Source organism: Gobius niger, assembly GCF_951799975.1.
Source record: "Gobius niger genome assembly, chromosome: 2".
Classification (NCBI taxonomy): Eukaryota; Metazoa; Chordata; class Actinopteri; order Gobiiformes; family Gobiidae; genus Gobius; species Gobius niger.
Genome location: NC_136853.1, coordinates 2,985,221 through 3,129,399, shown reverse-complemented (window position 1 = coordinate 3,129,399; position 144,179 = coordinate 2,985,221). Strand labels below are relative to the sequence as shown.

General features: G+C 43.3%; 4 protein-coding genes across 4 annotated transcripts; 2 read left to right on the top strand and 2 right to left on the bottom strand.

Moving 5' to 3' along the window:
- The first annotated feature begins 24,325 nt into the window (after positions 1-24,325).
- On the top strand, positions 24,326-41,530 carry krr1 (KRR1 small subunit processome component homolog). Its single transcript, XM_079582855.1, has 10 exons — positions 24,326-24,415; positions 26,151-26,326; positions 28,299-28,433; positions 29,998-30,123; positions 31,099-31,182; positions 32,035-32,091; positions 33,605-33,775; positions 38,876-38,953; positions 39,027-39,123; positions 41,379-41,530. The coding sequence occupies exons 1-10, from the start codon at positions 24,340-24,342 to the stop codon at positions 41,525-41,527; spliced, it is 1,149 nt and encodes a 382-aa protein (XP_079438981.1). The 5' UTR covers positions 24,326-24,339; the 3' UTR covers positions 41,528-41,530.
- A 4,179-nt stretch (positions 41,531-45,709) lies between these two features.
- On the bottom strand, positions 45,710-58,127 carry glipr1a (GLI pathogenesis-related 1a; the record flags this gene model as incomplete). The annotated part of the gene is made up of 7 exons (XM_079552150.1): positions 57,967-58,127; positions 55,474-55,719; positions 54,030-54,148; positions 51,452-51,543; positions 51,254-51,307; positions 49,494-49,520; positions 45,710-45,840 (listed from the first exon to the last, which is right to left on the bottom strand). The coding sequence occupies exons 1-7, from the start codon at positions 58,117-58,119 to the stop codon at positions 45,710-45,712; spliced, it is 822 nt and encodes a 273-aa protein (XP_079408276.1). The 5' UTR covers positions 58,120-58,127.
- An 8,753-nt stretch (positions 58,128-66,880) lies between these two features.
- Positions 66,881-99,979, bottom strand: cmah (cytidine monophospho-N-acetylneuraminic acid hydroxylase; the record flags this gene model as incomplete). The annotated part of the gene is made up of 14 exons (XM_079552149.1): positions 66,881-67,022; positions 68,177-68,292; positions 70,177-70,293; positions 73,467-73,641; positions 77,280-77,423; positions 77,771-77,906; positions 79,135-79,272; positions 80,928-81,009; positions 81,093-81,159; positions 86,878-86,958; positions 87,212-87,402; positions 88,125-88,234; positions 97,160-97,251; positions 99,774-99,979. 14 exons carry the CDS (start codon positions 99,977-99,979, stop codon positions 66,881-66,883), a joined length of 1,797 nt encoding a protein of 598 aa, XP_079408275.1.
- Positions 99,980-126,777: 26,798 nt separating this feature from the next.
- On the top strand, positions 126,778-140,127 carry LOC306959842 (uncharacterized protein). The gene is made up of 5 exons (XM_079552070.1): positions 126,778-127,037; positions 132,591-132,802; positions 134,762-134,922; positions 137,721-137,830; positions 139,639-140,127. Exons 1-5 carry the CDS (start codon positions 126,893-126,895, stop codon positions 139,971-139,973), a joined length of 963 nt encoding a protein of 320 aa, XP_079408196.1. The 5' UTR covers positions 126,778-126,892; the 3' UTR covers positions 139,974-140,127.
- The last annotated feature ends 4,052 nt before the right edge of the window (positions 140,128-144,179 follow it).

Here is a 144,179-nt window from a genome sequence, read left to right as displayed (position 1 = left end):
ATCCGCCATGAATTGCCCCACGGCCGTGGTCATTCTGGTAAACGGGGAGGAGTGAGCAGAAGACGTCCATTATTTTCTACAGTCTATGGTTAGAATGGATCCAGGAAGACGAGCTGACTGTTTAATGCTTTCAGCTAATGGAATCCAATAAACAAACACTTCCTAAGCATTTCCAAAAGATCCACCCTGATAAAAGCCATCGGAGTAATGCAGTCGTTTATGTCATTTACTCGTGTTTATTCACTTTTGTATTATATTTCTATCGAAACAACTGGCATTTTCTTCCTCTTGTCATGTAAAGTAAAAATCACCCGTTGACAACACTTTTATGAAATGCCTTAAATAATCGTGAGCTGAAAAAGAATGATTTTAATCTTTTTTTTTTGCGCTTAGGCTGCCACAACCAGTAAAACGGTCACTGCATGAACACATCTCACCCCTTAACTCCCACCTGAACCGAGCACATTTTCTCCAGTTTGGCTTTACCCCAATCCAAAAGCTTCTGGAAAAAAGCTGTGAAAATAGCAACAAAACTGAGACGAAAACAATGATGAAGCTGTGACAAAAAAGTGACGAAAAAATTACAAAAGTGTGACAAAAAATGACAGAAAAAAATGACCAAAAAATGACCAAAAAGTTACAAAATGAGTTGAATACCCCCCAAAAAAAGATGGAAAACATCTGAGGACGTGTGGAAAAAGATCCATTTACATGAGTTTTGTAGATCTAATGCTGCGTCCACACCAAACTCGTTTTGGCGCCTCCAAAGCGTCAGGTTTACATTTAAAATACATGGAGGACGCGCCTCCGGGGGCGTCAAGATGTCCCGCAGCGCTTCACGCGCCTCCTCTGCGGCGCGTTTTGAGGTTTTTCGCGCTTGGTGAGCGTTTGACGCCTCCAGGGCGTCGAGCGCGGCCGACGCTCGAGTTGGGAAATGTTGAACTTTTTGGCGAAATTCGCGAGCGTCGACCAATCAGGAGCTTTCTCCCCATAGTGACGTACGTTGTAGCTGAGCCACCGGGGCAGATTCTACGCCAGCCCCACAGATGTAAACAAGTCACAAGTCACGGACGTTTAGCTTCTTTGTGAACCGGAGCTACAGCCGCTCTGGGACTTTTTTTTTTTTAGAAAGACACATCAGTGCTTCTTTATCTAAACACCAGGATTAAAAGCGGCGGAAGTACTGTTGAAAGCGACTCGTTTTTGGAATGTCGAAAAGCATGCACACAGATAAATGGCGAGCTTGCAACCTTTCTGAACAAAACGGAGAATGATGATCTGTTTCGTCGCCTTTAGTCTCTGCAGTGGGAAAGATCTGTGTGCTCATGGAATCAGATGGGGCCTGGTGTGAGGTACAGTGCACACTCACCCTACCTGCCGTCTGCTACTGTGGTGTGTTCAGTGTTTTTTCCCACATTTGTGTAGCGTGTATCATTGTAGTAAATGTTACAGCTGAGCATGTTCCGGGAGGGCTGGGAACAGTGATCCGACAAGACCCCGCGGAACTTCACTAACTTTGGAAAACAGGACTCTAACTACTTCACCAGCACTGCCGACAGGGTTGCCAGGTCCGCGGTTAAACCGCGGAATTGGGCGGTTTTTAAAGCCATTCCGCGGGTGAAAAAAACTGTCCGCGGTTTTTTGCCTTGCTGTAATCAATGTTGAATTGATCAAAATCACTATTTCGAAGGCAGATCCAAGGCTCTGTAAGCTGCTTTTTCAATAAGGGAGGGAGGTAAGGGCGGTTTCTCATCATCGCAGGAGCACATGGGCTCTGTTAACTAGTAAACAATATTGAAAATTCCAGCCGCGCTGTATGTCCGCGGTTTTCCGCGGTTTTCAGATACTTTTGGGCGGGTTTGGCTGCCCAGACCTGGCAACCCTGACTGCCGACCTCGTCTGTGCCAGGGCTGGCACCGCCACAGGGCTGTGGAGCAAAGTGTCCTGTGAGTTAAATTACCACTGCCCAGACGACTGGAGGGACAGCGGGATCTGGTTCAGCAGGGCACTCTAATGAGAACCCGGCACCTGCACAGCCACAGACCACACCACTGTGCCATTTGTGCCACGGTCCAAAGACACACTGAAGTTGAGGCTCCAGTCTGACTCTGACTTGAACGATCCAAGGACAACTGTTTTGTAGCTGCAGGAGAATTTAGACTATAAAACTATAGCGGTAGAAATATTCCCCATGTTAGGAATTTGACTCATTCTCGTGTAAATGAAACTCACGTGCAGGAAGTAACAAACGGGAACCCGGGCTGAGGGGGCGGGCGCTGCGGAGGAGCTGATCCGAGCGTAACTTTGACACAGATTTAGCCACTTATCAAACCTGGTCGTCCGTTTTGCTCAAAGAGAAATAAAGGCCTGTCTCTAATTGTGGCCTGGTTCCAATATAGGCCTGGTCCTGATGCCCTTGAGTAAATAAAGTCCTATATTAGAGCATTTACGGTGTGTTTCTGTGGGCGACATGGTGGTACAGCCGTTAGCACTCGTGCCTCACCCCTACAAGGTCCCGGGTTTGATTCCCACCTGGACGGGGCCTTTCTGTGTGGAGTTTGCATGTTCTCCCCATGTCTGCGTAGGTTTCCTCCACTAAAAATATGTACAATAGGTTCCCCTCTGGGGCCTTGACTCCCCTGTAAAAGAGATTCTGTCATGGTCTGCTTTCTGTTGCCCTGTGTTGGTTTGTTTTCTTGTGTTTATGTCCTTGGTGTTTTACTTTGACATGTCTTTTTGGTCTGTTGTGATTTTCTGTTTGACTTCCCTCTCGTCATTGCCGGCCCCGCCCTAATGTGTCTCACCAAAGACCCAGCGGACCTCTCATCAGTACTGAGGACCCTACCCCTGACCCTGCTCCTGTTCCCTGAGCCACTGCCGGACACGGATCTTGGTTCATGGTGGGCCCCTTCTGTCCTGGAGCCACCGCTGGACACTATTCTCCGTCCAGGGTGGGCTCCTTCTGTTCTGGGGTCATCATCGGATCGATACCTCCGTCTGGGGCTCCTCCTGTTCTGGGGTCATCATCGGATCGATACCTCCGCCTGGGGCTCCTCCTGTTCGTGTTCCAGGGCTACTGCGGGACATTGTTCTCCGTCCTGGGTAGGCCCTTCCTGCTCCTGTCCCTCCTCGTCACCTAGGTTTCTCAGCTTCCTCCAGTTCCTGTTTTTTATCTGAGGTCATCTCACCCACCGCCCGTCCCTGAGGCATACCTGAGCCCCGCACAGCCTCCACTAGTCCCTCAGACCCGCCTTCATTGCCTCTGGGGCCTGACTTTGTGGACCCTGTTGGCTTTCCGCCTTCTGCGTCATCATGCTCCTGACCCTCCAGTCCCTCCTGGTCGGCCTCTTGTTGCTCCCCTGGTTTTGGACTCTGTCTATGTATGTATGTATCGGGATCCCTCAAAGATTAGCATTCATTATGGCGAAATCTAACAGGATTTCCAATTGTAAATAGATAAACAAACCCTAAAATAATAACAATCTGTTTTTTTTAGACTGTGAAAGATGAGATCCACTGCATCGAGCCTTGTCTCCTGTGTTCTACGATGACAACGTGTGGCAATAATAGTGATACATAAATGACGTGACGAGAAGTACGGATACATTAAGTTAGTTTTGTGACGGACATAATGAATATTAAGTCAACTTCTGTATCATAATGCATTGTTCATGTTTGTGCACCCATGTTCATATTGTTGAGAAAAATAAAATAAAGGATTCCACGCTTCATCACACTGAAAAGCAAACTCGTGTTGAGTCACGTTTTCTGCTCTGGTGGATTATGTTTAATGACTCACAGCACTTACAGTAAATCTACCACCAGTAATGAGTTTGTAAATGTTTCCACCGAGGAAGTTATCAAATTGGCCTCATCAAACTTGCAAACAACCAAACGTTATAAAAGGGAAGCAGCAGTGGCCAGTGCATTCCGACTGAGAAGCAGCAGAGCTCCTGGTCAGAAGTCGGTGATTCACCCTCCTCTTACGGCCCACAGACACAAACATAAATGAGTGCAGATCTCAGCCCCGTATGTCAGTGCTGCTAACAGCCGGCACGGGACCATCTCTGGCAACAGCCTAAATGAGTTCTCGTGGCCCCCGGCAAAGATGGAGCTGATTATACGGGCTTCGCACCAGCACTAAGTCACAGTTTGTCTGCAGCACTGCACTCCCGCTGGCTAAAGGCTCAACAACACCTCGCACTGGGGGAAGCACTAACATGGCCGTGCTCCCAGTGTGAGACGGACGATAGTGTGTGTTTACCATTTAACGATATTTATTTATTTTATAATATAATGATGATAATTATTAACAAATACTACTTGATATGACGTAGCTGACCCTTCAGCCAATCAGAGCGCAGGCTCAGCTGCCCAAACGCCCTCTGTCTGATACACGTGTTTTCATTGGACGGAGCGCGCGTCCGTCAAATCTAGTAGAAAAACCCACACGCACGGCACATTCTCAGAACAAAACACTGAAGCGACCGCTTCACACCATAGACTGGAAAAATAATGGACGTCTTCTGCTCACTCCTCCCCGTTTACCATAATGACCACGGCCGTGGGGGAGTCATGGCGGATTTACAGACTCCTCCTCCCCAGCTCTGACAAAGCATGTTCCTAAAAAGGGCATAAAGGCGGGATCTTCACCGTAGACTCCGCCCTTGTGTGACATGTAGCTCGCGCTGCTCCAATGCTAACAGTCCGAGCCTCATAGACCAGATTTCAAAAATTCATATTACGAAAACCAGCCTGGTTGAAACCAGGCGTTAAAGTTGTTTTTAAGGTGTCTAAAGTCCAATGCTTTTCAATGGGGGCCTGGTGGCGATTTGGAGGTACTACAGCAATGGCGGCCCCCAGTGTCGTGGTCATAAAGCAGAGCAGCCAGTGGCCATTGCTTCACACACGCTACTGCGCAGAACGAGCTCGAACAAGCCCAGGCAAAGTGGGATGTACCATTATAGCGGCAACTAGCGGGGACTTGGAACAGTCCAACTATTCTAATCACAGGTTTTTTTTTACACATTTACCCTGAAAAAAAACAAAAAAAACTAATTGGGGGAATGCGTTCCCTTTTTATCCGCTTAGAAAATCCACTTTCATTTTGTGTAACTAGGCTTGGATTGTGTAACCGTGTTTAAATTGGGGAAACGTGGAAGAGCTGGGCCGCTACTAACTTCACCCCCGTTTGGCCCAATAGAGGACAGGAGCAGAGGTTAAATGCTGACAACATCTTTGGTCTATTTGAATGACTGAGCGCACGCGTAAAGACCAGACAGATACCCATCAACTCATCTAAGCTCAGGTAAGAACATATCTCCGTATGGAAAAACGGTGGCCTGTTCCTTTGGGTAAAGCCAAACTGGAGAGAATGTGCTCGGTTCAGGTGGGGGTTAAGAGGTTTAAAAAAAGTTGCCAAAATCAAATGAATGGCCAAAAAATCTAATCTTTATCTAATAATGGGCGCACGGATGGTGAGAGACAGGCAGTCGCTGTGGCACGTTACATCTGCAGCACTTGCGCACTGGCTGCACATGCGCCGGTGCTTCGCCCAGAATCTTCCCCAGCCTCTACCCTCTCTGTCTACACTTTGTTGGGCGGTGCTGCAGTCCTCCAGCCGGCGGCGCGATGGCTGTTCCCCGCTGCGGGTAAACGGGAGACTGTCCATGGGCCACGCACGATGTGAAGCCCCGCGACATCACAGCAGGCTCCGCATGGGAAAACGCTGTCTGTCCGTGCAGGTTAGTTTTCATTATTGATTTAATTATTTTTGTGTAGATATCAAGGTGCAATATGTCAATAATGATCCTCACGAGGATAAACATCTTTAACATGATCTACAGGTGAAAATAGTATGTCTAAAATAATGACATGAAAACAAACAAGACTTGGGCAGCTCAAAGGTGTCCAGATGCCGCCCTCTTATGGACAGAAAGAGGTACTGCAAGAGCAGGGCTGCATTTAGCTGTGGGCAGGTCTGCACCATAGACTGTAAAAATAATGGACGTCTTCTGCTCACTCCTCCCCGTTTACCATAATGACCACGGCCGTGGGGGAATTCATGGCGGATTTACAGACTCCGCCTCCCCAGCTCTGACGAAGCATGTTCCGAAAAAGGACATACGGGCTTTTTGTAATTTTTTCTCACATTTTTGTCATTTTTTGTCACATTTTTTTGTCACATTTCTGTCATTTTTTTGTCACATTTCTGTGATTTTTTTTTTCACATTTTGTCATTTTTTCGTCAATTTTTTGTCAATTCCTTGTGACATTTTTTCCACTTTTCCATCATTCTTTTCATCTCAGTTTTGTTGCTATTTCCACAGCTTTTTTCCAGAAGCTTTTGGATTGGGGTAAAGCCGAACTAGAGAAAAAGTGCTCGGTTCAGGTGGGAGTTAAGGGGTTAACTGTGAACAGTAGTCAAGTTGAATGTCGATTCAGTGAGGGGGGGTTTTCCTTCTTCATGAAGACGGCCTCTTTCACCCCTCTCTCAAACCAGCTTTTCTCCTTGGGTACATTTTTAGAATACAGGTGGGTGGTAGCACTAACAAGGTAAACCCCTCACTACTTGTACGTACGTCTCCAGCCTGCTTCTAAAAGAGCATCAGCTGCTGACAAAGCCAAGGCGATTTGTCTGCTAACACTGAAACAACCTAGTACAGCCCAGAACTTTACAAACACACATCATCAACAAACACACCCAAGCTTTCTGACTGCCATGTTATGATCATGAGAAAGCAAAGCAATAGAATTACACAGTCGATCTCATTTATGCATGGATTTAAGCCTGAAGTAAAAAGGGAAGAATCTCTATAAATGGATCTCATCATATTGATCCTTCCCAGTTTCCATTGACACTTGAACTCAACATCGTCAAATATGGAGTCCATCTAATACGCTCACTACTGTGTGCCTTGTGCGAATGACCAACACAAGACAAAAACACCATTTTACAGTTTCATTGCCTAAGGAACGACCCACACCACAAGATGGAAACATGCTTTTTTTTCCAGTCATCTATTTTAATATTCAGCAAAGTGAAATTGTTCAATCACTTGTTGACATTTCTTACTAATAATTCAACTTTTAAAAAAATTTAAAAGGAGAATAGTATTGTACAGTTTTCAATGATGTGCAGACCAACAAAAATGTGGTGTAAAACTATGCAATTATGTTGTTTAGCTAACCTTACCTTAGCCCTAACCTTAAGGATGGTGGAGTTTATGAACTAAAGCTAACCTTACCTTAGCCCTAACCTTAAGGATGGTGGAGTTTATGAGCTAAAGCTAACCTTACCTTAGCCCTAACCTTAAGGATAGTGGAGTTTATGAGCTAAAGCTAACCTTACCTTAGCCCTAACCTTAAGGATGGTGGAGTTTATGAACTAAAGCTAACCTTACTTTAGCCCCAACCTTCAGGATAGTGGAGTTTATGAACTAAAGCTAACCTTACCTTAGCCCTAACCTTAAGGATAGTGGAGTTTACGAACTAAAGCTAACCTTACCTTAGCCCTAACCTTAAGGATAGTGGAGTTTACGAACTAAAGCTAACCTTACCTTAGCCCTAACCTTAAGGATAGTGGAGTTTATGAACTAAAGCTAACCTTACCTTAGCCCAAACCTTAAGGATAGTGGAGTTTACGAACTAAAGCTAACCTTACCTTAGCCCTAACCTTGAGGATAGTGGAGTTTTTGAGCTAAAGCTAATCTTACCTTAGCCCTAACCTTAAGGATAGTGGAGTTTACGAACTAAAGCTAACCTTACCTTAGCCCTAACCTTAAAGGGACTATAAGGAGTTTAAAAATGTTAAAATTAAATATTTTCCTCCACCTACATGTTCCAGCCATGTCCTAATGTGTAGAATGAGCTCAGACCTGTTCACCACAACTGCCTCTAAAATCCTGCACTGTCACTCAAAAATGTGTCACTTCGGCCCGAATTGCCGTCATGCACGAGCTTAATATAGAAGGTGCAGTTACATATATGGCCAGAGGTGGCAGTAGTGAGTATAAAATGGCGAACTTGCTTCCAGCCCCTTTAAGGATAGTGGAGTTTACGAACTAAAGCTAACCTTACCTTAGCCCTAACCTTAAGGATAGTGGAGTTTATGAACTAAAGCTAACCTTACCTTAGCCCTAACCTTAAGGATAGTGGAGTTTACGAACTAAAGCTAACCTTACCTTAGCCCCAACCTTAAGGACAGTGGAGTTTACGAGCTAAAGCTAACCTTACCACATTTTATCACATTTTTGTCACATTTTTTGTCACATTTTTGTCATTTTTTGTCATATTTTTGTCACATTTTTTGTCAATTTCTTGTGACATTTTTGTGACATTTTTGCCACTTTTTCATCAATTTTTCATCACTTTTATGCCAATGTTTTCTCACTTTTTTGTCACATTTCCATCATTGTTTTCGTCTCAGTTTTGTTGCTATTTTCACCGCTTTTTTCCAGAAGCTTTTGGATTGGGGTAAAGCCAAACTGGAGAAAATGTGCTCGGTTCAGGAGGGAGGTAAGGGGTTACTCAAGGTTCATTTTCCATTTCATTAATTCAGTGCTTTTTCTTGCTTTAAGGTGTAACTAAAGCCATCTGCTGCTTCTGAAAGATCTCTCTCAGAGCATGTTGGAGGAAGACCAGCGCTGAGTAGAAGTACTGAACCACAATATTACATCACTGAAAGAGCAAATGGTCCCTGGAATCACATCACAGTTGGAGTTTTTATTGCTGTAGCGCCCAGTCCTGCACTGAGGTGTGATGCGTAGTCTTTTGAATGGACTATGATGAAGAAAAGAAAGGCACTACATCCAACATGCTGAGGCTCGTGTCTTGACCAGGACCAGGAAATACGACCACAATATTAGTCCAGTGCTCCGGTCTCTGCACTGGCTTCCTGTCGCTCAGAGAATGGACTTTAAAATAGCTCTGCTTGTGTACAAGTCTCTTAATGGTCGGGAACAGAAGTTTATAGCTGACATGTTACAGCCGTATGAGCCACCTCTGGCCTTCAGAGCCTCAGTGAGGGGTCTTCTGGTGGTTCCAAGAGTCACTACATGCAGCTAAACTCTGGGACAGCCTCTGTGAGGACGTGAGAATGGACAGCGGTTTGAATCAGTTGGTATTGTTTGTAGTTGGTTTCTTTGCATTGATAGCGTTGTATATATTGCTTGTTGTAATTAGTGCTATATATTTATTGTATTTGTGTGTTAAGTATTACTGTAGGGCCCAACCAAATCACATGGCGACATCCCCCGCTGAACTCTGACCTCTCTTTGTCTCAGATGGACCACAAGAATCTTTAAGTTTGAGCTCGTCATTTGACGTGATTTGTAACTATCAGTTACTTCTTTTAAGAACATTTGAATTTTTCCTACAAGACAACAACATTTTTGATCGCTGAGCTTTCAGCGCAACCATTTTGAGTCTAGCTTGTCAAGCTAAACGCCCAAGGCCCAGAGGAGCTGGAGAGAGACCACCCTCCCTACAGCTCTGGTCAAGGAGTTTCACTGGTGGCCCCTTGGTGCCAAATGAGTCAACATCAAACATTACACTTGGAATAATTCAGTAGCTTTCTATTTTGTCCTATTTTTCACACATAAACCTCATCTTGCTGTTGTTCCATTGCATTGTTCTGCAGTGGCGGCTGGTGATGTGAAAACCAGGGGGCGCTGTTGCCTCTACCTACCTTCCTTCAAAAGGGATCATTTGCTCTACTGCTCCTTCATGTGGACAAACACATGTATTACATGCAGTGCATACGCGTGTATCACAAAGCAAATATAAAGCATTTGCTTTGGTAATAAACTGAACACATCTTATACAATATAAAGTATAAAAGAGTGAGTGACAGGAGTGTCAGAAACATGAAAATGAACATTACAGTTGGAAGCTGTAAACTGCCCCCACACCTGAGCTCTACTCAAAGTGTTTGGTGACATCATGTCTACTTAGATCAGTATCAAATGTAGACATTATAAATGTAAATAGGACAGGGGTAGGCAACGTCAGGCCCGGGGCCAAAACCGGCTCTCCATCATCAAACTCTGGCCCTCAAGATGATTTTGAGAAATATTATGACCCAAATAAGAGATGAAATGCCTGTTAAAGTACTCTAGAAATGTTAAAAATACTGTCAATTCCTTAAAATGTCTTAGCAGAGCACCCTTTAGGCCATAATCCTAAAAGAGTACTCTAAGAATACCAAGAAATGACTTAAATCTACTTGAATTAAGAGATTAAATCGAAAGATTGAGTGGATTTGGTCTGGCCTTAAAGCAGATAAAACCTATTCTTGCCAATGGAACAAGCACAAGTTTTTACTAATTCAGATTATTTTGTATAATTGTTTATATATATATATAATTTGTATAAAGTGAAAAATAAATATTTTTTACAGAAAAGTTAATTTAAAGTTAAAGCTTGATTTCCAGTGGGATTTCTATTTGTTCCATTGGCATTGGTGTTTTTATCTGATCTTAGATTAGTTCAAACCGACTCAAATTTAACATAAAAAACCCTTTATTCAAGCGATTTTAAAGAGGGGGTATTATGCTTTTTTCAGCCACATAGCACCAGTCTATATCTCACTACAATGATGACGAAACCTTCTGTTGGTCTGTCAATGCAGTAAATTAGAAGAACTGCCTTGTATAAAATTGCTCTTTCAAAATGGCGGTAGCAAATGACTTGAAATTGGCCTCTGTCTCTTTAAGAACCTCTGACCCTTTCCGACACGCCCCCTCCACACGCTGTCTGTGGCATCACAACAACACTGCGCTCGTCTCAACAGTATTGAAACTACGATCGGTGCATTTTAATTTTTATTGTTGGAAAGGAGCTACTGTTTATCACTTTGTGAACAATGGCCACACAGGATATTATTTGGAGACGAACCTTCCACACCGGACGCTTGGAAGGGGCTCTTGCCTGAAAAATAACTGCTGTTTGGAGGCTCTCTCTTTGCATCTGCCCTATGGATCTCTAACTATACCCCCATGGACGACACCAGGATCTGCAGGAGCCCATACGGTTCAAAAGACGGACATTATCTGTGCAGGTGGACAATGGTTTTTCGAGGTTACCCCGTTAGCTTGTTATAATCGACTGCAGCTCATTGTTGATGAAAAGTCTGTAATAAACCACAAATGTGTAAAGCCAGGCTCATTGTGTGATCATCGTAAAGGCTGCTTCGAGTAGTTGCTGCTTTATTGATGTTATTTGTGCATAATATGCTGCCTGTTTTCAATGAATGTTGTGAAGGTGAAGGTTGTTAGCTTGTCGCGGCTAATAGAGCCTTAGCTCCGGGAGAAAACCACTCGGCTACGACTCACTGTAGATGAAATGTGAGCAATAAACTACGAAATCAACAAGCCCGGCTCCGTGTGTGATCATCATAAAGGCTGCTTCAAGCAGTTGCCTGTTTTAGTGACGTTTTCAATGCATAATATGCTGCTTGTATTCAGTGAATTTTCCCGTTAGCTTGTCGCGGCTATCTTGTTAGCTCCGGGAGAAAACCACTCGTCTGTGACCCATTGTAGATGAAATGTGAGCAATAAACTTCCAAATCAACAAGCCTGGCTCCGTGTGTGATCATTGTCAAACGGTTCTTTATGTGTGTGGTGGTTTTATTGACTTTATTTGTGCATATTTCTCGTTTTCACGTGATGACTCGAGGTTTAGCTTAGCATTAGCTTTCTCCGGAGGCTCTGTGCATCATCAAGGCCCAGCGCAGAACCAGACACTGAAATAAGTGTTCTTGTCACCGGTTTTAATCCTGGGTGTTTCGGTAACAGAAACACTGATGTGTGTCTTTGTAAAAGTCTCAGAGCTGCTGTAGCTCCGGTTCACAACACATGAAGCTAATCCTCCATGATGACTCTGTTTAGATCTTAGGGCTGGACACTGTGGGGAGGGGGTTCTGCTGAGGGGCAGTGGTTGGTTACTCGGCTGGTGACGAAAGGTCGGAGGCGTATCCTGGAGGTCGAGGGCGTTTCCTGAAGGAATCAGGCGTTTTATCCCTAAAATGGCTGCCATCAGAGTTTCTACAGATTACTCGAAAATACGTGAATGTGCCAAGGCAACACTTCAGGCATGTTTTTAATGAGGGAATGACTTAATAACATGATGTAAAGCTTGAAAAAGTCGATTTTGCATAATACCCCCTCTTTAAGTAATTTATCTCATTTACGATGGACATGTTTCCAGTATATGATGTACAACACTGGCACATGTAGAAAGAGATGATTTACTTCAATTGGAGGGTCCGGCCCTTGGTCTTTTGACGATGAAGAAAACTGGCTCCACCGAGCAAACTTACCGACCCCTGAAATAGTATTTCCTTTTATAACTTTATATTTTAGTAACTGTTACTGCACATTAAGCAAGGATTAAACAACGAGGAGCCGTGCATTAGGTAAGGGATAATGTATAGAACGCTGGTCATTATAATGATAATGACCAGCTTTCTATACATTATCCCGCTTATTATTCGGCCATTTGCCAACTGAACACACACAACATAAACTTCGTACACTTTTATGAAGGTCGAAAGGTTTATTTAATGACTTCCGCGACAAATGGGGACAGTAAAGCTTGTGATGTGCCTTTAAGACCGACGTGTATACATTGTTGCTGGAATTGAATAGCGGGTTTTTGAGGATGTTGAAATGGCTGTAATAGCGGCAACGCAGAGCAGTGTAGCTCGCCACAGAGTAGACATCTCCGGCGCTGTTTCGCACGGATGGGTAGAATGATCGTAATAATTCGTTCAACCCGTCTGCATCTTCGGCAACAGACGTGTTTTGGGTCTCTTTTACCCAATCACGGAAGACTTTCATAGCCCAAACTGTACTGTTTTTGGTACTTTTCTCGTGTCGGTTTTCCTCAATTTCATTAATCTCGTTAGCTGTTAGAGGTTTATGTCGCTTACTGGTCTTCTCCTCCTGTTCTTCTTGGTTTCTTCTTTTATGTTTTGGAGACGGCGAATTGTTGCATTCGGCCTCCCACCAGTGCTCAAAATCCCCGTACTCGCCATAAATATTAAAATTCACTTCAAAGTCACTCATTTTTTCGACCGCAGGGTGTCGCTGAAAGCTCGTCGCTGATTTTTTTCAGTTAGGACAATTGACCGGACCACTTGCGGAGTGATATGAAAGACTTCGAACTCCGTTGCCAATGGCAGCGGTCATTATTTTTTTCAGAGGTCCTTTATCAGAAAATAATGACCGGTAGAACGTTGGGAAATCCCATTCAAATCAACGGAGCTTCTACTTACGTTGTGAAGAGCCGTATAATAAACGGTTATAATGCACGACGCGGAGTCAAGAACACCACGACGCGCAGCGGAGTCATTACACCGTCTAACGCGGCTCCTCGTTGTTTAATCCGCTTATACCAGGGTCCCACAAACGTAACATTTATAATAAATGTTTGTTTCATTGACTAAAGTCACTAAATCTGCCAGACTACGGGACTATTTTGTGTGGGTTATTAGCCGGTCACTGAAGGCTGGTCTCAGAGCGAGTCATTCTCCGCAGCTATTACGAGGATCTCAGTCAGGCTCAACGACACAACATCAGCACAGAATCACAACACAACAGGACTAACCCGGAAACACTTTTCCCTGGAAGGAAACACCGATATGCGGCACTCGTGGGCAGGAGTTATTTCACTTTTACGCTGTTTATGTGACACACTAATGTGTATACACATTATTATTTGTTTAGTTTTAGGACGCTGATTTTGTGTAATAACTTTGTTTTAGTTGTAGTTACACACCCACGCCAGAAGGTGGCGCATTACTTCGTGAGACGGTATTGAGAGGTCATAGGCCCTCCTTTGTCAAAATGGCAGAAGCGAGGCATTGAGAAACTTCACTCGTCTCCTGTCTCATTAATTTTCCTGTTTTCCAGGTTAGTAACAGTATAAACCACATCGAATGGGTCGGAAACTAATTATAAGAAAAATAGCTAAATGTAAATTTATAAATCAGTCGGTAAACACTGCATTTTTGTTAAGTTTTGCGTATGTGAAAAGACGTGAAAAAGCTAAGTCAAGGCGATGCCGCCGGCGCCATTTTGTGTGCGTACATTTTATTTTATTTTATTTTAAAGCTCTCTATTTGGATCAAATAAGCTCCTGTTGGTATCCTGACAATGTGTAATGTGTTGTAATGCCGTTGGCAGATAGATGTTAGTTGAAAAAGCATATTGAAAGTTCGAAGTTAAAGCTAAGCCTGCCGGCATACATGCCTACCATGTAATTCATGAGCCGTGCTAGACGGAGTTCAGCTAGAAGATAGCAAAGCTAACAATATGTTAAAAAGCAGTCCAGCTGCGAATATTAAAACTATTTTGGTTAAAAAAAAGGAATAGATAAGACAGATAAATAGCTAAAAGGTAAAAACAGTAATTCATATATTGTGAACAGTAAAAAGGTAAAGATGTCATTGTGTTGAAAGTAATTTAAAAGTACTGTACATGAAAGACAGTTTTATTGCATATTTTTGCATACAGTTGTTGTGAAACAGTTTATTATACATGTGAATGTATTAATAAAAAATGGCAGAAGCGAGGCATTGAGAAACTTCACTCGTCTCCTGTCTCATTAATTTTCCTGTTTTCCAGGAACAAATATAATCTGCTCAACAGGCCCAAAACCTGGGTCTGTTACAGATTCTTGGTGGCCCGTACGGGGATTGGTTCCACATCGCCAATGGAGCTGATCCTCACTCATCTTTAAAACCTGCTGCGGAGCTGATTGTCCAAGGAGAGATGATGTAAAACGGAGCAGTTGCCACCCACCGCCGGAAGAGATCTAGCTGAGAATCACCCATCGCAGAACAACCAAGAGAGCATCATGGCCGACAGCGAGAGGAAGAGCCTGGTGTGGGACATCAGGAAGAGCCTGCTTGCCTTGACGCATGATCAACTCTTCGAGGTTGCTTCAAATGTGGGTCCAGTACCAAGCAAGGATCCTTCAATGCTGTCAAGTGGGGACGCAGAAGGAAGCTTCGAGTACATCAACTCCTTCATGTACAGTGAAGCGATGTTGGAAGCCGAGGACAGTGGAATGGGAGAGTTGTTGGCACTAAAGGACATAGTAGATGAGTTGCTACCCTCCGTCAACAAGCCGACAGATGTTGGGGAAATGAATGTGGAAATGTCGACACTAGCCTATGCCCAACCTCCTTCCTCAGAGACAAGCCTGTCCAATGCAGTTCAAACGCCTATGGACATTAGTAACACTAGCCCGAACATTTCGCAAGAAGAAGTTCGCAAAATGATTTCAGACTACGAGAGGGTTAGTAAGACATTGCAAGATTTTTTGAAAACTTCCACAATGCAACAAGCTCAAGTACTCCAAATACCACACAATGATCACAGAACTCCTCCTATTCCTGTTGTTTCCCTCAAAGACCTGCCTTACCTCCCAAGACGTGAGTTTAAGGTTCAGGGAGGCCAAGTGGGGGATCACTCATCTGATATCAGTTACAACAGTGTGTGCAGACAGATAGAGGAAGGCATAAAGGACAATTTCACAGAGACTGAGATTGTTCGGGGTGTGCTGAAGATTATCAAACCGGGAGATTTCAAGGATATGTTAGTTAACAAAGATGACATGACAGTTTCAGAATTAAAGGGACTCTTACAGTCACATCTGGGAGAGAGAAATAGCACCGAGTTGTTCCAGGAATTGATCTGCGCAAAACAGAAAGACAATGAGACAACACAAAAGTTCCTCTACCGTGTGATTGGCTTGAAACAAAGAATCCTTTTCGAGTCCAAAAGGTCTGAATCTGAGATTAAGTATACACCAGAAACAGTTCAAGGTGTCTTCCTGCATACAGTTTATCAGGGGATAGGACACAAGGACAATGACATTAGAAGAGAACTTAAGCCTTTGCTTGCAGATCAGTCAGTTACAGATGAAATAATCTTGAAACATGTAATGAAAGTGACCAGTGAAGAATCTGAGCGACATCGTAGACTAGGCTCAACACAACGAGGAAAACAAGCCAGTGCCCATGTCGCCCAAGCAGACGAGGGAAAAGCAAAACAGACAAAGAAAGAGACTGTAGACCAAAAACCAAAAGTTGACACAGTAAAACAGCTAGAAGGGAAGATTGATGCGCTCACTAAAGTAGTAGATTCGCTGGCAGAGAAAGTGCAAAAAGACCGTTTTCACAGTGCAACTAGACCATCTGCATCTAAAACGGAGAGACTTTATGCATGTTCTAAGTGTGTACAGGAGGGCTCCAAAAGCTGCAACCACTGCTTCTCATGCGGCGAGGAAGGTCATAGAGCGATTGGCTGCCTGAAGCGTCCAAAGCAGCAGGGAAACGAGAGCCGGTTGCTGCGGAGGGACAAGCAGTAACCGGGACAGCCTCCGAGTCCTACTTACATACAGAGACTGCATCAGTACACAAGACAAAAGTGAACCAAGCCAAAGTCAAGAAACAGAGACTCAAAAATAACAGAAATGAGACAACCAACGCCACAGTAGGTAACAAAGAGCCCATAGTGAGACTAATAGGGAAGAAAGCGACGACCAAATGTCTCCTTAACGGTTTAACTGTTACTGCTCTTGTAGATACTGGGGCTCAGGTTAGCTTGATAGACAGGGCTTGGAGAAATAGGTACATTCCAGATGTGAATGTCCGCCCGATATTAGAGCTTATGGAGTTAATGGACTGTGGGAAAGTGCCAAAGATCTATGCAGTTAATGGTGAATGTCTACCTTTTGATGGGTGGGTAATATTAACTGTAAATTTACCAGGCAACGAAGATCCAGAGCTTTCTATGAACGTGCCATTTCTAGTTAGCTCAGTGCCCTTAGACACACCGCTCATAGGCTTTAATGTAGTGGAAGTGCTTATTCAAGGAAGTCCAGAGCAGGCTGCTTCTAACTTAGCTAAGCTACTTGGGGGTGCACTGTCTATTCCAGTCGACGACGCACAGGGTATAGTACACTTCATCCAGACACGCCAAGAGAACACAGCTCAGGGACGCTTAAGAGTGGGTTACAAAGACACTATACTCCCTGCAGGCAGTACTACTTGGCTAAAGTGTAAAGTCCCACCTCAGCTCGACCCAAGTGAACCTTTAGTTTTGTTTGAGCCTGAAGAGAGTTGTGCCCAGTTATCACAGCTAGGACTTGGGGAAGGACTCCTCGAAATCCAGCCCGGTAAAGTGCCTTACGTAACTGTGCCACTAGAAAACCACACTAAACATGACATTGTTTTGACCAGAAAGACTGCTATTGGTAGCATACAGGCAATTAAGAAAGTGATAGAGACGGATTCATCCTTTGAAATAGACACTAAAACAGAGGCTGTTACTGTTGCTCAGGCTGAGGCAGACCCTACACAAAACTTGTGGCTGCCACCCGTAGACCTAAGCCATCTGGAGAAACAGCAACAAGAGACTGTGGAGAAAATGCTGTATGAGGAGTCAGCAGCTTTTGCAAAGGACGCTAATGATATTGGCTGCATTCCTAGCTTGCAAATGTCACTTAACCTCAAAGATGACATCCCTGTACAGAAAGCTTACTCCTCTGTCCCAAAGCCGTTGTTTTCTGAAGTGAAAGAGTACATACAAGACCTCTTCGCAAAAGGGTGGATTGTTAAATCAAAATCACCGTATGCTGCTCCTGTTGTCTGCGTCCGCAAAAAGGACGGCTCGTTACGCCTTTGTATAGACTACCGTCTGCTGAATCAGAAGACTGTCCCAGATAAGCACCCTCTCCCTCGGATCCAAGATCTGACCGACACTCTGGGGGGGCACTCATGGTTCAGTATTCTCGATCAGGGCAAGGCGTACCACCAGGGATTCATGGCTGAAGGCTCACGTCACCTCACAGCCTTCGTCACTCCCTGGGGGCTCTACGAGTGGGTACGGATACCCTTTGGCCTTTCAAACGCGCCTGCTGCCTTTCAAAGAAGTATGGAGGAGATGTTAAGTTCACTCAGAGACAATTGCTGTATCCCATATTTAGACGACATTTTGTGCTACGCTCCAACATTCGAAGAGCACGTTGAAGGTGTTAGACAAGTTTTGAGAGCACTAAAAAGACATGGTGTTAAACTGAGGCCTGAAAAATGTGAACTGTTTCGCAGCGAAGTAAGGTATGTAGGCCGCCTTGTATCTGCTGAGGGTGTGAGAATCGACCCAAAAGACTTGGACGCGGTGCAATCTCTAAAGGCAAAGACACCCCAGACAGTCGGCGATGTAAGGCGTCTACTTGGCTTCTTGAGTTATTATAGGAGCTACATACAGGACTTTTCGCGTATTGCAAAGCCTGTTTATGAACTGTTGAAAGTCAAACCAGGCATGTCAATCCAGCCGTCCCGGCAGCAAAAGAACAAAGGTCCCCAGTTGTCATCCAGGGCCCCTGTCGAGTGGACTAATGAACACCAGCAAGTACTAGAACAGCTCATTGACAAGCTCACAAGCCCTCCTATTTTGGCCTACCCGGATTTCAACTCACCATTCTGCCTCCATACAGACGCCTCAGAGCAAGGCCTTGGTGCTGTTCTTTATCAGCGCCAGGACGGGAAGCTAAGGGTGCTGGGGTATGGCTCAAGGACACTGTCACCAGCCGAAAGGAATTATCGTCTCCACAGTGGCAAGTTGGAATTTCTTGCACTCAAATGGGCAGTGTGCGAGCGTTTTAGAGACTACCTGTATTACGCACCATACTTCACCATCTATACTGACAACAACCCATTAACTTATGTAATGAGTACCGCCAAGCTCAATGCTGTGGGGCATCGCTGGGTCGGGGAACTGTCAGACTTTCGCTTTGAGATCAAGTACCGGCCCGGCAAGACAAATGTTGACGCCGATACACTTTCACGGCTGCCCCTCAATATCGACAAGTATGTCAACGAGTGCACTGAGGAACTATCACCTGAAGTGATTCAAGCGACATGGAATGGTGCTAGAGCAGCCCAAGAAGGTGATGTTGCATGGGTTGCTGCCCTAGCCCTTGCCGCAAATGCAACTCAAGAACCACCGTCCCTTGTTCCTGCGATAAACCAAGATGAGCTCGCGAAAGCACAAAAAGAGGACAAAACTGTGGGTGAAATAATAAGACTAAAAGAGAAAACGACTGTCTTAACAAATGACATCAGAAACACAGTGAGTAAGACGACAAGAAAGATGTTGCAGGAATGGAACAAACTGCATTTTGAAAATGGACTCATGTACAGGCAAACAAATGACAGAAAACAGCTTGTCCTTCCGGCCAAATACAAAGAGACTGTGTTAAAACATCTACATGACAACATGGGACATGTTGGCACAGAGAGAGTACTTGCGCTGGTGAGGGAGAGGTTTTACTGGCCGTACATGAAAAAGGACGTAGAGGACTATGTTACCAGAAAATGCCCATGCATAATCAACAAGAAACCGACAACCCATGTACGTGCTCCTATGGGCGCCATCACATCCAGTTCGCCGTTGGACCTGGTCTGCATCGACTACCTTCATCTGGAGCCCAGCAGAGGGGGATATGAGTACATCCTCGTCGTCGTAGACCACTTCACCAGGTTTGCCCAGGCGTATCCGACCAAAAACAAATCTGGAAAGACTGCAGCTGACCGGATCTACGGAGAGTTCATCCCACGCTTCGGATACCCAGCACGACTTCATCACGATCAAGGTCGCGAATTTGAAAATTAGCTTTTCAAGACCTTGAGAGAGAAGTCAGGTACGGGACATTCGAGAACGTCGCCGTATCATCCTCAAGGTAATCCCGCTGAGAGGTTCAATAGGACACTTTTGCAGATGCTAAGAACGCTAGGGGAGAAAGAAAAAGAACACTGGAAAGATTACTTGCCACACATAATTCACGCTTACAATTGTACGCGTCATGAGTCCACAGGGTATTCCCCTTACTTTTTACTGTTTGGACACCACCCGCGACTTCCTGTAGACATCTTATTTGGTTTAGTTGGGGAGAAACAGACAGTGTCACACAAAAGCTATGCAGACAAGTGGGCAAAAAGGATGACAGAAGCGTACAAGATAGCAAGTGAGAAAAGTAGGTTGTCCAGTGCAAGAGGCAAGTCCTACTATGACAGAAAGCTTAAGGGTGTAGTTTTGCAGCCCGGAGATAGGGTCCTCGTAAGAAACTTGAGTGAACGTGGGGGACCAGGGAAGCTACGTTCTTACTGGGAAAAAAACATCTATCTGGTTAAAGAGCAAGTAGGCGGTAATCCAGTTTATGCAGTTTACCCAGAGAACAGTGACGGGAGTAAGACTAGGGTTTTACACCGTAATCTCTTACTACTGGTTAATGATCTCCCAGTTGAAGCTCCACCTCCCAGACCAGGGCAAGCACCCAAGAGACTGAGAAGGGCTCGGTTAAGTGATCAAAACAGACAGAAAAGTGACTCAAGTGACTCAGACTCTGATGAAAATACAGGAGGGTACTGGTTTAGGTTCCCCAGAGAGACTGGACAAGTGGGGAGGGACACTGACTATAGTCAACCTGACATACCCCAGACAAGCCAGGTCCCTGGGGATACAAGTGACCACTTCCTGTTGCCTGCTAGAGACAATGCAAGGGTTAATGTGCAGAGTCGACATAACCAGACTGACAGAGACAATCATCCTGTGCCACAGATGCCTCCTACTCCTGTGGTACAGGCATCGCCTACCCATTCTGAAGAAGAAAGTGAAAGGGGTGAAGTGCTCACTCCTCAAGGACTTGACCCGCCTCCTCAGATACCAGTAGTTGACCCAGAGACTGAGTTGAGAAGGTCAAACCGAGAAAGGAGACCTAGACAAATGTTAACCTATGAGTCACTAGGTGAACCTTCGCTACAGCCACTGGCTATGGTATCCACACTAGCCACACCATATATGCAATATCCGCCATGGGTACACACACCTTTCATCCCATATGGTCCAGGGTTTGCGCCTTATATGCCTTACCCTGTTATGCCATACAGTTACCCTACACATATGCCTTGTTGAATATTTCATTTTTTTGGTAAAGTTTGTGAACTTTGGTATTTTTGAATGTCAGGAGCCACTTTTAATTGTCAGGGAGCGTGTGACACACTAATGTGTATACACATTATTATTTGTTTAGTTTTAGGACGCTGATTTTGTGTAATAACTTTGTTTTAGTTGTAGTTACACACCCACGCCAGAAGGTGGCGCATTACTTCGTGAGACGGTATTGAGAGGTCATAGGCCCTCCTTTGTCAAAATGGCAGAAGCGAGGCATTGAGAAACTTCACTCGTCTCCTGTCTCATTAATTTTCCTGTTTTCCAGGTTAGTAACAGTATAAACCACATCGAATGGGTCGGAAACTAATTATAAGAAAAATAGCTAAATGTAACTTTATAAATCAGTCGGTAAACACTGCATTTTTGTTAAGTTTTGCGTATGTGAAAAGACGTGAAAAAGCTAAGTCAAGGCGATGCCGCCGGCGCCATTTTGTGTGCGTACATTTTATTTTATTTTATTTTAAAGCTCTCTATTTGGATCAAATAAGCTCCTGTTGGTATCCTGACAATGTGTAATGTGTTGTAATGCCGTTGGCAGATAGATGTTAGTTGAAAAAGCATATTGAAAGTTCGAAGTTAAAGCTAAGCCTGCCGGCATACATGCCTACCATGTAATTCATGAGCCGTGCTAGACGGAGTTCAGCTAGAAGATAGCAAAGCTAACAATATGTTAAAAAGCAGTCCAGCTGCGAATATTAAAACTATTTTGGTTAAAAAAAAGGAATAGATAAGACAGATAAATAGCTAAAAGGTAAAAACAGTAATTCATATATTGTGAACAGTAAAAAGGTAAAGATGTCATTGTGTTGAAAGTAATTTAAAAGTACTGTACATGAAAGACAGTTTTATTGCATATTTTTGCATACAGTTGTTGTGAAACAGTTTATTATACATGTGAATGTATTAATAAAAAATGGCAGAAGCGAGGCATTGAGAAACTTCACTCGTCTCCTGTCTCATTAATTTTCCTGTTTTCCAGGAACAAATATAATCTGCTCAACAGGCCCAAAACCTGGGTCTGTTACATTTAACCTGAAGCTAGCTAGCTAGCTCAACCAGCTCAACTGTTTATGGAAACAGCTGCGGTGGAGTCGCTCACACCTGGGCCCCCCCAACTGAAACTTTTATGTTTGACTTTACTAATCCAGACAAATATGCTTCAATGCAGGATCATTTTATGTACGCCTGAAAATCATGAATAGCCTTAAATTATCTGGGTTTGGAGACTATTTTTGTGAAATAATCAGAATGTTTTATAAAGATATATATAGTGCAGTATCTCTTAACCCAGGTCTTACTCCCAGATTTCAAGTGTGGCGTGGTGTTCGTCAAGGATGTCCAATCTCCCCAAAATTGTTTGTTTTAGCCACTCGTTTTTTGGCTCTTTCCGTTATGAATAACCCCATGATTCATGGAATTAAATTTTTATGACAGACAATTTAAAATTAGTCAATTTGCTGATGACACAGCGATATTTTAAAAAAACAGTCAAATGGTTGTAAATTCTCTTGACTCAATTTCTTTGTTTTCAAAGGCTTCAGGTCTAAAGTTAAATATTAAGAAATGTGAAATTCTCCCTGGACATACATACATACATACATACATACATACATACATACATACATACATACATACATACATACATCATTTTTGGAAAATGATATTTAGTCATAATTTTTCAACTCATAATTCAACTCTGTGGAAAAATAGAACGATTTTGATTAATAGAAAATCTATATTCATACAAAACTGGTTCGAGAAAAATATTATTTTTATAAGAGACTTAGTGGATAAAAATGGTATTTTTCTCTGATTTTGTGGACAAATATAACCTGATCTGCGAAAGGACATTTTTTGAAAACATTTGTAAATCAATTCCACAGTCGTTGATTCAGTTAATTGAAAACACACTTTTGTATTCTCGGGCAACAATTGCACTGCCAAAATTGAAGATAAATGACCCTAATTTTATTGATTTCAAATGTAATAATAAGTTCATCAACAAGTGTCTGAGGCAAATAATTTATCACGACTATAATGGAACTTCCTTCAGGAAATTGGACTGTTCAGTCAATCATGAAGCAAAACTCAAGGCACACTCTGCCTTTATTAAATGGCCAGTTTCTCCTAAAGTGAAGGAGACTCATTTTAAATTGATAAATAATGTAAACCCTGTGGACCAATTTCTTGAAAGATTTAAATTTGATGTTGACCCATGTACTTTCTGCAACCAAGATGATGAAACTACTTGTCATTTATTTTTTGAATGTCACTTTTCAAATGTTTTCTGGAATGACGTCCGGAGTTGGATTCATTTAAAGCTCAGTATTCCCCCTTTTAACATGTCACACGTTTTGCTTTATATGGACAATTTGGACCCTTCACTATCAAATGTCATTAATATTATTGTGCTTTTAGCTAAATATCATATTCATTGCTACAAATGGAGGGGAAATAAGCCATCTTTTCCCTGCTTTATCAATGAATTTAAAATGTTTTACAGCTCCCTAAAAACACTAAAAGATTAGAAAACTGCATGGACAATCAGCCACCAATTTTCAAAATTGCTTTTATTTTAAAGAGGGGGTGTTCTGCTTTTTTCAGTCCCATAGCACCAGTCTATATCACACTACAATGATGACAAACCTTCTGTTGGTCTGTAAATGCAGTAAATTAGGATAACTGCCTTGTATAAAATGTCTCTCTCAAAATGGCTGCAGTGAATGTCTTGAAATAGGCCTCTGTCTCTTTAAGAACCTCTGAGCCTTTAGACACGCCCCCTCCACACGCTGTCTGTGGCATCAGTGGGGAGGGGGCTCTGCTGAGGAGCAGTGGTTGGTTACTCGGCTGGTGACGAAAGCTCGGAGGCGTCTCCAGGAGGTGGGGGCGTTCCTAGGAGGACTCAGGCAAACCTATCCCTAAAATGGCCGCCATCAGAGTTTTTACAGATTACTCAGAAATACATGAATGTGCCAAGGCAACACTTCAGACATGTTTTTAATGAGGGAGTGACAGAATAACATGATGTAAAGCTTGAAAAAGTCGATTTAGCATAAGACCCCCATTTAAAAGAATTTGCTCCATTATTGTAAAATTGTTACTTTGCTGAATGCTCTCTTTGAGTTTTGAGAGCCTTGTTCGCCCCCTAGCCTTTGTTCAAGTATCAGCGAGAGTTTGTATTCTTCAGTTAATTAAAATAAAAAAACATTAAAAAACATAAATAAAAAAGAGGTGTGCAGCGTTAGTGTGTCCTCCTGTCCACCAGGGGGAGCCCATTCGCACTCAGCCGTGATCCTCACACGCCTTCCGCACAGCAATGGCGTCCTCCGCAGGGGAAGACAGCGTGAGCGGCTCTCAAAGGCAGAAACACAACAAAAAGACCAAGGATCAGGGTAAGAGTCGCGTTTTATCGCACGGTTCAGCGTCTCGTGCACCTTCTGAGCGTGTCCGCGCGAGGACAGGTCAAAACACCGGCGGCCATTTTACTGTTGAGTGTTGACATCCCGCAAAGATGAGACGCCACCACAGCACCACGGCACGCAGCTTTAACTTTCCTCTGCGGCTGCTTCCGTGTCTGTAGAGGATTATTTGCAGGTTAAATATCTTCTTTTTAATGTTAATGTGTTGGTGGATGTTGTAGGTGTAAATAAAGTAAACTCTGTTGTTGCTCTGTTACACACGTGGTTGAAGTCAGCGTATTGTTAACCTCTTAACCCCCGCCTTAACCGAGTGCATTTGAAAACTAAAACCTACAAAACTCATCCAAATCTTTTTCCTCACGTCATCATTTTTTCTTCTCTTTTTGTTGTTGCCTTTTTTGTCACTCTTTCATCGCTTTTCGTCACAATGTCGTCACACACTTGTTGCTATTTTTGAAGCTATTTTCAAGAAGCTTTTAGATTTGGGTAAAGCCCAGAGGTTTAATGGGTTAATTAACTCCAATAATGCAATGAAACGTTTAAACGTACGGTGTTAAAAAGTTACATGTACAAGCTTGTTCAAATGTTAAAATAAAATTGATTTACCTTTGAGAAAACGTCTATAGAGTTCGGGAATGTGACGTCATATCGCTAAGCATTATGGGATTAGCAGCAATTGTAAACTAATGGGGATTTTAAAAGTTAAAATACTGGAGTTATTGTTCACATTAAAACACTTGGACACCACAGTGAGTTAGCTGTATTTACCAGCAGTGACTCAGCAGCTAACGGAGCAGTTCCACGGCTATTTTCTCCACTTTTTATACTGTTTTTATCCAGTGTTAGTCTATGGAAAATGTATGCTAACAGCTGCAAAGATGGCGGATCTCCACGGTAACTGTGGATTTTCCCGAACTCTATAGGCTTATGCACAGTTTCCCCACGTGACGTCTTCCTGGACAGTCAGCCAGACCTGGACTTCCTGTCGCTGATCGTTTACGTTCACAATTAGCAGGTTCCACACACATAAAGAGAAGCTCAGGATCTGGTGAAGGACGAGTCACAGCAGTGAGTTACAAACATCATGTTCACTGTGAATCTGCCCCAAAGGAAACGCCAGCGCTCGTGAGGGCGGAGCTTTATCTTATCTTATCTTTATCTTTTTTTTTGGTCATTTTTTCATCCATTTTATCACATTTTTGTGACTTTTTTGTCAATTGTCATTTTTTTGTAAATTTCTTGTGTCATTTTTGTGACATTTCTTGCCACTTTTTCATCAATTTTTCCTCACATTTTTATGTCAATGTTTTCTCACTTTTTTGTCACATTTCCATCATTGTTTTCGTCTCAGTTTTGTTGCTATTTTCACAGCTTTTTTCCAGAAGCTTTTGGACTGGGGTAAAGCCAAACTGGAGAAAATGTGCTTGGTTCAGGTGGGAGTTAAGGGGTTAACAGAGTGGCTGGGTAATGTGTAGTATAGGCAAAGAACTAATAATGGTAAAATCAATACGTAGTCTATCTAAAGACAAACCCCTGCTTCAGAGGAATGCTCGGGCAAAGCTGTTCAGTTCAGATGTTTCTTCTTCTTCTGTTTCTTCTTCTTCGATGACAGACACCGGGACACTGCAGGAAGACTGGCCCCTGCTTTGCATCTCCAGTTTTTCTCCTGAGTGAGTTTTGTCGTCTCTGTGTCTTCCCTTTCCATCAGTGGATGAGTCCGAGCTCCTGACGGTCCCGGACGGATGGAAGGAGCCGGTCTTCACGAAAGACGACAACCCGCGAGGTCTTCTGGAGGAGAGCAGCTTCGCCACGCTGTTCCCCAAGTACAGGGAGGCGTATCTGAAGGAGTGCTGGCCCCTGGTGGAGAACGCTCTGGCCGACGGCGTGAGTACCAGCTCTGACCACAGGGTGAACACGACTAATGCTGCGTCCACACCAAGCGCGTTTTGGCCGTCGAAAACGCGCCTAAAGCCCGTAGTTGGACGCTTGTTCTTACTAAAGTCAGACGCTTGTCACGTCAGCTCAGAGTTTTTCGTAGCATCTTGGAAGCAGCTCTTGCCTGAAATACACCTGCTACAGTTCATGGTTGATTAAAGGTCTGTAATAAACCACAAATGCGCGCAGCCCGGCTCAGTGTGTGATCGCCATAAAGCTGCTCTATGTCGTTACGGCTTCATTAACGTTATTAGTGCTTAATGCTTGTTGTCATGGGAGAAAACCGGAGCTCAATGCGAGCTAACTGAGCTAACTGAGCTAACCGAGCTAACAAGCTGTGGTTTTCTCCCGGACCTAATTGTAGATGATGTGAGTAATAAACTACAACATCAGCCCAGCTCAGTGTGTGATCATTGTTCTTTACTGACTTTATTTGTGCATATTTCTCGTTTTCACGTGAGGACCGGAGGTTTAGCTTAGCATTAGCTTTCTCAGTGGTAATGCTACAACAGGCATCCTCGACAAGCTAAATAGCAGCTCTGCAAAATTTGAAGCCAATCAGAGTTCATCAAAGGGTCCCACACTGACACCAAGATGTGTTTATCAGCATTTTTATGGGGTTAGGGGTGAGAAAAAAATTCAGAACATAAAAAGTATGAATTTGTTATATTTTAAAGTTATATAGTTTGTTACTGTATGCTTTCAAGACATTGTATGCAAAATGATATTTCATTTGCTCAAAAAATGTAAAGGTTATTGACAGTTTAGTGCTAAAATAAGCTTAAAACTCGAGAATCTTTCGCTTTATGAGAGATAATCGCATATTTTTTTTGTTTTTGGCATATTTATACAAATACTTTTATAAGTAAATAAGTAAGTGCTTTATTCTGAAATGGTGCAGCACCTCCTGGGTTTGTCCCCGTTTCAGAGCATGGTGTCCTGCACTGGTCAGCTCACCTCCTCCCTCTTCCTCCTGCGCAGCTACCTCGGTTCCACAACAGTCTTTCACCATCTCCTCGTTTGTCCCTTTTTTGTTTTCTTTAGCTCCTCTTGTGACGCCTCCAAGAGTGTCGGGGCTATTGGTGCCTCTTCAATGTCTCAGAAGAAGACATTTGTAGGTCTCAAATGGGTTTAGCTGGTAAGCTAGCATTAGGGTTTCTTGTCGCCACCATGTTGGTGAAGTACTGCAGATGCATGTTTGGAATGCCCTCAGGATTGAGGTGTCACACCGTCCAGAGATTTAATTATTTCTCAGGTTTAGGGAGAAGTTTCCTGCGGTCACATACAGTGACAAGGCAGACCTGGACATTCCAGAGTGTCCACCAGGATTACAGAGTAGCAAGGATGAAATCATTGCAACCTGTAAGGATTTCACCAACCTAGGGCTTGACCTGTTGTACCTCAATTCAGATGATCAAGTCCATCACAGCTTCCATCAACCTTGTGCTCTACATCAAGCTCGTTGAATGGCCAAACTACTGTATTCAATGAAGATTGACTTGCTTGGCAATATAGAAAAGGACTCTGTCTTTACGGGGGGAGAGCCAGGTGAGGGGAGGGGGGGAGGCAGAGCAGAGTTCACGACTCCACTTACTGATGAAAACATGTCTTTACAGCAGCTTTAAAGGGGAAACACGCGGTATTAGGAACTGTGGTGTGTTTCAGGGTCATTTTGGTGTTTTATCTGGTTATGGTGATTTGAAATGAGTTCACATGTTTTTTTTTTTTCATCTTAAATGGCTTCACAACATCACTGACCATGAGGGAAAAAATAGTGTTCATTCATATTCTTTAAGAAATGGGCAAACAAATCCACCAGTGTGAGTAAACTTGGCACAGCTGTGCACGAGGGGAAGGTGTTCTTGGTTTTATAATCCTCTGTCTGTCTGAAACTCCTAACACTCAGTCACTGTGTCCTCAGCACATCAAGGCGTCTCTGGACCTGATCGAGGGCAGCATGTCGGTTTGCACCACAAAGAAAACGTACGACCCTTACGCCATCATGCGAGCCCGAGACCTGATCAAACTGCTGGCCCGGAGCGTTCCCTTTGAACAGGTCACCTCCTAAACACGCTCTGACCACCATCACCTACTCATGTTCTACAGGGTTTGGTACAGAAGATACTTTAATGTTCTGTTTGGGAACCGTTAAATGTCTGGTAGTATCGAAAGCAAGTACCGAAAGTAAATATACAATCTTTATTAGGGATGTACCGATCCGATGTTCCGTGTCGGTATCGGCAGCCGATCAGGTATTTTCAGAGTATCGGATTCAGTGTTAATTTCGTCGACTAAAATATTTAGTCTTAATTTTAGTGAAAGTGATATTTTTGTGACTAAAATTGGACTAAAACTAAATTAAAAGTTTCTCATGAGACTAAAACTATGACTAAAATGTCCAGATATTTTAGTCGACTAAAATAAGACTAAATAAAAATGAAAAGGAGAGACTAAAATCATCCAAACTTCTATTGAGCGTCTGAAAGAGCCTCAGATCATGTAAATCCTCTGTTAAAGGATCAGCTCTGAGCTTTGTTCATGTGGAGCAGCTCCATGAAGCAGAGGAACAACATTAAATATGATTTTAATGATGATTATGTTGTCAAAATTAACACTGATCGGATCGTATTTCATGACTGGACTGGTCCGATACAAGACGGCCGTGAATCTGTGGTCCTGGATCTGCAGCGGCTCCAGTGGTAAACCTGCAGACTGGAGCCGCTGCAGATCCAGGACCACAGATTTCCGACCTTCATGCTATTGCTAAGCTCGGCTAGCGATTTGATTTATTTGATTTGATTCATTCTTATTATTGTGTCTTGCATGTCAGTAAGAGCCCCGCCCTCGTGGGTTCAAGACACATTTCAAAACAGAATTCACTTGGAGCCAAAATAAAATCCCAGAAACTGTACAATCAATCTTAACAGAACAACGTCCACATCACAGGAGGAAATACATCAATTTGTCGACTATCGTTAAGCTGCCGCTCACACCTGCTTCTAAAAAAAAAAATCAAAGCTTAAGCCAAAACCTTGTGTGTTTATAAAAAAAAATGGTAAAACTACTGTAATATCCAAAGGCTATAATATATAATAAAATATATATTATACAAAAAGACTGTATCGCATCGGTATCGGATCGGTATCGGCCAGATGAAGTGTCAAAGAAGCGGATCCCTTAATCTTTATATACAAATTTTCAAACTGGGAAAATTTGGGGAAAAACATTTGAAGCAAAAGAAAAAAACATTTCGGAAAAAATAAATGGAAGACAACATTTTGGGGGAAAAAGTTTTTAAAAATGTGAAAGACAAGTGGAGAAATTGGCAAAAAAAAAATGGGGAAAAATATAAAATTGGAGGAAAAGCAACCAAAAAAAATTAGGAACATTTCGAGGAAAAAAAAAGAAATACGTCGTTAAAGGAAGTTTCTTGGTTGTTTCACCTTAAACAAATGACACCAATGCAAAAGAAGCAAAATGAAAAGAAAATGAATAAATTAATCTGTTTTCTGGTTCTATATGACAAATGATTTAGTATCATTAAAGTACAGTTTTGTTGCTGTTTTGAGTAACGCTCCCCTGCCCTGTGGTCTGTGGTCTGTGGTCTGTGGTCTGTCCAGGCCGTGAGGATCCTGCAGGACGACGTGGCCTGTGACATCATCAAAGTGGGAACTTTAGTGCGAAACAGAGAGAGGTTCGTCAAACGGAGACAGCGCCTCATCGGACCCAAAGGCTCCACCCTCAAGGTCAGACTTTAGCCTGGATTATGTTAATGTTTTAAGGCTGCAGGGGGAACCACGGGGGGCTCGCACGGGTTCACACGGGTTCTCACGGGTTCACACGGGTTCACACGGGCTCACACGGGTTCACTCTCTATTGTTATATTAACCTCTTAACTCCCGCCTGAACCGAGCGGATCTTTTTCCTTTGTCATTAGATTTTTTTTCCATATTTTTTTTGTTGGGTATTTAACTCATTTTTGTAACTTTTTGGTCATTTTTTGTCACATTTTTGTCACATTTTTTTTTTTTTTTTTTTTGTCAATTTTTTTTTTTTGTGATGTTTTTATTACATTTTGGTCATTTTTTGTCACTTTTTTGTCATTTTTTCATCCATTTTTTGTCACTTTTTAATCATTTTTTCATCCATTTTTTGTCACATTTTTTTTCATTTTTTCATCCATTTTTTGTCACATTTTTTATCAAATTTTTCGTCAATTTTTTGTCAATTTCTTGTGATATTTTGGTGACATTTTTGCCACTTTTTCATAAATTTTTCGTCACTTTTTTGTCAATGTTTTCTCCCTTTTTTGTCACATTTCCATCATTGTTTTCGTCTCAGTTTTGTTGCTATTTTCACAGCTTGTTTCCAGAAGCTTTTGGATTGGGGTAAAGCCAAACTGGAGAAAATATGCTCGGTTCAGGCGGGAGTTAAGCGGTTAAATACTCTCATTGTTTTTAATTAATTACATTTTGCAAGTTTATTTCCTGTGTTTTCTCTTTAGTGCCCTCCTCCTCCACCCCGTCCTCCTGGTTGAACTGAACCAGAATGTCATCTAGTTTAGTTTCCCCCCTGATATTTGACCTGCGTGTGATCGTTTCCCTGTCTGTCCATCAGGAAGTGCTCTGTGTAATAGTGATGAAGCTCCACCAGAGGGCGCCCCACGTCAGCGGCTCCACTCTTAAATGCTAAATGCTAAAGGATGTGTTTGTGTGTTGCAGGCGCTGGAGCTGCTGACCAGCTGTTACGTGATGGTGCAGGGGAACACGGTGTCGGCCCTGGGCCCCCACAGCGGCCTCAAAGAGGTCAGGAACACGGGCCACACTTTTACATCGTTTTACTCAAATAATGTTTCTGCATCTTCTGAATCGTTATCACTTCTGGGATGTTTCAAAGTGCGACCCTGCCTGTGTGGGTGTGAGCGTTTCAGAACATATAATAATAAACAGGCTTTTTTCCCTTTCTCTTTAAGGCGAGACACTGCAGGTGAAGAGGGAAACTTTTTAAATGTAGAAATATCATTTAAAATGGTTTGCTGTAGAAGATTACTGGCACTTCTGCAAATGCCAATGTTTTACATCAGTGGTTCTCTGGTGTCAGGGCTTCGGGACCCACCATTACCCTCGGATTACGAGGCCAGGACCCAAATACACTGTCATTTGTCATATATCGTATAAAGTATTGTATTTTCCCCTAGTTTTTGTTGAACAAGTTGTAGATTTCCCTTTAAGACTGAAATTATGATCAAAACAACCCAATAACATTCATTATAACAGCCACAGTCAGTGTTTCTGTGCAGTTTCAGATGGGAAATAGTGAATAAAAGTTCCCTCGCGACTCACTGAAAATGGTTCCATGACTCTCACTTTTGGGCCCCGACCCCCCAGTAGAGAATCAGTGTTTAACATTATACATGACCGGGATGTTCTGACAGGACATCATAATACTGGCACTACTTCTTAGACTTTTCTTAGACACGTATGTGATTTCTTATTTGCCCAATAATATTTCTCTAAATCATCTTGGGGGCAGAGGTTGTGTGCTGGAGGGCCGGATTTGGCCCCCGGGCCTGACGTTGCCTACCCCTGGTTTGTGGTGTAATTGCTCCCCTACTCCCTGGTGGAAGTGTCTTCACAAACGTCTTCTCTTCGATGCAGGTTCGTAAGGTGGTGATGGACACCATGAAGAACATCCACCCCATCTACAACATTAAGGTACAGTCATTGTTCTGAACCTCATTTGAACCTCATTTGAACCACACACACGTCACTCACTGCTGTGGGCCCGATGACGACCACTCCATCCTTGTTCTGGAGGTCATGACAGAAACACGTTACAGCTGAGGGCACACGGCAGTGCGACAGAACACGCGTTACTTCCTGTATCAGAGTTTATATCGCCTTTCTGTAGAGCTGCTGGAAATAACATTTATAACGTTATCACAATGACTAATCTAACCTTAATTACACATTGAATGAATGAAGGAAGAGCTTTATTGTCATTGTCCCGATAATGGAAAGCTGCAGAGCCGGAGCTGAGACAGAAATACCGTGATTGTGCGCCCTCTGCTGGTAAAGACAGATATACAACGGCTCAGGTTTTACAGTTGTGTTGTTGGGATTATTTTGGTACACACATTTGCAGAAATGTCAGCAGGTAATGCATTCTGCAGCCACAGCTGCCCCATGTGAAGTGTGTACAGACAAAATGACTTCTTGCTCTAAATACAAAGTAGGATGTGCTAGGGAGAAAATGTTTATCGCTAGCTCATAATCATGTGTTTCAAAGAGGAAAGTGTGAAGAGTGTTGCGATGCACTGCTGGAGCACTTCGTTTCCTGACCTTGGCTTGATTAGAGCACCTTTCGATTACAACCGAAACAACGCCACTGTGTTTTCTGGAAGCGGCCTCTTACGTTACAATATCCCAGCGCTTCATTTTCATATATATTTATATATATATATATATATATATATTTATATATATATATATATATATATATATATATTTAAAGCACGTGAAAGTGACCCCTACAACATGTAACTTAGATTACATGTACTATTATTTCATTTTTTAATGAAATTAAAACTGTATGTTTTACTCCAATATTTCATTGTATTTTGTAGGACAGAGCCTTCATTTGTTCAATAAGGGACAGAGACAATATTTTGGAACAAAATAAAAAGTTTATTGTGGTAACGGCCTTTGCTGTAATCAGTAAAGAAAGGAGAGAATTCATAAGGTTAATAATGTCATCTTGCAGATGCAATAACAAATGTGTACCTTCAGGGTCTTCCCTGTTTCCTAAATTCAGCAGCATCTTTCTGTTGAATTCATCAACTTCACTAAAATAAAAGATCAACACTGATGTCAATAATGTGTAAAAATCAATGTTGTAATTCTGGGATAATAATAATAATACGGTCAAAACTAGTCTGGAATGACATATACATGCAACAATGTATGCACCATTAATAATGAATAAAAATGAAATTACTCGGTTAAAGTCTATTCACGTTTGTTGAGTTGATCAAATCAATCTTCCCAAGACCTAATACCGTCGTGTGTCCGTCTTTACCAGGAGAGGGCGCACTATCACGGTGGATTTGCTTCACTGTATTTCTGTCTCTTTCCCCTGCTCCATTGTCCTCATATTTAGTCCTTAACCTAAGACACCAGTTTCTGTTCATTCTCGTCTCCGGTTACACTTTTCTCCTCTGTCTTCCAGACGCTGATGATCAAGCGGGAGCTGGCCAAAGACCCCGACCTGAGGAGCCAGAGCTGGGAGCGCTTTCTGCCCAAATTCAAACACAAGAATCTGGCCAAACGCAAAGAGCCGAAGAAGAAGAGTGTGAAGAAAGAGTACACGCCCTTCCCTCCGTCGCTGCCGGAGAGCAAGGTACCGGAAACACGCTCACAATAATATATTTATATATTTTACACATTTTATCATTTCTTCCGAAATTGTCTTGACATTAGAGATGAACCTGATATTGTACATTTGCAGATCTTCCACACATTATTGTTTTGTTTTCTGGCTCTAGACGACAGATATTTAGAATTGGTATTAGAAAAAGTATCGATAAAGTACTGGGATCGAAAACCATTGTCACAGTGCGAGCTCTCGTCAAGTCTCATACGGCCTCTGATTATCCTGCAGATGAGGTGTAATATCCCAAATGTGTATCTATATTTATATATATTAATCAGGGCTGCAGGGTCTTAAATCATTAAAAAAAAGTCCTTGACTAGAGTTTGAAAATCAAGACTGAATTGGTAATTGTAACTGTAATGAGTAGCGGGATGCTAACGCTAATGAGAGATGGAGGAATGCAGCGTGACACCTCAGCTCTCGCCTCAGCTCTCACCTCTCACCTCAGCTCTCACCTCAGCTCTCACCTCAGCTCTCACCTCACCTCTCACCTCTGCTCTCACCTCTGCTCTCACCTCAGCTCTCACCTCAGCTCTCACCTCAGCTCTCACCTCTGCTCTCACCTCAGCTCTCACCTCAGCTCTCACCTCAGCTCTCACCTCACCTCTCACCTCTGCTCTCACCTCTGCTCTCACCTCAGCTCTCACCTCAGCTCTCACCTCAGCTCTCACCTCAGCTCTCACCTCAGCTCTCACCTCAGCTCTCACCTCAGCTCTCACCTCAGCTCTCACCTCAGCTCTCACCTCAGCTCTCACCTCTGCTCTCACCTCAGCTCTCACCTCTGCTCTCACCTCTGCTCTCACCTCTCACCTCAGCTCTCACCTCAGCTCTCACCTCAGCTCTCACCTCTGCTCTCACCTCAGCTCTAACCTCTGCTCTCACCTCAGCTCTCACCTCAGCTCTCACCTCAGCTCTCACCTCAGCTCTCACCTCAGCTCTCACCTCAGCTCTAACCTCTGCTCTCACCTCAGCTCTCACCTCAGCTCTCAGCTCAGCTCTCAGCTCTCACCTCAGCTCTCACCTCAGCTCTCACCTCAGCTCTCACCTCAGCTCTCACCTCAGCTCTCACCTCAGCTCTAACCTCAGCTCTCACCTCTGCTCTCACCTCAGCTCTCACCTCAGCTCTCACCTCAGCTCTCACCTCAGCTCTCACCTCAGCTCTCACCTCTGCTCTCACCTCAGCTCTCACCTCTGCTCTCACCTCAGCTCTCACCTCAGCTCTCACCTCTGCTCTCACCTCAGCTCTCACCTCAGCTCTCACCTCAGCTCTCACCTCAGCTCTAACCTCAGCTCTCACCTCAGCTCTCACCTCAGCTCTCACCTCAGCTCTCAGCTCAGCTCTCACCTCAGCTCTCACCTCAGCTCTCACCTCTGCTCTCACCTCAGCTCTCACCTCAGCTCTCACCTCAGCTCTCACCTCAGCTCTCAGCTCAGCTCTCACCTCAGCTCTCACCTCAGCTCTCACCTCAGCTCTCAGCTCAGCTCTCACCTCAGCTCTCACCTCAGCTCTCAGCTCTCACCTCAGCTCTCACCTCTGCTCTCACCTCAGCTCTAACCTCTGCTCTCACCTCTGCTCTCACCTCAGCTCTAACCTCAGCTCTAACCTCAGCTCTCAGCTCTCACCTCAGCTCTCACCTCTGCTCTCACCTCAGCTCTCACCTCAGCTCTCACCTCAGCTCTCACCTCTGCTCTCACCTCAGCTCTCACCTCAGCTCTCACCTCAGCTCTCAGCTCTCACCTCAGCTCTCACCTCTGCTCTCACCTCAGCTCTCACCTCAGCTCTCACCTCAGCTCTCACCTCAGCTCTAACCTCAGCTCTAACCTCAGCTCTAACCTCAGCTCTCACCTCAGCTCTCACCTCTGCTCTCACCTCACCTCTCACCTCAGCTCTCACCTCTGCTCTAACCTCAGCTCTCACCTCAGCTCTAACCTCAGCTCTCGCCTCAGCTCTCACCTCTCACCTCTGCTCTCACCTCAGCTCTCACCTCAGCTCTCACCTCAGCTCTCACCTCAGCTCTCACCTCAGCTCTCACCTCAGCTCTCACCTCAGCTCTCACCTCAGCTCTCACCTCTGCTCTCACCTCAGCTCTCACCTCTGCTCTCACCTCAGCTCTAACCTCAGCTCTCACCTCAGCTCTCACCTCAGCTCTCACCTCAGCTCTCACCTCAGCTCTCACCTCAGCTCTCACCTCAGCTCTCACCTCTGCTCTCACCTCAGCTCTCACCTCAGCTCTCACCTCACCTCAGCTCTCACCTCAGCTCTAACCTCAGCTCTCACCTCAGCTCTCACCTCTCACCTCTGCTCTCACCTCAGCTCTCACCTCTCACCTCTGCTCTCACCTCAGCTCTCACCTCAGCTCTCACCTCACCTCAGCTCTCACCTCAGCTCTAACCTCTCACCTCAGCTCTCACCTCTGCTCTAACCTCACCTCTCACCTCAGCTCTAACCTCAGCTCTGCTCTAACCTCTGCTCTAACCTCACCTCTCACCTCAGCTCTCACCTCAGCTCTCACCTCAGCTCTCACCTCTGCTCTAACCTCTGCTCTCACCTCAGCTCTCACCTCAGCTCTCACCTCACCTCTCACCTCTGCTCTCACCTCAGCTCTAACCTCTGCTCTAACCTCTGCTCTAACCTCACCTCTCACCTCAGCTCTCACCTCAGCTCTCACCTCAGCTCTCACCTCAGCTCTCACCTCAGCTCTCACCTCAGCTCTCACCTCTGCTCTAACCTCAGCTCTAACCTCAGCTCTCACCTCAGCTCTCACCTCACCTCAGCTCTCACCTCAGCTCTCACCTCTGCTCTAACCTCAGCTCTAACCTCAGCTCTCACCTCACCTCAGCTCTCACCTCAGCTCTCACCTCTGCTCTAACCTCTGCTCTCACCTCAGCTCCTCACCTCAGCTCTCACCTCAGCTCTCACCTCAGCTCTCACCTCAGCTCTCACCTCAGCTCTCACCTCAGCTCTAACCTCAGCTCTCACCTCAGCTCTCACCTCTGCTCTAACCTCAGCTCTAACCTCAGCTCTAACCTCAGCTCTCACCTCTGCTCTAACCTCAGCTCTCACCTCACCTCTGCTCTAACCTCTGCTCTCACCTCACCTCTCACCTCTGCTCTCACTTCAGCTCTAACCTCTGCTCTAACCTCAGCTCTCACCTCAGCTCTCACCTCAGCTCTCACCTCAGCTCTCACCTCAGCTCTCACCTCTGCTCTAACCTCTGCTCTCACCTCAGCTCTCACCTCAGCTCTCACCTCTGCTCTAACCTCTGCTCTAACCTCTGCTCTCACCTCAGCTCTCACCTCAGCTCTCACCTCAGCTCTCACCTCAGCTCTCACCTCAGCTCTAACCTCAGCTCTCACCTCAGCTCTCACCTCTGCTCTAACCTCAGCTCTAACCTCAGCTCTCACCTCACCTCAGCTCTCACCTCAGCTCTCACCTCAGCTCTCACCTCAGCTCTCACCTCAGCTCTCACCTCAGCTCTCACCTCACCTCTCACCTCAGCTCTCACCTCTGCTCTCACCTCTGCTCTCACCTCAGCTCTCACCTCAGCTCTCACCTCTGCTCTCACCTCTGCTCTCACCTCAGCTCTCACCTCAGCTCTCACCTCACCTCAGCTCTCACATCAGCTCTCACCTCAGCTCTCACCTCAGCTCTCACCTCAGCTCTCACCTCACCTCAGCTCTCACCTCTGCTCTCACCTCTGCTCTCACCTCTGCTCTCACCTCTGCTCTCACCTCTGCTCTCACCTCAGCTCTCACCTCTGCTCTCACCTCAGCTCTCACCTCAGCTCTCAGCTCTCACCTCAGCTCTCACCTCAGCTCTCACCTCTGCTCTCACCTCAGCTCTAACCTCTGCTCTCACCTCAGCTCTCACCTCAGCTCTCACCTCAGCTCTCACCTCAGCTCTCACCTCTGCTCTAACCTCTGCTCTCAGCTCTCACCTCAGCTCTCACCTCAGCTCTCACCTCTGCTCTAACCTCTGCTCTCACCTCAGCTCTCGCCTCAGCTCTCACCTCTGCTCTCACCTCTGCTCTCACCTCAGCTCTCACCTCAGCTCTCACCTCAGCTCTCACCTCAGCTCTCACCTCTGCTCTAACCTCTGCTCTCAGCTCTCACCTCAGCTCTCGCCTCAGCTCTCACCTCTGCTCTCACCTCAGCGCCGTGTTTATCCCACTCTGAAGCCGCTGCGATCAAAGGGCTGCGTTGCATGCTGTAATGCTGTAAAGCAGGGGTCGGCAACGTCAGGCCCGAGGGCCAAATCCGGCCCTTCAGCACAGAACCTCTGGCCCTCAAGATGATTTTGAGAAACATTATTACACAAATCAGAGAGTAATTTTAATATTATTAGAGTTAAATGAGTAGAAATATGTCAATACACCCGATTAGGTCATATATTATGTACAGCTATGACATTTGAAGGAAGTGCGCAGGAAAAAGAATCGTTTTCAGGAAGAAATGACATAAATCTAAGAGATTTAGAGATTAAATCTAAGGTTTGAGTAGATTTGGTCTGGTCTTAGATGAGATAAAACCTCTTGTAGTAGATATTCTCTTAATTCACATAATTTTGTCATTTCAAGTGAAAAACAACTATTTGTCTGATTTCAAGTGGGTTTTATTCTTGTTCCATTGGCGCTAGAATTTGTATCTGTAATTTGTATGTAGGAGAGAGTTCCACACGTGTCCAGCAGAGGGCACTGACACTGACTTCATCCAACCCCTTGGTCTGAAAATGCATAAAATAAACTATCCTTCTGCTTATATTATTATTTTGACTGGCAGCTCATTTCATCATTAAGATTTGTTTTATTTGAACATGTCATTTATTGAAGCAAACGAGAACAAATTGTATTTTTTGAAACACTCTAATTAATTATCATGTAATCCTAGCCCTTTACCTGATTATTTTACTGTAGAATTGTAGCATTTTAATGATAAGCCACTAAACCCATGATAAAGTCAAGAATAAACATGATTCTCTTTTCTACCCCTTAGCCCCTTCCCTTCACCATGAGGGCTCAGGGGGGGTCGGATGGAGACTGAAGTGTGAACATGTGTGTTGTTTCGCAGGTGGATATGGAGCTGGCTTCTGGAGAGTTCTTCCTCAGAGAAAGTGTCAAACGGAGGAAGAAAATGGAGGAGATTAAGGTCAGAATGAAAAAGTCTAAAGCTTTTCATCTGCAGGTTTTCTGAGTTTTTGTGTCGCCTTTTTCCACCTCAGGTGAAACAGACCGAAGCTCTGACCAAGAAGCAGGAGCAGAGGAACAAGGCCTTCATCCCGCCAAAGGAGAAGCCGCTCCTGAAGAACACCCATAAAGGTACAAACGGGAGCGGGAAACTACACTTGTCCTGATGAAGTCGGCGTGAGTGAAGCCGCTCGCCCCCGTCTCCACAGCGGCACGTTCCTCCTAAACACGTCGCTGTCTCTGCTCCACAAAAGTCCATCATCTCTTCCTTCTTTAAATGATCAGGTTATTGATGTTCTCGCTCCGTTAGCTTCCAAAACTTTTTTCCGTTCACTTCCTCAAGCAGCGCCGTGCCGACACATTCGAGCTGCGTCCCGTGAACAAACATGCTAAATTATTATTATTTCTCAAAATAATCGTAGTTGAGCATTAAGCCCTGCCGTCTGCAAAGTCTTCAGGTTTACTCGGCCTACAGAAGATCAGGCTCGTTAGACAGAGGCCACTATTCTGTAGCTTCTATCTAACCTTTTTTTCCTTTCAAAGTACCGTTAAAGCACCGGATCGATGAGGGTGGTAGTGGGGCTGGGCGATAAATCCAATTCAATTAATTAATGCTTTTAAAAACAGACGATTTGGAAAATGGCTAAATGGCAAAACCGAGTCGGCCCAACGTGCGATTGATTGATCATCGTTTCAGACGCTCTGCAGTGAAACGACTCCAGAGGAGAAGCAGAGACTTCCTGATGATCTGCTGCTTCACAAAGGCCAAAGGCTGCGTCTGAAACATCACAGCCTCTAAGCTCTAACACGAGCAACTAACTCCTTAACCTTTCATGGGTCGACTGTTAGATCTGTGCAGTTAGTGAACTAGAGCTTCTATGATAGTTAGCACCAGAGGTCCCTATGCTAAAGTGGCTATGATAGTTAGCACCAGAGGTCCCTATGCTAAAGTGGCTATGATAGTTAGCACCAGAGGTCCCTATGCTAAAGTGGCTATGATAGTTAGCACCAGAGGTCCCTATGCTAAAGTGGCTATGATAGTTAGCACCAGAGGTCCCTATGCTAAAGTGGCTATGATAGTTAGCACCAGAGGTTCCTATGCTAAAGTGGCTATGATAGTTAGCATCAGAGGTCCCTATGCTAAAGTGGCTATGATAGTTAGCATCAGAGGTCCCTATGCTAAAGTGGCTATGATAGTTAGCACCAGAGGTCCCTATGCTAAAGTGGCTATGATAGTTAGCATCAGAGGTCCCTATGCTAAAGTGGCTATGATAGTTAGCATCAGAGGTCCCTATGCTAAAGTGGCTATGATAGTTAGCATCAGAGGTCCCTATGCTAGAGTGGCTATGATAGTTAGCATCAGAGGTCCCTATGCTAGAGTGGCTATGATAGTTAGCATCAGAGGTCCCTATGCTAAAGTGGCTATGATAGTTAGCATCAGAGGTCCCTATGCTAAAGTGGCTATGATAGTTAGCATCGAGGCTCCTTTTCCTAACTCCTCCCTAACTGACAGACCAATTCGGAAGCATCTTGTCATGGAAACGGTCGTCAATCACTCCAGAGGCATGAAGACGATAAAACTAAAACACTTGAGAACTCCACGGCTTGTTAAGAGGTTTTACTTTTGAGCAGACGAGGAAAATCTGAAACAGAAATAACTTTTTAAATAAAGGTTTTGTTTCTTACTGGGCCAAACCTTAGCCACATTATGAATATTAATGAGCAGTTTTCTTCATATGAAAGATCAGGAGACTTTTTAAAGTTTATTATTATTATAATTATTATTATTTTTTGGCCATATGACCCAGGCCTAAGTATTATTATCGATAAATCCTTAACGATACCCACCACTAATTAAGGCAAATCTCAACATGGATCTACGCCGCCTTTTATAAATGAGTCCCCTGGTCTTTGCCGTGTTCCTGAGCGACGCCTGCTTTTCTCTCCAAACACCAAATTGGCAATCGATGAGTTAATGAGTAAAAAACGCAACATGCTACGACACCTGCAGTGGCGCTTCTGGCATCTAGGGGCAAGAGTTGCCTAGTACTGCTTTAACCCCCGCCTTAACCAAGTGCATTTTCTCCAGTTCAGCTTTACCCAAATCTAAAAGCTTAAAGCCTATTGGCCAGTGTAGCGCCTCACTTGGATATCAAACGGATATTTTTCCTTACGATGTTGCGTTTTTGTCACATTTTGACTTTTTTTGTTGCATTTTCATCCTAATTTTCGTCGCTACTTTGTCACTTTATTTTCAAGCAGCTTTTAGATTTGGGTAAAGCCAAACCGGATAGAATGTGCTCGGTTCAGGCGGGAGGTTTAAGAGGTTAAAGTGTCTCATAAACCAAAAATAGACGACTAAGTGTGTGGATTTTTCTCGCCTGCAGCTCCGTCTGAAGGGAAGCTGGACATCGAGGCCCTCAAGGACAAAGTGAAAAAGGCGAAAAGTAAGAAACTGGGCGCTCCCCCTGTGATCGCGGCCCCCGACGCCACAGCCGCCCCGGGCAAGAAAATCAAGAAGAAGCACAAAGGCTAATCCGTGAAGCCAAACACGCGCAGGATAAAGCTCTGCAGACTCTGAGTGAGACGTGGACTTTACAGGGACTGACCAGGGCCGTTTGTGAAGCTGCTCCACAGACATTGTAAACGCCGTTATGTTTAAGTCTGTGTCCACTTTTCCCTTGTTTGTTTCTCTGATGTTTTTGGACACAGGAAGTGACGGATGCATCATCAAGAATGACTTCAGATTACAGCCCGTATGTTCCATGTGTAGGTACAGGGAAAAAGAACGTAATTACACATGTGAGCAGGGCTGTGCAGTTAATCGAAATTCTACTACGATTTCCATTAATATAGAAAAAAAAAACTTTTTTTTTCTATTTTTTTTTCTTTCAATTTCTTTTTTTCCCAATTTTATTTTATTTTATTTTATTTTTTTCCTTGCATTATTTCACGGCGCTGGGATTATTTTCCCGTCGCTTTTCACCTTCCATGGCTCATGCTTTTGCCTGACATAAAAACAAACACCGCTATGTGATGATGTCATCAGGCCGCGCTGCTCAGTTTGCTTGTGCAGGTGTGAGGGCTGGCCAGCAGGGGGCAGGTGTGAAACAGAGACCTCTCCTTAATCGAGGCAAACTTGAAATCATTTGTACTTCATTTGGACTGTTCAGAAAACTGACAATATTCAGCATAGTTTTTTATTAATAAGTAAATACATAAAGGCAATGAATAATCGTGATTTCAATTATGACAAAAATAATCGTGATTATTATTTTTTCCTACATGTAAGTACAGGTTAAAGGTTCAGTAGTTGTAACAAAGGTGTACAAAGTGTATAGTTGCAGGTGTTTTGGACAGGTTGTGCCAGGAAAATAAATAAATAATTAAAGGCCCTATACCTGATTTTTGGATTGCAAACAATGAAAGGAGAAGCCACTAAATTAAATAATTACTCATGATCCAAACTCATTTGTAACTTTTTCAAGAAGTTTATAGGCAAATGTCACAACTTAGAGTCACTTTTCAGGGTCAGGTTCACAAAAATGTTCATGAAATTGATAGAAATGTTTTATAATTTGATGCACGCCGTTTTCCCTACAAGCATTTGAGTTTACGATATACTAAAGGAGGATACAATAATGTTCATTCCATTTCTAGAAGTAAAATCAGGTTTAGCTCCTTTAATGTGCAAAGACGCCTTAACCTCTTAACCCCCGACTTAACCAAGCACATTTTCTCCATTTTTACCCAAATCTAGGGCTGAAAGATCACTCAAAATATGAAATCAGAATCATTCATTAACCTCTTAACTCCCATCTGAACGGATCCTATTTTCTCCAGTTTGGCTTTACCCTAATCAAAAAGCTTCTTGGGGAAAAAGCACCAAAACAGCCACAAAAAAATGAGAAGGATGTAAACGCAACCAAAATGTGACCAAAATTCAACAAAAATATGACCAAAAAAAAAAAAAAACACAAAAAAGGTGACACAACACAGCAACAACGCGAGGAAAAAGATCAGTTTTGTGGGTCTTAGCTTTCAAATGAGGTGTTACACAGGCCTATATAATGGCCAAAGAGGACAGAATGCATTTGGTTCAGGCGGGTGGTAAGAGGTTAATGGACACACAACAGAGTTCATAGAATTACAGACGAGATATGAAATAAACGTATAAACAGCATAGCCCTCTTTTGTTTTTATTTTCTGAAAAATGCTTGAATAGTTCTGAATATATAGAGATATGAAGTTCAGCCCCCATACTTGGTGTTTGATACCGATGCCTGAAGGTTATAGAACCATAAAACAGATGAATAATGTTCATTTACTCCTTTTCCTTCCATTTCACTTCTTTTGCATATCATTTGTTTGAGGTGAAACAACCATGAAACTTCATTTAACGTTTAAAAAGAATTTTTCACCAATTTTTCCACTTGTTTTTTTTTTACTTGTGTTTTCCTTTTTTTCCTTTTAAATGTTACTGACCAACAGCATCAAAACTTGAATATAAATATTGTATATTTCTTTTCAGTACCTGCTTTAATTATTTCGATACCAGGAGAACCTAAACCAGACTGGCATCGTGTAACAATATCCAGCCCGAGTGGAACTTTTCCCTTAGGCTGTAAAAAAAACAACTCAATTTTTATCTTCTACGTCACATGTGTCGAACACAGAGGATTTAATGTGGCGCTTTGTGGAGCATGAAAAAGTAAGTCTCTCCCATTCCTGTGTGGAGTTATGGACTGTTCAAGAACTGACCAGAATGCTCATTCCAGCCACTAGGGGGCAGCAGAGGGCACTGACATAAGAGATCAGGAATAAACGGCATAGCCAAATGGTGAGTCTGCCCCAGGGCGGCTGTGGCCAGGGGCGTCGGACTGTGGGGGTAAAGGGTACTGTGTACCCAGGGCCCAGAGCAGGGTGGGGGCCCTAAAAAGTGCTGCAAAAAGCGTTCTGTATTGTACTTTCTAAGTTTCCTCATAATTGATACTATAAGAACTGAACAACCGGGCTGAAATACAACGGTGGTTACACAGAATTTTGCACAAACAATAATAATGGATGAATTTAAAAATGTGCCAAATGGTTCAGCCAGCTTCAAATATGGAGCGAGACTAAATGAGGATGAAGCCCTTGAGCTTTTTTGTTCATGAGACACATATAGTTTAATATTTCTTTTTTGCTTTAAAGTCACACATGTGTTATTCCCAGCACAAACATCCATGTCTCTGGTGCTGTCGTCCTGTTTAATGTGGTGCTAATAATCATTATGCTGCAGAATATTCCACCACCAATTTAAACATCTATATCACTACCGGGATTGAAGGTTTTTCAATTTCTGTAACTGAAACATCGAGTAAACAACAAACAAAAACAAAACAATGAACTAAGTATCCAGGACTAATCTAGATTTGTAAGAGGCTGTATATAATGAAGTTATAATAGAAAATAAATCAGCTGCACTGTCAAACCACTGTTGTGTGGTTAAAGAACAAGACATATGAGGGGGGTCCAAAAAGATAGTTTGTACCAAGGGCCCAGAATGTGGTGCTACGCCCCTGGCTGTGGCTATAATAATAATAACTGATTAAGTGCAGTAAGTGTAAGCCAGTGTTATTTATTAGTCCTTTACAATATGCATCCGGCGCCGCCCCTGCTCTACAGCTGCTCGTCATGCAGTTAGAATATCATGAAAAAGTTATTCAACTTAAACTGTGAAACTAATATAGACTCATTACATGCGGAGTGAGATGTTTAGCTTTTATTTGTTAACATTATGGATTATTATGGCTCAGCTTGTAAAAACCCCAAATTAAAAATCTCATAAAATTTGAATATTTTAAATGTAGGGCTCTGCTGGGCTGGGGAGGGGTCAGAGTCTCAGATAAATACCCAGGTGCGAGGAACTGAAAACGAAAAGCCAAAGTTTGTGCTGGATTCCGAAAGGGCGCGGGAGCCAGTGCCGGGGTGAAGGACACGCCTGATATGGTCATGTTTGTGAGAGTTGGTGAGGAGCCGGGCACAAAGCGTGAATAGTTTTTTCCAGTTCGGGGCGGCCGAGGAAAGGCTTCACTTTTGCAAGAAGGCGAAGCTGGAAAAAATCTTGCCTCAACCACAGGGTCAATTTGCCTGCCAAAGTCCAGGTTTGCATCCAGATTTACACCTAGGTTTTTTTTGTTTTGTTTTTTCCATTTAATTATTTTTATTAGCATTTTTTACATTCCACACAGGCAGGATTTGAGGACAATATATTGGTCTGAAAAAAATAAGAAATACAAAAAATTATAATAAAAAAATGTCCCCACCACTCAGGTCTCCCATCCGGTCTCTAAACCCTTTCCCCCCTCCCTTCCCACCCATGATGATGATGAAAGGCCAGCACCGGCTCTGAAAAGACCTGTCACTTTGCTGGTCATGAGTCTATATCATACATTTCACATTTTAAGTTGAATTACAGAAATAAATGAACTTTTTCACGATATTGTAATTATATGACGAGCGCCTGTAAATCAAATGACCCTCTGCAGTGGAACACCAGGATCCGTCCTGTGCTGCTCCCTCTGACCCATCAGGGAACCGGAGGTGGTTTGGGGCAAATGGACGCTGATGAGCAACAACGGGAAAACAAAATGAAAAAGTAAAACTAAATATTGAATGACTTGGCTTGATCCAGTCCGCAGCAGACGCCTCTCCCCGAACGGTTCAGTGGAAGTGTTCACTCGTAGCAGAAAATGTCGGGATAGAAGTGTTTGACAGCGATGGCGGCGATGACGGAGCCGAGCACGGCCACCGGGCGAATGACCAGAACTGGAACAAAGTCCGAGGCCGAGGACTTGGAGCCGGAGCCTGTGGAAACGTTAAGAAAAAAACGCTTTAATGAAAGTAGAAGGAGAAGTAAACAGTCCCCTCCCTCCCTCCTGATTGGACCTGAAGGACCTTCTCGTTCCCTGAGCTCAGGTGAAGAAGGTCAACAGAACGTTCACTTTAACAACAGAATGATCACTTTAACAACAGAACGTTCACTTTAACAACAGAACGATCACTTTAACAACAGAACATTCACTTTAACAACAGAACGTTCACTTTAACGACAGAACGTTCACTTTAACAACAGAACGATCACTTTAACAACAGAACGATCACTTTAACAACAGAACGATCACTTTAACAACAGAACGTTCACTTTAACAACAGAACGATCACTTTAACAACAGAACGTTCACTTTAACAACAGAATGATCACTTTAACAACAGAACGATCACTTTAACAACAGAACGATCACTTTAACAACAGAACATTCACTTTAACAACAGAACGTTCACTTTAACAACAGAACGATCACTTTAACAACAGAACGATCACTTTAGCAACAGAACGTTCACTTTAACAACAGAACGTTCACTTTAACGACAGAACGATCACTTTAACAACAGAATGATCACTTTAACAACAGAACGTTCACTTTAACAACAGAATGATCACTTTAACAACAGAACGTTCACTTTAACAACAGAACGATCACTTTAACAACAGAACGTTCACTTTAACAACAGAACGTTCACTTTACCAACAGAACGTTCACTTTAACAACAGAACGTTCACTTTACCAACAGAACGTTCACTTTAACAACAGAACGTTCACTTTAACAACAGAACGATCACTTTAACAACAGAACGTTCACTTTAACAACAGAATGATCACTTTAACAACAGAACGTTCACTTTAACAACAGAATGATCACTTTAACAACAGAACGTTCACTTTAACAACAGAACGATCACTTTAACAACAGAACATTCACTTTAACAACAGAACGTTCACTTTAACGACAGAACGTTCACTTTACCAACAGAACGTTCACTTTAACAACAGAACGTTCACTTTAACAACAGAACGTTCACTTTAACAACAGAACGATCACTTTAACAACAGAACGATCACTTTAACAACAGAACGATCACTTTAACAACAGAACGTTCACTTTAACAACAGAACGATCACTTTAACAACAGAACGATCACTTTAACAACAGAACGTTCACTTTAACAACAGAACGATCACTTTAACAACAGAACGATCACTTTAACAACAGAACGTTCACTTTAACAACAGAACGATCACTTTAACAACAGAACGATCACTTTAACAACAGAACGATCACTTTAACAACAGAACGTTCACTTTAACAACAGAACATTCACTTTAACAACAGAACGTTCACTTTAACAACAGAACGTTCACTTTAACAACAGAACGATCACTTTAACAACAGAACGTTCACTTTAACAACAGAACGATCACTTTAACAACAGAACGTTCACTTTAACAACAGAACGTTCACTTTAACAACAGAACGATCACTTTAACAACAGAACGTTCACTTTAACAACAGAACGTTCACTTTAACAACAGAACGTTCACTTTAACAACAGAACGATCACTTTAGCAACAGAACGTTCACTTTAACAACAGAACTTTCACTTTAACAACAGAACGTTCACTTTAACAACAGAACTTTCACTTTAACAACAGAACGATCACTTTAGCAACAGAACGTTCACTTTAACAACAGAACTTTCACTTTAACAACAGAACTTTCACTTTAACAACAGAACGTTCACTTTAACAACAGAACGATCACTTTAACAACAGAACGATCACTTTAGCAACAGAACGTTCACTTTAACAACAGAACGTTCACTTTAACAACAGAACGATCACTTTAACAACAGAACGATCACTTTAGCAACAGAACGTTCACTTTAACAACAGAACTTTCACTTTAACAACAGAACTTTCACTTTAACAACAGAACGTTCACTTTAACAACAGAACGTTCACTTTAACGACAGAACGTTCACTTTAACAACAGAACGATCACTTTAACAACAGAACGTTCACTTTAACAACAGAACGATCACTTTAACAACAGAACGTTCACTTTAACAACAGAATGATCACTTTAACAACAGAACGATCACTTTAACAACAGAACGTTCACTTTAACAACAGAACGTTCACTTTAACAACAGAACGTTCACTTTAACAACAGAATGATCACTTTAACAACAGAACGTTCACTTTAACAACAGAACGATCACTTTAACAACAGAACATTCACTTTAACAACAGAACGTTCACTTTAACGACAGAACGTTCACTTTAACAACAGAACGATCACTTTAACAACAGAAAGATCACTTTAACAACAGAACGATCACTTTAACAACAGAACGTTCACTTTAACAACAGAACGATCACTTTAACAACAGAACGTTCACTTTAACAACAGAACGATCACTTTAACAACAGAACGTTCACTTTAACAACAGAACGATCACTTTAACAACAGAACGTTCACTTTAACAACAGAACGTTCACTTTAACAACAGAACGATCACTTTAACAACAGAACGTTCACTTTAAGGCCCTTTAAACAAACTAAAAGTAAAACATATTTTTTTAGTTAGTTTCTGGCAGTTTTTCTGTCAGTGGTTCCCCTGTAACGCCTCAGCCCCTGTTTACTCAGATTCGCCCCTGCTCTGAGTAGATCTTCTGGGCTCTGTGTGTAAAATCACCTCTAGATTCTGCAACTTTCAAGAGAACGACTTAAAGCATCGAAAAGCCCCAAGGTTTGTGTCATTAATCAGCTCTTACATGGTGGTTCTGGAGCTTCAGTCATTGTTTCAAATGTTTTCCTTAATAAATGTCTATGAATCTTCAGCTCTTCATCACTGTAGAAACTTTTAATGCACTAAAGAAACACGTATTTCCTCCTGCCTTTAACCTCTTAACTCCCGCCTGAACCGAGAGGATCTTTTTCCTCACGTCATCAGATTTTTTTTCCATAATTTTTTTTTTGGTATTCATTCAACTCATTTTTGTAACTATATTACTCATTTTTTTGTCATTTTTTTTAATCACATTTTGGTCAATTTTTTTTTGTCATTTTTTGTCACATTTTTGTAAATTTTTCGTCAATTTTCCATCCATTTTTTGCTACATTTTTGTCATTTTTTTGGTCATTTTTTGTCAATTTCTTGTGACATTTTTGTGACATTTTTGCCACTTTTTCATCCATTTTTTTCGTCTCAGTTTTGTTGCTATTTTCACAGCTTTTTTCCAGAAGCTTTTGGACTGGGGTAAAGCCAAACTGGAGAAAATGTGCTCGGTTCAGGTGGGAGTTAAGGGGTTGAACGCTGCATTGATCAGATGCTCGCATATGTAAACATAGATGCGCCGCTTTTACACAATGAATCCTGATCTTTTCACTGTTTCACTCAAATAAATAATAATATAAAGTCACAGCGAGTCATTGAGAGTCATTGGCATCGAGTCCAAGTCAAGTCTTTTTAGAGCTTTGGTCAAATAAGTCCCCAAAATTGCGACTCGAGTCTGCAAACTTGTAGCGAGACAAAATACAGACTCCAAATATAACAGGCACTGCTGAGTCATTCTGCAGGTCAGTTTTTATTATTAAAGAGCTAAGCATCTTACTTTTCTCCGCATCTCTGCTGTTGTTTCCTGTGAAAAAATGGACAGACAAGACTTTAATATAGAAACAAGAATGATATATATTTGTAAGTTCATCAACGTCTGACCACCTGTCTCTTTCTTCAATAAAGATACATTTACATTTAGAACGACAAGTTATCCACCGCATGACAAACAAACACAACTGAACAACTACAGCGTTCATGCTAAAGACTGGCCCGTCATTTCACCTGGATTTTGCCCACTTTCACAATAAAAGCTTGAAACTATGCAAGATTTCACAATAAAAGCTTGAATCCATGCCCGCTTCCACAATAAGCGCTTGAATCCACGCCAGCTTTAACAATAAAAGCTTGAATTCATGCTAGATTTCACAATAAAAGCTTGATTTCATGCTAGCTTTCACAATAAAAGCTTGCATTCATGCTAGCTTTCGCAATAAATGCTTGAATTGATGCTAGCTTCCACAATAAAAGCTTAAATTCTTGCTAGCTTTCACAATAAAAGCTTGAATTCATGCTAGCTTTCACAATAAAAGCTTGAATTCATGCTAGCTTTCGCAATAAAAGCTTGAATTGATGCTAGCTTTCACAATAAAAGCTTGAATTCATGCTAACTTTCACAATAAAAGCTTGAATTGATGCTAGCTTTCACAATAAAAGCTTAAATTCTTGCTAGCTTTCACAATAAAAGCTTGCATTCATGCTAGCTTTCGCAATAAAAGCTTGCATTCATGCTAGCTTTCGCAATAAAAACTTGAATTCATGCTAGATTTCACAATAAAAGCTTGATTTCATGCTAGCTTCCACAATAAAAGCTTGAATTCATGCTAGCTTCCACAATAAAAGCTTGAATTCATGCTAGCTTCCACAATAAAAGCTTGATTTCATGCTAGCTTTCGCAATAAAAGCTTGAATTGATGCTAGCTTTCACAATAAAAGCTTGAATTCATGCTAGCTTTCGCAATAAAAGCTTGAATTGATGCTAACTTTCACAATAAAAGCTTGAATTCATGCTAGCTTTCACAATAAAAGCTTGAATTCATGCTAGCTTTCACAATAAAAGCTTGAATTCATGCTAGCTTTCGCAATAAAAGCTTGAATTGATGCTAGCTTTCACAATAAAAGCTTGCATTCATGCTAGCTTTCACAATAAAAGCTTGAATCCACGCTAGCTTTAACAATAAAAGCTTGAATTGATGCTAGCTTTCACAATAAAAGCTTGAATTGATGCTAGCTTTCACAATAAAAGCTTGAATTCATGCTAGCTTTCACAATAAAAGCTTGAATTCATGCTAGCTTTCGCAATAAAAGCTTGAATTGATGCTAGCTTTCACAATAAAAGCTTGCATTCATGCTAGCTTTCACAATAAAAGCTTGAATCCACGCTAGCTTTAACAATAAAAGCTTGAATTGATGCTAGCTTCCACAATAAAAGCTTAAATTCATGCTAGCTTTCGCAATAAAAGCTTGAATTGATGCTAGCTTCCACAATAAAAGCTTAAATTCTTGCTTGCTTCCACAATAAATGCATGAATCTCTGCAAGATTTCACAATAAAAGCTTAAATCTATGCTAGCTTCCACAATAAGCGCTTGAATCCACACTAGCTTTAACAATAAAAGCTTGAATTCTTGCTAGCTTTCACAATAAAAACTTGAATTCATGCTAGCTTTCACAATAAAAGATTGAAACTATGCAAGATTTCACAATAAAAGCTTGAATCCATGATAGCTTCCACAATAAGAGCTTGAATTCATGTTACCTTCCACAATAGCGCTAAGCATCTTACTTTTCTCCGCATCTCTGCTGTTGTTTCCTTAAATATAAAAACAAGAATGATATATATTTGTAAAGTTCATCAACGTCTGACCACCTGTCTCTTTCTTCAATAAAGATACATTTACATATAGAACGACAAGTTATCCACCGCTGACAACTAGCATGACACAAAAACACTCACGGCACAGTCTGTCCTCGCAGGTGTCCTCTGGGTCGCACTTGGAGCAGGCGTCTCCGGCGGTTTGATAGGGCCTTTGACCGATCACGTTACCCCTGAAACCACAACAGGCAGATGCTCGGCTAATGTGGTGTAAGAGCTTTTCACAAACGACTCGATGATGCACTCAGCCATGAAGGAAAATGAGCATTTCCCATTAACCGGCCACATAATGCAAATCTGCTCGTACTTGGCATCATGGGCTGTGACCAGTTTGCTGTGGTTTCAGACACTTCCTGTTTCAACACAAACGGTGGCTCAACAACAAGTCCTCTCACGATGAAAGGCTGTTTGTGGACATCGCACACAGGATTTCACAATAAAGGTAAGTGGACGAACGCTGTAATATTTAACAAAGTAAAGCCTCACTCGTATAGTGTTTCACAATAAAAGCTTGAGCTCATGTTGGATTTCACAATAAAAGCTTGAAATCATCCTGGGTTTAATAATAAAAGCTTGAATCCACACTAGCGTTCACAATAAAAGCTTGAAGCTATGCAAGATTTCACAATAAAAGCTTGAATCCATGCTAGCTTTCACAGTAAAAGTTTGATTTCATGCTAGCTTTTACAATAAAAGCTTGATTTCATGCTAGCTTTCACAATAAAAGCTTGAATTCATGCTAGCTTTCACAGTAAATGCTTGATTTCATTCTAGCTTTCACAATAAAAGCTTCATTTCATGCTAGCCTTCACAATAAAAGCTTGAATTCATGCTAGCTTTCACAATAAAAGCTTGATTCCATGCTAGCTTTCACAGTATAAGCTTGAATTCATGCTAGCTTTCACAATAAAAGTGTGAATTCAAGCTAGCGTTCACAATAAAAGCTTGAAGCTATGCAAGATTTCACAATAAAAGCTTGAATCCATGCTAGCTTTCACAGTAAAAGTTTGATTTCATGTTAGCTTTCACGGTAAACGCTTGATTTCATGCTAGCTTTCACAATAAAAGCTTCATTTCATGCTAGCCTTCACAATAAAAGCTTGAATTCATGCTAGCTCCCACAATAAAAGCTTGAATTCATGCTAGCTTTCACAATAAAAGCTTGATTCCATGCTAGCTTTCACAGTAAAAGCTTGAATTCATGCTAGCTTTTACAATAAAAGCTTGAATTCATGTTTGCTTCCACAATAAAAGTGTGAATTCATGCTAGCTTCCACAATAAGAGCTTGAATTCATGCTAGCTTTCACAATAAAAGCTTGAATTCATGTTTGCTTCCACAATAAAAGTGTGAATTCATGCTAGCTTCCACAATAAGAGCTTGAATTCATGCTAGCTTTCACAATTAGAGCTTGAATTCATGTTAGCTTTCACAATAAAAGCTTGAATTCATGCTAGCTTTCACAATAAAAGCTTGATTCCATGCTAGCTTTCACAGTAAAAGCTTGAATTCATGCTAGCTTTTACAATAAAAGCTTGAATTCATGTTTGCTTCCACAATAAAAGTGTGAATTCATGCTAGCTTCCACAATAAGAGCTTGAATTCATGCTAGCTTTCACAATAAAAGCTTGAATTCATGTTTGCTTCCACAATAAAAGTGTGAATTCATGCTAGCTTCCACAATAAGAGCTTGAATTCATGCTAGCTTTCACAATTAGAGCTTGAATTCATGTTAGCTTTCACAATAAAAGCTTGAATTCATGTTTGCTTCCACAATAAAAGTGTGAATTCATGCTAGCTTCCACAATAAGAGCTTGAATTCATGCTAGCTTTCACAATTAGAGCTTGAATTCATGCTAGCTTTCACAATTAGAGCTTGAATTCATGTTAGCTTTCACAATAAAAGCTTGAATTCATGCTAGCTTTCACAATAAAAGCTTGAATTCATGTTAGCTTTCACAGTAAAAGCTTGATTTCATGCTAGCTTTCACAATAAAAGCTTGAATTCATGCTAGCTTTCACAATAAAAGCTTGAATTCATGTTTGCTTCCACAATAAAAGTGTGAATTCATGCTAGCTTCCACAATAAGAGCTTGAATTCATGCTAGCTTTCACAATAAAAGCTTGAATACATGTTAGCTTTCACAATAAAAGTGTGAATTCATGTTTGCTTCCACAATAAAAGCTTGAATTCATGCTAGCTTCCACAATAAAAGTGTAAATTCATGCTAGCTTTCACAATAAAAGTGTAAATTCATGCTAGCTTTCACAATAAAAGCTTGAATTCATGTTTGCTTCCACAATAAAAGTGTGAATTCATGCTAGCTTCCACAATAAAAGCTTGAATTCATGCTAGCTTTCACAATAAACGCTTGAGTTCATGCTAGCTTTCACAATTAAAGCTTGAATTCATGTTAGCTTTCACAATAAAAGCTTGAATTCATGCTAGCTTTCACAGTAAAAGCTTGATTTCATGCTAGCTTTCACAATAAAAGCTTGATTTCATGCTAGCTTCCACAATAAAAGCTTGAATTCATGCTAGCTTTAACAATAAAAGCTTAAATTCATATTAGATTTCACAATAAAAGTTTAAACTCTCTTTCAATTCCACAACAGACGCCTGACTTCACACTGGAATCATAATAAAAGCCTGGACTCACGCTGGGCCGTAGTTGCAGACGAAGTTGGCTCCAGGCTGTGATTGGAAGCTCGTTCCTCTAATGCCGCTGGAGCACAGGTGAACCGCACAGCCCACTTTGTACGAACGCGCCCACACCACCTGCACACAACGCATCGCAAAAGTTCATTTGCAGAAATCACAGTTTTGAAATCTTTAGCAAAAACTGTATCTCCAGTAACACTTTATTTATCCGACCCTTGATACCCAAACTTGCCAGCTGACATTGCTTTGTATGCAAGTAAGTAAACTTTATTTGTATAGCGCTTTTCATAGACACAAAGTAACAAATTGCTAGTTTGAAAGAAGAGGCAAATGAGAATGGGCGCTTTTATTTATAATTTTAAGTAACACATTGGCCCCACTCTTTGACATTCTTAAAAGTAGGGTTGGCATGGAAGATTTTTGTCAATATTTGGATCTAATGCTATAGGTTTATACAGCGGATCCACATTCATGACAGAGGAACGAATGTGGATGGATTTTGATGATTCGGGCAGAGTTTTCACAAACTGGTACTACAATTAATGACACGAATTGTTACGCCATGTATTCCGTCCACCCACCCTCCCATCCATCCATCCATCCATCCATCCACCCACCCTCCCATCCATCCATCCATCTATCCATCCATCCATCCACCAGAAAGAGATGCACAAGTTGGTAATGACAAGAGAAGGAAATGGAGATGATGAGAGGAGTCTTCTGAACCACAACACACTTCTCTGTCCATTAACTGTGGAAAGAGAGAGATTATAGAAAAGCACTATCTCAGACAACTGAGCAGTTCCCGAATCATAACTCTAACCCCTGACCCTAAACCTGACCCCTGATGACCAGTAACAGGTTAACCTCTTAACCTCGGCCTTAACTAAGCACATTTTCTCCAGTTTGGCTTTACCCGAATAAAAAAGCTTCTCCACTAGAGCTAACAGCCTATTCACCTTTTTTAGGAAAATTGATCTCTTATGTCAGTGCCCTCTGCTGGACACGTGTGGTATTCTTTCCCTTTTTTTATTTAAGCTGCCCCCTAGTGGCAGGAGTGAGCATTTTGGTTATTTCCTTTCAAAATTCCTAACTCCGCACAGAAATGGGCCAGAGACTTACTTATTTTTTTGACATGCTCTAAAGGTCAGGGGGGCGGATTAAACCATCTCGGGCGGCCAGCTTGACATGTCTGGTTTAAATGAACGGGCTTCTTTCTCGACCAGAAGAGTCAGTACAACGGAAGTGCCGAGACAAACAGGCAAAAGTGGGTGAGGCGGAAAAAGGTGAATAGGCCAGAGTAACGGCTCATTTGAAAGCTAAGACCTAAAAAACAGATCTCAGATTTGTCCTCATGTTGTCGTCAGTCTGGAGAAAGCGTGCTCAGCTAAGGCGGGGGGTGAGAGGTTGAACCCCCCGCTGTAGCAGACACAAGCCGTTACCTGGGTGTAGTGTCCGCACATCTGCCTCTCTCTGCAGTGGTTCCTGTTGTAGGAGTAATCCACCGTCTCGTTGACCCATCTTCCAATGGCATGTGGCACGCTGAAGCGGGAGGGATGAGTGCCCACCCACAGGTTCTCCCCCAGCGAGGGGAACCGGGGGTGCTGTGAGGGCTGTGAAGGGCTGTGTTCGAAGACGCAGCGTCTGGCCCAGGACCGAGCGATCGTAGCCAAATCGGCGTCCCAGGACTGGAAGGAGACGGAGACTTTCAGTGTTTCACAGCGAGTGATGAGGAGACATCGCAGACTTGCCACTCAGTTTAAAGGAACAGATCCTGAGATATGTTCTTACCTGAGCTTGGACGAGTTGATCCGTACCTGTCTGGTCTTCGTGCCAGAGGACGAGCTCGGTCGTTTCTAACTTCACCTCGTTCGGAGCTACAGGAATACACTGGGAGAGGCCAATGCTCACAACATCTTTGGTCGTTTTGCATGACTGAGGGCACGCACAAAGACCAGACAGGTACGTATCAACTCGTCTAAGCTCAGGTAAGACCATATCTCAGTGTGGAAAAACGGTGGCCTGTTCCTTTAAGCCAGGGGTAGGCAACGTCAGGCCCAGGGGCCAAATCCGGCCCTCCAGCACAGAACCTCTGGCCCTCAATATGATTTTGCGAAATATTATGCAAACTAGGGATCAAATACCTGTTAAAGTACTCTAAACATGTGAGGAATAGTGTATTTTTATAGTGTATTTTTTTAAATGTCTTTGCAGAACATCCCACTTGGGCATATATAATGTAAAACAGTGATTCTCAACTGGTGGGTCGGGACTCAAAAGTGGGTCATGAGCCATCTGAAACTACACGGAAACACACTGGAGTCTGTTCAAATAAATTCATGTTGTTTTGATCATAAATACAATCTTAAAGCAGCACTAAGTAACTCTTAGCCCTAGAGGCCATAACCGCAACTGCAGGTGTTGTGGCATGTTGCAATTTTTTTACTTATTAATTGTCTTAGAGAGTAAATACTGCGCTGACAGGAAAGACAAAGGGACAGAGGGATATTGTTCATCCAATTACACAATGGAGATTTTTTTCACTCAAACTTGGCTGTAAATACTGTTCAAGTGGTGCTAGTCTGCAGTTAGTTTTGCCCGTTAGCCTGTTAGCTTCTTCTTCGTGATTCCATTAGTGTGTATTGGTGACTCTGACCCGGTGGCAGTCAAGTTGCAATTGTGGTTTTCTGTCCAGAAACACCAGGACGAGATGAAAGACCCCCCAATAATCCCATGAACACTGTGGTGTTAGAGGGAAAGTCCCCCAGAGGGACTGCAGAAAGGATTCATTAACAAAGTTACTTAGTACTGCTTTAAAAGCAAATCTACGGCTTGTTCAATAAAAACATGCGTGGTAAATAAAAAATGTTGTGCGATACATGACAAATTACATTTTTATTTGGGTCACAGGTTGTCGTTAAGGTAATGGCGGGTCTCGGAGCCGGACCACTTTAGAACCACTGATGGAAAACGTTGGCATTTGTAGATAATGGTTCTTTCTTTAGGCTACAAAGGTGAGGTTTGGCCCTTGGTGTTTTGGCTATGATGAAAATCGTCCCTCTGTGACGTTAACTTGCCTCCCCCTGACTTAAGCTGTTGTTATGCTACATCCCATTGAACATTGTGACACAGTGGGAGTTGTGTCTTTTTCTTCTTCACGATTTAGTTGTGTTTGACGGTTAATGACTATTTATTGCAATATGATAGAAAAAAGAGAGCGAGGTCTCCTTCAAGTCAAGGGTTAAAGCGTGTATTTAACCCCTTAACTCCCACCTGAACTGAGCACATTTTCTCCAGTTTGGCTTTACCCCAATCCAAAAGCTTCTGGAAAAAAGATGGGAAAATAGCAACAAAACTGAGACGAAAACAGTTATGGAAATGAGACAAAAAAGTGACAAAAAATGGATGAAAAAGTGACGAAAAATTGATGAAAAAGAGGCAAAAATGTCACAGGAAATTGACAAAAAATGGACGAAAAAATGACAAAAATGTGATAAAACTTTGACAAAAAACTGAGGAAAAACTGAGGAAAAAATGACAAAAATGTGACAAAAAATGCTACAAAAAATTACAAAAATGTGATAAAAATTTGACCAAAAAAATAAGAAAAATGTGACAAAAAATGACAAAAAAGTTACAAAAAAGTTGAAAATGAGTTGAATACCCAACAAAAAAATGGAAAATGGAAAAAAATCTGATGACGTGAGGAAAAAGATGCTCTCGGTTCAGGCGGGAGTTAAGAGGTTAATACATGTCTGACTCTTGTAGGATTTTCTGTCGATGAGCGGTGAACTCTTGAAGAAACAGTGTCACACAATGTCACACGACTCCCCGGAGATTTGAAGGACCAGGAGTTCCAAAGCTCTGACCGGTGTCACCTATGCCTACAGCTGGCCCTGAAGAACATTCCCTTTGAGAACCACGGCTGTACCCACCATGAAGCGCATGTCCGTGGCCGGGGGGCGGACCTCTGCCCGCGCTCTGTTGTGCTCTCGCAAACACAAGTGGATGAAGCTTCTGTCCGTGATGTCCGGCAGGTCTGCACCACACGCCGAGGAGAAACCCAGGGCCAAGAGCCACAGAAACATGATCAAATATGACCAATGTAACCACCAGCCGGTCCAGGAAGGGCACTGCAGGAAGGGGAAGTGAACAAAGTGTTGCAAACGGTTGGTGCAAAATAGGCGTACAGGAAGTTTACGTGTTAAAGAAGGCAGTGCACAACTTTACCAACGTCAAGTCAAACCAGCAGCACTATGGGCTTGTAATAGAGAGACTTTTACCATTAGGTCACTTAATATCCAGGAACAACTGAGATACTTAGATCTATGTATCTCCAGTTAAATACAGGTAAAACCGACATGATTGTCTTTGGTCGTCTTGAGGCTCTATTTTCACATATTCCATAAAGGCCATGAATTCTATATATGTGTTTGCTTTACTGCAGACCGTACTGAGTTAAATATGTTTGGCTGCTCTTCACTCAAGTCCTCGAGCACTAGAGCTGCTTGTTCCATGGAGAGAAGATCCAGGTGTTCTCCCAGAAATTTATCAAGCTGAAAACTATTTTGTTTCCGCTTTCCACCTTCCAATTCATAAGGAGAGTGCGCTTTGCTGAGAGAAACGCTGAAGAAATTATAATTATAATAGGTGGCGTTCACAATTTAGAATGTGATGATGTCATAATGTCAGATGGAGGGCGGGGCCAATACAAATCTATGGAAGAAAGGCAGTTTTTGGAGGAAAACTCCAAAACGAAAATTGACAAATGTTTTTCCTCTTCAGTGTTTGATCGTGATTGGATTCACAAACCTGTGATATTATTTTTATGTTTGAAAGTCTTTTCTATTGGACAACATCATGGTCATGTTTTCCCATATTCTCACCACTTTTTGACATTTTTTAGAGATAATAATTGGACATTAGCTCATATGAGCCGACAGAGGAGACAATGAACTTTGTGACAGTTTTTGTTTCATGTGGATTCCTCCAGTAATGACTGAGATGTGAGCCAAAAAACAGAGACATAAAAATATGCATTTTGTCAGTTACCACCGTTACCATAGTTACCGTCAGTTGACCTCCACCTCAATGTTAAATTATGGCTCTTTAGAATGTTGTGATGTCACGTGAACGCCGCCTATTAAATGGCTACTACTGGGCATGACTGGAAATTTACTTTGAGTGTTTGACATAAAACATCTTTAATCTTTTCCCAAAAGTTTTTCACTTCAGGGCATTCCCAAAGTAGATGGATCAGGGTCCCAGTCATGCCACCGCCGTGCCAACATAAATCTATGCATTCTCTGTGGGGTGATGTATGATCTGAATAGAATCTTGAGCTGTATCCGCTTGTATCTCACGCATTTTGAGCTGTAACTTGACTGTCTTAGTATGTTCTCCCACTCTTCTTTGGTTATATTTGTCTCTAGATCCTTCTCTCGTTGTTCCATAATAGCCCCGCAACATTCAAAAAAAGTCATGACTTAATAACTTATACAGTCTTGAAACTGTGTTACGGCCATTTACTGCAGTTTGGAGTTGGTGGTCCAGGTCCAGGTATTTGTATGAGTAAATTGGAAACTAGAGAGAATAGCTTTAAGCTGCATATATTGAAAGACTCGTCATATTAAGTCCATTACATCAGCGGCCCAGAACCATCTAAAACACATTGCTGAGGAAAAAAGACATAGACGTGGAGAGACTAATTCATGCGTTTGTCTCCAGCCGGTCAGACTATTGTAACGGCTGCAGAACATCCAGAACGCTGCTGCTCGAGTCCTGACCAGAACCAGGATATACGGCCACATTAGTCCAGCGCTCCGGTCTCCGCACTGGCTCCAAAGAGGCTCCGCTTGAGTCTCTTCATGGTCGGGCACCAAAGTCCATCTCTGACATGCAGGGCTGGACCAGAGTCGGGCCCAGGGCTATTGGCATCCCTGTCATTATATAGATGCAATTACACAACTCCTCCAGTAGAGGGAAGTGCCGCCCTTTATACCCTTCTGGCGGTGCTTTCATGAGTTATGGTTCCCAGATAATCTCGGCCTCTGGGACATAACACTCATGCCCCTCACATCATATTTGCCAATATAAGAGGTACTAGTTTAGTGTAACTTCCTCCAGGACCCACAGAACCTCAGACCTCTATATTACATTTTAGACAAATGTTTGTCTTCTAGTTTCCATTGAACAGATTTCCTCTTTTTTTTATTTTTTTTTATTTTATATTTTCACTCCACACTTCTCTCAACTCACCAACTCTGTGGTGAGTTTTACCATTTCATTTCATAAATCTACAGTGGGATCATTTGGTTTGGAGAAGTTTATTTGTGTTGGAGTCGTGAGAGGAACCTCATTAACGGAACGCACATTTTAAGATTGTTAAGTCATTTTACAAAAGTTCCATAAAGATCAAAGTGTTGAGTCTCTGAGGCGTGAGCTTGAATTCAGCAGAAACAACAGCAGCTTTTGTCCTCGATTCGTAGCTTATACTGATTTAGTTCAAGCCAAGCGCTCATTGTTTTGCTCATCACCTCCACTATTGCATTGAATATGACAGATTTTTTTTGGGGCTGGTCTTGACTCTGCCAGTCCAGCCCTGCTGACACGTTACAGCCGTATGAACCACCTCGGGCCGTGAGATCCTCCGGGAGGCGCCTCCTGGTGGTTCCCAGAGGATGTGGTGCACCTGTTCTTTGAGGCGGCCAAAGCAGAACGATATCGATTACGATATCAGGCTCAATGCTCCGACTAACCCCCAAACACTCCCCACATGACGACCTCCAGATGTTTCCCTCTGAATGATGTTCTGCCATGTGTAAGATAGAACTGCACTTCTGTGTACACACGTCCAAGTGGAGAACTTCAGAGGCTGGACCTCCAGACCCACAGACATAAAAGTGCATTTGTGAAATTGTTAAAAGTGGTAACCCTAGATTTGTATGAATAGACAGACAGATATTACAGATAGATATAGATATTACTCCCCCCCCGGCCCTGGCTTCTGTAGCCCATATAACTTTGATATTGCTTTGAATAGTGTTCATTTATTGTCTTTCTGCTCCCAGAACAGGCTCTACAGCAGGGGTACTGGGGTCGGCAGCGTCAGGCCCGTTTAAATGGGATAAATCCAGTCAATACACCCAATTAGGTCATATCATGTACTCTGGCATTTGTAGAAATTGCACTGGACAAATAAAGAAATAAAAAATGATAGAAGAAATGACAGAAACCAACTTTATTTAAGAGACTCAATCTAAAGTTTGAGTAGATTCGGTCTGGTCTTCAGATAAAACATCTTATCGCCAATGGAACAAGTCACTATTCTCTTAACAGATTATATTGCATCATTTCTTGATTAAATTATAATAATTAAAGTGAAAAACAAACAAAGGTTCATTTGTCTGATTTCAAAGTGGGTTTTATGGCATCTGCATTTGTATCTTTATCTTAGATGAGTCCAAACAGACTCAACATAAAGAACCTTTATTCAAGCAATTTTAAGTCATTTATCTCATTTAAGATGGTATTTTTCCAGGGTAGAGCTTTACTTTGGCCTAAAACTGGCGGCTTCAGCTTCTTTTTACAATGAAAAAAATTGTCCCTCCGTTAAGAGAACTTGCTCTACAGGACCTCCATTTTTTTCCCCAATTTAAATGTCTTTTTTTCCACTTTTTTTCCACTTGTGTTTCAGTTTTATTTCTTTATGTTGATTTATTTTGGTGATTGAACTTGAATATGCTGATAAAGTTTTTTTTTTTTTCTTCTCTCGGTTCTTGCTTTGTGATAGAGTCCACATATGTGATGAGGTTTTCCCTGCTCAGTGTCTCATAACCTTTCGGAATTGGGATGTAACAATACGCTCAAGCCTCGAGTCCATTTACGGTTTTCATTTTTTTTTCTTACATTTTTTTTAACCTTTTTTTTTTAAAGAAAATAAACATGACTCATTCATACCAATCGGCGGCGTTCACGATTTAGAATGTGATGATGTCATAATGTCAGGTGGAGGGCGGGGCCAATGCAACTCTATAGATACAGACGGCATCTCGTCATAGAAGGGGGCGTGGCCTCACCGAGGGGGAAAATAGAATCTTTTGGGAAAAACAGTTTTTCCCTCTTTTTACACATTTTCTGTTTGAATATGAACTTATTTTTCACATACAAATAAAGTCAAGTGTAAATCAGGTCCATATGGATATTTTCTCACAGCAGATTGTTCTGTAGAAGTGAAAAAACGGCAGTTGTAGCTAGTGCCGTTAGCATTAGCCCGATGCTAACCTGTAGCATCATGTTAGCATTCTCCGTTTTTTATGTATTTATGGGCTGTTGAACTACTTTGCTCCTCCCCATGTCTTTGTATCTTTATTTAGTAGAAACTATATTCATAATTCAGCGTCTGTTAAAGTAGTTTTTGAATAATTAGAGAAAGTTTTGATTTTTTCAAAATTGTTTTCCCCCTTAACTGTTTTCAAACATGACCATATATGGGCGATTCCAGAGACGCCGCCTGTATCTATGGGAGAAATGCAGTTTTTGTAAGAAATCTCCAAAATGAAAACTGACAAATGTTTTTCCTCGTCAGTGTTTGATCGTGACCGGATTCTCAAACCTGTGAGATTATTTCATTACAAGATGTTTCTTTGTCTTAACGTCGGCCTGACCTTGAGATGAAGTTATTTAGCTGTTTCTAGCAATGCAATGTGAGAATGCAACTATTCCGGTCGGACAAAATGGAGTAGCTGAGGCTTTAACACTATTATTATTTATTTTTTTACATCGATTCACATTTTAACTTTGAATTGATTTTTCGGTGAATCGTTGCATCCCGTATGATCCGTCTTTGTGTTTCTATCAGAGATGCTTGTGTGTCGTCTCAACAGGCTTCAGAGTGGTCTTACCTCGGGCCGGGTACCTCTACTTTACCTGCTTTTCGGTACCGGTGCCTTAATGGTACTTTTTTGTCAATGCCTATGTTTTCGATACCTTTAATTGAACTGAAATAATGTGTGTGAAAAGTATCGTTCAGGAGAAAATCCAAAAACGGCACAACAGAAAGAACTCAGGAGCATCGGCGTCTCCTGGAACTTCATGTCTGAGCAGAATTCCCACTAAAGCAGCGACAAAAAGAGAGTTCGGACGTTGTTCCTCCTGAGCTCAGAGACAGATCCACATCAGGACAGTTTTACTAAAGATAAACTCTTCTTCTTTAACTTCAGGCTCTGCGGGGCTAAAGCTAAAGCTAAAGCTAAAGCTAAAGTGTTTGTTGTTGTCACTGCTTTCCTCTTTGTCTGAGAGCTCGAGTTTCTTATTCAGCCCTGGTTCAGTCCTGGTTTAGTCCTGGTTTAGTCCTGGTTTAGTCCTGGTTTAGTCCTGGTTTAGTCCTGGTTTAGTCCTGGCTCAGACGCGGCTCTGCCATCTCTGATAACGACTAAAGTGTTAGTCGCTTTAAGAAAACGTCTGCATTTGTCATTTATTGACGTCTGGAGTTTTCCGATACCGCCCCCGCAGAGCTTTTCGGTCGGGACAAAGTGGGTTTTTCCCGTTATGTATTTTGGTTACTTTGCTTTGTTTGTCTCATTTCCAATAAACACCAGCCAACAATAACCCTCAGATTCATGAATAACTTAATAATTATATCACATTGTCCATTAAAAACTTTGTTTATTCATTTACTCAGACATTTACCTGCACCACCTGGTGAGAAAGGAAGGGGCGTGGTCTTTGTCGGCCATTTTAAAATCTTAGGCTGGATCATGTGGCCGGGGGAAACCGGTTTAACTTTGCTTTGTGTTTCCTTTTGTGTATGATTTTTGATTTGTATTTTGTCTTTGTTTTGATTTGAACACATATCATTTCATTTTATGTAACATGTGAACTTACCTGCTGAACTTGCATGTGGAACTTACCCATTGAGCTAATGGTACTTTCCGGTGGGAGGTCCTTTCCCATTAGGGGAAGTATAAAACCTGACTGCTTCTAGTCACTGGGGGCCATTTTGCATGTGACATGTGCGTCACTGAGAAGTTCTGTTGGTCTTGCAAAAATAAATGTCTGGTAAGAGCTATGTTTGTTGTCAGTCTGCCTGAGCATTTCCACCCCTCATGGCCAGCTTCCTCACGGTACCAAGTAGGAACCGTTTAACAGTACCCAGCCCTAATCTTACCTGCATATTTTCCATACCAGTAGAACCTAAACCTTTTAAATATCAGACTGTTTTCCTGAGGAGTGGATCCTCAGCCCTACTCCTGAGGATCCACTCCGAGTCACACGTGTGAGGGTGTGTTTGGAGAGTAACTTGTGTTATTTGTGTGTGTTGTTATGCATGTACTGCTCACTGCCACACACGGAACACAGCAAGACTTCTTTACATCACTTCACTTTTATTGCACTGATTCTGAACAATTAACAAATAAAGCTGGTGATATAAATATACAAAATAAACTGTCTTTATATATTTACTGTAAACATATCAGCAGCAATTCTCACCATCACCTTCATCCAAACAAAAAACTCAATTAGACCAACAATATATATTATTTTATAAATCTTAACAAGGATTAAAATGTAAATTTCACAAAGAAATCAGTCCCAGGAAGCCTTCATTGGATTTTCTCACACTTGTTTTTTTCAATAGTTAGATGTGTTTAAAGAGCTGGCCTTGTAAACATAACCACATGCTGTATCTTATCTTAAAACAGTGATAACAAACAAATGAGTTTCATCCTGAGCAGAGATCGTGTTACATGTTGCAGTCCAGCGTAACGGCTCATGTCTGTGCGTTACTGTCACTGCATTTGTGCTTCTACCCATTTGTCCGGCACGCGTTACTTAAAGTCACCACCAGAGGGCCCCGGAAGATTTACCCAAACCCCAATACCCTTTTATTAACCCCTTAACTCCCACCTGAACCGAGCACATTTTCTCCAGTTTGGCTTTACCCCAATCCAAAAGCTTCTGGAAAAAAGGTGTGAAAATAGCAACAAAACTGAGACGGAAACAATGATGGAAATGTGACAAAAAAGTGAGAAAACATTGACAAAAAAAAAGTAGCAAAAATGTCACAAAAATGTCACAAGAAAATTGACAAAAAATGGACAAAAAAATGACAAACATTGGATAAAAAATTGACGAAAAAAAAAAAAAAAGAAAAAGAAAAAGTGACCTTGTGTTGTCCTGATTCTCCGCTAGACACAACAAGAGAGTTTAAATGAGTGTGTGGCCGATGCCCCGAGTAGAGAGAAGACCTGAGAGCTGGGCCCGGGACACGGGGACGTGATGCAGCCGTGGAGGAGCCGCGCATGAGACGAAGAGGAGAGAGACAGACGGCCGAGCGGGACACGAGCAGAGAAGCACTCGCGTGTTGGAAGTGACCGGGGGACGGCGCTCGGTCTCTCCTGCTCATCCACTTCAGCACTGCTCTGTTTTGGTGTTATATGTGGCGCAGTAGGCGGAGAGTGAGTGAGCGCCTGTCCCCGTAACAACGCGTTGATTAATCAGTGAAACAACACGGTAGTTTGACTGAGATGCGGGGCCCTTGCAGCCGCGGGGGCCCTACACACCTTGCGTAGTCTGCGTATAGGAAGAACCGGCTCTGCGGCCCACTATCCTTCAGGTCAGGCTCGGGCAGGGTCAGGGTGAAGCTGATTGGTCGATACATTTCACTCTCATTACTTGTGATTGGTTGATGTACTAATAACTCTTCTAGGAAAAATATTTTCACTCCCGGCTTTGATGTTTCCGTTAGCATGCTGCCGTTAGCATTAGCATGCTGCCGTTAGCATTAGCATGCTGCTGTTAGCATTAGCATGCTGCCGTTAGCATTAGCATGCTGCCGCTAGCATTAGCATGCTGTTGCCCGCTGCGGCGTTTTGCATTGTTTGTGGAGGTTAAATCTAACTCAACGATTGAATTCTCCAGATTCTGCTTCAAAATGACAAACTTGTCAAACTTGTGTCCGTGTTTCTCTGTCCCCCTGACGCCCAGTGACTCGTTTTAAAGCCCTGACTTTGCCCTTTCCAACACGAAAAAAAAAGCTGAATCCCCAAATACTGGCCTCTAGTCAACACGACAACAGTGAAAGTTTAAAATAATGTAACTGGACATTTTGTTTCACATATTTACCCGACGTTTGGAGAGTCAACACTGTTTCTCTGCTTTGTGTTCGTGTAGTAACTGATTTTATCTCCAGTCCTCTTACCTCCCGCCTAAAGCAAATGCATGCTGTCCTCTTTGGCCATTATGTAGGCCTGTGTAACACCTCATTTGAAAGCTAAGAACCACAAAACTGATCTTTTTCCTCGCGTTGTTGCTGTGTTGTGTCACCTTTGTTATGTTTTTTTAAAAGTTTATTTTGGTCACATTTTTGTTGAGTTTTCGTCACATTTTTGTTGAATTTTTGTCACTTTTTGTTTAATTTTTGTCACTTTTTGTTTAATTTTTGTCACTTTTTGTTTGAGTTTTTGTCGCTTTTTTGTTTAATTTTTGTCACTTTTGGGTTGAGGTTTTTTGTCATTTTTTTTTAAAAATTTCTGTCACATTTTTGTTGAATTTTGTCATTTTTTTGTTGCATTTTTGTTGAATTTTTGTCACTTTTTGGTTTAATTTTTGTCACTTGGTTGAGGAGGTTCATTTTGTAGGCCTTAGCTTTCAAATGAGCCGTTAAACTGGGTTAAAGGCTGTAAACTCTCAGGTCAAGAATCTTTTAGATTTGGGTAAAGCCGGTTGTGCTCGGTTACGGTGGGGTTTTAATTAAAGCAGTCCCATCACTTTGGTAACCGTGGAAACACTGAGAAATGACATGTTTTCCTCGGAGCCGTGCGCCGGGTATGGCACGTGTGATGTGTTTTATTGCAGAGCGCAGAGTCCGTCTGAGTCCGAGCTCTGGTTTGGGGTCAGATCTTTGGACTCTCTCGACCGGACGTCCTCCAGGAACTGGTCCCAGTCCGGTCTCTGCAGAGGGAGCTCGATCTGGAAGTGGTTCCAGAATCTGAGGGTTCAGAGCAGAAAAGAAGAGAATCAAAATGGTGCAGACATGTTTGTTCACCAGTGCGACCACACGGGCAGCTGCGACTCGATACGACGGAGCAGAGTTTACTTTTAACATGTCCAGAAAATAAGGACGTCTGTTTACTTAAGTTTTTTTGGGTTTTATTTTGTGTATTACCTGAAAAATACCTGCCATATACCTGCTACTGCCATGTCCTGTGGACCTTTAACTATATCCCCGTGGTCAGCGTGAAATCTCCCCAGTGTTTAAGCCGATATCCACCCAAACCATTGAATATGGGACATCATTTGTGCCGGTAGCAAGTGGCTACAGGCCCGGTTAGCCCCGTTAGCCCCGTTAGCTTGTTACAATCGCCAACAGCTCATTGTTGATTCAAAGTCTGCAATAAACCACAAATACATAAAGCCTGGCTCAGTGTGTGATCGTTATAAAGGCGGCTCTATGTAGTTACGGCTTTATTGATGTTATTAGTGCATAATGATCGGAGCTCAATGCGAGCTAACTGCGCTAACTGAGCTAACTGAGCTAACAAGCTATGGTTTTCTCCCGGAGCTAATTGTAGATGATGTGAGTAATAAACTATAACCTCAGCCCAGCTCAGTGTGTGATCATTATTCTTTATGTAGATGTTGGTTTTATTGACTTTATTTGTACATACTTCTCATTTTCACGTGAGGGCCGGAGGTTTAGCTTAGCATTAGCTTTCTCCGTCGGTAATGCTACAACAGGCATTGAGGCCCAAACACATTGTCGCCGCTTTTAATCCTGGTGTTTAGCTAAAGAAACACTGATGTTTTTGTAAAAGTCCCAGAGCTGCTGTAGGTTCACGATGAAGCTAAACCTCCGTGACTTGTTTACACCTGAGTCCGGCAGAACATCTGCCCCGGGGGCTCAGCTACAGCGTCACTGTGGGGAAAGCTTCTGATTGGTCGACGCTCGCCAATTTCCCAACTCTGGGCGCTGGACGCCCTGCAGGTGCGTCAGAAGCTCAACACACGAAAAGCTTGAAAACGCGGCGCACAGGAGGCGTGTGCAGAAAAGTACTACATACAAACTGTGTTACGTCATGGGTTCCTCCAAACCTTCAGAAACTCCGTGTCTGAAACGTGAACATGTGACGAGTGGGAGTTTACTTGTGGTGGTAGACGTCCGGGTCCCGGCTGATCCGGTTTTGAAAGCCGATGTACAGGTCGTCCCACAGGCGCCCGTTCAGCACCACCCACCTCATCACGCCCACTCGGTTCTTCAGCTGCAGCAACACAAACAGCAGGTCTTTAAGTGGTTTATGTTGGAATGGGGGGGGGGCGGGAGGGGGGGGGGACAGGGACAATCAGACACAGTTACACAGAAATGTTTGCAGCAGAAACGAAGAGTTTGTAGCTCGTGCTAATTCTCAGCGCGGCCCCTGGTTTAGTTCAGTGTACGCTACATATACACAGGATATATTTGTACACAGGATATATTTAGGGACAGAAAATAAATATAAAATCTTTATAATCAAGTTCATGATTATCAAAATAAAGTGATTAGCGCTGGTGCTTCACAGCGAGAAGGTCCCAGGTTGGATTCCCACCTGGACGGGGCTTTTCTGTGGAGTTTGCATGTCCGTGTACACTAGGCCAGAATACATGTAGTGTGTCAGTCTACCCCAGGGCAGCTGTGGCTACAATAGTAGCTTACCACCATGAGTGAATGAATAATGACTCCAGTGTAGCGCTTTGAGAAACTTGGTTGGTAAAGTGCAATACAAGTGTAAACCATTAATATATGAAACAAAATCATCTTTCTTAAAACAGTTTTTAAAGCTGTTCAAATGAAGTTCTGCTGAGACTGGCTGAGCTCCAGAGTGTCACATCCAAAGCCGTCCTGACTCCTGAAATGCCTTTAAAACTTATGTTCCCTGTTCATTCAAACTAGAGCAGGGCCTGTAGATACACTCTGTCACTGCATCCAACAGATCAGTTTGTGGATGCAAAACAGCTTTCTCCAACTAAACTCAGACAAAACTGAGATCATTGTTTTTGGCCCAAGGGCAAAGACAAAGTGTTGTCAGTCACCTTGAGTCTCTCTCTCTAAAACCAAAAAATCAGGTTAGAAATCTAGGAGTGATCATGGACTCAGACCTGAACTTAAACAGCCACATCAAAGCCATAACATCATCAGCTTTTTACCATCTGAAAAACATGGCTCAGATCAGAGGAATCGTGTCAAAACCAGACTTAGAGAGACTTATCCATGCATTTGTCTCCAGCAGGTTAGACTACTGTAACGGCCTACTCACTGGCCTCTCTAAACGAGCTGGCAGACAGCTACAGAACATCCAGAACGCTGCTGCTCGAGTCCTGACAAGAACCAGGAAATACGACCATATTAGTCCAGTGCTCCGGTCTCTGCACTGGCTTCCTGTCACTCAGAGAATAGACTTTAAAACAGCTCTGCTCGTGTACAAGTCTTTTCATGGTTTAGCTCCAAAGTCCATCTCTGACATGTTAGAGCCGTATGAACCATCTCGGGCCCTGAGAACTTCAGGGAGGGGCCTCCTGGTGGTTCCCAGAGTCAATAATAAACACGGTGAGGCTGCGTTTCAGTTTCATGCAGCTAAAATCTGGAACAGTCTTCACGAGGACGTGAAACCCGAGCATATGACTGAAAGTATTTTATCTGCACTCTCGCCTTTTACTGTAATTGATTAATTTTATGTTTTTTTATGTTTATGTTATGTTTTTATTGATTCTATTTCCTTTCTTGTATTTATGCAGCTGTGAAGCATTTGAATTGCCTTGTGTATGAATTGTGCTCTACAAATAAACTTGCCTTGCCTGAAAAAAGTCGCAAAGGATGAGAAAAGTTTGTATTTGTGTTATATTTTTAACCTGTCTGGGGACAAAATCTGTCATTTGTTTACTGGAGCACTTCACAGAGTCATGACATTGGTTTATTTTATAACGAGCAGATAATTAACTGCCTAGATTTCACTGTAAACATGTACAAATATAATCACAGACGTGTCTCAGATCAAGGTGTCTTTGTAGAACTGTTTGTTTCTTTGACAGCATGTGCTTCACAGAGTGAAAAGTGTCAGTTTCCTGAGACTCAAACCGGACTCGGACTTGGACCCCAGACTCAGACTCACCTCTAAGTAGGAGTGCTCCCTGTCGGGGCGTTCGGCTGGAAACGTGAGGTCACTGAAGTCCACCAGATAATCAAAGCCATTGGGGAAGGGCTGGAAGTCATCGTCTGTCTCCATCACCTTCAACACAAACATGGAGGATTCTCATAAGAAACTATTACAGAGTGTGGAGGAGAACGGGGAAGAGAGGAAACTCCCAAAGCAAAACCACCAAAGAAGCAAAACCACAGCAGCAGAAACAGAGCAGGAAGCACTTTGTGACCCCTTTATTCTCCAGCAGTGACCTCACAGTGACCTCACAGGGACCTCACAGTGACCTCACAGTGACCTCACAGTGACCTCACAGTGACCTCACAGGGACCTCACAGTGACCTCGCAGTGACCTCGCAGTGACCTCACAGTGACCTCACAGGGATAATTTGTAGCCTAACGCTTCTTTTTTAAGTAGGTCCCCAACACCATGACTGTCTCGCCTCTCGCCTCTCGCCTTCTGCTTTGTCGCCTGAGTGTTTCCTTCCCTGTGGTCGACCCACTGGGGCACTTCCTCAAAACTAAATGAAGGATTGTGCCCACGTTTGTCACAACCAACGTGATGTGAACTGAACGTATGTTTTTATGGTACTTGGATTGATGAAACAAGATCATTTATTGAGCTTAATACAGTAAATAAGTAAATAAATGAAATACTATATTTTTTATAATGGACCTGTCTATGCCTCTCATTCAATTACGAACCTGTGTGTCCTTTAGTGCTTGTTTATTCAAGCTGGCGTTGTTGGTATTATAGTTACTTTTAAGTATATTATGTTTAATTTCTAACACCTTAACCACACGTATTGCCACAAATACACTGACTCCACACTGTGCATTATACAGATGTTAACTCCACACTGTAGCTTATACAGATGTTAACTCCACACTGTGCATTATACAGATGTTAACTCCACACTGTAGCTTATACAGATGTTAACTCCACACTGTAGCTTATACAGATGTTAACTCCACACTGTGCATTATACAGATGTTAACTCCACACTGTAGCTTATACAGATGTTAACTCCACACTGTGCATTATACAGATGTTAACTCCACACTGTGCATTATACAGATGTTAACTCCACACTGTGCATGAGCCTGTACAGATGTCACCAGTCCCTCCTTTGTGACCGTCTTTATCCCACGTGTTGTTTTGAAATACAAATCTTTTCGGGGTGAATCATTTGTTTGGGGTCCAGGCTGCCTTTGCTGGCCCGGTAACCTGCCGTTTTTAAGGTTATATTTGCCCTATTTTGGGGGTGACAGTAGCTCAGGCGGTAGAGCAGGCTGTGCTTTAACCTAGAGGTCAATTAATCAATCAAAGTTTATTTATACAGCACTTTACAGCAACACCAGGAGGACCAAAGTGCTTCACAGAAAGAGAAAACGCATTTAAAAACACCAAATAATTACAACCTAGACACAATTCAGTGCTCTAAGTATTAAAAGCAAGTTTGAAAAGATGAGTCTTTGATCTGGACTTAAAAAGCGACATGTCCGTGAGAACACGCAGACTGAGGGGCGGCTGTTCCACAGTTTAGGCGCGGCAACAACAAAGGAACCATCGCCCCACTGTTTGTACCGGGACCTGGGCACGTCCAGAACCATCTGATCAGAGACCGGAGACTCTGCTGGGGCGATGTACGGTCAACAGCTCAGTCAGATATAACGGAGCGAGACCATGGAGGGCTTTAAAAACAAGCATCAACATTTTGAAATGAATCCGAAAACGGAGCGGGAGCCAGTGCAGGAGGAGACTCGGTGGTGTGAGTCCCAGCTCCTGCAGGTGGATGCTGTTGTGTCCTGGGGAAAGACACTTCCTCCTCGCCTGCAGAGTCTGCGTACACTGGTGAGACCATTCGTTATTATTCATTAACGCTGTTGGATATTGCGATACAGAAAGTAGTTATGATAAGTAATATGTGTGTTACTGTGTGTAACTGTTACTGGAAAACAAGTGCAGGATAGAAATGCCTCCAAAGTATTGAAAGTATTGCGATCCCATCCAATGTTTTGGTATCCGGTTTATAATTTCTTTATCACAGATTTTCATATCTCTGTTTCATGCTGCACAACTGCACCGAAAAAATCAAACATGATCCTAGTTTGTGATCATACTGCACCTTCAGTGACAATGGCAAAAAAAAATACTTCGGACACTTAGGTCTCTATTATAAAAATATCATTTTCTTCATGGAAATTTGAAGGAAACATTAAACTAAAACAGTATTATTTTTCTCCAGCATTACTATCAACATTTCAAGATGGTGTCCCACAAGGTTCCATCTCGCCCCCAGTACTGTTAAAGGGGGGGATTTATCCATCATGTTATTCTGTCATTCCCTCATTAAAAACATGCCTGAAGTGTTGCCTCGGCACATTCACGTATTTTTGAGTAATCTGTAAAATCTCTGATGGCGGTCATTTTAGGGATAGGTTTGCCTGAGTCCTCCTAGGAACGCCCCCACCTCCTGGAGACGCCTCCGAGCTTTCGTCACCAGCCGAGTAACCGACCACTGCTCCTCAGCAGAACCCCCTCCCCACTGATGCCACAGACAGCGTGTGGAGGGGGCGTGTCTAAAGGCTCAGAGGTTCTTAAAGAGACAGAGGCCTATTTCAAGACATTCACTACAGCCATTTTGAGAGAGACATTTTATACAAGGCAGTTATTCTAATTTACTGCATTTACAGACCAACAGAAGGTTTGTCATCATTGTAGTGTGATATAGACTGGTGCTATGGGACTGAAAAAAGCAGAACACCCCCTCTTTAATATTCAGAGTTTGTGGATACATCAAAATAGTGGTAGTTCTACCTGCCATAGAGATAAGTTATTATACTTCTTTCTTTCTGACCTTTTTAAAGCAACACTGCGACAGATGTTTTCCTCGATTTATTACAGAACCTTTGTTATATCTGTGGATTAAAGTGTTCCAACACACCCTTTGTCTTGTCATGGCATCTGTTTGAGATCTGATGCTTTTTTTTTTGTAGATTTTATGATATGAGCATTTGCGAGAAGATGTCGTTAAACAAATGAACTAAAGGGGAACTGTTACAACTTCTGACTTCTGTGTCTAAACAGGCTCTAACTCTGTCATTCCTTTAGTACAATAATGATGCATTTAAAGTTAAAATGGATGAAACGTTTTGAAACCCTGCGAGGCAACACAAAGTGCTCTTGTGGTCCGTGTCAGGAGGAAGCAGCAGCAGCAGGAGTCTGAGAGAAGATGTCGTCAGATTGCCAGTTCATTTACCCTGACCACCAGATTGTAGTTGTGGAATCCAGCCCACGTGTAGTAGAACTGGATCCACTCGGGGTACGAGAAAATGTGGGCGCTGATGGCACGGTTCTGTTCGCTCACGTACAGCCCGAAGTCCCAGGTGTCCTTGAGCACTTTGGTGTCAGCCGGGGGGGCTCTCACTGCTCGGCTGCGTGCGGTCGCCGGGCGGAAGGAAAGAGTTCAAAGGTTAGTGATTGTTGTCAGAGGAGAGACAGTATTTCTGCACCTGAATCTTACAAATGTAGTAGTTACAAAACAACAAAGCGACACACGGTTAGCAAATACAGATCATAAACTTTTGGGGAAACTCAATTCCTCATTTACGAAATACATACCAGGTCAGTGTTGAGCCGCAAAAAGCAGAAGCTGGGACATAAATGTGCCCGATCTATGGAAATATCTGCGGGACTGACACACGAATCGCGCTGCCGCTTCTATCTGGGCGACATTCTGAAAAACCTCTGCGCTGTTGCTGCTGAGCCTGAAGATGTGGATGAAAATAGTTTCCTCGCTCTTTGTCTGTGCTTTGGAAACAGTGGAATAGTTTTACTACATTTCTCCCCCAAAGTGGCATGTCCAGACTTTTTTTTCTAGTGGTTAACCTCTTAACTCCCGCCTGAACCGAGAGATCTTTTTCCACACCTTATCAGATTCTTTTTCCATCATTTTTTTGGTTGGGTTTTCAACTCATTTTTGTAACTTTTTTGTCATGTTTTGGGTCTTTTTTTTGGTCTATTTTTTGTCATTTTTTTTGTCATTTTTTCGTACATTTTTTGTAATTTTCTTGTCAAATTTTTATCAAATTTTTGTCACATTTTTGTCATTTTTTTGTCACATTTTTGTCAATTTCTTGTGACATTTTTGTGACATTTTCATCATTGTTTTCGTCTCAGTTTTGTCGCTATTTTCACGCCTTTTTTCCAGAAGCTTTTGGATTGGAGTAAAGCCAAACTGGAGAAAATGTGCTCTGTTCAGGCGGGAGTTAAGGGGTTAAACTTTGGGAGTTGCTGGAACTCTAGTCTTGAAGACTCATGACGACATGTAAAAGGCTGTGTGTAGATTACATTTCAACACGAAAAGGCTCACAGAGACAGAAAGGCATCAAGAAATCAGAACTGGGGCTCAGTCGACGAGTTGAGGAGAGGCCGGGCGGAGAAGGGGTGGAGGAGGGGCGCAGCACGGCTGGGAAACGCTGAGTGATTGACTGCGAGGCGTAAGTATAGGGATCATGAGCGATGAGTGGCTGGAGTAAAGGGACGAGCGCTGCGCTGCTTGAGCTGGGTCTGTGATTGGATGATTGGAAGGGCGACCGGTGATGAGGCGATGAATGAATGCAGCCGGTTTGTCTTCCAGGTTGATTTTGTGCAGAATCTTCATGTGGCAGAAGGTGTTTTATATGAACTTTAATGGCTTTATCTTTAATATTAGCTTTAAAGGGACTAGGACATGGGGAGGCAAGTTTTCTTAAGGGAGGGACGATTTTCTTTATTGTAAATAGACCGAGGGCCGAAGGCGCTGATTATTATGATTATTAGCCCAAAGTAAAGCACAACACTGGAAAAATGACCATCTTAAATGAGAGAAATGACTTAAAATGGCTTGAATTAATCAAATTCTATGTTGAATATGAGTCTGTTTGAACTAATCCAAGATACAAATGCTATAGCGCCGATGGAACAAGAATAAAACCCACTTGAAATCAAACAAATAATAGTTTTTCCCTTGAAATGACACAAAATTATCTGAATTGAGAGAATAACTACTACTAGAGGTTTTATTTCATCTAAGTTCAGACCAAATCTACTCAAACCTTAGATTTAATCTCTTAATTCAAGTAGATTTATGTCATTTCTTCCTTCAAACAAGTGCACTTCCTTCAAATGCCAGTGTTGTACATAATATATGACCTCGTTGGGTGAATTTACAGTATTTTTTTTAACCTTTTTTTCCTCCCATTTAACTCTAATAATGTCAAAAGTACTCTCTGATTTGTGTGATAATGTTTCTCAAAATCATCTTGAGGGCCAGAGGTTCTGAGCTAAAGGGCCGGATTTGGCCCTCGGGCCTGACGTTGCCTACCCCTGCATTAGGACATGGCTGGGACATGTAGGGGGAGGAAAATACTTAGTTTTAACATTTTTAAACTCTGTATACTCCCTTTAAACCAGTTACAGAATAACACTTCTTTATGTGTGCTTTTTGGTCCGGGGCAAAGCTCTCGATTTACCGATCGCTCTACGTTCCCACCCTCACCTATGGTCATGAGATCTGGGTAGTGACCGAAAGGACAAGATCGCGGATACAAGCGGCCGAAATACGTTTCCTTCGCAGGGCGGCTGATAAAACACACATCGCTGGTTCGTTGTGGTGAAATGCAAAAATCCGGTGTCACAGAAACAGATTCATCTTAATCCTGATATTCAAATGTGAGGCCTGTTTGTGTGTGCTCGTGTCGCTGGTTTAGTCTTTTCCTGATTTCCATTCAGAACGCAAATTGGATGCAAACTCTGGGTGTGCAGTTCCAGCAAGAGCTTCAAACAAAAGCCCATTTATGAATAACGCCAAGCCCTGTTAATAGGGTTCGTATACGGACTGTGTGCACATTTAGGTCAAAGCCGAGCTGTAAATCATCACTGAACGCACAGACCTTTTGACTTTTTCACTAACTGAGCACCCATCCATGATAAAGAAACCACAGAAATGCCATGAAAAGGACAAAACACACCTCCTCACACTTAAGCACCGCGCCCGTCCTCCTCCTTCACCTGCATGAGGGATGGAAGTGGGAACGTTCAATTTCAATCAGGTCCGGGATTCGACATGCAAACATTCATCGTACATTTAACTGGGAAATTTACATCCACTCCTTCTTCAGTGGCCACTCTACAGGACCCAGCTCCAATTTGCCTACACAAGCCGAAGACGCACAGCCGATGCTCTCCTGCATTTGCTTAAAAAAACAGGCCACCCTTTTTGCATCGTGAGATATGTTCTTACCTGAGGTGCACAGGACAAAACCCTAACTGAACAGGGTGGTGTCCATGGTGGGGAGGCCTCAGAGACCTTTGAGTGAGCTGTACAAAGAGAGGACACTGACTAAACCTCGAGCTGTTGCAGTTTGAGCTTCTGAACTCTAGGAGGCGATACAGAGTTCCACTGGCCAAAAAGGCTGTGTTGAAGAAGTCTTTGGTCCCCTGTGCTGTGCTGTATGATCTGAGTAGGATCATATTGTGTGTATCACCTTGTATCTCACACATTTTGAGATGTAATATGTCTCATGGTCCCTCACTCTTCTTTTGTTATGGTTGTCTCTAGGTCCTTCTCCCATTGTTCCATAATAGCCCCACACCATTCAAAGAAATCATGGCTCAGCAACAGTATTGAAACTGTAGTGCAGCCATTTATTGCAGCTTGGAGTTGGTGGTCCAGGTGCTCATCTATATTAGTCGTAGAAAAAGGTTAAATCATCAACTGCACTGAGTCTGGTGAAGTTGAGGACGTTTTACTTCTAGTCACAGAAGCTTCTTCTTAGCTCTTCAGGTCATAAGACACGACTGCCCAAACTGAAGGGGACTAAAACGGACCCGGCTCCTCCCCGGAGGAGGGAACCAGACTGCCAAAAATCCCTGTTCAAGTTGTTTACAGTAACTCTCCACTAGCAGGCGTTTGTTCTGCTCTGCTGCTGAGTCAATGGGCGTAGACGACCCATTAGCCAAAACAGAGGAGGGTCGTTCGCCTTCCTTTACTCCCTAAAGGAATAAAGTAAGGAGTAAGGGAGCATCGTACCTGTCACTGGGGTCTCGAAGGGCCAGTCCCAGGTCCAGCACTGCTCCTGGTTGTGGGGTCCACGTCTTGATCTCTGGAGCCTGTTTGTTGATCAGTGCGTTCAAGTCGGCCGCACTGTTCTTTGTGTTGGTCTCCTTGATGTATCTGTGCAGACAAGACTTGCCTAACTATGTATCGACATCCAGCATGAAGCAGTTCTTACAATCACGACTGCATCGAGGGTCGAGGTACAAGTGCACACGAATTGCACGACAGAGAAGTGAATCTCAATCATTGCTTCATGAAACTTTGAGGATATTTCTATACAACACCTGTTTTTGGCAATCAAAAAAGGATAAAGGGATTGAACTGCAATTTTCTTTTATAATACTTAAACTTGTATGTTTTTCTTTTGGTCATGGCTCGTCAGTAATGAGTGGAAAGTGGGGCCTGAAGCTACAGAGAACAACCAACAATCACCCTGCTTGTTTTACACACAGTCCGGGAAATACCTGTCCGAGGGATGGGCCTCCACGAAGTATCCCGCGAAGGGGCAGTAGACTTTGGGCTGGAGGGACTTCACCAGCGACGCCTTGTAGTTGAGCAGCTTCTTCCGTTCATTCTTCACAAACTGCGCTTTCCACGAGTCTGCGGCGGACATCAGACAGACGGTCATTTACCGCTCAGTTTGGGCACATGGCAGGATAACCGCCGATTTTAGCCTCAATTCTCCTCTTCGGACAATCTTAAGGACGCTCTGATCATCATAATGGCTCTGAAGATGATCTGATCAAATACTTTAACGAGCAGAACTAAGACTGTGACCTTGCCTGCGTCTGTATTTAGTCTGATGTCATTTGTCACTTTCATCAAGGCTGTCTCAGTACTGTGACAGGGTCTAAAGCCCGATTGGAACACGTCAAAAACATTATTTACAAGAAGAAAGTCCGTAAGCTGGCTGTAAACCACTTTCTCCAAGACTATTCCTATAAAGGGCAGATTTGATATAGGCTGATAATACACCAGGCACAGGCAGCGTCCCATCATAGTCTTGTTCCAAATACTAATACAAGACAGCACGACATTTCAGCTCGTTGGGAGTATGATCAAACCCACCTTCTGTACTGCTGAGGGGCTGTTTCTGCACGGTGCGGCAGCTGGAGAATGATGCACATAAAAGTTTGGGCGTAAAAGTTAAATCTCACATTAGGCATATTGGCTCGGGCCGGCCCTGATAGCCAGAGTCGTCCCATTCTCTCTCAGGCCAACACAGAGACACTAATGCATGATTCTATCACCGGTCGTATCGAGTCCTGTAATGTCCTCTCTGGTCCTCCTATAAAGAGGATCTCAGGTTTACAACTTTTACAAACTTCATCAGCTCGTGTCCTGACGAAGACCAGGAGTCGGGACCACATTACACCGGTTTAAAATCGCTGCATTGGCTCCTGTGTGTTTCAGGAGCGACTTTAAAGTTCTTTCAATGGTTTTAAAATATCTTAATGGTCTGGGCCATCCTTATCTTTCAGAACGACTTTTATCTTATGAACCTTGGAGCTGTGCTGGACGTCTGCCACCCCAACATTTCTTTTCGGCACCTGCTTTCGATACCAGTTGAACCTAAATCTCTTTTTTTAAAAACCAGACTTCAATGAAGTTTCTTGAGTCTGTACTCTGTTGAAGTGTGGAACGTTTCGCCTCTCATCCACAAGGCTTCGTCGGTGACCTTAAGACAGACAAGCTCTACCTGATTTCTATAATGGACGGCTCTATAAGTAACGATGATTAGATAATCATATATGCACTATAAAGAGAGCAAACGTTATTCCAAACACGCTCAGGTTTACCGTAGTGAAACACAATCTGACGGACTGACCGGTGTATTTGCCTCCGTAGAAGGTCATGGGGAACCCGGACGCTCCCCCGGCAAAGTCGCTCATCATCAGGGCAACGTTCCGAGGAAGCCTGCCCCCGTTGGGCCTGGTGCAGTCCACCGTGTTCAAGATCATGTGGCCTAGAACGAGCAGTTCATTTAAAGCCGCTGTGCAGAACATGCAGGGTGTTATACTGTAGGCCTACGTCTGTTATACCACACAAGAGCGACTGTCAGGAGTGAGGAGACGTTTATATTAGTGCGTAGTTGACCTTTCACTGACCCGGCGGTGATTTAAGGTGGTGTGTGTGGATCAGGAAGTGCTGCCTCCACGACCAGGCCCCGGATAAAGAGGAAGAAAAAGGATGGATGTTTACACTGTGTCAGGTGTCCAGAACGGCTTCTCTGCGTCTCGGTGGGACAATAAACAGTGTAACACCACTCCAGAACAAGAAACTTTCCTGGAAGTTTCCCTTGCGTCTCTTCTGGACATAATCAGCCAAAAAATCCTGTTTGCCAGAAGTCACCATGTGGCTCCTGGCAAACAGTAAACAGGACGTCTTATGGTTTTCTTTGAAAAATGCCACTGTGTCATAAAGGCCAGATTTGTGCAGTTACGACTAATAGTTGTTCTGTGGACAGTTTCCCCCACCTGAGCTGTGTCTCTCTGCAGTTCATCAGGGTCATCATAGGCGTCTCTGTAACAGCTGTGGTCAGTGCTGTCCTTGTTCGGTCAGTAAGTTTAGGTCTTTAGTTCTTTCCATTCCTGGATGGTGGATTTAACTGTACTCTGAGAGACGTTCAAAGCTTTGGAAATCTTCTTATAACCTAACCCAGCTTTATACTTCTCAGTAACTTGATCCCGGACCTGTCTGGTGTGTTCTTGAACTTCATGAAGCTTCTGCTCCACAATAGTCTCTAAACAGACCTGAGACCATCACAGAGCAGCTGTGTTTGCACTGACATTAGAAACACACAGGTCGACTCTGTTTAGTCACTGGGTCAACATGGGATCATTCAGAAATCACCAGGAAACTTCTGAAGGCGACTGGCTGCACTAGAAGGAAAGGGGGGCTGGTACTTTTGTACATCCCACAAAAAAATCTGACTTCATGAGTGTGTGTCCTTCACATAAAAATTCAATTAAATATATTTATGTTTATGGTCCATAGTGTGGTAAAATGTGGAGAAGTTAAAGGGGTCCATACTTAAACCACTGGTGTATTTTAAACTCTGAAAATAAACTGTCATCACTGACATGTGATTAAAAGTCTACATTATTACATGACGGATTAAAGACGTACGGACACTGTGGAAACTAGAATGTGTGATTTCACGTACGTAAAACGGGCCGTGGACGTAACGTGCTCTGTGTTAATGACGCGTCAGAAAACCTACCAGAAACCCCCAAAAACCCTTAAATAGAATCGATCCTCAAGCATCACTGGAGCCACCAGGATGGAAAGTAAAGGTACTAAACTAACCCCCCAAGCAGCCGCCGGGTCACTGGAAGAACAAATACGCACGAATATGAACTTTATTTGAACATAAAGATGTCGCATAGTCAGAGCCGTGGGAAGATGATTTAGTTAGGGGGGGCTGAGGGACAAAATGTACCCCAAAAACACTTTTTCCTTTTTATTAATATGGTCTGCAGTTCCCAAACTATCCAACAGGGGGAGCTGCAGCCCCCTCAGCACCCTGGGTTCCCACGGCCTTGTGCATAGTGCAGCTTTAGCTTAGAATGAAATAACATTAGCTGCATTGGAACCCTCAGTCACTTGCTTTGGATTTACCTTTGTACTGGACAATGATGCAAGTGTCCATTTCAGGGTGAACTCCGTCCATCAGAATCATGAACCGCAAATGTTCATCCACCTGCGCCACACGGAGACGGGTCAGAGTCTCACTTCTGTGCTACTTCCTGTACTTACTGGGACACCAACACTTCCGCTGCTTACGTTTTGCCAGACGCCAAACGGAACCACGTTGATGTTGTTGAGTTTCACTCCGCTTCGCTCCAGATACCTGCAGCACAGGAACACCAGGGTGAAGCAGTGGAGATGCAGGCCAGTGTCAGAGGAGAACTCATGTATCTTAGTGAAGCAGTGGAGGTGCAGGCCAGTGTCAGAGGAGAACTCATGTATCTTAGTGAAGCAGTGGAGGTGCAGGCCAGTGTCAGAGGAGAACTCATGTATCTTAGTGAAGCAGTGGAGGTGCAGGCCAGTGTCAGAGGAGAACTCATGTATCTTAGTGAAGCAGTGGAGGTGCAGGCCAGTGTCAGAGGAGAACTCATGTATCTTAGTGAAGCAGTGGAGGTGCAGGCCAGTGTCAGAGGAGAACTCATGTATCTTAGTGAAGCAGTGGAGGTGCAGGCCAGTGTCAGAGGAGAACTCATGTATCTTAGTGAAGTGAAGCAGTGGAGGTGCAGGCCAGTGTCAGAGGAGAACTCATGTATCTTAGTGAAGCAGTGGAGGTGCAGGCCAGTGTCAGAGGAGAACTCATGTATCTTAGTGAAGCAGTGGAGGTGCAGGCCAGTGTCAGAGGAGAACTCATGTATCTTAGTGAAGCAGTGGAGGTGCAGGCCAGTGTCAGAGGAGAACTCATGTATCTTAGTGAAGCAGTGGAGGTGCAGGCCAGTGTCAGAGGAGAACTCATGTATCTTAGTGAAGTGAAGCAGTGGAGGTGCAGGCCAGTGTCAGAGGAGAACTCATGTATCTTAGTGAAGCAGTGGAGGTGCAGGCCAGTGTCAGAGGAGAACTCATGTATCTTAGTGAAGCAGTGGAGGTGCAGGCCGGTGTCAGAGGAGAACTCATGTATCTTAGTGAAGCAGTGGAGGTGCAGGCCAGTGTCAGAGGAGAACTCATGTATCTTAGTGAAGCAGTGGAGGTGCAGGCCAGTGTCAGAGGAGAACTCATGTATCTTAGTGAAGCAGTGGAGGTGCAGGCCAGTGTCAGAGGAGAACTCATGTATCTTAGTGAAGCAGTGGAGGTGCAGGCCAGTGTCAGAGGAGAACTCATGTATCTTAGTGAAGCAGTGGAGGTGCAGGCCAGTGTCAGAGGAGAACTCATGTATCTTAGTGAAGCAGTGGAGGTGCAGGCCAGTGTCAGAGGAGAACTCATGTATCTTAGTGAAGCAGTGGAGGTGCAGGCCAGTGTCAGAGGAGAACTCATGTATCGGCTCTGTTTCCAAAAACATCTACAATATGTGACTAAGAACGTCACCATCGCTACTACGACTACACTGTCCACTTCAATTGTTCAATGAATAACTTCCCGAGATGTGCGAGAAACTACAAAAAAATCTTTAAAACCACAATCAATATTTGTGAAACTCCACGGAGAGTTACTGAACAGACTTTGTATCTTTATTTAGAGAACCGTATTCATGATTCAGCATTTGTTAACCTCTGACCACCCGCCTAAACCAAATGCATTCTGTCCTCGTTTGGCTGTGTAGCACCTCATTTGAAAGCTAAGACCCACAAAACTGATCTTTTTCCTCACGTTGTTGCTGTGTTGTGTCACCTTTTTATGTTTTTTTTTCTTTCTTTTTTGTTGAGTTTTTGTCACATTTTTGTCGTATTTTTGTCACATTTTTGTCACATTTTTGTTACATTTTTGTTGAATTTTTGTCACATTTTTGTTGAATTTTTGTCACATTTTTGATAAACATTTGTCACATTTTTGATAAACTTTTGTCACATTTTTGATAAACTTTTGTCACATTTTTATTGAATTTTTGTCACATTTTTGATGCATTTTTGTCACATTTTTGTTGAGTTTTTGTCACATTTTTGATAAACTTTTGTCACATTTTTGTTGAATTTTTGTTGAATTTTTGTCACATTTTTGATGCGTTTCCATCCTTGTTTTCTTCTTATTTCTTGTGGCTGTTTTGGTGCTTTTTTCCCAAGAAGCTTTTTGATTCGGGTAAAGCCAAACTGGAGAAAATGGGATCCGTTCAGGTGGGAGTTAAGGGGTTAAAGTAGTTTTTGAATAATTAGAGAAAGATTTTGTTTAAGTGGGTTTTGGTCATGGCGTCGTGGAAAATGAGAAATGTTCTGATTTGTGTAAAATATGCTTTGCAGAAGATTTGCATACATCATGTTGGCCTTATTTACAGTTGAGCTGTTATGGTAATGTGCACTGTCCTTGCAAAAAATAAATACAGACAAATATTGCTTGTTTTAGTTGGTGAGTGCATTATAGGCCTATTGGGGAAACCAGAGTAAACCATGTACTCGTAGCTTTTATTATCTCATTTATTTTCATATGCTGGTGTTTTACATGCTACAAGAAACACTATTTGGATGCAAAGTACATTATAGACCAGGGGTAGGCAACGTCAGGGCCGGGGGCCAAATCCGGCCCTTCAGCACAGAACCTCTGGCCTGAAGATGATTTTGAGAAACATGATTACCCAAATCAGAGAGTACTTTTAACATTATTAGAGTTAAATGGGAGAGAAACAAAGGTATAAATACTGTCAATACACTCAATGAGGTCATATATTATGTACAACACTGGCATTTGAAAGAAGTGCACTGGAAAAAGAATAATCGTTTTAAGGATGAAGTGGCATAAATCTACTTGAAGTAACAGATTAAATCTAAGGTTTCAGTAGGTCTGGTCTGGATAAACCTTTAGTATTAGTTATTCTCTTAATCCAGATAATTTTGTGTAATTTAAAGTGAAAAACAATTATTTGTTACACATGTGTGTTAGCATATTAGCGTTTGTGTTAGCATATTAGCATGTGTGTTAGCATATTAGCATGTGTGTTAGCATATTAGCGTGTGTGTTAGCATATTAGCATGTGTGTTAGCATATTAGCGTGTGTGTTAGCATATTAGCATGTGTGTTAGCATATTAGCGTGTGTATTAGCATATTAGCGTGTGTGTTAGCATTTTAGCGTGTGTGTTAGCATTTTAGCGTGTGTGTTGACATCTGTGTTGCATTCACTTATTGCTGTTTATTTATATTACGGTAAAGTATGTGCTGAGAGAGGGGGCGGAGTTAACTGAGAGAGGGGGCGGAGTTAACTGAATCGAAGCGTTGTGTCTTCCGGGTTTGAAAAATACCTCCAGAAAACACTTATATTTATCACAAAAACGAGTGCTCCATAGTGGTAGAGGTACAATATATCATATACATGCCTAAACTTAACTTTGGAATGGCTAAAATAGCAGGATATAGGACCTTTAAGTCATTTAGCTCATTTAAGATGGTCATTTTTGCAGTGTTGAGTTTACTTTGGGCGAATAATCAGCAGTTTTGGCCCTCGGTGTATTTACAATAAAGAAAATCGGCCTCCGCCAAGAAAACTTGCCTCCCCCTGTTATAGACCTAAGAGAAATCATAGAAGTCATTTTAACCGTGTTAACTGTTGTATGTGATAAATAATGATGTGTTTAAAACTTATATTATGCAAAGTCAATGTAATAATTATAATTTTGTAATCTGAATAAAGTTCATGACCTTAAGCTGTTGAGCTTATGGAAGTGAAGTGTTGCGTTGTAAGCCTGTTTACAGAGGAAGTGGGTTTGTGGCCCGACGCTGATGGGAAAGATACGACCTCAAGCCTTCGCGCCGGTGTAACGTCGAGATGCACTTCTTTATCGAGCTGCACTGACAGCATCAACACGCACGTGCACATGTCTTTGTCTCTCATTAAAAAACAGTTATTAACAGCTGCTAAACTTTGTCTTGCATAATATTACGTAACTCAAGAGCAGTCGACTCTTTCCTCAGCAACTTTTATTACATTTAAACGCTCATGCTTTCTGATTATTGACAAAACTTGTACTTTTTTTGTTTTTAAAGCCTATATTTTCAACAGACAGATATTTAAAGGCAAATTGTTTTAGCAGCTTCATCATTTACTAATTACATGTAGAATAAACTGCCTAATTCGACAGTAAAATGTATGAATTCATGTTATTTGCTGAAAAAGCGGAACTCGATGGCTCAATAGTTCTGCACGTGAGAAGTAGTGCAACTGGACAAGCCGTCTGTTTCGATTGTACACCGGACGTGCTGTCTGTGCTGTTTGAGACGACTGATTGTCACAAGTTAACTTTTGTGCCTCTTTAACATCGTAACTAATAAGGCTGGTTGTAAAACTCTGTGGAAACAGCTGAGCTCTGAAAACACAACTTCTGCTGTAGAGAGACTACCTTTTAAATTCAAAGTTATTTCAGAATATCTGCCTGACCTTCTTTGCTGTTGATGAATTCCTCTTTCTTGCACTTTTCAAAGAAGGGAAGTCTGTCAGCCTTGTTTAAGGGTTTAAGGGTCTTAACAGATTAGATTAGATTTTAATAGTCTGTTGGTTTTATCCCAGCAGTTTCGTCAGGGAAAAATAATTTGGAGAAAAATCTAAACTTTCTCTAATTATTCAAAAACTTCTTTAACAAATGCTGAATTATGAATGAAGTTTCTACTGAATAAAGATACAAAGACATGGAGAGGAGCAAAGTGGTTCAACAGCCCATAAATACATGAATAAAGGAGTTGGGCTAATGCTAACGGTTAGCTAGCGCTAGCTACGACTGCCGTTTTTTCACTTCGACTGAACAATCTGCTGTGAGTAAACATCCATATGGACACGATTTACACTTGACTTGTACGTCATAAATACGTTCACATTTTGCCAGAAATTGGCTAAAAAGAGTGAAAAAATTGTGTTTGTTTTTCCCCGTCAGCAAAGCCACGCCCCCTTCTATGACTCGATGCCGTCTGTATCTATTGCTGGGTTGCAGGTTCTAGAATGTGATGATGTCACAGGACCCAGTGGGGGAGGAGCCAGTATTTTCTTTTAACTGCGTTACACTTTCACCAGTCATATCTAAAAGGAACATTTATGAATTACAAAAAGGATCATTAATATCAGTCACTGGGTCCAGGATCTCTCTGTACAAGACACAGCTAAATAATTTGACCTCTATTTCCGGGTTGCAGGTGACATCACAGCGTTCTAAAGGCCAATACTACTGTATGGAGGAAACATTATTTTGTTTTGGAGGAAATGTTTGGTCTCATACAGAGAGATCATGGACCCGGTGACTGATATTTATGATCATTTTTGTAATTCATACATTTTCTTTTGAGCTACGACTTGTGAAAGTGTAATGCTGTTAATAGGAAAAACTGGCTCCGCCCCCTCTGGGCCCGATGACATCATCACATTCTAGAACCTGAAACCCAGTAATCGTATTTTCTCTTTGAAGAACGTGTGTTTTAACTGGAGTAACTCGGGTTACATTTACAGATTTTAACCGATGACCGTTTGACCGGTGGTTGAACCGATCAAAGCTGTCGGTGATAAAAACGTGATCTCTTAATTACAATAAAACAGACAGTGGCGTAAACGATCTTTTAGTGTGAACAGATGATCCCTCATAACTCGCCTGTTTGTTCTTAATAAACCAATAAAAACATTTGGCGCGAGGGTTTGGGTTCTCACGAGGTTTGCGAGCAGTAAAGAGGCCACAGGCGAAACTCTTGGGTTGCATTATATTTCATGTTTATTGCAGCTCGTACAGTATTTCAGGATCGTTCACTTTTAGAGCAAAGGTTTATCGTTATTTTCAGGCTTTAGAGTCGACACATCGAGTAGAGTCCATGATATCGTTTATCGCGATATTTTCCTGCCCCAATACATCGAACATGAGCGGGTTCTACAGATGCTAAGGTGGACGAGGTGCTTCGTTTGAAATATTTGACAGTGGATTTCAGACTGACCAGAAGACGGGTCTGGAGGTGTCTCCCACGTAGATGGGCGTGTCTGGCCTCCTCTCGGACAGGACTCTCAGAGTGGGGTAGCTGCAAAAACAAACAAGTTCATCCTTTCCACCGTGAATCCCGGACTATCGAGCGCACCTGAATAAAAGCCGCTCAAACTCAATTCAAAAAGAACAAACACACACTGGATACAGGCCCTGACCCCAACCTTTTTGTTTGAGTGAGGGATTGTTTTGGTCAGCAAGATGGCGGCTGTGAGATCCCTGGAAACCGATGATGTGTGTATATTGTGAAGCTCCACCCTCCTGACTGAGAGGCAGGAGGCTGTGGTTACCTGAGGTGGTCGGAGTGCATGTGGCTGATGTAGACCAGGTCCGCTCCGCACAGCCGGTCTCTCCAGTCGGCGGGAGGCTCGTGGAGGAGCCACCAGCCTCGGGCGAAGGCCGGGCCCTGAAGCCACGGGTCCAACAGGAACCGGCACGAGCCCAGCTGCAGCTCCACACAGGCGTGGGTCAGGTAAGTCACCTGTTCACACACAAATCAGGTGTTAAAGTCACCTGAGGAACTGTGAGGAGGCACAGAGTGTTTACAGCTGTTCAGAGGGATCCAGCTTTACTGCACCGATAATAACGTGCCCAGGATTAGAACGACCTCGAACCTCTGCTCAAAAGTAAATATTACTGACGTCCTTGGAGACTCTATTCCCGTGCAAAGAGGAGACAAAATGTTTCAAAATGCCGACAAAAAACAAGACGAAGAGGAAAAATGAGAGAGAAAGTTACAAAAACACAACAAAAAAGTGACAAAATGCGAGGAAAAAGATCCTTCTCGATCAGTTTTGTAGGTCTAAGCTTTCAAATGAGGCATTACACTGGCCTGGCTGTGAGCTTTGAGATTCAGGTAAAGCTGAACTTTAATGCACTTGGTTAAGGCGGGGGGTTGAGAGGTTAAGAGACCGATTTAGCTCCAAGCCTTTTGCTGCAGTGTCTCCCTTTAAAATAAGCCGTCATTGTGAAAGGAATAAACATATTTATCTGAGCGCATTGAAAAGAAAATCCAGAGAAACTGTAACATTTCTGGGCGAGCAGGTGTTTGAAAGGAGCTTTGTAAACAGCTCTGAAGCTAATGGTTTAATCCCACTATAGTGAATAGGACTTAAGGCCCATTGATCTGGCAGCAGAGGTTGAAAGGCCCGAGACAAAACCACTCCTCTTGTGTAGTGTGGACTGTAGTAGGAGCTCACAGACCTGCACCTCTCCCGGCTGCAGCTCCAGAGTCTCCCGGGGGTCCTTTAACCAGGGGTCCTCAGGGTCCAACTCCAGCAGCTGCAGACCTCCGCCCTCCAGAACCTCCACCTCTGAACCGACAGTTATTACAGCACAGAAGGAAACCCATCAGTATGAAAAACACTTTCCATTGTCACATTTACGTAGTTGTATTTCCAAAGCCACGTGTCACAGGTCCTGGCACTTCCAGAGAAAATCAACAACAAACCAAAAACAGAATGGGAGAAAATAAAGTAAAAATCACTGTATGTTTGTAAGTCACCTACGCCGTTTAAAAACCGTCACTTGAAACCTTCATTTTCCCAGATTTTCCCAGCAAATGAACAGCAGGTCTATTCAAAGTGGCCCAAAGGCGAACGTTCTCCAATATCATATACAGTATGTTGAGGTATAGGGCGGATTTTAGTTTCAACAAAACTCCAGTGGACAATAGCTGTGCCTGGAAGGCAGTGTCAAAGGTCACAGGTCGACGTTTCACTCACATTCTGGAAATTTTCCTGCCAAACAACATAGTACGTTCACAATACTGTGAGTTACAATGAGACGGCTTCAGGGTAATGACATCATCATCATAGATGTGTTTGCTAGATCCTCCAACAGTTCTTAATAGGGCTGAGGTCAGGGGAGGAGGGGGTCCACATCATGAGTTTCGCTCCTTTTCTGCCCACAGCAGCCAGTGATGCAGAGGTTTTCTTTACAGCAGGACATGGGGCGTTGTCATGATGAAGATGATTTTGTTCGGGAAAACACGGCTCTTCTTTTTGTAGCATAGAAGAAAGTGGTCAGTCAGAAAGAGGTCATTTTCACACTTTCAGGGATCCTAAAAGGGCCTAAAGGGACTGACCAGCTCTCTCCTCATGACTCTGGCCCAAAACATGACTCCGCCCCCTCCTTACTGACGTCACAGCCTTGTTGGGACATTGTGGTCATTCACCAACCATCCACTACTCCATTGATCTGACCATCCAGGGTCACACGGCTTCATCAGTGAACAAGACTGTTTATGCAGACGGTTTAGAAGGTTTATGCACAACTGCAGCCTCTGGAGGGTCCGACACCTTCATGTTTGGGAGACTCCAGAGGCACCAGCAGCTTCAAATACCTGTCTGCTGCTTTGTGGCATCTGTTCTCTTAATCTGATGTGTTTGTCTGGCAGAAACCGTCCATATTGTGCCTGTATCTGCACAAACCCGAGTGTGTCTGAATCATCCACAAATCTCTTATCAGTACGATGATTACACTTAATCTTTCATGAAATATCGAAGGTTTTCATACCTAGACCAAGGCATTCTATATATATACTATATCACGCTTTTCATCAGCAGAGAGATCCTTTTTCTTTCCTTTATTGCTTGAAAATGATGATCTGCTTAATAAAGTGGAACATCCTTTTTCAGTAGTTTCTCCCTGAACTGGGCTTAACCTGAAAACTGATCATCCCAGGTCTCTGAGATTCATGTCAGTGATTCAAAGAGCCCGAGACACAAAACCATCCATGAGTTTCATTGAATTATTTATTTATTTATTCTTTACCTTTTTGACTCAGAAATACAGTTTGCATAATCATTTGGACACAGTGTACATATTTCTGATCCCTGTTACTTGTGTATCGGTGCACGTTTGCTACGTGGATTCTTGCGTTTCCGGGCTCCAGAAGTGATTTTAATTGGCCTAATAGTTTTATATATTTTATTTGTATAGAGCTTTTCTAGACACTCAAAGACGCTTCACAGAAATACAATAGAGTGCATACATCCCTCGCTCTTTCGCCGACTTATTTTTAACACAAAGTATTAACGGCATACGCACATTGTGTTCTGCGTCCTGATTGGCTCGTCGCAGAGTGAGCCCTCGTCTCGCTGCAGGGAGGATCTCTGTAGGGTCAGCGGACACACTGAACACCACAGATTCACAGCAACACAGGCCGGGCACGAGCGGGTCCGACTCCGCGATCACTTTCTCTGAACGTCTCCGCGATTATAAACTCCGCGAGCATGTGGCGCTCGCTTCAGCGAAACGCTCGCCCTCTGAACCCGAAACTGCTACGATAAAGCTTTGGTCATAGTGACGATTGTCTCACCGGAGACGAGAGCAGCTCACGATGTTTCTCCACGTCTGTGATGTGAATCTACAGCTCTTATGTGGTGTATTCATCATCATTGTTTATTCAGACTCTCGCTCCATCGTCCATGTTCACCCCATTGTTGGAAACTTGGTACAGTTTTGTGTGCTTTTCAGACATGTTAAAGAGGGGTATTGTGCTTTTTTCAATCACATAGCACCAGTCTATAGCTCACTACAATGATGACCAAACCTTCTGTTGGTCTGGCCCTGCTAACGCCAGACTAAAATCACAAGTGATATTTAGTCTGGGGACCACCAATTCGTTTTCTCGTAGGAGAGGTGTGGTTTACGATCGTCCAGAGCCGTTTATTGGGCGATACGAATGTGTCATGCGTCTGCACGAGGCCACAGCCAATCGTATCATCGTATGAGATGACGTATAACGTACCCGCTGTAAACTTTCAAGCTAAACTATTTAGAACAAGGTCTAAAGCTTAATCAAAAAATACCATCGTGTCTGCTGCTGTCATGTTTGATCCGTAAATAAACTTTTTTTTTTTTTATCCGTAAATAAACTACAAGCTTCCGTATATCGAAGAGCGCGTCATCAACTTGCCGTCGCTTCTCGTTCAGTGATTGGTTCCCAAATCCATGCGAAAATTTCGGCCATGGTTCCCAGGCTCGAGCTCACACAGCAGCATGGTGTTAGCCAGGTTACTGTTGGTCTGTAAATGCAGTAAATTAGAATAACTGCCTTGTATAAAATGTCTCTCTCAAAATGGCTGTAGTGAATGTCTTGAAATAGGCCTCTGTCTCTTTAAGAACCTCTGAGCCTTTAGACACGCCCCCTCCACACGCTGTCTGTGGCATCAGTGGGGAGGGGGTTCTGCTGAGGAGCAGTGGTTGGTTACTCGGCTGGTGACGAAAGCTCGGAGGCGTCTCCAGGAGGTGGGGGCGTTCCTAGGAGGACTCAGGCAAACCTATCCCTAAAATGGCCGCCATCAGAGTTTTTACAGATTACTCAGAAATACGTGAATGTGCCAAGGCAACACTTCAGGCATGTTTTTAATGAGGGAATGACAGAATAACATGATGTAAAGCTTGAAAAAGTCCATTTTGCAGAATACCCCCCCTTTAAGTAAAGTTCACCACAAAATGTGATCGAGTCTTATTCAGTACAATCTTATAAGACAAATAAAATCACACAGTGACACCAGGCATGAGGGAGAACCTGTGTGAACCAGTGAGGAAAGTGTGGTCAGGGGTTTTACAGCCTTAAAACATATATAATAGTTGTAAAACATAAAGCTGACTACTTTGTGGATTTCATATATTGCGGGATATTTTTAGATAGTAACCCCCGCGATGAACGAGGGGCCACTACAATCCAACATAAAACAGCACATAAAAAACTGGGGGGCACTTACTGGACATTTAAAGTAATGTCCAGGTGGGTTTTGGTCAATTCTGGACGTGATGAAAGCCTGAATCGGACAAAGTTCCAGCGGCGGAGACGGTGAGAGCTGGACGGAGTCGTGATATGTTTTGAGATGAATGCAGGGTTAAGAGTGGGGTCGAGGAGAATTCCAAGGAAGCAGTTGAGTGAGGACGGAGTGAATTAAAACAGATCAGTGGGAGACGCACACGATGGATTCTTTGAAATGATGTCTAGGATGCGATCATTTGTTGTTGTTGTAAAGTGCTTTATTAATAAACTGTTTAATTCTCTAACACCGTCAGAGTTCCGCTTGTTTCACACAGACGAACCCTTTGAGGTGAGAGCAGAGCTATCATGGTTTCTGCCACATGCAGTGTTGGCATCATAATAGGTTTGCACCTGTTCAGCCATAGCTCAGGAGTTAGATCACGTCTTGCTATTGTTTGCACCTGCTTCATTATATTAACAGGTGTCAGGTTACAGGGACACAATCCTGCGTCTGAGCTTCACTGGCCAGAAATAAAACGGCATTTTCCATCAGTTCCCTTTTCAAATGTACTGTGAAGTAACATGTGCAATAACCCCTGTATTTACTATGATGTAAACCTGCACTGCGATAACATTCTTGTTTATAGTCTGTTTACTTCATTATTTACTGTCTATACTGTCCCTGGTAGTCATTGTGCACAAGATACCACTATTTTACTATTTAAGAGTGTTTCTAAGAGCTGAATGTAACAAGTACATTTCTCCATCTTAAAGGAATAGGCCACCGTTTTTACATACTGAGATATGCTCTTACCTAACCTTAGACGTGTTAATATATCCCCGTCTGGTCTTTGTCCGTGCGCTCACACATACGCAGCCTCTCCCACATGTCACATAGCTCCAAAAAAGCTCACGATAGAAGCTACCAAGCTCTTCCACGTGTTCCCTATTTAAATAAAGTTACGTGAAGTGTTTTCATGCGAAGTATATTTACACAGAAATGTAGCATGTCGATTTTATAAGCAGATAAAAAGGGGGACTATATTGTGAGGCGTAATGATACAGGAGCACAGCGTCCGCGCAGTAACTCCTAAAGACTTCCCCCGCTCACTTCCGTCAATAGAAGCTGCGTGACTTGTAGAGAGCTCGCAGAGAACAGTTGAAGGAGCGTGGATAACTTGTGAACGATGCCTTTTACGTGCATCGTGCCGGGCTGTGATAACAAGCAGAAAGTATATAGTGTAGTAATGTTTCATTTCCCTGTCTTCATCCTTTGTACCGTATTTTTGGAACACTTTTGCATTTGTCCAGTGTTCTCACCACTAGAGGTATCATGAGGAGCATCTACAACCCACAAATGTGCATGTTGGTCCTCAAACGGTCAGAAACCGACTCCATGAGGGGGGTATGAGGGGGGTATGAGGGGGGTATGAGGGTGGTATGAGGGGGGTATGAGGGAGGTATGAGGGGGGTATGAGGGGGGTATGAGGGTGGTATGAGGGAGGTATGAGGGGGGTATGAGGGTGGTATGAGGGGGGTATGAGGGTGGTATGAGGGTGGTATGAGGGGGGTATGAGGGTGGTATGAGGGGGTATGAGGGGGGTATGAGGGTGGTATGAGGGGGGTGTGAGGGTGGTATGAGGGTGGTATGAGGGGGGTATGAGGGGGGTATGAGGGGGGTATGAGGGGGGTATGAGGGGGTTATGAGGGGGGTATGAGGGGGGTATGAGGGTGGTATGAGGGGGGTATGAGGGTGGTATGAGGGGGGTATGAGGGTGGTATGAGGGGGGTATGAGGGGGGTATGAGGGTGGTATGAGGGTGGTATGAGGGGGGTATGAAGGGGGTATGAGGGAGGTATGAGGGGGTATGAGGGGGGTATGAGGGTGGTATGAGGGAGGTATGAGGGGGGTATGAGGGGGGTATGAGGGGGGTATGAGGGTGGTATGAGGGGGTATGAGGGGGTATGAGGGGGGTATGAGGGTGGTATGAGGGGGTATGAGGGGGGTATGAGGGTGGTATGAGGGGGGTGTGAGGGTGGTATGAGGGTGGTATGAGGGGGGTATGAGGGGGGTATGAGGGTGGTATGAGGGGGGTATGAGGGGGGTATGAGGGGGTTATGAGGGGGTATGAGGGGGGTATGAGGGTGGTATGAGGGGGGTATGAGGGTGGTATGAGGGGGGTATGAGGGTGGTATGAGGGGGGTATGAGGGTGGTATGAGGGGGGTATGAGGGTGGTATGAGGGGGGTGTGAGGGTGGTATGAGGGTGGTATGAGGGTGGTATGAGGGGGGTATGAGGGTGGTATGAGGGGGGTATGAGGGGGGTATGAGGGTGGTATGAGGGGGGTATGAGGGTGGTATGAGGGGGGTATGAGGGGGGTATGAGGGGGGTATGAGGGTGGTATGAGGGCGGTATGAGGGGGGTATGAGGGTGGTATGAGGGGGGTATGAGGGTGGTATGAGGGGGGTATGAGGGTGGTATGAGGGGGGTATGAGGGTGGTATGAGGGGGGTGTGAGGGTGGTATGAGGGTGGTATGAGGGTGGTATGAGGGGGGTATGAGGGGGGTATGAGGGTGGTATGAGGGGGGTGTGAGGGGGGTATGAGGGGGGTATGAGGGGGGTATGAGGGGGGTATGAGGGTGGTATGAGGGTGGTATGAGGGGGGTATGAGGGGGGTATGAGGGTGGTATGAGGGGGGTGTGAGGGGGGTATGAGGGGGGTATGAGGGTGGTATGAGGGGGGTATGAGGGGGGTATGAGGGTGGTATGAGGGGGGTGTGAGGGGGGTGTGAGGGGGGTATGAGGGGGGTATGAGGGGGGTATGAGGGGGTGTGAGGGTGGTATGAGGGTGGTATGAGGGTGGTATGAGGGGGGTATGAGGGGGGTATGAGGGTGGTATGAGGGGGGTGTGAGGGGGGTGTGAGGGGGGTATGAGGGGGGTATGAGGGGGGTATGAGGGGGGTATGAGGGTGGTATGAGGGGGGTGTGAGGGGGGTATGAGGGGGGTGTGAGGGGGGTGTGAGGGGGGTGTGAGGGTGGTATGAGGGGGGTGTGAGGGGGGTATGAGGGGGGTATGAGGGGGGTATGAGGGGGGTATGAGGGTGGTATGAGGGTGGTATGAGGGGGGTGTGAGGGGGGTATGAGGGTGGTATGAGGGGGGTATGAGGGTGGTATGAGGGGGGTATGAGGGGGGTATGAGGGTGGTATGAGGGGGGTATGAGGGTGGTATGAGGGGGGTATGAGGGGGGTATGAGGGGGGTATGAGGGTGGTATGAGGGGGGTATGAGGGTGGTATGAGGGGGGTGTGAGGGTGGTATGAGGGTGGTATGAGGGTGGTATGAGGGGGGTGTGAGGGTGGTATGAGGGGGGTATGAGGGGGGTATGAGGGTGGTATGAGGGCGGTATGAGGGGGGTATGAGGGGGGTATGAGGGTGGTATGAGGGGGGTGTGAGGGGGGTGTGAGGGTGGTATGAGGGTGGTATGAGGGGGGTATGAGGGGGGTATGAGGGTGGTATGAGGGGGGTATGAGGGTGGTATGAGGGTGGTATGAGGGGGGTATGAGGGTGGCATGAGGGTGGTATGAGGGGGGTATGAGGGTGGTATGAGGGTGGTATGAGGGTGGTATGAGGGGGGGAATGAGGGGGGTGTGAGGGTGGTATGAGGGGGGTATGAGGGGGGTATGAGGGGGGTATGAGGGGGGTGTGAGGGTGGTATGAGGGGGGTATGAGGGGGGTATGAGGGTGGTATGAGGGGGGTATGAGGGGGGTATGAGGGGGGTATGAGGGTGGTATGAGGGGGGTATGAGGGGGGTATGAGGGGGGTGTGAGGGTGGTATGAGGGGGGTATGAGGGGGGTATGAGGGGGGTATGAGGGCGGTATGAGGGGGGTATGAGGGTGGTATGAGGGCGGTATGAGGGGGGTATGAGGGTGGTATGAGGGGGGTATGAGGGGGGTATGAGGGGGGTGTGAGGGTGGTGTGAGGGGGGTGTGAGGGTGGTATGAGGGTGGTATGAGGGGGGTATGAGGGTGGTGTGAGGGGGGTGTGAGGGGGGTGTGAGGGGGGTATGAGGGTGGTATGAGGGGGGTGTGAGGGTGGTGTGAGGGGGGTGTGAGGGGGGTGTGAGGGGGGTATGAGGGGGGTGTGAGGGTGGTATGAGGGGGGTATGAGGGGGGTATGAGGGTGGTATGAGGGCGGTATGAGGGGGGTATGAGGGGGGTGTGAGGGTGGTATGAGGGTGGTATGAGGGGGGTATGAGGGGGGTATGAGGGTGGTATGAGGGTGGTATGAGGGGGGTATGAGGGGGGTGTGAGGGGGGTGTGAGGGGGGTATGAGGGGGGTATGAGGGGGGTATGAGGGCGTTATGAGGGGGGTATGAGGGGGGTATGAGGGGGGTATGAGGGCGTTGGGCCGGTGCTTCCTGCCCAACACCGTGCAGCCCGATTGGCATTTGCCCGAGAACACAGCGATTGGCAGATTGGTCAATGGTGCCCTGTGCTCTTCACTGATGAGAGCAGGTTCACCCTGAGCACATGTGACAGACGTGACAGAGTCTGGAGACGCCCTGGAGAACGTTCTGCTGCTGCAACATCATCCAGCATGACCGGTTTGGTGGTGGGTCAGTGATGGTCTGGGGAGGCATTTCATTGGAGCCGCACAGCCCTCCATGTGCGAGCCAGAGGTTCCCTGACTGGCATTGGGGACCGGGATGAGATCCTCAGACCTATTGTTAGACCATATGCTGGTGCTGTGGGCCCTGGGTTCCTTCTGATGCCTGATAATGCCAGGCCACATGTGGCAAGAGAGTGTCAGCAGGTCCTGCATGATGAAGGTATTGATGTTCTGGACTGGCCTGCCCGTTCCTCAGACTTAAATCCAATAGTCACATCTGGGACATCATGTCTCGGTCCATCCATCAACGCCACGTCGCACCACAGACTGTCCAGGAGCTGACTGATGCTCTAATCCAGGTCTGGGAGGAGATCCCTCAGGAGGACATCCGTGGTCTCATCAGGAGCATGCCCAGGCGTTGTAGGGAGTGCATTCAGGCACGTGGAGGCCACACACACGACTGAGGAAGATACAGACTCGTTTGGAGGAATTTCTACAGAATTTGGATCAACCAGTGACCTGATTTGTCACTTTGATTTTGACTATAATTTTGGATCCAGACCTCCAGGGGCTGAGAATTTGATTTCCATTTATCATTCTTATGTTATTTTGTTCTCAACACATCGCCCTACACTATGAATAAAGATTTTCATCCGAAAAATCGAATTGATTGACATCTAGGATGTGTTTTTTGAGTGTGCCCTAAGTTTTTGTGAGCAGTGTATTAACTGGTCTAAGGTTAGGTAAGAACATATCTCAGTATGTAAAAACGGTGGCCTATTCCTTTAAGTCTATTTGTTGCAAGTATTTTGGGAGCACTTTGAGCCTATTTGCTTTATTTCCTTTGGCTTAACTGTAACAAGTTTATCTAAAGTGGCCAAGGACAAAGTGCACTCACCCAGCTCGTCCTGCATGAAGCTGTCTGGAGGATTCACGTACTTCATGGTGGACACGTTGAGCTTCCAGTTGTGCTTGGTGCATTTCACCGTCCTGGGGACAAAAGCACGACATTACGAGCAGCGTCTCAATGTATAACATGTTCTGATCAGGGGACGCTGGAACTTTCTGAAAACCAATAAGACAATCATGAAATGAACTCATCAACATGCAACATGTTTGTTCTAAATGTCATAAATGTAATAATGTATGATCTTATGTGGAGCTTTTCCAGGTGCTCAAAGTCTCTTCACGATTCTGACATTCACTTTTTGGTCACCGGTCACTGTGGCTCGTGGTTTTCTAAAGTTACTGACCACCGACTGATTTCACTATAGCCAAAACTAAAACGTATAGAAAGAAAGCTGGAGCTGCAGCAGATTCAGGGCAGCAGGTACACGCACCTTTCCTCACAAACTCAGGTCTCTGCTGTGGCTTTGCTCACTGTGCTGAACTCTGCTCCTGTCGAACTGTGTGGAACTGTGTGGAACTGTGTGGAACTGTGTAGAACTGTGTGGAACTGTGTAGAACTGTGTGGAACTGTGTAGAACTGTGTAGAACTGTGTAGAACTGTGTGGAACTGTGTGGAACTGTGTGGAACTGTGTAGAACTGTGTGGAACTGTGTGGAACTGTGTGGAACTGTGTGGAACTGTGTGGAACTGTGCGGAACTGTGTGGAACTGTGTAGAACTGTGTGGAACTGTGTGGAACTGTGTGGAACTGTGTGTGGAACTGTGTGGAACTGTGTAGAACTGTGTGGAACTGTGTGGAACTGTGTGGAACTGTGTGGAACTGTGTGGAACTGTGTGGAACTGTGTAGAACTGTGTGGAACTGTGTGGAACTGTGTGGAACTGTGTAGAACTGTGTGGAACTGTGTAGAACTGTGTAGAACTGTGTGGAACTGTGTGGAACTGTGTAGAACTGTGTAGAACTGTGTACAACTGTGTGGAACTGTGTAGAACTGTGCTGAACTCTGCTCCTGTAGAACTGTGTGGAACTGTGTAGAACTGTGCTGAACTCTGCTCCTGTAGAACTGTGTGGAACTGTGTAGAACTGTGTAGAACTGTGTAGAACTGTGTGGAACTGTGCAGAACTGTGTGGAACTGTGTAGAACTGTGCTGAACTCTGCTCCTGTAGAACTGTGTGGAACTGTGTAGAACTGTGTAGAACTGTGTAGAACTGTGTGGAACTGTGCAGAACTGTGTGGAACTGTGTGGAACTGTGCAGAACTGTGTGGAACTGTGTAGAACTGTGTAGAACTGTGTGGAACTGTGTAGAACTGTGTGGAACTGTGTGGAACTGTGTGGAACTGTGCAGAACTGTGTGGAACTGTGTAGAACTGTGTAGAACTGTGTGGAACTGTGCTGAACTCTGCTCCTGTAGAACTGTGTGGAACTGTGTGTGGAACTGTGTGGAACTGTGTGGAACTGTGTGGAACTGTGTGGAACTGTGTGGAACTGTGTGGAACTGTGCTGAACTCTGCTCCTGTAGAACTGTGTGGAACTGTGTGGAACTGTGTGTGGAACTGTGTGGAACTGTGTGGAACTGTGTGGAACTGTGTGGAACTCAGAGGCTCAAAAACTAAAAAAAGATGATGATGATTCAGAGACGTCTGTGTCGTCTGCTCTCCTGATATCAACATCTAAATGCAGACTCTAGCGTCCACTTTGGTGCACACTGTGAGATGGTCCAGCTCCAGACCTGGAGGGCTCAGTGGGCTGGACGTGGGCTGGACGTGGGCTGGACGTGGGCTGGACGTGGGCTGGACGTGGGCTGGACGTGGGCTGGACAGACACCCATGGCCAATGGTGATGCTGTGTAGAACAACCTCTTTCCTCAAACCAGAGTCTTTCCACGGCCTGGAGGGGACGAGGGAAAGGAGTGGGACTGGGGGAGGACTTGTGCTTGGCTCATGTTTGGCTCATGTTTGGGACAAGTGCAGAAACAGGACACCAGACCTGGACAGTGTTTAACTCACGGTGGGATAAAACGCTTTTTGGTTTGACCCGTGAGAGTTTATAAAAGCTTTGAATGCGAAAGGAAGAACAGGAGGCAGCGCGAGGAACAAGGAAAACATGTGAGGCTGCCACAGGAGTGTAATAAACCACGCCTCAATCAATGGAGCACAGTCACATGACCACAGTCACATGACCACAGTCACATGACCACAGTCACGTGACCACACATGTGCTAATGCAAGATGACCGTCTCGTTTGGAGCAACGCTGTCCTTGCGCCAGGCGGAAGATCTGGCCTCTTAAGCTATAAATTAAGCCAAATGTCAAAGTACAGTTTCCAAAGTAACATAATTAAACCAAATTATAAATGTTTTGCCACTTAAATGATTAACAAAGCTAATTACAGAAGGGCGATTTTGGGGTCGTGTCCTGAAAAGTTTGCTATAAAAAACTGGATTCATAAGAAAAATCTCCTCAGTCTCCTTCCCTGTGAAGCGATTTAACTCAGAACTGGGATTTAAAAGTCATTGTATTTCATTGTATGAAGCGCTCACAGATCTTTGACCTGCAGGACCTGCAGGACCTGCTGCAGACGGGATGAAAGGATGAAACACTCACTTCCCATCCAGGTCTTCTATGTCCTTGATGAACAGTCCGCCCTGGTGCTTGCACTGGTTCTTGCACGCTCGGAGCCCGTCCTCGCTCTTGTAGATGATGTAGCATTTGGAATCTTCGGGGTTTTTGGTGAAGTTGACTCCATCTTTGAGCGAGTCCACTGCGTGAGCGTCCAGCGAGAGCACCACCTTTACCGTTTGGGACGCCATCTTGGATCCTCACCTAGGACACAGACAGGTTTATAGCAGGACTCGAGCTCAGTGTGCGGCTCATCAATAAGTCATGTGGAAAAAGAGTTCATGGGAGCTCCTTGATAAGTCGGGCTCTTTGTTGGGGCTTCAGAATCTTCTTAGAGCTCTTTCTTTCTGTGACGGGCGGTTCCGAATATCGAAATATGCATATTTAGACGGCTACTATTGAAGCTCTGAAAGTGAGTTATGTTGATGTGATTGATTCATTTATCTACATTTTTTCCCCTGTCGCGTTGGCACATTTTGCGGATCAGAGCATCATTTCAAATCCCTGAAGTTAAAAAGAGCTGACAGGTTTTAATGCTTTTGTAATTATGACTTAGTGAGACTTGTGAGTATTAATTATTATTCTATTTCAGTGAAACAAAAACTGCCACAAAGTTCAAAGTCCTTCCCTCCAGCACTTCTGAACCTTGAGGATTCAAACTAGCGCCCTGACACATTATTTTTCACCATGTGGTCATTTTTGCCTTGTTTGGGAAGAGGATGAAATGCCTGTGATTTCCCATCTTAGTACAGTCGTAAAAAACAAACATTTGTATGTGATGCTTTTATATTTCAACAGAAAACGACTAAAAAGAGTGAAAAATTGTGTTTCCCAAAAGATTCTGTTTTGCCCCTCGGCGAGGCCAAGCCCCCCTGTATGACGCCATGCCATCTTTATCTTTGTTTCAATAAAAAAATCACAATATAAATATACTATATACTATATATATATATAAAGTAAAATATATATAAAGTCATATATATATATATATATATATATATATATATATATATATATATATATATATATATATATATATATATATATATATATATATATATATATATGACTCATGACTCTATGATCGACTCTATCATAGAGTTATGATAGAGTCTATCATGACTCTATCATAACATAACTCTATCATAACTCTGGAAACTGGGACCATTTTTTGATTTTTTCAACACATCAGAGAGTAGCAATGATACGCGTGGTTCAGTGGTTTATAGAGAACTTCCTCACGTGAATGTATTTGTTTATAGCGCATTGGTGTGTGTGTTTTTTTAAAGTTTCACTTTGCTACGAGACAAAAGCACTTGAACACAATGCCCATCCACTTCACAACTGGAAAGGATCATCTTTACCAGAGCACATGAACTCAGCATAAACCCTTTCGGGTCTCCACCTGGCCATAAGTGCCAAGGCAGGTGCACGAGGAGCAGAGACCGGTGAGGGGAGGGCAGACGCACTGCAACAACAAAACAGCACTGTTTACAGTGAGCAACATGTGGGGACTGCCAAAAAGGTAAAAGCAAACTATGGGCCTTTCCGAAACCATTCCCTCCTCCCTTCCCCTACACCCCTCCACGCAGGCCTCAGTGAGGGACCTCCAGAGGTTCACTCCACAGAGAAACTCGAGCTGTGACTTTCAGACGCTCTCTCCCTCACGGACTGCACAGCCCATAATGTGGAAAAAATCACAAGTTCAACTGATCATACTTTTAAATAAATAAAAGGGTCTCTTATGAGTAATTCAGATTCAAATATGTCGTATTTACATGATATAATTTAGCTTCTTCAAACTCACAAGTGAGAACTTCTCCTCTCCCAATAAAATCATATTAAGTCTCACTGTCGCTTTATTATTAATAAATGTCTATATGACGATAAAGTTGTTGAAATGAACACTTAGATGCTCCTAAGTAAACGTGGAACTGAAGTTGTTTGGTGTGTTGCTCGTGGGACGGCTCTCAGTGTAACACACACCTGTTAAGTGTGGTGTCGATGCAGACTCGCTGAGAAGGAGCTTTTCTCCCCCTCACTGAGGGTCCATTTCGGACAGAACTCCCCTCCGCGGTGTTAGGGGGAGGGAGGAGGGAGCGGTTTCGGAAAGGCCCCTTATGTGTGATTTTGGGAGCTCTGTGATGAACAGAAGTGAAATAAATGCAGATCAAAAACTCATTCATAAAACTGTCCGTGAGACGAGAAGAGTCGTACGAGCAAAACCCAAACTTCGCGTACGGAGAAATAAAAAGTGATTTATGAAACCCTCCGTTTACAGCAGCACGTGACCTGACCTTCACTGATTCCACCTGGAGCAGAAATGTGCACATGACCCTCCTCACGTCATGACTGTGATGTTTGCCAGTGCCATTCACGGAGCTCCAACATCCTGAAACTCCCGAATAAGCTTTTCATCACTCAGATGTTTTGCCCCAGTGGCATCGAAGGATGGGTTAAAGCAGGGGAAGGCAAGTTTGCTCGGTGGACGGACGGTTTTCTTCATCGTCAAAAGACCAAGGGCCAGACCTTCCAATTGAAGCAACGTTCTACATATGCCAGTGTTGTACATCATATACACTGAGAACATGTCCTATTTAAATGAGATAAATGATGATAAATTTGCTTGAATAAAGTTTTTTTTATGTTAAATTTGAGTAAATTTAAGATCAGATAAAAACACTAATGACAATCGAACAAATAGAAATCCCTGGAATCAGACAAATAACTTTTACTGTAAAAAACATTTATTTTTCACTTGAAATTATACAAAATAATCTGAATTAAGAAAAACGTGCTTGTTCCATTGGCAAGAATAGGTTGTATCTGCTCTAAGGCCAGACCAAATCTACCCAAACTTTAGATTTAATAATCTCTTAATAAGGGCTAGGGTTAGGGTTAGGGTTAGATTTAAGCCATTTCTTCCTTTAGATGATTATTCTTTCAGGATTATGGCCTAAAAGTGTGCTCTGCATTTTAAGGAATTGACAGTATATTTCACATTTCTAGAGTGCTTTAACGGGCATTTGATCTCTGATTTGGGTCATAATATTTCTCAAAATCATCTCGAGGGCCAGAGTTTGATGATGGAGGGCCAGTTTTGACCCCCCGGCCTGACGTTGCCTACCCCTGGGTTAAAGGAACAGTTTTTCCATTCTGAGATCTGTTTTTACCTGAGCTTAGACGAGTTGATGTGTACCTGTCTGGTCTTTGTTGCGTGCCCTCATAGATGTTGCCAAGATGGCTGCTGAGGTGCAGACACACAGGTTGGCAGGTCCTGTGTGTTTGCCCCAAAAGTCTTGTAAAACAAACAAAAGCCTCAGCTATTGCCATCTATTTGTCTGTATGTTGTTTTTTTGTCGCTTTATCTTCTTCTGAGCCTCACATGCCCAAGGAAAAAGGATAACACAGTCTTCTACCCAGCCAGGAGAAGTCAACATTGTTCACAAGACTATTGGATTGTGGTCATGCTAGGCCACCTCCAGGTAAGCACACATAATCTGATACAGATAAACCTCTACGGGGAGTTTTGAACCTTGTGATCATACTACTCCTGGCTGGTGATGTTGAAGTTAATCCTGGGCGTTATGGTTTAAACACATTTTATCTGGATCTGCTACTAACACAGCTAACATGGCCAACGCCACACCTGACTGGCATACAATCTCAGCTAACAGGGCCTCCACCACAGCTAACAGGGCTAACAGGGCTAATGGAGTCACAGCTACAAACAATTAGGCCTCCACCCGGGATAATATGGCCACAACCAACTGGACTACAAACTCAGATAACTGGACTTCATATAATCATGCCACAGCCTCTATCTGGACCACCACCTCAGCCGACTGGGTTATGGACCGGACCTCCACCTCAGCTGACTGGGTTATGGACCAGACCTCCACCTCAGCTGACCGGGCTATGGACCAGACCTCCACCTCAGCTGACCGGGCTATGGACCGGACCTACACCTCAGCTGACTGGGTTATGGACCAGACCTCCACCTCAGCTGACTGGGTTATGGACCAGACCTCCACCTCAGCTGACCGGGCTATGGACCAGACCTCCACCTCAGCTGACCGGGCTATGGACCGGACCTACACCTCAGCTGACTGGGTTATGGACCAGACCTCCACCTCAGCTGACCGGGCTATGGACCGGACCACCACCTCAGCTGACCGGGCTATGGACCGGACCTCCACCTCATCTGACTGGGTCACGGACTGGACCTCCACCTCAGCTGACTGGGCTATGGACCTACAACTCAGCCGATGGGGCCACGGACCGGACCTACAACTCAGCCGATGGGGCCACGGACCGGGCCTACACCTCAGCCGATGGGGCCACGGACCGGACCTACAACTCAGCCAATGGGCCACGGACTGGGCCTACACCTCAGCCGATGGGGCCACGGACCGGGCCTACACCTCAGCCGATGGGGCCACGGACCGGACCTACAACTCAGCCAAAGGGGCCACGGACTGGGCCTACACCTCAGCTGACCGGGCTATGAACCGGACCTTCGCCTCAGCCGATGGTGCCACGGACTGGACCTTCGCCTCGGCTGATGGTGCCACGGACCGGACCTTCGCCTCAGCTGACCGGGCCCTCATCTCGGCCGTCATCTCAGCGGAATCAAATATTAACAGCAATAAACGTACCGTGCGTCAACACCCAGAAGCTGAAATGTGAAAGAAAAACAACCACTGGATCCATAGGAAAGCAAAAACACCCTATAAACCCCGCTATCAAAAAGCAGCGCGGTTTTAAGCTTTTCAGAACTGTGAACCATGCACGCATTCTCTGGGACACACGGAATAAAACGCGCGGATTGCTGTGCTATTTTATGTCAAGGATAAGATCAATTGTACAGAAATTAAATTGCCATGTACTGAATTGGAATGCATTGCTCTTAAAATAATCCTTGCTGATCAAATGTCATTTATTGTGATAGAAATCTACAGGCCACCTAATACTAGTAGAAAATACTAGAGTATTTTTTATGATCAGCTAAATAATACTATCAAGTATTTTAACAATGGTGATGAAATTATCTTATTTGGTGATTTGAACATTAATTGTTATGATAAAACAAAAAGAAAGGAGCTTAAATCTATTGCAAGTAACTATGATCTCAAGCAAATCATTGAAGGGCCAACCAGAATAACAAAAAATACAGAGACACAAATTGATCTGGCTTTTACAAATTGCCCTGATCATATATTAAAAAGTCATAACCTCGTGACTGGGTTATCAGACCATAATATGATTTTGTTCCTCAGAAAACTGACCAAAAGTAGGTATCACGCATGCAATAAAAATCCTGATTATCTCAGAATTCCCAAACGCGAGTTGACTAATCTTGAGGATGCCATTAAAAATAAAGATTGGAATCAATATTTAAATAACTAATTAATATAAATGGAAATGTAACTGATGATCCAAGTGTAGTGGCAAATGAATTTAACAAATACTTCATTGACTCAGTGAATAATTTAACTCATAAGGACTGCAGAGGATCGGACATCACAGATACACTAGTCAATCATGATCAAATGTTATCTTTTCAGGAAGTGACTCATTCAAAAATACAAGTAGTAATTTCCTCTTTGAAAAGCTCACGTGCCAAAGAGATCGATGGAATTGACACAGTGTTCTTAAAGACACATAAAGATGCTTTGATTCCAGTGATTTGTAAAATAATCAATTGGTCACAAAGTACAGGAGAATTCCCCTGTGTTATAATAACACCTATTTTTAAAGCAGCTGACCGACTGGATGTAGCCAATTATAGGTCAATTAGCATCATTCCATCTGTGTCACAAATAATTGAAAAATGCATTTCGGAACAAATAACAAGACATATAAACTCCATTAAAGACACACTGCATCCTTTGCAATCACTCAACAGAGACCGCAAACTATCTGCTCCTGGAGAACATCAGATCCAAACTGGACCCAGGGGGTGTGGTTGGGACAGTATATCTGGATTTCAAGAAAGCCTTCGATACAGTGAAGCATGACATACTCATAAATAAACTTCATAAATACAAATTCTCACCAATAGTTATACAGTGGATAAAGTCATATTTGGAAAACCGAAAACAATGTGTACGGGTTAGTAATGCAATCTCCAGTACAGTTGACAACTGCATGGGTGTGCCACAGGGTTCTACCCTGGGACCCCTGCTATTCACTATATATATTAATGATGTGCCAGATGCCTGCCTATCTGCAACATGTCAAATGTATGTCATCTATCTGCATGCTGAGACAAAAAGCCAAGCTGCAAAGGAGCTTTCAGCTGCAGTGGTGTCTGTTCAAAGATGGCTAAACAAATCAGGTCTTTCTCTAAACATGGATAGAACGGTTTGCATGTATTTTACTACGCCACGCAACAAAGAACCTGACACACCTGTTGATGTTGCAGGACACGCATTAGCAGTGGTTCAAGAATATAAATATTTAGGGGTCATTATTGATTCTAAACTCACATTCAAATCCCAAGCCAAAAAAGTAACAAATAAAATAACATTTACATTGGGAACTTTTCGACAAATACGGAATAATTTAACTGCAGATGCAGCACAAACGTTCTATAGCACTGTGATGATGTCACACATTCACTACTGTCTGACGAGCTGGAGTCAAACAAGTAAAACAACACGACAGTCAGTGGAAAAGTTTATAAGCATCACTCAAGGTTTTGGATCAAAAGCATAACTCTTACCATCATTGCCATGTTCCCTCAAAATATATATTTTTTAGTTGGGAGAATATGATACGGTTTCACGACATTGTACTGGTTTATAGAATACTGCATGGACTGGCCCCGCCCCCTCTGCAGGAGCTCATCCACCTGACAGACAGTGTGGCACGAGCCCAAAGCAGAGGAGACTGGGCTGTTCCTTTCAGGAAAACATCTTTTGGTCAGTTGAGCTTTTCAGTGAGGGCGGCTCACACCTGGAACATCAGGAACATCCCAACACTGAGAACCTTCACTAGATCAACACTTTGGCTCCTGGACAATCAAACCTGCAGTCACAGTGTGAACATGTAGGCTGTTTACCAATAGTGTTTAAAATCTCTTATTTGTCTGTGTCGTTTTGTTTATAATGTCTTTTTACTAACCATTTTATCTTGTCTTTTGTTCATGTCTGTTGTGCCTGTTGTCCCGAAGACCTGCCCTGGGACCACAGATGAAAATAAGCCATTGTGGCAACTCTGGCATATTTACATGTGGACTTTGAGGACTCATGTTAATTAATATGCACTGTCCCATCTTAAATAAAAAAAGTAAAAAAAATGTTGCTAGCATTTGGCCTCTCCCAGCAGTCCTATGGTTCTTCCTCAGGCACAAGACCAGACAGGTACGTATGAGCTCAGGTAAGAACATAACTCAGTATGGAAAAACTGTGGCCTGGTCCTTTAAATGCAGAGGACAAATTTCCTACGGGGACAATAGGAACAGTTTGTTTGTTTGTTTGGAGACTTGACGAGTCTCCAAACAAACAAACAAACAAAGCTTTGAGTGGCATTATCATCATCACCTCAGGATAAACAGTTCCAGGCCTTGCATTAGGTGAGTCTGACATAGAAACGAGGATCCTCCAAACTGAAAGTTCAAACTGTTCATTCGAGTTCCAGAATGGACGTCGCTAAATTGTACGGCCTCGGAGAACTAATCAAATTGACTTGGTCCTTAAAGTGAAAAAGGTTCCCTGTGGAGATGGCGCGTGGGCGTGACCCTACCAAGGTTCAGGATGGCCAAGTTCCCCACCAACTTCATGTGGAGATCTTCACATAGACCCATGTCATGTGACGGAAAACTGTCTTGTGCTCGCACCGCCACACAATACGTTCAGTGGTGACGTCACAGCTCGACTTCCAGGTTCGCAGATGTGCGAGAAACTACAATAAAACTCTATAAAACCACAATCAACATTTGTGAAACTCCACAGAGAGTTACTGAACAGACTTATTTATCAGGCTCATGAGACAGACTGAACCTGCTGCAATAAATGTCATATTTATCACTACATCGGGGTTAGCGGAGATAAATGCTAATGGCTAACAGCTAGGCTATTTACTAAAGTAGTGACTTTGGTAAATATTACTTCTTTAGCAGTAGGTGCGGCATGTTTGGCTCATGAGTTTTCTCGCATATTTCCCGGTCTGCCAGAACACAGAAGACACACTTTTGTGTTCATAACAACAAAATGCCTTTGTGTTGCGTTGTTGGAGCAACAACAATCCAGGGCTGTTTGTGACATACTGACAGGTGCGCACCCTTTTCAGAACAATAGTCGAGACCCGTGTGTCAAACGAGAGACAAATGGTCTCAAGTGAAGATCAAGAAGCAAAACCGTGGGAATCTGCTGAACCCAGACTCCAGAGGAGCACACATGCTCTGTAGAAGAAGAAGATCTTTGTTTATATAACTCCTTTCACAAAGTGCTTTACATGACACAACTGTACGTTCACGTACGTTTGTAGCTTCAGCTCCCCCTGGGGGAGACTGACAGAAGCGCTGTCGCGACTGCACACGTCTGCGACCCCACCACACACATCACTCATCCTGGCCTATTGTACATGTTTTTAGTGGTATGGGAAACCTACGCAGACACGGGGAGAACATGCAAAGGCCCTGTCCAGGTGGGAATCGAACCCTGGACCTTCTAGCTGTGAAGCGAGAGCACTAACCACTGTGTCACCGTGCCTCTTCAGCACTTGTGCAGACTCAGCCTCTGACGCACAGAGAGACCGCAGTAAACTTTGTTTAAGCAGCTGATGAAGAGAAACTAACCCGAGCAGGAAACTCTGTCTGTCGCCAACTCATTATCTAGAAATTATCAAGAAACTAATGAGCCACATTTCCCGTCTCTGCAACAATGACCTCCATGTAACAAGCAATGGATCAATCACATGTTTACAGAGCATTGAAAACAGCAGGCACTGCCCCAAAGTGCTGCGCAGCTAAAACTATCAACATCTATACAAATAGATAAATAGAACTTAAACTCTGCAAACTGCAAACTGTTCAGGTTAGACCAGAGAGAATCAGCGAGAGCTTAAACTCTCCAGACTGTTCAGGTTAGACCAGAGAGAATCAGCGGCACTACTATGTATAAGCTATATACTGTATATATATACAGTGGGGCAAAAAAGTATGTAGTCAGCCACCAATTGTGCAAGTTCTCCCACTTAAAATAATGACAGAGGTCTGTCATTTTCATCATAGGTACACTTCAACTGTGAGAGACAGAATGTGGAAAAAATATCCAGGAATTTACATTGTAGGATTTTTAAAGAATTTATTTGTAAACTGTGGTGGAAAATAAGTATTTGGTCACTTCTCTGGCTCTCACAGACCTGTAACTTCGTCTTTAAGAAGCTCTTCTGTCCTCCACTCGTTACCTGTATTGATGGATTAATGGCACCTGTTTGAACTGGTTATCTGTATAAAAGACACCTGTCCACAGCCTCAAACAGTCAGACTCCAAACTCCACTATGGCCAAGACCAAAGAGCTGTGGAAGGACACCAGGAAAAGAACTGTAGACCTGCACCAGACTGGGAAGAGTGAGTCTACAAAAGGCAAGCAGCTCGGTGTGAAAAAATCAACTGTGGGAGCGATTATCAGAAAATGGAAGACATACAAGACCACTGATAATCTCCCTCGATCTGGGGCTCCACGCAAGATCTCATCCCGTGGGGTCACAATGATCATGAGAACGGTGAGCAACAATCCCAGAACCACACGGGGGGACCTGGTGAATGACCTGGTGAATGAAAAAAGATGAAGAACTTGTTCCCTTTCAGAACAGCTTATTAACAAACCAAACTCAGACCACTGTTTGAACTGTTCACATCATTAACAGAACCAAACACTATTACAAGAACGGTCTTATTTCCTGTAAGATCATTAACAGCATTGTGAAACCCAAAGGAAAGCAGTCCCACCTGAGTGAAGAGTTTGTAAATGATAGTAAGCGCATCGCCCAGGAACTTAATCACTATTTTACATCATCGGTTCAGGAGCTGTCGGATTGCTTTGATTTGAATACCAGGGTAGAGTATCAGCAACCAAATAATCTAACTGATTTTTTCTTGAACAAACAACTGAGCGAAAGGTGCTAGCTGTCATAGAAAAAGTAAACAATAGTCACGCTAAAGACCTTTGTAACATTGACACTTCCTTTCTTAAAAGAAATAAAGAAATACTGGCAAAACCCTTAACTCATCTGGTAAATCTTTCCTTTAAAAAGGGACAATTTCCAAATGACTGGAAACAAGCTAGGGTGATACCTATATATAAATCTGGAAAGGCAGATCTAGCATACAATTACAGACCAATTAGCATTTTGCAGATTTTTTCTAAGGTGCTGTAAAAGATTGTAGCCAATCAGCTAATGTCTTTCTTACAGATCAATGACATACTGCATCCTCTGCAAGTCGGATTCCGGCCCCAATATTCGACAGAAACGGCCAATAGCTATTTTATTGAACAACTTAAACTAGCAATTGACAAAGGCCAAATAGTTGGAGCGTTTTTTTTTTAGATTTAAAAAAAGCTTTTGACGTACTCAATCATGATGTACTTTTACAGAAACTATCCCAGTTGAACTTTGACAACACAACACTACAGTGGTTCAAGACTTATTTGGAACATAGACAACAATGTGTAATAATTAATAATGAAAAGTCACCCTTCACAACACTGAAAACAGGAGTCCCCCAGGGATCAATTCTTGGGCCTCTCCTTTTTGCGCTGTACATAAATGATTTACCAAACATCTGTTTCCAAATGTGTGCAGACGATACAGTTGTTTTTGTGAGTGGCAAAAGTGTTGGAGCCGTTACTGCGCAGCTGCAGAAACACCTTAACTCTGTCAGTGTGGTTTCAAAACTCAGGACTTTGTGTACGTGTGGTTTCAAAACTCAGGACTTTGTGTACGTGTGGTTTCAAAACTCAGGACTAACACTAAACCTCAGTAAGACAGTGTCAGTTTGTTTTTCTTCCAGATCACACCCCGTGGAAGAACTGCATCTGACAATAAACGGTCAAGACATTCCCCAGGTTAAAGAGGTTAAATATCTGGGCCTAATCTTGGACTCCCATCTAACATTTGAAAGTCATGTGAAAAAGATCACAAGAACAGCCAAATCAAACCTGTACAGTTTCAGAATCATGCGGGACTGTTCACCATTTCATGCAGCAAGTGTGTTTATGCATGTGATGATTTTCTCTCATCTCAGTGACTGCATAACCTCCTGGTCACAGGCAACAGCCACAACAATCAGGCCTTTGAGACTGATTTACAACAGAGCATTAAACATCTTAGATAAAACATCTGTCAGGACGCACCATTGTGGAGGATTGCAGAGGCTAAACTTTCTTAACTTTGAAAATGTTATTAAATTCTGTAACTTAAAATGAATGTACAAATGTCTGCACAGTCGAGCCCCTGATGTTCTCAGACGGCTCATAGTTCCACTTGAATCAGTGGTTCCGTCACACGAGGAGCTGCTGATGGAAATGTGAAAGTACCCGTTAGGAAAAAGACCTTTGGAAAGTCGGCTTTTACCGTCCAGGAGCTAAACTCTGGAACTCTTTGCCTCCTGAGCTGAAACAGGACTTAGATCTGGGGGCTTTTAAAAATGAACTAAAACATATTTTAAAAAGGGATCAAGTCTGCAATCATTTTTAGTCTGCACTCAATGCACTTCCTCTGTGTAATGTCAGAATTCATTAATTAATGTTACTGTAAATGTATTTTTTGTACTTTCGGTGTGAATTTGAAAAGCCCTTCTAGGGACGGACATTGCAAATTAGCCTTGGCTATAAATGTTGTAGTGCGGTACATGTTTATTGTTCACACATGTCCCTATCAATTAAATAAATAAATAAATCATTTCAAAGCAAGTAACAAAGCGACCATTCATATAATTCTTTCAGATGTTTACCAAATATCAGCCATACTCACTTGGGCACATTAACACACATATATATTTTACTCTGTGTTCTTGTTGCCCCAGTTGTCATTACCATGTTCAACACAATATTCATCTGTGTGCATTTTCATTGTATTATTATTATTATTAATTATATTTTACTATGTACAGTGTATGATGTGACCAGAGCGGGCCAGTTGAAGAGGGCAGTGGCTCCACATGAACAAAAACAGCTGATTTTGTAGATGATGTTCCTCTGCTGTAAAGTGCATGAACCAAATGCATTCTCTCCTCTTTGCCATTGTCGTCACTTTTTATTTCTCTTATGTGTTTTTGTCACTTTTTTATTACTTTTTTTGCTGTTCTTTTGTCACTTTTTTTGCTGGGTTTGTGCCATTTTTTTGCTGGATTTTTGTCTTTTTTTTGCTGGATTTTTTGTCTTTTTTGCTGGATTTTTGTCTTTTTTGCTGGATTTTTTGTCTTTTTTGCTAGATTTGTGTCATTTTTTTGCCTTTTTTGTCTTTTTTTGTCTTTTTTACTGGATTATTGTCATTTTTTGCTGGATTATTGTCTTTTTTTTGCTGTTTTTTTGTCTTTTTTGCTGGATTTGTGTCATTTTTTTGCTGGATTATTGTCATTTTTTTTGCTGGATTATTGTCATTTTATTGCTGGATTTTTGTCTTTTTTTGCTAGATTTTTGTCATTTTTTTTGCCTTTTTTGTCTTTTTTTGTCTTTTTTACTGGATTATTGTCATTTTTTGCTGGATTATTGTCATGTTTTTGCTGTTTTTTTGTCTTTTTTGCTGGATTTTAGTCTTTTTTTTTTGCTGGATTTTTGTCTTTTTTTTTGCTGGATTTTTGTCTTTTTTGCTAGATTTGTGTCATTTTTTTGCCTTTTTTGTCTTTTTTTGTCTTTTTTACTGGATTATTGTCATTTTTTGCTGGATTATTGTCATTTTTTTGCTGTTTTTTTGTCTTTTTTGCTGGATTTTTGTCTTTATTTTTTGCTGGATTATTGTCATTTTTTTGCTGTTTTTTTGTCTTTTTTGCTAGATTTGTGTCTTTTTTTTTTGCTGGATTATTGTCATTTTATTGCTGGATTTTTGTCATTTTTTTGCCTTTTTTTTGGTCTTTTTTGCTGGATTTTTCCCACCTTTTTGTCGAGTTTTTGTCATTTTTGTCACTTTTTTGGGTCACCTTTTAGCGCTTTTTTGCTGTGTTTCCATCCTCATTTTCTTTTTTTTCTTTTTTATCGCTGTTTTGAAGAAGCTTTTAGATTTGGAGAACTTGGAGAACAGGAGAAAACGTGTTCAGGTGGGAGTTAAGAGGTTAAAAGGTGAGGTTTATGAGACCGTTAGGAGGGGCTCAATCTTTATTTTGTTTTGAGCAAATTTGACTCTCTCATTTCCCCTTGACTTAACATGTCACTTCCTGTCAGTGTCCAATAAGGACGTGAAACTATAAACATCACAAAAAGGACCAAACTAAAGAAAACCTGGATACAATCTTTAGAAAATCTTAAATATAATCAACTATGTTTTAGCAGAAATTGTGTCTAAAGTGTCAGATGCACTTTAAGGTGACTTCTGCGGGGCATTACATCGGGCATCACATCGGCTTCTGAGTCTTAGTCACTCATAGACATAATGTATTACCCATACATAATATAATTCTAACCTTAATCCTAAACCTAACCCTGATTAGAGAGCCATTTCCAACCATTGGCCGTAACATTAAAGCGACTATACGGAGTTTAAAAATGTTAAAATGATGTATTTCCCTCCCCCACATGTTCCTCCGTGTCCTCATGTGTAGAATGAGCTCAGACCTGTTCACCACAACGGCCTCTACAATCCTGTCACTCAGGAAGGTGTTACTGCAGGTCCAAAGTGCCGTCATGCACGAGCTTAAAGGGATATTTCAGGATGTTTGACATAGGGTCTCATTTCCTCGTTATCCAGAGTGTTGCTGATTTCTGGAGATATTTTTTTTCTGTAATTCATGCAGTTCTTATATTTGAAGAGTTTCGTGGTGCTAGGCTAGTGCATGTCTATGGTATCAGCTAGCCTGCATTAAAAACAGTGTGACCCGCTCCACAGAGCACCTGAGGCAAATCACTTATAACACCAGACTAACCATATAAATGTCTGTGTCCATAGAGTCATGTTTGGAATATAACTGACCTGCATCACATGAATGATCGCATTTTGAGGGACTATTTTCTCGCAGATCACTCCGCCGCCGCGTAGCTTATACAACCACGAAGCTGATGCTACTCAAATATAAGGTATTTTAAATGATTCTATGGACACAGACATTTATATGATTAGTCTGGTGTTATAAGTGATTTGCCTCAGGTGCTCTGTGGAGCGGGTCACACTGTTTTTAATGCAGGCTAGCTGATACCATAGACATGCACTAGCCTAGCGCTAGCCTAGCGCCAAGAAACTCTTCAAATTTAAGAACTGCATGAATTACAAAAAGAAATCTCCAGGTATCAGCAACACTCTGGATAACGAGGAAATGAGGCCCTATGTCAAACATCCTGAAACATCCCTTTAATATAGAGCCTGCAGTTACATGTATGACCTGAGGTGGCAGTAGCGAGCATAAAAATGGCCAACTTGCATCTAGCCCCTTTAAGGTCAGTGGATTCATGCCTAAACCTAATTTTTGGGAAGGACAATTTCAGCTTTACAAATATGAATGAAGTGTGTGGAACTCATTGGAGACGAGCTCAGGTGTGGCCCGTGCATTACGGAGCTGGGTCTGACTCAAACACCTGACCCTAAAACTGTCCTTCAAATAAGTGAGGAGCACCCAAAATGTCCTCACTGTACAAAAATGTCCTCACAATGTCGCAAGTACAAGAACACACACGCGCGCAGGTCTGGGCATTGAAATGGCGAGAACAAGGCACTGAATTTGATTGAAATAAAACTCCTTGGTTTTGGCGCAGTGTTGATTTTGTCAGCGAGAGTATGAAGTCATCATTTTAGTCAAAGTAATATTTTTGCCGACTAAAGCTGGACTAAAACGAAATTAAAAGTTTTGAAGGACTTTTATGACTCAGATATCCAGATAGTTTTGTTGATTAAAGGAATAGGCCACCGTTTTTACATACTGAGATATGCTCTTACCTCACTTTAGTCGAGTTAATATATCCCCGTCTGGTCTTTGTCCGTGCGCTCACACATACGCAGCCTCTCCCACATGTCACATAGCTCCAAAAAAGCTCACGATAGAAGCTACCAAGCTCTTCCACGTGTTCCCTATTTAAATAAAGTTACGTGAAGTGTTTTCATGCAAAGTATATTTACACAGAAATGTAGCATGTCGATTTTATAAGCAAATAAAAAGGGGGACTATATTGTGAGGCGTAATGATACAGGAGCACAGCGTCCGCGCAGTAACTCCTAAAGGTTATTGACGGAAGTGAGCGGGGGAAGTCTTTAGGAGTTACTGCGCGGACGTTTTGCTCCTCGTAAAGTGAGGTAAGAGCATATCTCAGTATGTAAAAACGGTGGCCTATTCCTTTAAAGTAAGGCAAAACTTCCACTGAAAGTCTGAAAGAGCCTCAGATTATTTGAATTCTTGAAGGAGCCGCTCTGAGCTTGTTGTGACAAGTTTAGCCAGTTAAGCTGGTAAACCACCCATGGCGTCCTGTCGCTGGGTCACCTGCTGGGCCTCTGACTGAACCAGGTAGAAAGACCGGTTTCTTCCTGTGCTCCAGACGAGACCCTCACACCTCTAGACCAGTGTTTTTCAACCTTTGTTGAGCCAAGGCACATTTTTTTCATTGAGAAAATCACGAGGCACCACCAGCAGAACATTTTCTCATCAAAGTGTCTTCACTAGGAACACCGCATAATCTCACTAATATAATATGGTTACTCTGCCGATCACTAGACAGCATAGACACTCAAAAACAGTACATTGTTTGTGGATAATAATGCATTTGTTTAAAAAAAAAAACTGGGTGAGATTGGATAATTTCCCAAGGCACACCAGACAATATCTCACGGCACACTCGTGTGCCACGGCACGGTGGTTGAAAAACACTGATCTAGACAATAGGGCCCAAATGGCCCATCTCCTCAACATGACAAAGATCTCCTTCTGTCTCCAAACGCCGCCCTGATGCATTACCAGGCAAAGCGTCTTTTGGTGGCCTGCATTGACATCTCCAGCTGTATTACCAGGTCTGTGTTTCTGTGCTTCCCTTGTGGTGCCTTTGGTGCCTTTGGTGTCTTTGGTGCCTTTGGTGTCTTTGGTGAACTCACCTATAAAAGGTGATGCCAAAGCTGACTCGGGCAGAGCTCACCATGAACTCACGTCATGTGTAACTTCTCCGCAAAGCATTGTGTAATAAACTTCACATCTTGACTAGACAAACATCTCCTAAGCTTTATAAAGCAAGAAAATCCACAGCAAGCTTTAGAACCAACATGAAGCTGAGGAGCTTTATTAAATATGACTAGAATCAAAATGATACATGTAAAGTCGACTAAATTTACATACAATTATAATCGACTAAATCTCGACTAAAATGAAAGGACATTTTCATCAAAACTAAACACAAACATGTGAAGCGCTGGTTTGGCGTTGCTGAGCCGCCTCAGAGTCAGAACCATTTGAAAAAGTCTCTCACCTTGATGGTTTTTCTGTGGCGTTTCCAACGAGCGAAGGCAGAAAACGACAGGTTAGAGAGAAATAACCACAAGTGCTATCTGCTCTTTCAAAGCTACACTTGTCCTCTCCCCCCTCCCTCCCTCCCCCTCCCTCATCTCCCTCCTCCCCATCCCTCCCTCATCTCCCTCCTCCCCATCCCTCCTCTCTCTCCTCCCTCCCCCTCCCTCATCTCCCTCCTCCCCCTCCCTCCTCTCTCTCCTCCCTCCCCCCTCCCTCCTCTCTCTCCTCCCTCCCCCCTCCCTCCTCTCTCTCCCTCCCCCCTCCCTCCCCCCTCCCTCCTCTCTCTCCCTCAGTTGAGTCAGAGAAATGCCAGTGGAAATGTTAGTTATAGCTTGAACATTTCAAAGGGGATTGAGAATATTTGTGTTCTAACGTCATAGAGCTGTACACGCGTTTCCAACGACATCACACACAGTTCTGGCGGCCATTTTGAATACCGAAGTAGAATTATGCAGTACTACAACACCGAACAATATCTCTACTCAGGATCTAAAAGAAAGACAACAGATCGACTGTGGCATTTTTATGAACTCCTAAAAAGATATCAGTTAAAACACGGCCCCAGAGACGCACGTTTATGTGAAGAAACCAGTAAATGTAGCTCAGTCTGTGGAGCTACTGCAGGATTTACTAAAGATCTGCTTCACTCTGAAGACTAAAGTAACACATCAAAGAGGGAACAGAAAACCTTTCTCTGTGATTTTTACAGTTTGTCACGTCATCAGAGTCTCAGTCTGAGTCAGTGTTTAAGCTGCTCAAGACGTTAGCATGCTACCGGTTAGCAACTGTATCCAACTGTCAGTGACTTCAACAGGATAAACACGTGTGGCTCACATGAACACTTAGGGCGCTCACACTTGTCCACGGTTCGTTTGTGTAGCGTGAGTACCGGACTTTGACCCGCTTGGAGGAGGGGGGGGGCCAGAGCGCTGTGAGGTGAGGTGGCTCGTGATTGCGCACACGCACGGATACAAGCGGCTGTTGTATGGGCGGCTGCCTCGCTCTCGTCAGTAAATCATCAAACAGTGATAAAAAAAAACGGTTTTGATCCTTTTTTTTTAAACTTTTTTATCACTGTTTGATGACAGTGACAAAAAGTGTTCACCTTATTCCGCCCCGCCCACTTTTGCCACTTTTTGCGTCGTCTCGGCACTTCCGTTTTCCAGACACTTCCGGTCGAGCGCGAAGCCCGTTCATTTTAACGGAGAACGAGGGAAAATATTCTCCGCTCAAATCTGATGTTTAGTCGATTGATTTGTGTAAAATGGCTGATGTTCATTTGCACCGACATGTCGACACTGCAGCGTTTCTCAGCGCTTTGTTTTCGTGCAGTGACTGATTTTATGTGGACTTCTCCAGCCCCAGGTTAACACATAGGAGAAAAGGGGCGGGCACTATTCATGGCGCTGCCCACGCGAGCCTCCGGAATAAGGTGAATAAAGAATTGTCAAAAATGTCGAAAAAAAATAAAATCAAACAAATCAAAAACAGTGAATGTGACCAAAAGTGACAAAAAAGTGTAAAAAAAAAAAAAAAGGGACAAAAAAAAATATATCAAAAAATTTACTAAAAAAGTTTGAAAAAGTTTTAAGTAAAAAATGAGGAAAAGTGAGTGTAAACAAAATAAATACAGTAAATCATCAAAAAAGTGACAAAAAAGTTTTTAAAAAGTTGAGAAGTTACAAAAAAAAACATAAACATGTGACAAAAAGTAAAAAACGTTAAAAAAAAGTGTTTCTGTGTTTTGTCACATTTTTTACCTTGTTTTTGTCATTATTATTATTATTATCCCCTCCTGGAACCGCCACCTTAACGTGGTGGAGGGTTTGAGCACCCGAATGATCCTGGGAGCTCTGTTGTCGGGGGCTTCGTGCCCCTGGTAGGGTCTCCCATGGCAAACAGGTCCTAAGTGACGAGTCAGACAAAGAGCGGTTCAGAAGCTCCTTATGAGAGACCAACAGGCCCAGTTAAAATCGTGAGGTCGTCCTCCTGTGGACCCACCACCTGCAGGAGGAGCCATTAGGGGCGGGTGCAATGTGATTTTGGCAGCTCCAACAGCTGCCCCCACGACCCGGAAACGGAAAAGTGGAAGAAGATGGATGGATGGATGGATTATTATTATCAGTATTTATTGAAACAGGGACAACTACAGAACCATTAGTCTTTATGTTTTCGTCTCTTTTTTAAAATCTTTTTTTGCCGTGTTTTGTAGCTTTTTCATCACTCCCAGATGTGAACGTGTCTGAAATGTGAAGATCAAGCCAACGCATGAAAAGCTGCATGATGCCCCTTTAAGGCTGATGGGACACGGGGGGCTCCAATATTAAACAATGATTAAAAAAAAGTAAATGATTATAGAGCAAAAAAGTGATGAAAAAGTGACGAAAAAGTGAGAGATGAGAGAGCATAGATCATCTATTCACTCGGTCACTGCTGCCCCCTGGTGGTGGTGTCTGTCTTTGCACATTTGTTCCAATACATTATGATACATTAATTTTAACCCCCACCTGAACCAAAAGTGACAAAAATGTGTCAATATATGACGAAAAACGTGACAAAAAGTCAAAAAAAGACAAAAAAGTGAGAAAGAAGACAAAAAAGTGACAAAAAGTTACAAATAAGTGAAAAAAAGACAAAAAAGTGACGAAAAAGTGACGAAAAAAGACAAAAATGTCTCAAAATATGACGAAAAACGTGACAAAAAAGACAAAAAAAGACAAAAAGTGACGAAAAAGTGACAAAAAATGTGACAAAAAAGACGAAAAAGTGACGAAAAAAGACAAAAATATCTCAAAATATGACGAAAAATGTGACAAAAAAAGACAAAAAAGTGACAAAAAGTGTCAAAAAAGGGACAAAAAAGTGAGAAAGAAGACAAAAAAGTGACAAAAAAGTGACAAATAAGTGAAAAAAAGACAAAAAAGTGACAAAAAAGTGACGAAAAAGTGAGAGATGAAAGAGCATAGATCATCTATTCACTCGGTCACTGCTGCCCCCTGGTGGTGGTGTCTGTCTTTGCACATTTGTTCCAATACATTATGATACATTAATTTTAACCCCCACCTGAACCAAAAGTGACAAAAATGTGTCAAAATATGACGAAAAACGTGACAAAAAGTCAAAAAAAGACAAAAAAGTGAGAAAGAAGACGAAAAAGTGACAAATAAGTTACAAATAAGTGAAAAAAAGACAAAAAAGTGACGAAAAAGTGACGAAAAAAGACAAAAATGTCTCAAAATATGACGAAAAACGTGACAAAAAAGACAAAAAAAGACAAAAAGTGACGAAAAAGTGACAAAAAATGTGACAAAAAAGACGAAAAAGTGACGAAAAAAGACAAAAATATCTCAAAATATGACGAAAAATGTGACAAAAAAAGACAAAAAAGTGACAAAAAGTGTCAAAAAAGGGACAAAAAAGTGAGAAAGAAGACGAAAAAGTGACGAAAAAGTGACAAAAAAGTGAGAGATGAGAGAGCATAGATCATCTATTCACTCGGTCACTGCTGCCCCCTGGTGGTGGTGTCTGTCTTTGCACATTTGTTCCAATACATTATGATACATTAATTTTAACCCCCACCTGAACCAAAAGTGACAAAAATGTGTCAATATATGACGAAAAACGTGACAAAAAGTCAAAAAAAGACAAAAAAGTGAGAAAGAAGACGAAAAAGTGACAAATAAGTTACAAATAAGTGAAAAAAAGACAAAAAAGTGACGAAAAAGTGACGAAAAAAGACAAAAATGTCTCAAAATATGACGAAAAACGTGACAAAAAAGACAAAAAAAGACAAAAAGTGACGAAAAAGTGACAAAAAATGTGACAAAAAAGACGAAAAAGTGACGAAAAAAGACAAAAATATCTCAAAATATGACGAAAAATGTGACAAAAAAAGACAAAAAAGTGACAAAAAGTGTCAAAAAAGGGACAAAAAAGTGAGAAAGAAGACAAAAAAGTGACAAAAAAGTGACAAATAAGTGAAAAAAAGACAAAAAAGTGACAAAAAAGTGACGAAAAAGTGAGAGATGAAAGAGCATAGATCATCTATTCACTCGGTCACTGCTGCCCCCTGGTGGTGGTGTCTGTCTTTGCACATTTGTTCCAATACATTATGATACATTAATTTTAACCCCCACCTGAACCAAAAGTGACAAAAATGTGTCAAAATATGACGAAAAACGTGACAAAAAGTCAAAAAAAGACAAAAAAGTGAGAAAGAAGACGAAAAAGTGACAAATAAGTTACAAATAAGTGAAAAAAAGACAAAAAAGTGACGAAAAAGTGACGATAAAAGACAAAAATGTCTCAAAATATGACGAAAAACGTGACAAAAAAGACAAAAAAAGACAAAAAGTGACGAAAAAGTGACAAAAAATGTGACAAAAAAGACGAAAAAGTGACGAAAAAAGACAAAAATATCTCAAAATATGACGAAAAATGTGACAAAAAAAGACAAAAAAGTGACAAAAAGTGTCAAAAAAGGGACAAAAAAGTGAGAAAGAAGACAAAAAAGTGACAAAAAAGTGACAAATAAGTGAAAAAAAGACAAAAAAGTGACAAAAAAGTGACGAAAAAGTGAGAGATGAAAGAGCATAGATCATCTATTCACTCGGTCACTGCTGCCCCCTGGTGGTGGTGTCTGTCTTTGCACATTTGTTCCAATACATTATGATACATTAATTTTAACCCCCACCTGAACCAAAAGTGACAAAAATGTGTCAAAATATGACGAAAAACGTGACAAAAAGTCAAAAAAAGACAAAAAAGTGAGAAAGAAGACGAAAAAGTGACAAATAAGTTACAAATAAGTGAAAAAAAGACAAAAAAGTGACGAAAAAGTGACGATAAAAGACAAAAATGTCTCAAAATATGACGAAAAACGTGACAAAAAAGACAAAAAAAGACAAAAAGTGACGAAAAAGTGACAAAAAATGTGACAAAAAAGACGAAAAAGTGACGAAAAAAGACAAAAATATCTCAAAATATGACGAAAAATGTGACAAAAAAAGACAAAAAAGTGACAAAAAGTGTCAAAAAAGGGACAAAAAAGTGAGAAAGAAGACGAAAAAGTGACGAAAAAGTGACAAAAAAGTGAGAGATGAAAGAGCATCGATCATCTATTCACTCGGTCACTGCTGCCCCCTGGTGGTGGTGTCTGTCTTTGCACATTTGTTCCAATACATTATGATACATTAATTTTAACCCCCACCTGAACCAAAAGTGACAAAAAAGTGACAAAAAACGTGACAAAAAAAGACAAAAATGTGACAAAAAATGTGACAAAAAAAAGGCAAAAATGTGACAAAAAATGTGACAAAAAAGACGAAAAAGTGACAAAAAACGTGACAAAAAAAGACAAAGAAGTGACAAAAAAGGGACTAAAATTGACGAAAAAGTGACGAAAAGACAAAAAAGTGACGAAAGAGTGACGAAAAGACAAAGAAGTGACAAAAAAGTGACAAAAAAGGGACTAAAAGTGACGAAAAAGTGACGAAAAGACAAAGAAGTGACAAAAAAGTGACAAAAAAGGGACTAAAAGTGACGAAAAAGTGACGAAAAGACAAAAAAGTGATGAAAAAGTGATGAAAAAAGACAAAAATAAAAAACACAATCCCTGAAGGACAATGAATACTTTCGACTGAGATTAGTTGACTTTGTGTATTGTTTGATGTCACTACTCGTAAATTCTAAATTCTTTGCTGTGTCCGAACTCCAATATAAATGATTTAAAAAAGTAAATAATTATAGAGCCATGATTCACTTACATGCTTTCGGGACATTAACAAACATTATGTCGGTTTCTTATCCCTGGCCTGGTAAAAAGTGTGAATGTTCAGGTCATGTTCGGGTCAAGGCGACCCTAAAGCAGCTCTGAGACGGGGAGGCGAGGGTGAGGCCAGCGTCACACCCTGGGCACACATGAGGACATGACAGATGACGGGGGGGGGGGGGGGGGGGGGAGCCATCTGTCACCAACAGGAGCTAATATTGCCTTGTTTAGTTAGTTTGAGTCTTGTCTTTGTCTCCGTCCATGCTCTTTGTGTTTTCACCTTTTCCCTGTATTCAGACCCACCTGTTTCCCCCTGTCTTTGTTGGTCCATCGCGTTTATCTGAAACCTGAACTCGCCCCACCCTCGAGTGATTCATGCGCAGCCACTGACAGGTGCACAATTAATAAATACATTAAAAAAAAGAAAAAAAAAGGAAACAGAGTCTTTTAAACATGAGCTGCTTTTCCCTGCAGTCAGAAAGATAAATATGAAATTATGCATATATATTTTTGTTAGTTTCTGGCAGTTTTTCTGTCAGTGGTTCCCCGGTAGCGCCCCGGCCCCTGTATAGTCAGATTCGCCCCTGCTCTGAGTAGATCTGCAGGGCTCTGTGTGGAAAATAACCTCTAAATTCTGCAACTTTCAAGAGAACGACTCAAAACACCGAAAAGCCCCAAGATTAATCAGCTGTTACATGGTGGTTCTGGAGCTTCAGTCATTGTTTCAAACGTTTTCCTTAATAAATGTCTATCTTCAGCTCTTCATCACTGTAGAGAAGTTTTCATGCACCAAAGAAACACGTATTTCCTCCTGCCTTTGAACGCTGCATCGATCAGACGCTCCCAGATGTAAAAGATCCTGCTCTGTCACTCAGAAAGGTGCTACTTTGGGTCCGAATACGATACGATAAACTTTAACTTTACTTCCAGTTAATTTGTCTTTTACTGAAAATTGCTGCACATCATGTTTACGATGCCTTTGGCGTTCACTGACTAACATAAGCATTCTAGCTCACGGCGTAGCAGTGGGTGTGTTTAAGATGAAGTGGCCTCGCCTCCATTCCAGACGAGACCAGGCGGTGGCGTCAGAGGGCGGAGAAAGGCGCCTCGAATCAAGGCAGACACATCTCAGCCCCGAGAACAGGGAGGAGCCTCAGATCACGCAGCGTCTCAGCCCCGAGAACAGAGAGGAGCCTCAGATCACGCAGCGTCTCGCGTTTGTTAGAAAGTTTGGGAATAAAACTATTTTAAAAGTTTGTGAACACATTTCTGCTTCTCCCACACACCAGACAGACCCATCACTACAGCTACAATAACAGACTCTCCTCTTACAGTTTAGGATCAGAATAATAAACTTATGCTTATTTAAATGTAGACCATATGTTGAACACACGGCACTTTCTGTCAAACATGAAGACTCTGAAGCACTTCTGCAGATTTAAGTAGATCTTGGTGATGAGAAAAGATGAGGCAGGAGCTGCGGAGCGTCAGGGCAACACGTCTCTGATCTAAACACAACTCAGATCCAATCATCTGTCAGTTCTCTGTCAGCAAACGTGTTTACAGCACTTCATTTCCCACAATCCCTTTGGCTTTTGTAGTTCAGGCAGCCGAGCGAGGCGGAGAAAAGCAACTTCGCTCGCCGACCCAAGGCGCTCCAGCCGCCTCGGTCTCACGAGAATACGGCACCGTCGCACAGGTGGTGTCAGAGCGATTCTGACCGGCCTGCACCGCTCGCCTGCAGCCGCCTGCAGCCGCCTGCAGCCGCCTGCAGCCGCCCGCAGCCGCCCGCAGCCGCCTGCAGCCGCCTGCAGCCGCCCGCAGCCGCCTGCAGCCGCCCGCAGCCGCCCGCAGCCGCCCGCAGCCGCCCGCAGCCGCCTGCAGCCGCCTGCAGCCGCCCGCAGCCGCCTGCACCGCTCGCCCGCAGCCGCCTGCACCGCCCGCAGCCGCCTGCAGCCGCCTGCAGCCGCCCGCAGCCGCCTGCACCGCTCGCCCGCAGCCGCCTGCACCGCCCGCAGCCGCCCGCAGCCGCCTGCAGCCGCCTGCAGCCGCCCGCAGCCGCCTGCAGCCGCCTGCACCGCTCGCCCGCAGCCTCCCGCAGCCGCCTGCACCGCTCGCCCGCAGCCGCCCGCAGCCGCCTGCAGCCGCCCGCAGCCGCCTGCACCGCTCGCCTGCAGCCGCCTGCACCGCTCGCCTGCAGCCTCCCGCAGCCGCCCGCAGCCGCCCGCAGCCGCCCGCAGCCGCCCGCAGCCGCCCGCAGCCGCCTGCAGCCGCCTGCACCGCTCGCCCGCAGCCTCCCGCAGCCTCCCGCAGCCGCCCGCAGCCTCCCGCAGCCGCCCGCAGCCGCCTGCAGCCGCCCGCAGCCGCCTGCAGCCGCCTGCAGCCGCCCGCAGCCGCCTGCAGCCGCCTGCACCGCTCGCCCGCAGCCTCCCGCAGCCGCCTGCACCGCTCGCCCGCAGCCGCCCGCAGCCGCCTGCAGCCGCCCGCAGCCGCCTGCACCGCTCGCCTGCAGCCGCCTGCACCGCTCGCCTGCAGCCTCCCGCAGCCGCCCGCAGCCGCCCGCAGCCGCCCGCAGCCGCCCGCAGCCGCCCGCAGCCGCCTGCAGCCGCCTGCACCGCTCGCCCGCAGCCTCCCGCAGCCTCCCGCAGCCGCCCGCAGCCTCCCGCAGCCGCCCGCAGCCGCCTGCAGCCGCCCGCAGCCGCCTGCAGCCGCCTGCAGCCGCCTGCACCGCTCGCCCGCAGCCTCCCGCAGCCTCCCGCAGCCGCCCGCAGCCTCCCGCAGCCGCCCGCAGCCGCCTGCAGCCGCCCGCAGCCGCCCGCAGCCGCCTGCACCGCTCGCCTGCAGCCGCCTGCACCGCTCGCCTGCAGCCTCCCGCAGCCGCCCGCAGCCGCCCGCAGCCGCCCGCAGCCGCCCGCAGCCGCCCGCAGCCGCCTGCAGCCGCCTGCACCGCTCGCCCGCAGCCTCCCGCAGCCTCCCGCAGCCGCCCGCAGCCTCCCGCAGCCTCCCGCAGCCGCCCGCAGCCGCCCGCAGCCTCCCGCAGCCGCCCGCAGCCGCCTGCAGCCGCCCGCAGCCGCCTGCAGCCGCCCGCAGCCGCCCGCAGCCGCCTGCACCGAGATGAAAGAGCATAGATCATCTATTCACTCGGTCACTGCTGCCCCCTGGTGGTGGTGTCTGTCTTTGCACATTTGTTCCAATACATTGTGATACATTAATTTTAACCCCCACCTGAACCAAAAGTGAAAAAGTGACAAAAAATGACAAAAAATGACAAAAAAGTGATGAAAAAGTGACAAAAAAGACAAAAAAGTGACAAAAAAGTGACGAAAAAGTGATGAAAAAGTGATGAAAAAGTGATGAAAAAGTGATGAAAAAGTTACAAAAATGTGACAAAAATGTGACAAAAAAGTTACAAAAAGTGACAAAAAAGTGACGAAAAAAGTGATGAAAAAGTGATGAAAAAGTGGCAAAAAGACAAAAAAGTGATGAAAAGGTGACAAAAAATCATGACAAAAAAGTGATGAAAAAGTGACAAAAAAGTGACAAAAAAGTGACAAAAAAGTGATGAAAAAGTGATGAAAAAGTGACAAAAAAGTGACGAAAAAAAGTGACAAAAAAGTGACAAAAAAGTGACAAAAAAAGTGACAAAAAAGTGACAAAAAAGTGACGAAAAAAGTGATGAAAAAGTGACAAAAATGTGACAAAAATGTGACAAAAAAGTTACAAAAAGTGACAAAAAAGTGATGAAAAGGTGACAAAAAATCATGACAAAAAAGTGACGAAAAACTGACAAAAAAGACAAAAAAGTGGCAAAAAGTGATGAAAAAGTTACAAAAATGTGACAAAAAAAAAAGTTACAAAAAAGACAAAAAAGTGACAAAAAAGTGACGAAAAAAGTGATAAAAAGTGACAAAAAGTGACAAAAAAGTGATGAAAAAGTGGCAAAAAAGTGGCAAAAAAGTGGCGAAAAAAGTGACAAAAAAGTTACAAAAAAGTGACAAAAAAGTGATGAAAAAGTGCCATGTTTCACTCTTTTTAGGGTCACTGTCACAATCACATGAACACTGATTTTCCTTGGAGGAGGTGTGTGTGGATCGGGAAGTTTGGGCATCTCTGCTGAGACTGCTGCCCCCGCGACCCGGCCCCGGATAAAGAGGAAGAAAATGGATGGATGGATGGATGGATGGATGGATGGATGGATGGATGGATGGATGGATGGATGGATGGATGGATGGATGGATGGATGGATGGATGGATGATTTCCCTTAGTTCTCAGGTGACACAATAATTAGAAAGAGACGTACAGTGGTGTTTTAAAAACGTTCCACTCTCAGGACAAATATCGGGTAAAGACCATTACACAAAATAGGGTTTTTCATTTCGGACAATCAGCGTTTCCTCGGGTTTCCTCGGTTAAGGTGGGAGTTAAGAGGTTAAATCGCCGACCACGGCCCCGGCATGTGACGACATCGCGACCGCTGGCTTTTATTGTGAAAATCCTGCCCCGGAAGTCCTGCCTGCTTGTTGTGGTGGAGCAGCTGCGGGGACGGGGACAGTCCGTGCTCCAGCGAGTGCAACAACCTCCTCCCTCCTCCTCCACCGCCGCCTCCGAACCCCTGTCAGCGGCGCCTTTTGGCACATTTCCCCGGGTCTTCCCACGCGTGCGCCTCTGCTGGGCCGTTTACGCGCGGGCCATGGTGCTGTCCACGACTCAGCAGGTGGCTCTGGCCTTCACCGCGGTCCTCTTCACGTTCGTGGTCCTGCCCAGGCTCTTCGGCGTCGGAGGAGGTGGAAACGGGGCCAAAGATGCGCGCTACGACCCGCGGTACAACCGGAAAGGTAGGACTGCAGCTTCCACATGTGGCCCTACGGTGGCCAGATGCGCGAGCTTCGATTACATCCAACCTTTGTCTCAATACTGTGTTACGGTAGAGCAGAAGTGTGCGGAATAGCTAACATGTTTGCTAATACCGTTACCGACAACAAGGGCGTAACGTGTGGGGGGTCTGGAGTAGGTCCCTTTGAGGGGTCTGGGGGTCCTCCCTGTGGAAAATTGTAACCCCTTAACCCTCGCCTTAACCGAACGCATTTTCTACAGCTCGGCTTTACCCGAATCTCAAAGCTTCTTGAAAAAGAAATGTCAAAATACGTCGATAAACGAGACGTAAATGAGGATGAAAGTGCAACAAAAAAGTTCCAAAAACGCAACAAAAACATAATAAAAAAAAGTGAAATAAATGCAAGTAAAAGCTACAATAATAGTATTAATAGTGTTTTTTATTTTTTCGACATGTTTCGCCTACGGGTGTAACGGTCGCTAAAATAGTATTGGGTTCGGTTCACAGTTTGAGGCTCGGTTCGGTTAATTTTCGGTACAAATAAATGAAGAACTAACAAAATGTGTCTTTTGAAAAGCTGCCAATACACAATAGAATTCTTGCATAAAATAAATAAAAGCGACACATTTGGGTGATATTTTAAATAAATTGCACTCTTATAATGAAAGACACATTTGGTAACATTTAAAATAAAAATGTAAATACTGTAAGTAAGTGATACAGTCGCCACTCAGAGCTTGTTCACATCAGTTTGAGCTTTTTCATGAAGTGCTGGTATAACTCTTTGGCTGAAGTGCAGACGTGATGGGATATTGTAGCGACGCTCAAGACTTTTAATCAAATACTTAAAGCGCCTTTAACAACTGAATATGACACAAATCCATAGTGATGAAAACACCTGTACCATGTGATGCTTTTGCCTGATCTGAACTACTGGACAGGGGTTGTTTGATGCCGACGTTAGCCGTGTTTGCAGAGGCTGCTTTTCTTCAGTAGACGTGGTTTTCACACTCGGATGAGGCCGTTTTAAGTGCGTTAACATGTTTGATGTGTTGCTGCTGCAAACCCGATCTCTGTGGAACAATGTCGGCACAACTTTGGATTTATCCACTCGTCTGTTTATCCACTCGTCTGTTTATCCACTCGTCTGTTTATCCACTCGTCTGTTTATCCGCTCGTCTGTTTATCCACTCGTCTGTTTATCCACTCGTCTGTTTATCCACTCGTCTGTTTATCCACTCGTCTGTTTATCCGCTCGTCTGTTTATCCGCTCGTCTGTTTATCCACTCGTCTGTTTATCCGCTCGTCTGTTTATCCGCTCGTCTGTTTATCCGCTCGTCTGTTTATCCACTCGTCTGTTTATCCGCTCGTCTGTTTATCCGCTCGTCTGTTTATCCACTCGTCTGTTTATCCACTCGTCTGTCCCGTCATGAGTTTTAACTGGAAAGTCAAAGTGTTCCCAAACAGGAGACTGTAGTGATGTGGAGGGTCTTCAAGCTCTGGCTTCTCTTTCGCTGTTGCCGTGATGCCGTTTCTCTCATGCAGCTTCAATGTACGAACTTTGTTCCGCGGCACTTAATATGACGCTAATAATAAATTTACATTATTTAATGAAAATAATACACTGAAACGGTACGCAAGTGGACCGAACCGAACAGGCCGAACCGAAACCTAAACCGTTACACCCCTAGTTTCGCCACATTTTTGCCATTTTTTTGTCACTTTTTGTTTTATTATTGTTGCTTTTCTGGCACAGTTGTCACGGAAAATGACAAAAGAGTGACGACAACGTGGCAACCATCAGTTGTGTCGGTCTTGGCTTTCAAATGAAGCTTTTTCAGCCAAACCGCCTTTTCCAAAAAGTCGATTTTGCATTATATAGGACCTTTAATCTTTTTGTTGCACTTTCATTGCATTTTTGTCACTTTTCTGTTGTGTTTTTTTGGCTTTTTTGTCACTTTTTTGTGGCATTTTCATCCACGTTTTCTTCTTGTTTTTGTCACTATTTTGACGTCACATAAGTCTTCCCTCTGGCTATTCTTTTATGCACTTTGAAAAGCCTAAATTAAATGAGCAGACGGCTAAGAGACGCCTTCTGTGCTTTACATCGGCCACCGAGTTCTTACACTGTCCCGCTCAGATAAACAAACGAATAAGAATCAATAAATGTGAGCCTGGCGGTTCATCGCTCCTGCAGCTGAAACACGGCCATATTCAGCCATCGGAAACCACCAGTGAAGTGCTAATGAGCTAAACGAGCTTTTTGGATCGTATTACTAAAAGGACATGAAACTCTTCATAACCACAGCTAATGGAGACGCAGGGAGGGACGTTCATCAGGCCATGTCAGGGCAATCAGTGCAATCCAATCCAAAGTATCATCCCATAGTTTCAGCCTTATTTCTGAATTTACACGCCCGTCTTGAACTTCCGATTGGTGAGGTGTTAAGGAGTGTTTTAACCTCTGATCCCCCGCCTTAACAGAGCCCATTTTCTGCAGCTTCACCAAACCTAAAAGCTTCTCGTCTGGAGTTTACGGCCAATAGGTCATTCAAAAGACCGACAGAACTGATTCTTCCCTGGTTTTGTTCTAAGGTGGTGTTGTTCATTCCCATAACATTGTTGTTGGGCCGGCCGATTATGGAAAAGATCTCGACTTTCGATTCGATCTTTTTGTACAAACACCAGCTCCTCTTGGTGCCGCATGTGCCTCCTGCGCTTCCTGTTTGTTTGGGCCGAGTGTTTCCCTGGGATTGACCTGACAGGCGCTGCAGCTGCACCGTCCATATTATTTTCCAGACAGGACTGGCCAATAGGTGGCGTTCACGTGACATCACAACATTCTAAAGAGCCTATAGTTTAACCTCTTAACTCCCACCTGAACGGATCCCATTTTCTCCAGTTTGGTTTTACCCTAATCAAAAAGCTTCTTGGGAAAAAAGCACCAAAACAGCCACAAAAAATGAGAAGAAAACAAGGATGAAAACTCAACCAAAGAGTGAGAAAAATTCAACAAAAATGTGACAAAAATTCAACAAAAATGTGACAAAAAAGAAAAAAAGGTGACACAACACAGCAACAACGCGAGGAAAAAGATCAGTTTTGTGGGTCTTAGCTTTCAAATGAGGTGTTTCACAGCCAAAAGAGAACAAAAGGCATTTGGTTTAGGCGGGTGGTAAGAGTTTAACACTGAGGTGGAGAAACTGACGGTAACTATGGTAACTGTGGTCACTGACAAAATGCATATTTTTATGTTCTTTGTTTTTTGGCCCATATCTCAGTCATTACTGGAGGAATCCACATGGAACAAAAACTGTCACAAAGTTCATTGTCTCCTCTGTCGGCACATATGAACAAATGTCCAATTATTATCTCCAAAAAACGTCAAAAAGTGGTGAGAATATGGGAAAACATGACATCGTCCACATCTCTGAACAGTGAACTGGGGTAAGATTAAATAAATGATCTTCTTCCCTTTCAGGTACAATTGGATCGTCATGTTTTCATACTTTATATTCCTTTTTTTTTTGGCACATATGACTGAATGTTGTTTACCTTGTACTTTCTGTGCCAAAAATGAACACTTTCACGTTTTAGTTGTGTTTTAAATCACGTTTTTGTCATGTTTTCATTGATTTTTTGTTTTGGTCGCATTTCATTTTTTCATTTTTTTTCTTTCTAGTGTAATGTAGCTTTAGTCTTTAGCCTTTAGTCTGAAAGCTCCAGTCGAGAAGCTTTTGGATTTGGTGAAAGCCGAGCTGGTTCAGGCGGGTGGTTAAGGTCGTGGGTAGTGTTGTGTCACGCGTCTTCAAACCTCCAGTTTCCATAATCAAATGAGTCGCGACCGCCCCGGGACAAACGCACGGACCCTTTATTTGTAGAGACAATATTTGCACAAAGGGCTTCACAATGCGCTGCGTTCAGGGACATCGGCCTTTTGTAGAATCACATTAAACACACACAGACACGGTAAATAATCATCAAATTAAAGCAAACAAAGGCTTTAATTAAAAGGCTTTGTCACTCTGCGTGTAATGAGTCTTTATCATATATTACTTTCACATTTAAAGTTGAATTATAGAAATAAATGCACTTTTTCACGATATTCTAATTTTCCGAGTTTCACTCGTACTCAGTGCTTTATTTAACCTCTTACTTTCACCAAGCACATTTTCTCCAGTTTGGCTTTACTCAAATCTAAAAGCTTCTCGACTGGAGAGCTTGGCCTGTGTCACTCCTCATTTGAAAGCTAAGACCTGCAAAGCTGATCATAACTATTTTGTTGCGTTTTTTTAATCACATTTTTGAAGTGTTAATGTCTTGTCTTGTCTTTATTTAAAAAAGTACGATTTCGTCTCACTTTTGTGGCTTCTATGTTGCTTTTACATCAGTCTGTAGTTTGTGTTTCTGTTGCTTTTTTTATTGTGTTATTCCTGCTTTTCTGGCACGTTTTTGTCACTCTTTTGTAGGGATGCACCGATACCAGTATCGGGTATCGGGCCGATACCACATGCCGTGTGTCCGGAGCACCTACAGGAGCAGCTCCACTGAGGAGAGAAAATAACAACAAACAAATCCAATAATCCACATAGATCTGACTTTATTACAGACGACACTCCCTAAACCAGAGTCTGAGCTGGATTTAACCAGAGCTAAGCGTCTGCAGTGTTTACAACATACAGGCTAATGATGCTAATGTTGCTAACTAGCCGTTAACTCGGCTAAAGAGATACAGCATGTTTATATTGAGCCAAAATGAGCTGCTGCAAAACAATGAAAATGTTGAAGCTACTGGATAAGTTACTATAAACACAGGAGAAAATCCACACAGAGCTGAAGTAAAGGAGAAAAGAGAGCATTTATCTGCAGTAATAAGTAACACCTCAATACTATTGTTAAATACAAATACATAAATGGATAAAGCACAAGCACTGAGGAGCTTTAGGACATGTGCTGTTCTGTCTGTGATGGACAGAGGAATAGGAATGAAAAAATATCCATCCATCCATGTTCTTCCTTTTTATCCGGGCCGGGTCGCGGAGGCAGCAGCCTCAGCAGAGACGCCCAAACTCCCCGATCCACACACACCTCCTCCAGATGTTCTGGGGGCGACACCAGGGCCTTCCACGAGGCCTTGTCCCACTAGGACATGCCTGGAACACCTCCAGAGGGAGGTGTATTGAATGAAAAAAAAAAAAAATGGCATCTGTTCAATTCTGATATAACGTCTCTTGAAAGTGTCGCTGACTTTACTCAAAGAAATGTAAATGAAGCAAATGAACTCATTACAAACCAATCTGTGTGAAAGAGTCCGTCCATAAACCGTCTGTTCACTTAAAAAACTCGTATCGGTATTCGGTATTGGCAGTACTCTGTCTTGGTAGTAGTGGTATCTGTGCCTCTCTACTCTTTTGTTGCGTTTTCATCCTCGTTTTCGTTGCATTTTTGACACTTTTTATAAGAAGCTGTTAGTTTTGGGTAAAGCCGATCTGGATGAAACCTGCTGGGTTCAGTGGGGGGGTAATGATGTGTACCCTGTGGTCCCCTCCTGTAGGGCCAGGCCCCGGGGCCGGGCGGGGCACTCCGGCGCACGTGAACTCCCCGGGCGCTCAGTCTGTGGAGAACATGCAGAACATGAAGAAACTGATGGAGCAGGAGCTGAAGTCCGACAAGTACAAGAGCAACAACAACAAGGGCTACGTGTTCACGCTGATGCCGCTGTACGCCATCGGGGTGGGCGTGTTCGCCGCGTACAAGTTCCTCAAGGTACGTCCACATGTCAGTCTCAGAAGACACGAGATAAACTCAAACGCTCCACCTGTTTTGTACCTTCACCGTGATCACATGGGCCAAGGAGGAGATGGATCTCTCGCTGAGTCCCAAAACCCAAATAAACACATTCGACCGGGACTTTCCCGAAGATCTTTAATACAACTCAGATAGGACATGGCCATAGTAATATTCTACCCCAGGGCATCTGTGGCTACAACAGTAGCTTACCACCACCAAGTCTGGATTGAATGAATAATGACGACAGTGTAGCGCTCTGAGAAACTTGGTAATACAGGTATGAAGGTCGGCGCTGCCTGCAATGTGGACGGCCTACGCCCGGCTCACTGTAATGTAATAAACAAGCAAACTCTAAGGTAAGGCTAGGCTAGCACCTTAGCATGCTAACATCTAGCTACTGACAGAAAGTTACACGAACTGGTGCTGTTTAGCGTAACTCGCTTTATGATCAAAATACTGAGCATTTTGTTACAGTTTTAACAATAACTGTAGGTTTAGCTAGCGCTAGCTAACTTTAGCGAACTGAAGCAATGCTCATATTTTGAAAAAAACTGCCAAAATAAGAGCGTGCTTAAAGTGCAAGAGAACGAATTGTCCACAAACTGTGCTGGTTGCATTTAAAGCAGTACTAAGTGACTCATGCCCCTAGAGGCCACACGTGCAACTGCAGGTGTCGTAGCGTGTTGTGTTTTTAACTCATTAATTGTCCGTGAGAGTAAATCCTACGCTGACAGAAAAGACAAAGGGACAGAGGGATATTGTTCATCCAGTTACACAACGGAGATCATTGTTTCACTCAGACTTGGCTGTAAATACTGTTTAAGTGAGGATTAAACAACTCTGAGCCGCGTTAGACGGTTCTAACGGCCGACACAGTGTTGTTCCTCCTGCATTATAACGTCTAACGCGGCTCCTCGTTGTTTAATCCGCTTATACCAGGTTCCCACAAACCTAACATTTATAATAAATGTGTTTTTCATTGACTAAAGTCACTAAATCTGCCAGACTACGGGACTATTTTGTGTGGGTTATTAGCCGGTCACTGAAGGCTGGTCTCAGAGCGAGTCATTCTCCGCAGCTATTACGAGGATCTCAGTCAGGCTCAACGACACAACATCAGCACAGAATCACAACACAACAGGACTAACCCGGAAACACTTTTCCCTGGAAGTAAACACCGATATGCGGCACTCGTGGGCAGGAGTTATTTACCTTTTACAAGGTTTAACCTGAAGCTAAAGCTAGCTAGCTCAACCAGCTCAACTGTTTATGGAAACAGCTGCGGTGGAGTCGCTCACACCTGGGCCCCCCCAACTCAAAACTTATATGTTTGACTTTACTAATCCAGACAAATATGCTTCAATGCAGGATCATTTGTGATCATTGAGAGATATCCCAGTGATTTAACGACCGGACTACGTGTGCGGTTATACCAAAATAATGCACCGGCCAATCAGAATCCAGTATTCACCCAGACCATGGTATAAGTGGTGCTAGCCCACAGTTAGCTTTACCCATTAGCCTGTTAGCTTCTTCTTCATGATTCCATTAGTTTGTATTGGCGCTTCCGGCCCGGAGACAGGACAGTTGCAATTATGGTTTTCTGGCCAGAGACACCAGGGGGAGATGAAAGACCCCCAATCCTCCCATTAACACTTGTATTTCCCCCAGAGGGACTAGGGGAGGATTTATGAAGGTAAACAAGTTACGTAGTGCTGCTTTAAGATCGTGAGGTTTCTCTGATTTCGCTTTAGTCTCAATAGTTGTACTTTACCCTTCGTTAGATAGTTTAATAAGATAATAAGAGTGACTCCAACATCGGCATTAAAAAGTTTGACGGGCCTAGCAACAGTAACTAAAGGGGCGGGGCTTTAGCGAAAGGCCAGTCCTCCCCCTCCTGTCTCTGACCCGCCCTGTTGTGACTCTCTGCTGCAGATCAAGTCTGCGGACGACCAGGCCCAGAAGGACAAGCTGGTCAAAGGGGCGAAGAAGTCTGTGGAGGCAGAGAACCAGCTGAACGAGCTGGAGCAGAGGCTGGCCCAGACCGAGCGCATGCTGAACTCCATCCTCACGCAGCTGGACCCGCTCACCAACTGGTCCGTGCAGCTCCCTCACAAACAACACAACCACACGATGAGCAACACAATGAGCCACACAATGAGCCACACGATGAGCCGCACGATGAGCCACACGATGAACCGCACAAGAAAACTGGAGGAAAAAATTGGGGAAGAAAAATTTAAACATTTGGTAAAATTGAAAAAAAAATAGAAAAAATAAGAAAAATGTGCAGTTTCTTTCCCGCCATTTTGTCGTTAAAGTTTCTCGATTGTTTCACCTCAAACAAATGATACAAATGCAAAAGAAAAGGAATACGTGATCATTGTTAATCTGTAGGTCCTGATATGTGGGTTTTTGGGTCTGATACTGATATGAAGAGGGTTGATATAAAGGCCAATATTTGAAGATATTTTGAAGGAACTTGTAAGTTGGTCATTTTTATGCTCCCTTCTGCCCCCTCAGGTCTAACGTGTAACTGCAGCTTCTATATTAAGCTCGTGCGTGACGGCACTTCAGACCCGAACACTTTTCTGAGTGACAGTGCAGGATTTTAGAGGCAGTTGTGGTGAACAGGTCTGGGCTCATTCTACACATGAGGACATGGAGGAACATGTAGGGGGATGAAAATACTTAATTTAACATTTTTAAACTCCCTATAGTCCCTTTAAGTCGATTGATTTGTGTAAAATGTCCGATGTTTATTTGCACAAACATGTCGACACTGCAGCGTTTCTCTGCACGGCCTGAAAACGGCTTTGTTTTCGTGTAGTGACTGATTTTATGTGGACTTCTCCAGCCCCATGTTAACACATAGGAGAAAAGGGGCGGGCACTATTAATGGCGACGCCCACCCAGCCTCCGGAGGTGGATAATTCTGTGCATGAAGCTTCTAAACGTGTCAGTGTTGGACTCTGACAGGAGGGGGCGCTGTAGATTCATATATAATCACAGCGCTCATGGAAATTAGTCTCTATAACAGCGGTAGGCAACGTCAGGCCCGGAGGCCAAATCCGGCCCTCCAGCACAGAACCTTTGGCCCTCAAGATGATTTTGAGAAATACTATTATACAAATCAGAAGCACTTTAATCGTTTTAGAGTTTCATCTTAACCAAGCACATTTTCTCCAGTTCAGCTTTACCCAAATCTAAAAGCTTCTCGACTGGAGCCTCATTTAAAAGCTAAACTGACAAAACTGATCTACGGTTTTTGATTCACTTTTTTGTTGTGCTTTTGTCATTTTTTGCTTATTTTTTGTTTTTTCACCACTTTTTTTTTTAGAACTGGGTAAGGTCGAACTGGAGAAAATGTATTTGGTTAACCTCTTAACTCCCACCTGAACCGCCGAGCACATTTTCTCCAGTTTGGCTTTACCCCAATCCAAAAGCTTCTGGGAAAAAGGTGAGAAAATAGCGACAGAACTGAGACAAAAACAATGATGAAGATCTGACAAAAAAGTGAGAAAACTTCGACAAAAAAAGTGACGAAAAAATGACCAAAAAATGACCAAAAAGTTACAAAAATGAGTTGAATACCCAAATCTAAAAGCTTAACCTCTTACCACCCGCCTAAACTGAATGCCTTCTGTCCTCCTTGGTAATAGGCCTGTGTGGCACCTCATTTGAAAGCTAAGACCCACAAAACTGATCTTTTTCCTCGCGTTGTTGCTGTGTTGTCACCTTTTTATGTTTTATTTTGTGAGGTTTTTTTGGGAGTTTTTGTACTTTTATTGTTGAGTATTTGTCACTTTTTTTCAGTCACTTGTTGGTTGACTTTTTGTCACATTTTTGTTGAAATTTTGTCAATTTTTGTTTGAGTTTTCATCACATTTTTGTTTAATTTTTGACACATTTTTGTCACATTTTTGTTTAATTTTTGACACATTTTTGTTTAATTTTTGTTTAATTTTTGACACATTTTTGTTTAATTTTTGACACATTTTTGTTTAATTTTTGACACATTTTTGTTGATTTTTTGTTTAATTTTTGACACATTTTTGACACATTTTTGTCACATTTTTGTTGAATTTTTGTCACATTTTTTTTTATTTTTGTCACATCTTGGTTGATTTTTTGTTGATTTTTGGTCAATTTTTGTGGAATTTTTGTGGAATTTTTGTCACATTTTTGTTGAATTTTTGTCACTTTTTTGTTGAATTTTTGACACTTTTTTGTTGAATTTTTGACACATTTTTGTTGAATTTTTGTCACATTTTTTTTATTTTTGTCACTTTTTTGTTGATTTTTTGTTGATTTTTTGTCACATCTTGGTTGAAAATTTGTCAATTTTTTGTCACATTTTTGTCACATTTTTGTCATATCTTTGTTGAATTTTTGTCACATTTTTGTTGCGTTTACATCCTTGTTTTCTTCTCATTTTTTGTGGTCATTTTGGTGCTTTTTTCCCCCACGAAACTTTTTGATTAGGGTAAAGCCAAACTGGAGAAAATGGGATCCGTTCAGGTGGGAGTTAAGAGGTTAAAAAACAATGAAAACAACAACAACAAAATAGCGACGTCAACATTGCAGCCACAAAGTGACAAAAGAGCTGCTATCACTTTTGTCGGCCTTAGCTTTCAAATGAGGCGTCACACTGTCGCTCTCCAGTCAAGATTAGGGTAAAGCTGAACTGGAGATAATGGTAAGAGGTTTTAAACACAGCAAGAAGGTCCCGGGTTTGATTCCCGCCCGGCCTCTCTGTGTGGAGCTTCGAGGGTCTTTCAGAGCAGATGATGGAACAGAAGGTCAGTTTGAAGAAGGATCCACCTGTGAAACAAACAAAACGTCCAGCATGAACAATGGTGATGAGTGAAACGTGCGTGATGTTTGTGCCCAGTGTGAAGTCGGTGGCTCATGAGCAGAAGAATGAAATCATGAACCAGCTGCAGACCATTCGCTTCCTGATGAAGAAGAGAGGGATGGACTGCCCTCCGCTCAACGTCCAAGGTAGGCCTCCATCACTGTAAGATCACCGTCCACTGTCCCATCACTTCGAGACACTGACTTCCCCATTTTCTATATATTTTTTTACCCTTTGTCCTCACTTTTGAGCTCAAGTTTCCGACTATTCATTCTTGTAGAAGGTGTATAGGTCTCCCTATTCCTGGTCCTCTTTTCAACAATTCAAACTGCTCATTATTTTCTTTGTCCTTTATGGAAAACAGAATAATAGTTATGGAATATTAAACAAAAATATATTTCCAGCACAAGTTTCCTTAATCGGGTAAATACAAAGTAAAAAATGACAACAATTAAACACACACCTGGCACGATACGGGAGCCGTTTAACCAGCCGACACTTCTCTCTCCCTCTCCTGGATACTAGTTCAATACGTGTCCGTCTAAAATCCCCTTTAAAACATGTTCCAGTGCTTTGGTAAATGCGGCGGCGTTTTCATCAGTTTACTGAAGCGTGTGATTCCTCTGATCCGAATGCCTGGGCTCAGGAAAGGCGTTTCAAACCACAGCTGCCGTGGCTTTTCTTCCTCTTTCAGGCGGCGTTTTCCTTTCACTTGTGTCTTTATGACGTGGAAGACGTTTCAAATCAAGATGATCAAAAACGATTCCTGAATGTGTTTTTTTTTTTACTCCTCCTGCCTGTTCACCCGCTCTGAACAGCTGAACATCGTTCACAAACATGGCAACAAAAACAATTAGGATTCTTTTGGTGCAATGAGCACAGAATTAAGATTCAGACCAGAAAAGTCCTTTGCTCCGCTTCTTTGTTTCGGATCAGAAGCAGACTTTTTTTTTCGTTTGGTGCAGTTTGTATTCAGACTGTACTTTATAACTTAACTATATTTTGTAAACACATACACGTGTGTGACGATCGAGGCTCCCATTGGACAGCAAGGACCACAACAAATGAAATAAAAATGAAAATTTGACGCTTACTATGATAATAAAAGAAACACCACTGACCTTTAACCTCAGCTTCACCGGAGCAGCTGGAGGAGTTTTGTGTGGATGAAGGGTCGTGTAGCTGTTTGTTTCCATTAAGTCCACAGGACAAACTGTTGGTCTCGATCCTCCTCTTCTTTAATGCGTCTCGTACTTTTATTTAAGTTTGGAGAAGTTTTTTCCACTTTGACGCCGCGGCTGTTCAGGAGACGCTCGAAGCCTCTGCTTCATTTTCTCGCTAAACACGAACACAGTTGTGTTTGTGCATCTGCCCAAACATCCAGGAGCTCCAGGTCTGTTCACGGCTCATTGTTTGTAGCATCCATCCAGTATTAGCGTTTTCTCACGGTGCCTTAGCTACGGTGGCTTGTTAAGCCCAAAAAGGCGTATCATCCCGCATTTGTTTCGGATCAACAGTGGTTTACATTCACAGCCGGACCGAGACCGCCTTACAAAGTGGGTCTCGGTTCTTTGATCTGCACCAGGATTCGTTTGTTGTTTTCACACCTGAATAAAAAATCCGGACCAGGGTTCAAAACTAACCCTGATCCGTTTAAAGTGGAGCAAACAGTGCTGGTCTGAATACACCCCAAGTTATTTTGACTTTGACTGATTTGATAGAAAATAAAATCAGTCAAAGGTAATTCTGTGACCTTTTGGTTGTAAGTTTGAGAACCCCTGCTCTGTATAAGAACATGCAGGATGAATAATCTAAACTAACAAATGAAGTTAGACTTAAAAAGCAGTAGAATTCAAACATGGTTTTAGGGTCTCCAGTTTGGAATCACTGATTAAGATGTTCCGAAACACTGCTCTCGTTATAATCTCTGCCCTTGTGTTTGGATCCCACGTAGACGGCTCCTGCGAACGTAACCTGGACAAACTCATCGAATCCTTGGGCGCCAAAGAGACGACCGCCGCCAACGACTCGCGGCCGATGCAGCCCATTTCTGAGGAGACGCCGGCGGACGAGCAAGACCTGCGCGAAACCCCGGCCAAAACACCGGAAGAGGAGGAGGAAGACGCGATGACGGAAAGAGCAGAGGAACCGGCGGAGGAGGAGGAGGGGGCGGGGCAGGAGCAGGAAGAGGCGGGGCTAGAGGAGGCGGCGGAGGACGACATTCCTTTATTGGAGGAGACGGGGGTGGAGCCGGTGTCCGGGCTGAGGAGACGCAATAGACCCGAATGAACTGTGGGATATAGGATTATCAATATTTATTTTGTCTGAAATGTCTTAGAAAATGACCTTATTTAACAAACCTTACTAATTTTACATAAGAGAAGAACTTTGACTAACGAGATGATTGAGTTGGTTGCATTCGCATGACAACATCCTACAGTTTCAAATGTAAGTGGTGGATATGGAGTTGTTCTTGTTGTGTAAGTTTTCCACTACAGTGCACTACCTGGTGGTCACGCCATTTTGTTTTTGTGTGAATCTCGATGCATTCTGAAAAGCAGTGAGCACGACGGTCACTAACGGGTCAATATCGACCACAATGGGTGATTTGGCCAAATAATAAAATCTCCATTTTTTTTACTCAGTTTGGACAATTACGATTTGAATTGATTAATAGCAGAGGCGGGAGACTCGAGTCACATGACTTGATTCGAGTCAGACTTGTGTCGCAATTTTCGGGACTTGACTTGACTTAGGACAGGGGTGGGGACCATGTGACTAGCGCCATTACACCTCGAAGCAAATGTGTTTGGGTAAAATGAAAGCTCTTTGTCGGAGTTTGGGGGCCAGCGAGCAGCTTCCCAAGACTGACCCAAACTTGGAAAACCAGCTTCAAGTTGCATCATCATCACTGCAGCGACATCAGACGCCTGTTTGTAAGGCCCTTGGAGTAGTTTATAAAAAATAAAAATATGTGTGATCTATCCATCCATCCATCCACCGGGTAACTGAGCGCCTCACCTGATCTCGAAGGGTGGGCCCAGCCACCCTGCGGAGGAAACTCATTTCATCACTGCTGACGCCGCCCCGATCAGTCTATCGATCTCACGCTCCATCCGTCCCTCACTCGTGGACACGACCCCGAGATACTTGAACTCCTCCACTTGAAGCAAGGACTCTCCACCGACCTGAAGAGGGGAAGCACCTTATTCTGGTGGAGAACCATGGCCTTGGATTTGGAGGTGCTGATCCTCATCCCAACTAGGCCTGTCACAATCACTAATTTGAAATTCTATATATTATATTAAGTATCGCGATAAACGGTGAACAATACTGGAAACTGTCCACTCTCAGGCATAAAAATGACAGTAGTCCTTTGTTCTAAAAGTGCATCATCATATCCTAAAATTCCTCACAAGCTGCAAAGAATGGGGGGAAAATGTTAATAAATGTACAGATGATGAATATCGAGCCCAAAAATGTATCGTTTATCTGTTTTTTTATTGAACAAGAAGTCGATAGTTCTTATTGTGACAGCCCTAATCCCGGCCGCTTCACACTCTGCTGCAAACCGGCCCAGAGCAGCTGAAGGTCCGGAGATGATGAAGCAAACAGCAGAGATGAGATCCCGAGGTTCCCAACCAGGACGCCCTCCGGCCCCTGACTGCGCCTACAAAAACTGTCCATAAAGGTAATGAACAGAACCGGTGACAAAGGGCAGCCCTGAGGAGCCACACACGCACCGGGAACAGGTCTGACTTACTGCCGGCAAGACCCTTATGGACGTTGCTCAATCAAGGACTGTGACGTCGCCCGGTATGGCGTAACCGGGGCCCCACCCTGGTGCCCCACCCTGGTGCCGGGGGTTGGGGCTTGAATGCGAGCGCCTGGTGGTCGGGCCCAGCTTGAAGGGAGCCCTCCTGTGGACCCACCACCTGCAGAGGGATCCGTAGAGGTCGGGTGCAGAGGTCCAGGTGGTGGTCAAAGGCCTCGCCGACCCGGTCCACACGCACATCTGTATTTGGTCATTGATATGAAAAATGTTCCCCACCCCGACTTCCCTTTTGTGACCTGAGACTTAGCTCGAGACTTGAGGCCAATGACTTAGAGTGACTTGATTATTGAAACCATAAAGACGTGTACACAGTTTATCATCCAGTTAAAGAGTTTATCAAAAGTTGACTTGGGGGTTAGTTGTTCTTTAAATAACTTTGGTAAACAGTCTGGATCCTTAAAAATAGATTTTTTTTCTTTACTTCACTATTGATGAGGCTTAAAAATCCATTCAAATACATTCCACTCTAAATTGTCTAAAGTGCAAAATTTCGAGAAGTTCTTAAAGGGGGGGTATTATGCAAAATGCACTTTTTCAAGCTTTCCATCATGTTATTCTGTCACTCCCTCATTAAAAACATGCCTGAAGTGTTGCCTTGGCACATTCACATATTTTTGAGTAATCTGTAAAAACTCTGATGGCGGCCATTTTAGGGATAGGTTTGCCTGAGTCCTCCTAGGAACGCCCCCACCTCCTGGAGACGCCTCCGAGCTTTCGTCACCAGCCGAGTGACCAACCACTGCAGAACCCCCTCCCCACTGATGCCACAGACAGCGTGTGGAGGGGGCGTGTCTAAAGGCTCAGAGGTTCTTAAAGAGACAGAGGCCTATTTCAAGACATTCACTACAGCGCTATATAAATAAAGATCTTCTTCTTCTTCTTCTTCTACAGCCATTTTGAGAGAGACATTTTATACAAGGCAGTTATTCTAATTTACTGCATTTACAGACCAACAGAAGGTTTGTCATCATTGTAGTGAGATATAGACTGGTGCTGTGTGAGTGAAAAAAGCAAAATACCCCCTCTTTAAAGATTTGCAGATTTTTCAAGCAGATGAAACATATTTTGGAAAGAAGTTGGAAATTTAGGCCTAACTCTAACATGTGCGACTTGGCCTTTGACCCTGAACTGACTTGGACTTAACTCAAGGTGCGTTTAGTGACTTTTGAGTTATAGGAATAAAACTTGAAAGCCTCTGCTGATCTTTCAGTCCAGCCCGTTTATATACAATTATTTAAAATGGTTATTTCTGTTTTAAATATGCCTCGTCTTCTCTCAAAAGTAAAATTTCATCATCAGCCAAATAAAGAGTTCAGACGCTGCTGTGGCTCCAACGCTGCATGACCTGCTTTATACTTTCATATGTTTAGGACAAAGCTCATGTTTGTATTTAATGAAACTTCACGCAGCAAAACTGTCCTTCATAAACCTTCAGGAGGCAGCAGTGGATTGTGGGATTGTTCTGAGCTCCTTCTGGGCTCATGAGGAACATCCTGAAGTTCCTCTGTTCATCAATATGAATAAAACAATTAGGTGAGTCAAATCAATTCATATTTTGAAACGGTCCACTGCACAGTGACTTCTCCTGTTTGTTTTGTTTTACAGTGACTGCCTTTGCTATTTGTGAGTTTGTTGCTCTTTAACTAAAAACAATCAATATAATAAAAAGACATTTACAGTCAGCAGGGACATTTATTCAAACCGTTTATTCAAACAAAACCAGAAGCAAAACCAGAGCAAGATGTAGAGTTTAGTTTTACAATTTCACACGTTGCATTCATGGAGACAGCTGGATATCGATCAATATATTTATGAAGCTCCAGTGTTAAAAAAGCTTCAAACTAATAAATCCCACCACAATATTTCCCTTTTTTTCAGTGTTTCCGACACATTAAGAAGTATTTCTCATTTACAATGTTAAATTAATCAACTAAAACAGCAGAAATATAAACCAGTATTATATTGAACATAATTAAACAGTAGTGATGGATTAATGATACCTCAGTGTGTCACACTGTATCACAGTGTTGGGCGGCTCATTGGCGCCATCTGGTGGTGGAAAAGCATTGCAGCAGTGAGTGAAAAAAGTTTGGGATGGTCAGAGTTTTGGGTGGTCAGAGTTTGGGGTGGTCAGAGTTTGGGATGGTCAGAGTTCGGGGTGGTCAGAGTTTGGGATGGTCAGAGTTTGGGGTGGTCAGAGTTTGGGGTGGTCAGAGTTTGGGATGGTCAGAGTTTGGGATGGTCAGAGTTTGGGGTGGTCTGAGTCTGGGGTGGTCTGAGTTTGGGGTGGTCAGAGTTTGGGGTGGTCTGAGTCTGGGGTGGTCTGAGTTTGGGGTGGTCAGAGTCTGGGGTGGTCAGAGTTTGGGGTGGTCAGAGTTTGGGGTGGTCAGAGTTTGGGGTGGTCAGAGTTTGGGGTGGTCTGAGTTTGGGATGGTCAGAGTTTGGGATGGTCAGAGTTTGGGGTGGTCAGAGTCTGGGGTGGTCAGAGTTTGGGGTGGTCTGAGTCTGGGGTGGTCTGAGTTTGGGGTGGTCAGAGTCTGGGGTGGTCAGAGTTTGGGGTGGTCAGAGTTTGGGGTGGTCAGAGTTTGGGGTGGTCAGAGTTTGGGGTGGTCAGAGTTTGGGGTGGTCAGAGTTTGGGGTGGTCTGAGTTTGGGATGGTC

Coding starts and splice junctions, on each gene's coding strand:
- LOC306959842 (XM_079552070.1), top strand. CDS start 126,893: ATGGTGCTGTCCACGACTCAGCAGGTGGCTCTGGCCTTCACCGCGGTC. Junction 132,803..134,761: donor CCGCGTACAAGTTCCTCAAG/GTACGTCCACAT, acceptor TCTCTGCTGCAG/ATCAAGTCTGCGGACGACCA. Junction 134,923..137,720: donor CTGGACCCGCTCACCAACTG/GTCCGTGCAGCT, acceptor GTTTGTGCCCAG/TGTGAAGTCGGTGGCTCATG.
- krr1 (XM_079582855.1), top strand. CDS start 24,340: ATGGCGTCCTCCGCAGGGGAAGACAGCGTGAGCGGCTCTCAAAGGCAG. Junction 26,327..28,298: donor AGAACGCTCTGGCCGACGGC/GTGAGTACCAGC, acceptor CTGTGTCCTCAG/CACATCAAGGCGTCTCTGGA. Junction 38,954..39,026: donor AGAAAATGGAGGAGATTAAG/GTCAGAATGAAA, acceptor TTTCCACCTCAG/GTGAAACAGACCGAAGCTCT.